This window comes from Pleurodeles waltl, chromosome 5, assembly GCF_031143425.1.
Source record: "Pleurodeles waltl isolate 20211129_DDA chromosome 5, aPleWal1.hap1.20221129, whole genome shotgun sequence".
In the NCBI taxonomy this organism is placed as follows: domain Eukaryota; kingdom Metazoa; phylum Chordata; class Amphibia; order Caudata; family Salamandridae; genus Pleurodeles; species Pleurodeles waltl.
In genome coordinates this window covers 1,673,661,503-1,673,805,681 of record NC_090444.1, presented here as the reverse complement: position 1 = coordinate 1,673,805,681, position 144,179 = coordinate 1,673,661,503, and the positions used below count along the sequence as shown (strand labels likewise).

Genomic DNA, 144,179 nt, shown 5'->3' with positions numbered 1-144,179 from the left:
TGGCGAAAAAAGGTTCCCCCTGAGGGTATCAGAGCCCATTCCACCAGGGCTAAGTCTGCTACTTCGGCCCTGGCAAGTGGGGTTCCGGTGGTGGATATTTGTAAGGCAGCAACTTGGGCGTCCCTCCACACCTTCACAAAACATTATTGCTTGGACTCTGAGGTTCGGAGGGATGGCCATTTTGCACGATCTGTGTTGCAGGATTTCTTGGTGTAATCAGACAGGCACCCACCTCCGAGTGTGGTACTGCTTTGGGACTCTATTCATAAGGTGAGTAATCCACAGGTAGTTGTATCCATCAGGAGAACAAGTTACTTACCGTTGGTAATGCTTTTTCTGGTGGACAGAACAGTATAAAACAACAATGTCCCATTACAAGTATAGGACAATGCCTCTTTTTGCATGATCACCCCCCAGCTTTTTGGACTGACTGCTAGCTTTTTGGGACTGGGACTCTGCTGGACAGGGCCCAGTACATGTGCTTTGACCCTACAACATGTTTCAGTTGTCTGCATATATTTAGCTTACCTACAAGTCTCTAAAATATGGTACAAAGTGTACCCAGGGCATGTAAGTTAAATGTCTATAGTGGGCTGCAGCACCCATTGTGCCACCCACTACAGTGATAGTACGATAATGCCTGCACACTTACCACTGTTGCCTGCATGTGCAGTTTTAAAACTGCAAATTCAACCTGTCAAAATAACTCCTTTTGACAGGCATAAACCCTCCTTTTAACTGTTAAGTCACCCCTAAATAGGAATTATTGTCCATGAGGCAGGATGTCTGGTATTTAAAAGTAGGGCATGTAAACATTTATTATTAAACATTTCCTTATTTTGACAAGGCCCAAAGCTATTATCACAGCTGTTCCATAGCAAAGCACTTTGATACAATATTACATTTATTAACAGTATATCTTTCAGGAAACAACACAAAGTTACCTTTTTGACTAGTTAAAATATTTATTTCAAGCCAAATTCACTGGTAAGGTCTGATTTGTGATATATATTTTATAAAATGTACTTTTAGAAAGTTACTGTTTTCTGGCCTAAAGCCTCTAGAAGCCCAATTGCATGAACTTCCAACTGTCAACCAGGAGATAAATATTACCCTTGATCAGATGTGAACTTGCTCCAAGAGCTGGGACAAAGACTTTTGGTGTGGGGTGGTGTTCTGTTCCTTTTGGCAGGATAGTCATCTGGGCTGTGCCCAGGAATGCCATCCTATTCAAAGAGGCTCACACCGTCACAGGCAGATGTAGCTGACACTGGGGCGTACCCCTTCTTTTGTCCCTCCAATCTGTTAGGCACCAATCCTTATCGGAGAGGAGCTGCCCCCAGAACTGATTTTGCATGATCATAGAGGAGGGATTGCTCCTTTTCCTGGCCACACATCTAGGTGGGTACAGGAGATGTGAACAGGGGAAGAAACATTTGGCCATTTGGTTTTCAGTAGAGAGGAGCACTGTTGAATTATCTGTAGTAAAGTACATAGGAACTGCTTCAAAAGGGGGCAGGGTTACCTCTGGGAACCTTTTTCCTATTAGTTAAGGAATGGCCAGGAGTGACCTTCACCCACAGGCTAGTACTAGGCATAAGTGTTGCACCCCTGGGCACCCTTTTAATAACACTACTGGACCCGTAGACCTGTGGATGACAGAAGGTGAGGTCTGCATCACAAGCATTGATTCAAAAACTCCTGTAACAAAAAACAAAGACAACTTACCAACAGATGCCTGCATAGAAAAAGGCAATGCACACATGCACTGTAATATTACTGGCTTTCTTACTTACTTACTATATATGGATCCTTTAATGGTAATTTGCACATAGACTTTAAAATTCCTGAAAAAGGCAAAAGATAAGTTAGTCAGTAATGAAGCAATTTCACAAGCGACTGATATATCATTAAAACTGTCTTCAGGATTGTTGTGAATACTCATTGCTTGGCTACCAGAACTGTTCTTTGACATGCATATGTCAATTTATTTCACAGCCTAATGAAGATAAAAAGTCTGTGAAGGTGTTAGACCTTTCAGCTATAGGTCTTCCCACAAACTTTTTGCTTTTACCTTCCTCATTTTGCTGAAATTCATTTTTCTAGGCCTTAGGTCTCTGTGTACTTTGCCACTGCTAACCAGTGCTAAAGTGCTTGTGTTTTCTCTTTTGAACACGATAAAATTGAAATACACCTGATTGGCATATTTAATTTACTTGTAAGTCCCTTGTAGAGTGGTATCCCATATACCCAGGGCATGTGAATTAAATGCTACTAGTGGGCCTGCAGCACTTATTGTGTCACCAACTTACATAGCCTCTTTAAATATGTCCCAGGTCTGCCATTAAAGCCTGGAAGCAGTTTTAAACTACCAAATTGACTTGGCAATATTACCTGCTTGCCAAACCTTAAACATTCCTATTAATGGGTATGTCACCCCTCAGTTAAGCCCTAAGTAGCCCATAGGGAAAATTGCATTGTAGTTAAAAGGTTGTAAATGTACTTATAAGCTTTACATGTCTTGATAGTGAAAACCCCCCACATTTGTTTTTCATTACTGTTACGCCTACCTCTCCCATCAGATAACATTGAGTTGCCCTATCACATTTAACACATGCTAACGTTTGATTTGTAAAATGTAAACATTTTATGTTTGGTGTCTGAGAAATTGTAATTAAAAATCCTCTTTAATGGTAATTTCTGATTTTAAGTTTGAAAATGCCACTTTCAGAAGTTTGGCATATTCCAGCCTTAGCTATTTGGTGCCTGCAGCCTGCCATAGATGATGTGACTGTGTTTAGTTAGCAGTTGGGCTTTGTTTATTCCTCCAAGACAGCCACACTATAGCCGTATTAAATGTGCCTGGATGGGCCAACAACAGGCTGGATGGGGAGTGGGACACATATCCACTTGCCACTGAATAGGCTGTGCTCTGCCGCCACACAAATGGCTTGCCTCTCCTGCATTGTTCAAGCAGCCAGCTTGGAACGAGGGCAGGGGAGTCAGGAAACTTCTAGCGCTTCAAGAGGAATTCTCTTGAAAATTCTTCTTCTTCAAAGAAGGCATCAGGTATAAAACTAGGACCCTCAGACCCACTCTTCAGATCACTTTCTAGACCTATAAAGGACTCTAAAAGAACTGACTGCTGCTCTGGCCTGCTGTGTAATCCACAAGACTTTGTTGCTGCACCTGGGACTGTGGTTAGAAGCTGGGTTGTTAGTTGAAAGAGGTGTGAGCTCTGGTCAGTCAACAGCCATAATGCCTTGCAGGGTGAACCAAAAAAAGTCACTAAATTAACCTGTGCTTTACCCTGGGTAGTTTGGCACAAAAAGCATTCAGGCTTAACTTAAAGACAATGTCTAAAGTATTTATGCAGCACAGAAACAGTAATGAAGTGTAAACACAACACACGAAAAATCCAAAATCTGAAAATTTAGAAAAATAGAGTAAATTGTTAATAACTTATTTGACAACAAAATTGCTAAGTTCTAATCTCTAGAACTGGAGTAATTAATTTTTTAAGTTTTCAGTAAAATCTGGCACCTAAAAGTTCAAACCGCTAACCACAGAGTCGAGTTGTGTATTGAGAAGGCAAAGTTTGTCAGGGCAAAGCCAGAGTTAAGATTTCTATACTGGGACTTAGGGCCAGATGTAGGTAGGCTTTTGCACCTCACAAACGGTGAAAAACGCCGTTTGCGAAGTGCAAAAGCCCTCAAGCGATGCAGAAACACATTTTGCGAGTCGGAACCGACTCGCAAAATGTGTTTCCGACTCGCAAATAGGAAGGGGTGTTCCCTTCCTATTTGCGACTCGCACCGAGATTTAAGTTGATTTGTGACCGCGAAAGCGGTCGCAAATCAACTCGCAGTTACCATCCACTTGAAGTGGATGGTAACTCATTCGCAAAGGGGAAGGGGTCCCCACGGGACCCCTTCCCCTTCGTGAATGCTCACAAAATTATTTTTTCAGAGCAGGCAGTGGTCCTATGGACCACTGTCTACTCTGAAAAAAACCGAAACAAAAGGTTTCGGTATTTTTTTCTATTTGCAGCTCGTTTTCCTTTAAGGAAAACGGGCTGCAAAGAGAAAAAAAAAACTGCTTTATTTAAAAGCAGTCACGGATATGGTGGTCTGCTGTCTCCAGCAGGCCACCATCCCCGTGAGTGCCTAGACTCGCTATGGGGTCGCAAACTGCCGACCCCATAGCGAGTTGCAGAAGGTGTCTGAGACACCTTTCTGCATTCCAAATTGCGACTTGCAATTTGCGAGTCGCAGGGACTCGCAAATTGCAAATCGCAATTTGGAATCTTTCTACATCTGGCCCTTAGTGGCTTATTTACAAGTCCCTTGCACTGCTGGTGTGTCACTTTTTCCCATATAAAAAATAATGCACCGTCCCTTAGTCATTGAAATGGAAGCTTAAAATCTCTAGCGGGGAGAGGCAAAGGGCTGTAGCTAAAAACGGCCTTTTGTGTGCCTGAGGCTCTGAAGAGGAAACCAGCAAACTAGTCCGTGTGAGTCACTCTGGAGGTCTTGGGACAGTTGAAGATCCAGTCCGTGTCCCCAGGCAAAAAGTACCAGGCCAGCAATCCAGCAGATCAGCAGTCCTTTAGAGCAGTAGTACAGCAGAGTGGCCACAGCCTGCTGCCTTTTCCTGCTGAGGATTTTTAACTTTCATTTCAGAGACTAAGTGAGAAGGTAAAACCTCTGGTACAAATCTGGCCTCTGTATTAGGCCCAGGCAGAAAACACCACTCCGCTCGTGAAGTTTTCAGAATTCAGGCACTCCGGGCTACACGGGGTAGAACAGAGTTCCCAAATTCCACCATCTGGAGCGAAGTGGAGTGTTTTGTTTCTCTTCACATGCGCAAGATTTGTTTTTTGCACCCACGAGTGCCATGATATTTTCAGGCTGCTAGTGACCATGTGCAAGATGTCGTGCCTGCTCACACGGCTTCTAGCTGTGACAGCGCCAGCACCAATATACTGTCACGCGTGAACACACCTCGAGTAGATTTCCTGCTCAAGAAGTAACTAAATCAACTCAAAGAGAGGTTTTCAATCGGATTTTCTTCTCCAATGGACTGTTCAAGTTATTTTAGTGTGAGGAGCCTTTTTTTCACTTTTTTCCCACGGGAAGGAAGTGCCCCAGAGACTCCAACTTCCTGTTCCTGTCCAGCAGGCTTCTCCGAGTGCTTTGTCCATCTTCTGGTCACTTTTTACTTGAATTTCAAGGTGGAAGGATCGTTCTCTTTGTCTGCTGGATATATACCTTTGGATTTAAGGACTTTGTTTTTGTGATATCACAAACGTAAGTTCAAAAACTATTTATGAGGATGATGTTTGTTTGATAAAGCATGCACCAGTATTTTGCACTTTTATTTGATTTTTAAATTTAATTGTGGTGTGTGGCCTTGAGTTTAAGCAAGGACCTAGTTATTTTTTTTTGCATTTAATTTTTCATTTTTGTAAAGGAAAATTGTTGCACAGTTTTCTCGATGTTTGTTATATTTGAAACGTTCATTTATTTTACTACATGGCCTAGTCTTCCAACGTGACATCCAGCCAGTAGGCGCAGTACTAGTCATTGTGCATGAAAGAAATGTTTCTGTGGTATATATTTTTAAAACGTCATTTGTGTCAGGGATGGCATTGGATTAAAATTAAAATGTTGACTATTGTTTGTATTTTATATTTTTTCTGCAAAACGTTTATATGTGGGTACTATTTAATGCCATAGGAGGATATGTGTTGTAAAATTTTATAGCTCAGTTATTTTGAGTGTGCATTCCTGAATTAATGGTAGTGTTTGCTTCAGTGTTAGCACCATGGCTCATTTTCTGGACAGTGTGTATGTGTTTGTCATTAGCCACCATGTGTTTTGTTCTCCATGCCATTTGGCCAGGGGCCATTTTGTGTAGTCTGTGTCCATAGGCCTGAATGTGTTATTTTTCTCCATGCCTCTTTGCTCTCTTGTTTGACCATGTGGCTGGCAACCATTTTGTGCATCCACCCAGTGTGTTTTTGCCCTAGGCTTGCATGTGTTCTTTGTTTGCCATTTCTCCTTGCTCACTGTTGTTGTTTGACCATGTGGCTGACAGTCATATTGTGCATCCAGCCAGCGTGCCTTTGCCATAGGCTTGCGTGTGTTCTTTGTTCCCTATGCCTCCTTGCTCGCTATTGTTGTTTGACCATGTGGCTGGCAGACATTTTGTGCATCCAATCACTGTGCTTTTGCCATAGGCTTGCAAGGATCGATGTGATATCAGTTAAATAATATGCTTGAGGAGCATTGAAGTGTAGGTATATTATGAAAATGGTTTTGATGAACAGTGCTTATATTACATGCATTTTTGTGTGCATTTTTAATGTTGCACCTCCTTGCCTATCATCTACAATTATTTATCATGTTTTTTAAAAAATTAATTTTAATTATTTTATATTATTTTCTTCAATTTTAATTTTTAATTTTATTTAACTTGTTTGTTTTAAATTTTTTATTTTAGATTTTTTTTTTTTTTTTTATGCATTTATTTATTTTTGCATTTTGCCTCAGTCCATCCATTACCCCATCCATCAATCCATCCATCCCCCATAGCCACACAGCAGTACAACAGCATTCAGTTTTTTAGATATAGCTCCATTTCCTCCTTGACACCCTGCCTGTTGTGCACTACAGATACACCAGCATAAATTCATTTTTTTAATGATTATTCCTTTTCTTCCGGGCCACCTTGCCTGCCATAGGTGAGCACTAACCTTCACTTTTTGGGGGATTATTCTACTTACCAATGCACCTCCCTGACTGCCACAGGTGTCTCCTTTAGAATAGATGGACATAAAGCAAAGAGCTATATCTGTATTTTGTGTTATCATGATTGGAAATTAAATGTTATGGTATGGTGGATAATTTAATATTACTTAAATAACCAACCACACTAATAGTGCCTTTTTCGTCACTAATTCAAACTGCAGCAATGCCACGGTTCACTAAATGTTTTTCTTGCCTGTTTGCGTTTAGGTGCAGAAGAGAAGAAGAGACATCACCCTCAGTACTGCCAAACAGAAGGCCTGTACAGTGACGTCAGTCCTCCAATCTTTTCTGCTTGTTCAGCTTAGTGCAACTACCAACTGAGAGCCTTGAATTAGTCCCAAAGAAAGTTGCTCTCAAGAATGTGGTCAATGAAAAGAAGCAGCTTTCCACCAGTGGTGTGCTGACTACAATTCGGGAGACATGTGCCTGCCACACTGGCCTCCAGGGAGGACCCTGGGAGCACCACCCCAACCTAAGCCCAAAACCATGTCTGTCAGTGAGGCTGCCAGTGCAATCATGGTGACGCCAACGAGCAGTGACAAATTGGATTTGTCCTTTTTGCAAAGTTGTACACAGTCGTTTCAGGAAACAGAGCAAAGTGGACAGCAGCCTCCACCAGCAATAGTTGATCTTCTTGAAGCTGTAGCAGAAGAGGACATCGAGCTGCCTGCCAAGCAAGAACCTCCTCTTTTAGAATCATTGAGTCCCAGATCTCTAGCAAGGAAAAGGGAGGGTACTCCACCATCTTTTCCAAGCACCACTTCTGATGATGATAATGGGGACATGGAGTGGACCCCGGCAGAGTCCAGGAGATGCCAGGAGAGGCAAGGGAAAATAAAAGTTCCTGAAAGCCTTAGAAATATTGAAAGGGATAATGAGGAGGATGATAACGATTCAGTCATTGTGGAAGCTGGCACTGACGTTTCAGACATTGCTCCTCCTATTCAACCTGCTTTGAGGAACGTGGCACAGGTAGCACAGCCAGCTCCCATATTTGAAAGGCCCCAGTTGAGACTTGCACCAACCCCTGCCTCAGTAAAAGTATGTACTGCAAAGAGGCAATCAACAACACACCCACCTACCTCCAGTTTTTCTTCAGGCATTGGTAGTGGCCCACTTAGAAAGAACTTCTCTCAGTTTGGGACTTTTTATGCTTAGCAACCAGGAGGAAAACATTGCAATATGCTCCATTTGCCACACAAGTGTTCATTGAGGCAAGCCTGGTTAACAATATGGTACTGGAGGTCAAACAACACATATGAAAAAGAATCACGCAACCAGGTGGGAGGAGCACCTTAAAAAAATTGCTGAATGTGGTTGTGGTGGTGAAGGTGATGTGAGCCATCAAACATCAGTTACAATCCAATCACGGTGGGAGGTGATGATGAGGAAGAAGAGGGTGACTTCCTCACACAAAGCAGCCGTGTCCCCAGCAGTGCACCAGAACTACCTGCCTCAGCCACCTCACAATGACACAAGAAGACTGGGATTCCGATGAAGACACCAAGGTATACATTGACTGCCCTGCGATGTACATTGAGTCTACCACCACCTACTTCTTGAGAGTCCCTTACATCAGTGGCCCCAGAAAAAAAGAAACTCCAGACTACCATTATGGGCATGTTTAGAAAGGAGAGGCCTTGCGACCGCAACCATTCAACAGTGCCTTTGTACAATGGAAATCTGGCAAAAATGTTAGTGCTGGATGTCCTTCCTTTTTCTTTTTTGAAAGGAGTGGTATTCTTAGAATTTGTGGCAGCCATCTGCCCAAAATGGAAGGTTTCAAGTTGGACCAATTTTGCCAGAGTTGCTGTTCCAGTGCTACATCAAGATGTGCTGCAATTGGTTGGGCAAGATTTGAGGCAAAGTGTTGTTCATATTATCCACCTGATGACTGACATGTGGATCAATTGTCAGGCAACTGATTACATGTGCATTACTGCACACTGGGTCTCATTTGTGGGGTAAAGCAAAAGCTATCTACATGTCAAGGCCTTGAAGAAAGTATTAAGAGCATTCAGCAGCATGCAACAGTAGCCATGTTCGTTATGGAGAAATCACATACAGCTGATAACTTCTTGGATGTATTTAACAGTAAGGTGTCTGAATAGCTGCAACCCAGAGGTCTCAGAATTAGATTTGATGCCACGGACAATGGCAGTAACATAGTGAAGGCCATGGTAGATGGTGGCTAATTCAGAGTCCTGTGTTTGGCGCATTGCATCCACCTGTTTGTGCAAGACTTTCTAAAAAAAGAAGACATAGTCAGCAGCATACTGACAACCTGAAGAAAACTCTGCACTCATTTCAGCCATTCTTCTAAAGCCTGAAGGCAGTTGCATATTATTCAGCCAATAGAGTACCAATTGAAGCCCTGATATAGGAGGTGCTAACACGTTGGAACTCGACCTATTATAGGTTACAACATTTGTTTGAGAAGCACAGACTATGGCATTCAAAGAGGTGGAGAATCAGTTGGGAGAGATATGACCATGAATGCGAACAAATGGGGCCCTAGTCAAATGCCTGACACAGATGCTACTCCCTTTTGAGCTTTTCACACAGAAAGTTAGCATGGAGGAAAGTATAATGGGTCAAGATGTCCAGTTGTTGCATCTGATACAGGACCTGCTTAAGATGTTGTCTCAAAGGTTGCACTTGAAGGTGTGAATGAAAACCCAGCAGCGCATGCCTTGGTTGAGAGCGTAATCTTTTGCTTGGCTTGTAATGCAAGGCTGCAAAATGATGCCTCATCTCATCCAAAGAGTACATCTGTGCCATACTACCTGAACCATGGTACACAAAAAATCTGCCCCTTTCCTTCCTTTTTCTGAAGGGGATGTTTCAAAATACAAGAGGTGGATTGTTGAGCAAGTCAGAGGCCTGGAAGAAAAATGGCTGGAACATAGAGTCCCACTCTACTGCTCTGGGGTGCCACTTTCAACTTCTAGAGAGGGGAGTCTTGTCTCACAGCAGCCAACACCAGCAACAAGAACACAGAAGAATCATACCCAACTTCTGCATAGGCTTGGTTTCAAGTGGCATGTCTTAAGACCATTGGAAGGCAAAAGAAGATGAGCAAGTGGAAGATCCAATGATCATTCAGAGGATGTTTCCAAGAGTATCTGGATGACCCAAAAGAGGTCTATGGGGATCAAAGCCAGTGATGTATTGGTAGAGGAAGATTCACCAACGGCCTGAGTTCAGCAGGCTGGCAATAAAGTATCTGGCTTGTCCTGTAGCCAGTGTGTCTGCTGAGTGTGTGTTCAGTGCAGCTGGTACAGTTGTTACAGTGAGAAGGACCAGTCTCTTGCCTCAAACTGTGGAGAGACTGACCATGATCAAAACTAACCAACCAACATTTCATACCACATGATTACACCATTCCTGATACAGCACAGGAGGAGGACGACGATTTGTCAGAATCTAGTGTGTTAGCTGACCAACTTCTGGGTGAACCACCTGAGTTTGAGGACAAACTCCACTTCCGGGGCTGAGTATGCCAGTGCCACTATATAACTTTTTCATTATAGGTAGTTGAACTTCTTTCTTTGCAAATAAAAAGTAACTAGTGAAACTCTTGATTGTGTCAGATTTATGCTGCCCCACCATTGTTTAGCCACATATATGGCCAGATTGGAGTTGGACCAGTGTGCAGTAAAGAATCCCCCACAATTCCTTCACGACATGCAAGACAATACCTGCTTCCATGCATCCCTATCATTTTTTGCATCACTTAGCAAGGGTGCCCCAGAAGATCATTGATTCATAAGAGTGCTAATACCAAATTCCAATGTGTGGCCTTCATCAAAAGTACAATTGTGTACCTAACCTACCCTTGCTTGGAATGGAAGAGGTAACTACATCTATTACAACAAGAGAATGATTGTGAATGATGATTGTGTTTTATGTGGTAGCAGAAAGGTTTTCAATTGATAGTAAACTTGATTTTTATGAATTGCAATATTTGGTGCCTAATGGGTGATAGTTTTTCCTGAAGGTGATTGGCCTTTACAAACTTACTTAGCAAAAATGTACCTGTATGGTCCACTCCTTTTTTTTTTGGTTCTTCAGAGACCAGACTTGTCTCTACTTGTTCCTCAACATAAGTGCACTACAGGTCTATCTCACTTGGTTCAGGACTAGGACGGAGTTACTCGAGGCCAGGAGGAGGATGGAAGGACTCAGGATGGGACTACCTCATCAACAGCTAGGCTGTGAGGCCTAGTACATACCTGTGTGGAATGGAGAGAGGTGCTTTGATTTGGGAAATGCTTCTGAGTGTGTGTGTGTTGTACTGGTGACAAATTTAAAACACTGAGTCCTGTTGTTTTTGCTCTGTCTATGAGTCTTCTTGGTACACTCCTCATGAAGCTTACCTTCCTTCTGTCCTTCTCTTGACTCTATAAAACAATTTTACAATCCGCAGGTCTTCTACTCTCCTGCACAAACAAAAGCGAAAGCTGAGCTCAGAACTCCTACTTACCTCCTACTAGACCAGTATAGACAGGCACCCAAGAGTGACGGACATTCCTTAGGATAATGCAAATGCACTGCCCAATTTGGCAATACAGTATCGTATTTCATTTAACAATCTTATTTTTCAAAACAGGGTAGGTTCATTTCACTCCTCATTGTTTAAACATGTCTGTATTGCATTTTTCATAGCATACATTACAGTTGTATAGCAGTGCGCAGCACTCAATGTGCTACCTATGGCATGCACTCATACAATCATAGAATGTGCCTGTTATGATGAACATTATTTATAACACATTGCAGACACATTGGTAGGTAATACAGCTTAGTGAAAAAAATCAGTGATCAACATTCCGAACTACTTAGAAACAGTAAAGGCAGCTCAACAAGGGTCATTCCTACAATTGGGGGTGCTTCAGAGGGCCAAGAGGTCAAGAGATGATAAGCAGGCTCTCCATAGGTGGAGGGAAAAAAAGGGATCCGTGGATGGGACAGGGACGGCAGCAGGAAGTTATGCAACCGTCTGCTTGCCACCATCATTCCCAAGAGGGAGCATACTCCACATATGATGGAGTAAGTTCAGATACCCCTCCAGCCCGGGGGGGGGGTCCAATTCACTCCTCTTTAATTTTATTTTTTCAAACCTAGAAGACAGAACATTTATTTACCTAATAATCTGGGTCTCTGGGGCAGAAAGACAGTTTGCAATGCATTTAACTGAACAGTGTCATACTCATTCTTTTGTTTTCTTCCACAACAGATTGATGATGATGATGTGCTGCTCATTGCCCTAATGAATATTGGGCTTTGGTCTTTGTCTACCTTTCCCTAAACCATCTTTCCCATCTATTCATCAAACTCCTAACCTTTTTCCCCAGGGCTGTGTGATTTTTGTTGAGGTTTCTCTTAATTTACACCAACTAGATCACATACTTGGTGAATGGTGGGGTGGATGTGGTTAACACAACAACAACTCACTGCAGGATCTCATCTTCTATTATGTGTGCAATAGCCCACATCATCCCCACTTACTCAACCACGCATAAGTAAGAATGTCATTCTTCAATGCAAACATCATCATTTAGGGCTTTGTTATGCATAAATAAACTACTACAGAGTACAAACTTTGAGTCAGTTTTTTCTGACTTGAGGATTTCATAACTTTGGTTTTCAAATTCCATGCTCACCATTGCTCAGACTAATTTATTAATGCTAGTTTTTGTTATAATATATAGTATTCTTTGATGTGTCATGGTGATAGTAGTCTGTTCTCAGTCTTTCTAAAGCTATAATATAAGTCTATATTTTTGATTAATCTTACAGTTGGAGGTATCCTCCCATGGGAGTGGGACCAAGCTTGTTGTGATGCTTTCCCTGTTAGTACACTACCAGGACCGTGAAGAAGGGGCCTTGGAAAACCCCCAAGTAGGGTGTTGGAAAATTAACAGAGGGAGCAGCCACCAGCCATCACTTCATTTATTCTGGTAATAGAACTATGGGGTGAATGAACTACTTTAGTTACTACGTAACTGACTTCTATTACAGATGAGATAAGTAATTGTTTATCTAGGTTTCTATAGGTAGTATAAGGAATGTCAGTATACCCTCCTAATTGGCATACACTTTGAGAAATAAATTAAAAAGACACGCTGTGTGAAAAGGCATCAATGCAAAGTTAAAGTAACACACAAAAGAATCTTCATACATAAAGAAGATTCAAAAGATTTTCCCTTTACAAACAAAAATAAACCCACCCTCTCCACCCACAACAGGCCTACCCCTCTCCTACATCATTCTCTTCTCCAGACCCAGCAAATGTCCAAAATAAATATAAAAGTCCAAATGTCTGTAATGAAAAACCCCCTGCCCAAATTCCCACCCTCTCCACCCACAACAAATGTAACTCCACCAAAATAAAAAATTAAAAAAGGGCTAGTGGAGGACATTCTCAATGAAAGTCCTCAGGTGTCGGATCTGGGTCTCAAGGCATGCCATCCTATGCCCCAAGTGTGCCAGCTCACACAGCACCCGACAATGATGTAGCCGGTCGGAAAGTGGGGGTGGCAGTGCTCAATTTGAAGCCAGTATTTTCAGGTGGCACAGCACTTATTTACGGGGGTCCAGCACTTACATTTTTCATCAAGCATTTACTGCAGGCAAAAAACACTAATGGGAAAGACGAAGTAAGATAATTATGGTAAAGCGTCTCAAAGGAAGAAAGCAGAATGCTGCAAGAGTGAGCTGAAGGGGAAGGGAGTGACCAAAAATGGATGAAAGAGGCCCGAGATGGCTTTAGGATGATGCTGCCTCAGAATTCTGTGGGGGCACATTTAAATGCAGCAGCCACATGTTTCAGAGGACCGCTTTGAGCACCGGCACATTTTTATTTACAAATTCACCACTGGGGGGTGGCATTGGTGGTGGAGGGTCAGGGATCGGAAGCCCCAGGCTTCCAGTGGCGCTGGCATGGCCTGGAACCTGGAGGTGCAGGTGGTTGACTTGTAGCACTGGACCCCTGAGCAATGGCATTGCCTGGCTCTTTGCATCCACCAGCCGCTAATACTGGGCTCTAGTTGCCTTCACCCTCTGCTGTCGAAGCCAGGCCACTATCTGCTGCTAGGTCAGTGGTGGAGCAGCAGAAGTAGCTATTTTAAGAAAGAAAAAAGTTAAATTGTAATGACTACTCTGTGCAAAAGTACAAACACTTCTTTTTTCAAATTATGCAGTATAAGTTCATTGCTGCTCCTGCCAGGGCCATTGGAGTTTTTGATGTGATTAAGAAACTCACAGGGATATGATTTTACCATTACATGCCTCACATAAAAGCACTGAGTGGCTGTAAGGAAGCATCGTAAGATTTAAAAAAATAATGTTTTTTTTCTTGTAAAGGTTTTCCTAAAAAATTAAACCGTACAGACACTTTGGGCCTCATTGTGAAATTGGCAGGCCGTGGAGGCCACTCGCCAATGCCATACTGCCATCAGGCCACAAGGCGGTCTGAACCCCGCTGGCCCTATTATGGGTTCCCCACGTGGGCCGGTGGGCAGAAACAGTGTATCCGCCCACCGGCCCAGCGGGGAACGGGGCCTTAACATTGAAGCTGGCTCATTGCGCATTCCACTGCCCGTAATTTAGGCAGTGGAATGTGCTATGTGGCTGTGCATGGGGGCCCCTGCACTGCCCATGCCAAGTGCATGGGCAGTGCAGGGCCCCACAGGGGCCACCTGAATCCCCCCATTCCTCCAGCCTTGCCATGGCCATGTTCACCACCATGGACAGGCTGGCGGATGGGGACTCATAATCCCTAGGGCAGTGCTGCTCTGGCGGATTACAACCACTGGGACCACGAGGCTGCAGGAAAGAGGCAGCTTGGTGGTGTCGGCGGTTGGACCGTGGCGGCTCCACCACGCTCATAATGTGGAAGTCCGACCGCGCAGTCCGACTGCCACCGTGACCCTGGCATCCTAGTGACTCCCAGGGTCATAATGACCCCCTATGTGTGGAAAAAGCAAGCATAACTCTGAAAAATGAGTAAGGCAACAGTCACTATGGAGTACAAGTATTCTATTCTTGTTGCGCTAAATGACTGGAAGCATGCTAGCTAGTGCATCGGGTACAAATTTGCTACTCTTTGCAGTCTGCAGCTGTGGCAGCTGCAATGGAGAAAAAAATAACTTTGATTCCAATGGCCCAGCTCTTCTCCAAATGCCTTTCAACTCTACCCTGACTCCAAAGAGACAGATAGATGATTAATATGTCACACATGTCATGTATAACATGAGGATGATAGATGTCCTATATGCTGTAAGCAGACAGTGGCAGTGGTGGCTGGTGACATTTGAAAGTGGTGGGGCGTAAAAGTTAGGGATGAGTTTTCATGATCCGCATTTATTGTAAACACAAAGGGAATAGCATCCCCTTGTTTTCCTGTAGGAGATAAAAGTCGAATCACATCTATGACTGCCAGATTAACTCAATAATCCTGTTTATCTGTCTTTAATCTCGCCTTCTATAGGGTAAATCAATAGTGCGTAGCCCTTGTAATTGAAATCAGACTTCTTGTGGTGCCTGCCCTTGGACACAGGAGGCAGGCTGTAATTATCTGTTCTGTCTTTATCCTCCAGGAGTGAGGCAGACCTAATTATGCCACTGAAAGGCCTAGATTTTCAACTGTTGCTGTTAGTCCCGTGAACGGAACAGCCACAGAACACCATCTTCCCGTGAATTGTTCTTAAAGTGCTCGCTGGCACAGCTTGAAGGACGTTCACTGGCGAGGAGACAGGGAGTCCCTTCCTGTTGAATGAACGTGTGGAGCAGCAAGAAGAATGACAGCAACCAGCAGACACAAAACTCCAGTAAACTCTCCAGCCTGCAACCCCACTTCCTCAAATAAATTAAAAGCATCTTGTGAACACCCTGTAATACATTTGCCTCGCATTCACAAATCAAGTAATAATAAGAGACAGGCAGCTTTGTAAACACGCGCAGGCTGTTTCTTTATTTGTGCTTTCCTCTTGCAGCTTAGTCTGACGGGAAGTGCCGGCAGAGGCTGGTGTGTGCTGCACTTGTACCGGGCCTGCACAGTGAACGGATTGATCCTGCCAAGCGGTTCCCCTTGTAAAATGTTTAAACCGCAAATTTGTTTTCTTCATCTAATATGCAGCAAGGCCTAAGTACACAGAACATTACGCGCCGTTTCCCGTCAATGGTTTAAGGGATTTGAAATTTGTACTTATTTAAATGACAAACATAACGTCTGATCTCCGTGACAGTTTGACTAGGTGCTGACCCCGACTGATTGAGCAAATCTTCAGAGAACATCTTCCATGACTTTCACTCAGAAATGCAGTTTCCGAAATTCGAGCTGCCATTTATGTCAGAGGTGTAAACGCGAAAGGAACAATAGCATTTGCGAACATGTAATATAACAATACCTTTTACTTTGAAGAGTCGCGGTCGTGGAAGGCCGGGGGGCAGGCAGGTGCCATCCTCATCCGTCCTCTGGGGGCGAGAGCAGAAAGGCGAGGGTGGCAGCGGTGCCGGCCCAGAGCACGGCCACGAGGCGCCTGGAAGCCGTGCTGCTGCTGGTGTGGGCTGCTCAGGAGCAGGAGGCGCAGGAAGCCAACACCTCGTGTTTGCTAACAGTGCATTAGCTGCGCAGTGCGCAGACTCGATTTTGAGCTTGCCGCTGACTTCCTGCCTGAAGCCCCGCCCACCATTTCCCAAATTGTCACAGGGCTACACCCATCCTCCGTGACGAATTGGGAAAGGGTGGGGTGACCATCCTCCACTACCCTGACTGACGTGAAGCTCCTAGCGCTACAGGGCTTCAACCTGAAGTGCCCGGGGCTAAGTTTATCTACATGTCATTAGGGGGTGGAGACTGGTCCTCTGAGCTATGTCTGTGCCGAGCTGATGACCTCACAGGCCTCAGTCAGGGGAGGGCCTGGCTTGATCCTGCCAGTCTAATCTCACGTGACCCAGCCCCAAGCAAGAAAGAGGTGTTTGCATTTCTTTTAGGGAGGGACTGGGAGTTAGGGGAGTTTGTTTTCAACTTTTTTTTTTTTTGTTATGTTTACGAGGGCGGAGCCCCAATGCCCTCGTGTAGAAACCGCCACTGGACAGTGGGAAAAACGATGCACTGCAGTACAGATAAAGGAACGGGATATATATAGATTTTATTGGGCAATTTCCTCCCAGAGTATCCCATCCGCAAAACATGAAATCACAGACACTTTACTTAATCCCACTTTACTTCCTGGCCTCACCCTCAACCACACATTGTTTCAATCAAACACATTAGCTTGGCAGTAAGGGATGAAACTTGACTTAGGGACTGATTTATAGTTTGGCAGAGGGGTTACTGTGTCATAAGCATTACGGATATCCTGACCACCATCCGATGTTTGTGACAGAGTAACCCCCTCCACCAAACTCTAAATCATGCTCTTAGTCTGTAGCAGCAGGGTTAGGTACAGGGAGAAGACCGGATAGGTATGGTAGAAGTTTTGCTATTGAATAGTAGGGGGGGCACTGATGATGGGGCTAAGCTTAGTCATTATCAGTCACTGTAGTTGAAAATGAAAGGTGATGAATACCAAAAGGGGAAAATTTGAACAGGTGTAAATCCATTACGGACGCCATATGAGTCACTTATCCCGAAACATGTGGCACATCCCAAAAGTGTTTTTTTTTTCAATAACTTTGATAGACTGGGACAGCATTTGAACTTTAAATTTGAATGAAATGTATAAAGCTCAACAAATGTCCAGTATTGAGTGCCATGGCATTCATCTGAAGAGAAAGTCTGATTGGCAATCTAAAATGACCACATTTTAATTTGCTTTCTGAAGGTCAAATATTTAGGTTCTGCTTTTTTATGAAGAGAAAGTTTTTTTCCAGGGTTCAGTGGTCTAGGATCGAAAAGTAGTTAATCAGAAGAGGGATGAAGGTCCTAAAAAGGATAATAAGGCCTCACATGAGCTCTAATGTCCTTTGAACCCTTGCCAATGAACCACTTACAACAGATACATAGTTCCTTAAAGGTGACTCTTCTGTGCACTGGAATCCAGTGCACACTGCATAGTTGAGAACACAACATGTCATTTCCACTTCCTGTGCTTCCTACACGAGAGTCCACGGACCCCAGAACCAAAGTGCTGGACATCAGATGCCAGTCATTGAGGCAGCAGCAGCATCCTGCCTTTATCTCAGCCAGTCCAAACTCCAGCCCTGTTTACTGTGTGGAATACCGGACATCATGTACAGCCTGCAGCAGCCTGCCATCTCTGTCCAAGCCTGGAAGCCCTCAACTCCCAAGCAGCTGCAGGTCCACCTGTACACCTGTCCCCCACCTGATTGTTGAGGGGGTAATGTGGCTCTGGGGCAGCTGGTACCATCGTACCCTGCTGTAGTTGAGCTTGTGGGCCTCATCTCGGCAGCAGCAGCAAGAGTAGCAAGGTTCAAGGAGCCACAAGGGGAACAGGCTACCTCAGTTTCAGCTGTGGCAGGGCAGGGTGGGGATGCACGGAGAGATGTAGGGGACAAGCAGCAGAAGAGAGCATGCCAGTGGGAGAGTGATGCCAGCTTCAGCCCCGAAAGATCACAGAGGCAACCCAACTAGGTTCTGGTGTGGCTAGCAGTATCGGGTGAGCTCTCACCTCCTCTTTGTGTTCCCTCAGTGTACCAACTACACTGTTGCTCCAACAGTGTTCCAATCCAACATGGAAAATACAGCAACAAGCCTCATCAACTCTTACTAAACTTGAATGAGCTTAATTGAAGTTCAGTGAGCCCTAGCAAGCTCAGCAAGCCTCGTAGGACCTCAAAGGGACCCACAGTACGTTCATAGTGTCATAGTGTCATAGTGCCTCAACGGGCTACATAGTGCCACAACGTTTATTAATCTCAGCCAGCCAATTTTATAATGTGCACTGTTGTCTGTCGTCAGGTGCCTGACATGAGAGAAACACGGTATTCGGTTGGTAGAGAAAAGTGAGTTGAGGTGAGCTGCACTAAAGGAAATTATTTTATAAAAAATGTTTCTGTTGCTCAATAGGCTCAAGGGATGGGCTGTGGTTGAGGAAGGGGCTGATCCGTGTGCAGGAGCAACCGGTATAGGTACTGGTGCAACTTGTGAGTGCCTTGCCCCTTCTCACTCTCTCTTCAATTATTTAATTTGTTGCTCTGTCTCTTGGTTAAGTTAATTGAATCCCTTCAGCAACTGTGGGATCTGTGTTAATCCTCTCACACTGTTCTTTCTTATTAGCTGTTGCGGACAAGTTCACATGAGAGAAGGAGCGTACGCAAAGTTGAACTTATACCACACATTCTTTTCACATACACTAAGACAGCAAAAAAGTTTCACTCTGGAAAAATAATCTCCATAAGTTGTTGCCAAAAGACTAAATCAAAACCACTAAGGAATAAAGGGCCAGATGTAGCAACTTAAAAATTTGCGAGGTGCAAAGTGCGAGTCCATGTGACTCGCAATTTGCACCTCGCAAATTGGTATGCAGTACGGTGTCTCAGACACCGACTGCAACTCGCTATGGGGTCGCAATGACCCACCTCATGAATATTCATGAGGTGGGTCGCAAATTGCGGCCCCATAGCGAGTATAGGCACTCGCAAACATGGAGGCCTGCTGTCGTCAGCAGACCTCCATGTTCGTGACTGCTTTCAATAAAGCAGTTTTTTTTTTTTTAAGTGTAGCCCGTTTTCCTTAAAGGAAAACGAGCTGCACTTAAAAAAAAAAAACGAAACCTTTAGTTTCGGTATTTTTTCAGGGCAGGGAGTGGTCCCTGGGACCACTCCCTGCCCTGAAAAAATATTTTTGGGTCCATTCACAAAGTGGAAGGGGTCCCATGGGGACCCCTTCCAATTTGCGAGTGGGTTACCATCCACTTGAAGTGGATGGTAACTGCGTACGCGGTCGCAAATGGTATTGCATACCACTCAGACTCGCAAATAGGAAGGGAACACCCCTTCCTATTTGCGATTCTGAAATGCATATTGCGAGTCGGTACCGACTCGCAATATGCATTTCTGCATTGGGAAACGCGGTTAGCGAGTCGCAAACGGCAATTTTTGCCGTTTGCGACTCGCTAAACGTTTCCTACATCTGGCCCAAAGTACTGCATTTGCGTCTTCTAAAAGTGAAGTTAACTATTATGTCATATTTTATGAGATTTGGTGAAATGGAGGTTACTTTGGTTTCTACAAATGTTTTAACAAAAATAAAACCAGAGGGCACTGGGGGCACTGAAGCTACTCCTATCCCTAGCAATCAGCTATGTGGCAAGACAGCCCTAGATACATGCCTGCTATTCTCTGATATTGTTGGGTCCACTAATGCTGAGTACTTGTACAACAGCTATCTTGGATAGTCTCTATAGGCTATACCTCTGAGAGAAGCCCAAAAAATCGGCAAGCTGTCCAGTTTAGAGATATCTGTTTGATTATAACCTACAAGAGATATTGCTGTTTAGTGATATCTCTTAAGTGTTGAGTAAGAGTACCTCTGAGGGAGTGGCATCAATATCCCAGAGAAAATCAGTGGAGGTTTTTTGTAGGACACCAAGTGTCAGTACTTCATCTGGGCCAACTCTATCTGCGACATCAGAACTATCACTTAATCAGTCCGTGAACCTTCCTGGTGAGTTGATATATTTTTCAAAGACAATCCAATGCTTTGACAGAATTGTGTCCTCTGTTATGACTATCGTGGAAAAATCTACAGATAGTTCTGATCATATTCTGAACATCTGTTTGTAATTCTGAAAGAATTCCCAATAAAATGTGAGGGATCTTATGCACCAGCATGCTGGTTTCCATGATAGTCTCAGTCAAAAGAGAAATATGGGTGTACATGTTGGCTGTCCCACCTCACAAATGCTGGCATATACCTAACAAATTAATACTAGAGGTTGATGTATCCTCATTGGCACTCCTTTTTATGATGATGACTCCCCTCTTCGAGAGTCTTTAAGGGCAAATCTGGGTAAAGATTGCTCAATTGCATTACAATGCATGTAAACTGAAGTTTTCTCATACTTTAAACTGAAAAGAAAAAAGGATGTGACACTAGAAAATTGCCTGGCCAGTGTCTTAACCCCTAAGACAAGAAAAGATAGGAAAAGGCAAAAGAAAGGTGAGAATATTACATTTAAAAAAGTTAGAGCTAGAAAAGTTAAATTCTGTATGGAAATTTCTTCTCTAGATAAGTCAGTAGATTCTGGGGAAAAGGCGCTGTCAATTGTTGTTACCAAGAATATTTGTGGGCCAAGTAGGTCAATATCAACAGAGGAGTTGATAACTGTGGGCTAAAAAGGCATTGTTGTAGATAAACAGGATGTTAAGTCGATTATTGCCTCAAGGCATTTTGTCCCAAATGTTCATCCAGTCTAGGACTCCAAAAAGGGTTCACTAGCCTTATTGTCTGTTCTGAATCCTATCAAACCTGTATTTGTGCCTTGCTGGATCCCTGATGCTCTGGAAAATGGCTCCCAAGATTATCCTATCAATCAGAAAAAAAGCTCAAGTGAAAAAGGAGGGAATTACAACTTTGGACTTTATTGTTTTATTTGATGATGGCTCTGTCCTTTTAAATTGATCCTCTCTGTGGAATCTCTTGGTACAGGGAGACAAACTTAAGTTGGTAAGAAGTAGTGATCTGGAATGAATAGAACTACTAGATACATAAGCAGAAAATAAATTCAAGGGTTATGTCAGGAAATGCCTCCTTGGCATGGTTACCCCCTAACTTTTTGCCTTTGCTGATGCTAAGTTATGATTGAAAGTGTGCTTGGACCCTGCTAACCAGGCCCCAGCACCAGTGTTCTTTCCCTAAATTGTACCTTTGTCTCCACAATTGGCACAACCCTGGCACTCAGGTAAGTCCCTTGTAACTGGTACCCCTGGTACCAAGGGTCCTGATGCCAGGGAAGGTCTCTAAGGGCTGCAGCATGTCTAATGCCACCCTAGGGACCCCTCACTCAGCACATGCACATTGCTTCACAGCTTGTGTGTGCTGGTGGGGAGAAAATGACTAAGTCTACATGGCACTCCCCTCAGAGTGCCATGCCAACCTCACACTGCCTGTGGCATAGGTAAGTCACCCCTCTAGAAGGCCTTACAGCCCTAAGGCAGGGTGCACTATACCACAGGTGAGAGCATATGTGCATGAGCACTATGCCCCTACAGTGTCTAAGCAAAACCTTAGACATTGTAAGTGCAGGGTAGCCATAAGAGTATATGGTCTGGGAGTTTGTCAAAAACAAACTCCACAGTTCCATAATGGCTACACTGGAAACTGTGAAGTTTGGTACCAAACTTCTCAGCACAATAAATGCACAATGATGCCAGTGTGCAATTTATTGTAAAGTACACCCAGAGGGCATCTTAGAGATGCCCCCTGAATACCTACCCGACTTCTAGTGTAGGCTGACCAGTTCCTGCCAGCCTGCCACACACCAGACATGTTGCTGGCCACATGGGGAGAGTACCTTTGTCACTATGTGGCCAGGAACAAAGCCTGTACTGGGTGGAGGTGCTTCTCACCTCCCCCTGCAGGAACTGTAACACGTGGCGGTGAGCCTCAAAGGCTCACCCCTTTTGTTACAGCGCCCCAGGGCATCCCAGCTAGTGGAGATGCCCGCCCCTCCGACCACTGCCCTCACTTTTGGCAGCAAGGCTGGAAGAGATAATGAGAAAAACAAGGAGGAGTCACCCACCAGTAAGGACAGCCCCTAAGGTGTCCTGAGCTGAGGTGACCCATACCTTGAGAAGTCCTCCATCTTGAGTTTGGAGGATTCCCCCAATAGGATTAAGGATGTGACCCCCCTCTCCACAGGGAGGAGGCACAAAGAGGATGTAGCCACCGTCAAGGACAGTAGCAATTGGCTTCTGCCCTCCCAGACCTAAACACACCCCTAAATTCAGAATTTAGGGGCACCCCAGATACCAGGAAATCAGATTCCTGCAACCTGAAGAAAGAAGAAGGACTGCTGATCTACAAGCCTGCAGAGAAGGAGGAAGACGACAACTGATTTGGCCCCAGCCCTACCGGCCTGTCTCCAACTTCAAAAACATGCTCCAGCAACGCATCCGACAGGGACCAGTGACCTCTGAAGCCTCAGAGGACTGCCCTGGACTAAAGGACCAAGAAACTGCCGTGAACAGCGGCCCTGTTCAAAACCAGCTACTTCTTTGGAACAAAGAAGCAACTTTCAAAGACCACATTTCCCGCCAGAAGCGTGAGACTTCACCCTCTGCACCCGACGCCCCCGGCTTGACCTGCAGAAGACAAACACCTCAGGGAGGACTCCCCGGCGACTGCAAGCCCATGAGTAACCAGAGACGACTGGTGAATCCCCACAGCGACGGCTGCAGAGAGAATCCAGAAGCTCCCCCTGACCGCGACTGCTTGTAACAAGAGACCCGACGCCTGGAACCAACACTGCACCCACATCCCCCAGGACCTGAAGGAACCGAATTTCAATGCAGGAGTGACCCCCAGGCGACCCTCTGCCTAGCCCAGGTGGTGGCTGCCCCAAGGTGCCCCCCCTTGTGCCTGCCTGCACCGCTAAAGTGACCCCCGGGTCCCTCCATTGTTTCCTACCTGAAACCTGACGCCTGCTTTGCTCACTGCACTCGGCCGCCCCTGTGCCGCTGAGGGTGTACTTTGTGTGCCTTCTCCTATCCTCCCCGGTGCTCTACAAAACCCCCCTAGTCTGCCCCCTGAGGACGCAGGTACTTACCTGCTGGCAGACTGGACCCGGAGCACCCTTGTTCCCCATAGGCGCCTATGTGTTTTGGGCACCTCTTCGACCTTTGCACCTGACCAGCCCTGAGCTGCTGGTGTGGTAACTTTGGGGTTGCCTTGAACCCCCAACGGTGGGCTGCCTATGCCCCAAACTTGAGACTTGTAAGTGTTTTACTTACCTCCAAAACTAACCTTTATTTACCTCCCCCAGGAACTGTTGATTTTTGCAGTGTCCACTTTGAAAATAGCTTATTGCCATTTTTACAAAGACTAAATGTGATATTGCTTTCATTCAAAGTTCCTAAAGTATCTAAGTGGATTACCTTACATTTAAGATATTAACTGTAAATCTTGAACCTGTGGTTTTAAAATAAACTAAGAAAAGATATTTTTCAATGTAAAAACCTATTGGCCTGGAGTAAGTCTTTGAGTGTGTGTTCCTCATTTATTGCCTGTGTGTGTACAACAAATGCTTAACACTACCCTCTGATACGTCTACTGCTCGATCACACTACCACAAAATAGAGCATTAGAATGATCTACTTTTGCCACTATCTTACCTCTAAGGGGAACCCTTGGACTCTGTGCACACTATTTCTTACTTTGAAATAGTATATACAAAGCCAACTTCCTACAGGTTACATTTAGATTTGCCTTTTATTGTGAACTTAGGTTTGAGCAAATATGAGCGTTCTTTGTGTCTCAAGGAACTGGTATTGTAACTTCTCCTTATAAAAATAATGTTGTGTCTGGGGGTGGGAAAAATTATCTGCAAACTCAATGCAAAATTGACATTAGTCCCTTGCAAGGCTAGCTTTAGGGTGGTCTCATATAATGACTATAATTCTGGTCTGCAACCAAACAAGGATGAGGTGTCTGAATGGGCCTGGCTCGCAGGCTTGATAAATAGTGAAAAAGTGTCTGTATTAAATCACATAAATAGGTGTGTTTAGTGGGTCCAACCATTCCATTAATATTGTGTTGTGGAATATAGCCGGCTGCTTGAGTAACCAAGGAAAAATACAGAATCTGTGTACACTAAATCCTCTGATAATTTGTTTACAAGAAACCTACCCTCCTGCTGCTTTTGAGGGCGAAAATTATTATGTGATCAGCTGTCTTGCTATTAAGCCAAAGAGACATCATGCTAGTAGTGGATTAACCGCACTATTGTCAGCAAATTGTACTTGATCTTTTCAGGTGTATTGTAATCGGTCTAATTTAATGCATTGTATTGATTTCCAAGAATAGAACCTGGATCAATGATCAGTCTTTCATTTATTTTATCCAATCCTATTTGTTTTACTGGGCCAAGAAAATAATCATCTGTTAAGCAGGGTTTTCCATTATATAAATGGGTTTATGTGGAAAGTGGGTATATCAAAGGTTTTAATAATGAGCGATCTTGATGCTACCATCTCTAACTATACATTATACTAATTTGCAGATAAAGAATTAGAAAAGGCAGTCAATATTACGGCCTATGTCCTGTCTGCTCCAAGATAAATACAAGAGGAACATTGCTCCTGGATGCATGCAGGAATCATGATTTAATTATTCTTAATTGGTGATTACAGAATGACATCCTGCCCCACATTAACCATGTCACAGGTACTTCGACCACGATAATCAATTATGTCATTGGCTCATATATAGTCTTTCCTTTTTTGATGGTACTAAAGGTAATAAATAATATTGGGAGTCACCACAATAACTTACTTCTCATGATCAACGGGAAGCCTGATGCCACACACTCATGGCAGATTTCTGATAATGATGAGGTATTATTTAGTATTGCAAATGGAAGGGTATTAAGAAGTACGGATGATAAACAGTTGCTGTCAGTTGAATTAAGAAAAATCACTGAAAGTCTTTCTCTACTAGCATGGTTAGCAGTTGCCACATATGAGGAACATATGGAAAGATTTGTGAGGATAAACCCGAATATTGTAGATAGTGCATAAAAACTGTAAGACACTCTAATGATTTTTGTAAATTGTTAATTTGCAATAAAGCAATTAATCCTCTACAAAGAAGGCAATACATTTTTTATTCCAAAGATTGAAATAAGCTGATCTCTTGCCAGAAAAGAAGTAGAACCATGTGGGTAAGTATTAAAAAATGATATAATTTGGATAATATTTGGATGAAAATAACAGAAGTAGTGAAATATAAAAACCAAAAAGCCTTCTGGGAAATTATAGAGGAAATAGTGTCTCTTTCTCCAAACTAAAGATAAATAATATTACTAACTCTGAGCAGCAGGCATATATAACTTCCCTTTATGCTTTAAATAATCCGATGGACCGCAATAGGGATTTAGACTTCCTTGGCAGAACCTTAGAAGGGAGATGTTTTTTTCTCCCTCCTCCATCTAGGCAGGAAGTATTACATAACCTTACGGCTGCCAGGAGTACTGATGCAAGAGGTCCAGATCAATTATCTGTTACCATCTTACAATTGGAACTGGACCTTTGGGCCTCTTATTTAGTGGCACTCTTTTGTTATGGTTATCTTACAGGAGATGTCCCTAGCTTGAAGAAGAGTAGTATTATTCTTCCAGTACATAAAAAGGCCCTATAAATGTTCCAAGTAAATTTAGGCAGATTGCCTTGCTGGACGCCACAGAAAAGATTTATGCCAAATGTGTTTTTATCTAACCTACTTGAATGGGGAGAGGAAGAAAATATTACACCTTTGGAAAAGCAGGGTTTAGAGTAGATCACCAAAACAAAACTTGAATAATATAACTGCAATTCATTTGATTCTGAAGGACTAAATGAAAAGAAGGGGGATGCCTCTTTATGTGGCTTTCATTGATTTTTCAACAGCATTTAACAGTGTAGACAGGCAGACATTTTGGAGAAAACTGAGTGTCATGGGAATCCCAGGGGGTCTTTTCAAAGTTATTATCACCCTTCATAGCACTTGTGGGTTCACAATATGTTAGGAGGCAGGCAGGGCATGACACCAAAAATTCCCACTAGAAATGGATTGAAACAGGGATGTCTGTTGGCCTCTCTTTTCTCGTTAAATTTAGCAGATCTCCCTGAAGTAATTAGTATGACAATTGGTGATGCCTCAAACTAGGCTCCTATCCGTTAGGCACACTTTTATATGCAGACATCGTCCTTCTAGATCTGACTCCTAAAGGTCCCCAGAGACGCCTCAGCACCTTATCAACATATTCATAGACTCATTTCCTGAAGGTGAATATAAATAAAAGCAAAGTTATGAGGTTTTGACTTAAGTGGTACCAGTTAAAGTTAAATACAAAGTACAAGGGGTTTCTTAATAATTCAGTCTTAGAAGTAGTAAAATCTTATACTTCCCTCGGAAGAATTATTTCTGCAAATTTTGCTGATAGTGAACATATCTCTCAAATCTCAAATAAGGTGCCTGCTCATGGAAGTGCACTAAATGCACTTTATGGAGCAACTGGTCATAGGCATTTTAACAGTTTATAAAATGAAGATCCCTCTGACACTCGTATATGCTATAGAGACAATAAAAATTGGTCAGTGGCACTTTATGTATAAAGTGGAGAGGAAGATTCTTCACATTATTTGCATTTTAAATAGCTTGGTGTCAATATAAGCTCTTGTGCTGGAATTAGGGATGGTGAACACTTTTATAAGAGGACTGAAATCTATGTTATGGTGGTTCCACTGCATTCTGCATGCTAAAGAAAATAATTTGAGGAGACTTATGGCTTTGGAATGCTTTGCTCCAAGTGAGGCTGGAACATTTTTAACTAATATTCTAACTGCACTTCAGCACTTTTCTTTGCCAAGACAGAAATATAAAATATGAGTTATGGTCATCTTAGAAATTATCTAACAGATACTATGAAAAACTTCTCCATGGAAAATGATGTACAGATATGTAGAGCAAAACATTGTTTCTGGTTTGTCATGGAATCCTGTCAGGCAGCTGTTCCCCAAGTATATTTAATCTGGAATTTTGAACATGGGGGCGAAAATGTATATTGGTAAGTAGATTGAAATCTTTACCATTAAAAACTGTGACGGATGCATGGCAGAATGTAAAATGGGAGGAGAGAATATGCACCTTATGCAAATGTGACGTACAGACCATTGTTATATTTGTATGCTCTCCCTTAAAAATCTATCAACAGAGATTTTTAAAACCATTTTTTTAAGTATGGTATTGCAACAGCAACAGATGCAATGGAGGTGATAACATGCCCTGTTAATGAATTAATGTGTTGTAACATTTTTACATTTTTAGCTTTTTTGCAGTTGTATTAATGGATATAATTTTGATTATTCTATTGTAGATCTCATTGTTAGATCTAAATCTCCAATAAAAACTGAACATAGGTATGAGGAGATGGAATTCCATCGTTGAATGCCTAAAAGAAATATAGCTATTTTATTCTGAATAAGTAAAAGTCTGTTTATAAGAGTTGTAGGAATTTTAATAATCCAATCTAGCCAAATTTACTATCTGATCTAAAATATTGTGTTGGTTCAAAGGCACGAAAGGCAGGATTTTATACAATAAGCATAAAAAGTAAAAGCAGGTTGAGCTAACTTTATTACTTTGAGATTTAACAGCTAGATTGCTGTCGAAAATTACTTCACAGGTTCTGTCACAGGCACTCTTGTACAGAAGAAAATCCATATCCGCCCACAAGCATTCTCTCTGTTTAGTGACTCTCTTAAAATTCATGATTGTTGCCTACAACAGCCTCAACATCCTTTCCAGAATAATAGACTACAACTGGTCAGTATCCCCTTGGACAACCACTCCTGTAGACCTAAACGGGTGTTAACTTCCCTTAATTAAAAACACCTATGCAATCTTATTGTAAGCTAAGAAAATGCTAAGCTATCTGAAATTCAGCTACCAAACACAAGCATACCTACCCATTTCTACCATCAACATGAACAGCTGTCACTCTAGTACACGTCACACAATCACCCAAAATCACATGATCCCATCAACCCAAAATCAGTCAAACTATCTGAGTTCCCTTTGAACTCACCGCCCCACATGCATAAACTCACCAGATCGTCCCTCAGATGCATGCTTCATTACTGCTGCAGTCACACTCTGTTTTGAGATCTCAAAAGTGATTCAAGACTTCACCCTTGCCATCCTGTTTCTCAATGAACCTGGCTCAATGATTCATTCTGCGATGTGACCTAGAAGGCAAACATGGTGTGCGTTTAGCGGTCAGAATGAACATGATTTAGCATCCCTGGGCAAAACTAGTACCTTTGCTGAAGAATGTATGGAGTTCCTCTCCTCTCTATAAATGAGCTCTGACAGCATCATCTGTCTTGGTGACTTCAAGCTTCACTGGGGTACTGAGTGCAACAAGCATATAGGCATCTACTCCTTTCTCAGTAACAATGACCTCCAACAATACAAACAATACAACCCACACATAGGCTCCACTCTGGATCTGATCATATTCAGAGCTCCCTAGTGAACAACCACTGATCGCATCCTGGTGAACTGATCTGACCACCTTTTCATCCCCTTCATAGTGTCCTTTGCCTATACTACAACATCCGGTCAATCATTGAAGGAGGTAATCTGGTTTAGGGACACAAATAGCATTGACATCAAAGTCCCTGCACACATGGCTCACCCGAATCTTGTCTCAGTAGTTCCCCAACTTGACATCAGTTTCACACCAGACATATTTAATAACTACATGGAGTCCTGGCTAGAGGGATTTGCACCCCTCAACATTGCGTGGAGCAGATGCAAACCTACTCTATCTTCAATCTCAAAAGACCTCTGTGAGGAAAGGAAGCATCTAAGGAAGCTTAAACGAGAATCACCTTCTACACTTCCAGTATGGTTAGCCTGAGATATGCAAGAAAAAAGCTATAAAGATGACATATTTGGAAACAAGTAATCATGTATCATCCACTTCTTGTACACTACTAAGAATGGACCTAAACTCCTTTTTGAAATAATCAAACAGGCTAACAACTCTTTTTACAACCCACCTAAGTCCTCTGAGGCCTTATGAGGCTTTTTTTTGGAATTTTTCAACAAAAATGCAAAGACGTAAACACCTCCTTGTCAGCCACCCTTGACAATAAACACAAGGAGAATGTATCTTGCAAAGCACAGCATCCCTGGTTCTCTTTCACCTCAGTTTCAGAGACAGAACTACTGATGACCATATCCAAGGTGAAGCCCTCCAACCACTTTTGAAACAACACCCGAGCTCCATCAGTAAAGACCCGCCAAACAGCTACTGCCCTTTAGGTCCACTGCGGTCAACTCCTCCCTCAAACAGAGTATGGTCCCAGACTGTCTAAAACATGACCAAATGCCTTCCTTTCTTAAAAACAGTAATTGGATTTTGATGACTTAGCAACTTCTGTCCGGTCTTCATTATTCCATTCTTAGGTGATTGAAAGCTGTATAGCCTTCCAACGTTCGTTCTACATCCATGCAAACAACCTCCTTGACACTCTTCAATCTATTGAGCTTATGTATGAGCACCCTGTTAAAGGTCCCTTATGTCTTGTCAGAGAAGGTTGGGAGCAACCTCTCAAGAAACCCAAACAGGACAATGTGGAATATGTGCTGGGCATGTGTTCCCGCATGGTTAAATACATTGAAAGTGCGAACAAGAACTTGGAAGCCAGTCAAGAGCTAATCAAGCACTAGTAAAACCAAAAGGCAACATTGGTGGAATATCAGACAGATTAGAAGGTGTGGATTGTGCCTCCCAGGGCACTCCAGGGCCAATGGACTGGGCACTACATGATACTGGGGAAGATGGGTGAGGTAATCTACTTTGTGGGCCTTGGAACCCCCCATACATCCCCACAGGGTGATCAATGTTGACCGTTTGAAGCCCCACTTTGACAAGGTTGACTTGAAGAAGAGGAGAGTGAGCATCTCTCATTCCTATCCAGTAACACTAAGGACAGTTCAGCAGAAAAAGTAGTGTTCTCCCACATACTGAGAGAAAAGCAGTGGAGAAACTGTCACCAATTGGGATGACTATTCCCCCTGACACCTGGACTGAACCACTAGTATGTCCATGACATTGACACTGGTGACAGCTTACCTTTGAAGAGTATAAACTACAGGTGGTCAGATAAAGTGAGTGCTAGGAGGAAGGTCCCAAATGTTTTTCCTGGGGGTACGTGAGCCCCCTAGTATTCCCTGGTACAACCCAGGGGTGCTGGTACCCAAAGCCAACCTCAAAGGGGGGACCCAGAACTCAGGTTCTGCATAGGACTGAATGCTGTCACTAAGACTGAAGTACCCCATTCCTGAAATCAAGCATTGACTGGTTGGGGGCTGCTAAGTATGATTTTACTTCTGGGTACTGGCAGATTGCCCTTACAGAGGGAGCAAAGGAGATGTTAGCATTCTCAACTCCTGAGGGACGGTTTCAGTTTAAGCCAATGCCCTTTGAGTTGAAGAATATACCTGCCGTCTTCCAGAGTCTGATGAACAGGGTACTGTCTGGGATGGAGCTCTTTAGTGCAACCTTTCAAAACAATATTGCTGTCCTTAGCTCCACTTGAACCACCTCAGGGAAGTGCTTCAGACTCTGAAGCAGACAGGCTGGACTATCAAGGCCAACAAGGGCCAGATAGGGCAGGGATCTGTAGTGTACATGGTCCACCAAGTCAGTAGGGGACATGTACAGCCTTTCCAGCCCATGATCTAAACTATCATGGCTTAGATGCCTCCGAAAACCCAGACTCAGCTTTCCTTATGAAAGGTCTGAAAGGTTACTATCAAAGATTTTTCAAAGGGTATGGCACCATTGTGGCTCTCCTCCAGAGCTGATTTCAAAGAAGCAGTCAGAGAATGTCACCTTGACTGGGGAGTGTGAGAAGACCTTTGACACTATACTATAAGCACCTGATGCTAATTTATGCAAGGAGTTAATTGCCCAAACAGATGCTTCAGAACATGGGAATGGGGCAGCACATCTAAATGATGAGAGTCAGGATCAACCAGGTGCCTTTATTAGCAGGCAACTACTCACCAGACAGCAGTGTTGGAGAGCCATAGAGAGGGAAGCCTTTGTTGTGGTTTGATCACTAAACAACTTGAAACTATTCTTGTTTGAGACTTACTTCAGGGTTGAAACTGAGCACAAGCTCTGAGATGGCTCAAGCAGTTGAGAGGGAAAAACTCCAAACTGTTGAGGTGGTCCATCTCCCTACCAGGGTATGGACTTTACAGTAGAGCAGAGAATTGCCAAGGAAATGGATGAGATGCTCCTCACTTTTCATCTGGAAGGGGGCGGGCATGTAGGAAAGTGCCTCTTTTTGTATGGTTACCATAATTGTTTCTGGATTGATACTGGTGTTTTTTTATCATGTACACTAAGGCACTGTCAACCAACCCCATTGCACTGACCTCTAAATTGTGCTACATTGGCTACACTCCTGATTGGCATATTTACCCTACCTATATGTCCCTAGATTATGGTACCAAAGTATGCCCAGGGCCGGTCAGTTAAATGTCACTAGTGGACTACAACACATATGGGCCCTCATTACGACCCTGGCGGTTTGTAACCGCCAGGGCCGCGGGACGCGGTGGCACCGCCGACAGGCCGGCGGTGCCCCGCGGGGCATTCTGACTGCGGCGGCTTAGCCGCGGTCAGAGAAGGGAAACCGGCGGTCTCCCGCCGGTTTCCCGCCGGTTTCCCGCCGGTTTCCCGCCGGTTTCCCGCTGCCCCCAAGGAATCCTCCAAGCCGGCGCAGCTTGCTGCGCCGGCTTGGGGATTCCGACTCCCCCTCCCGCCATCCAGTTCCTGGTGGTTCTCCCACCGGGAACCGGATGGCGGGAGGGGGAGTCGCGGGGCCCCCGTAAGAGGGCCCCAAAATGTATTTTACTGTCTGCATAGCAGACAGTGAAATACGCGACGGGTGCAGTAGCACCCGTCGCACCTTCCCACTCCGCCGGCTCGATTACGAGCCGGCTTCATGGTGGGAAGGTTGTTTTCCCCTGGGCTGGCGGGCGGCCTTTCGGCGGCCGCCCGCCAGCCCAGGGGAAAACTTGGAATGCCGGCCGCGGTCTTCAGACCGCGGTGCGGTATTCCTGCGGCGCAACTTTGGCGGGCGGCCTCCGCCGCCCGTCAAAGTTGTAATGAGGGCCATGGTATCACTACTAATGTAACAATGCAAAGCATGTCTCGAGGCCTGTTCCTGCAACCAGGTTAGGCAAATTTAAAACTGCCAATTCAACTTGGCAAAATAAACCTTTTACCTCAGCGAAACCTTCCTTTTTAATACTTATATGTCACCACTAAAGAAGGCCGTACATGCCCATAGGGCATAGTGTATAGTATTTTAAAAGTCTGGCAGGTTGCCTATGTTTCACATTCCCTGGCAGTGAAAAATATCTTAAGTTGTTTTTCACTGTGCTAAGTCAGGCTGTCCTATAGAAAAGCACTGGGGTACATTATAAAAGCTTATGATGCATACCTTTAGTTTGGCAATAGGTGGATGTTTTTTCTCCTAGAGCAGGATGGCCTGGGGGCAGAGCAGAGCACCTTCCTAAGCTTCAAAGGAAGCCCACCCTGTTACTGGCAGATATAGTTCACACCTAAGCCTACTTCACTTTTGTCTACTTAGTCAACTTGGCTCCAATCTCAGTGGGAAGGGGAACTACCTAGCACTGGTTTGAAGTGACCACAAGGGAGGGTTTGTCCTTCATCAAAGCCACACCTCTGGGTAGGCACACAGAGATTTGCACAGGGCAAGAAAGGTTCTGCCATTTTGGCTTTAGATAGAGAGGGGCATCAAGAGACCTCTGCAGCAAAGAAGTGCTACAAAATGGGTAGAGTTACCCCTGAGAACTTTTAGCCCATTGGTTAGAGAATGGACAGGGGAGTTTCCCTCACCCAAAGTCTGGCACTGGGCCTAAATATGGCACCCCCAGAACCCTCCTCAGAACACATCTGGACCTGTAGGATGCACTTGCTGCTGTAACCTTTGAGGAGACTCCCAAGGCCTGGACCTGCTCAGACTTGTCCCCAGGACTGAGACGTGGACTGCAAGGATGAGTTGCCTGACTTACTGTTCAGCCAGAAAAGTACAAAAGCTGCAAAAAGCCCATTTTCCTGAAGAGCCCAGCTGACAGGTTCCATCTGGACTTGCCGGTAAGTCGATAACAACTAGGTATGCTGTTATCCACAAAATGTCACAGTTTAAAAGTAGTGTTCATATGTATAAAAGTAAGTAAAAAGTGACCCATTTCCAAAATACATTTAAAAAACATTAAATGAAAGCAGAGATTGGCACACCTGTTGACACAGAAGTCCAATTTCTTGATAGATGTACAGATTTGCCGTTCACTCAGGGTGAAGAGAGCAATGGACGGTATGTGCACACCCATTACCCCAAGCTTGAACGCTGTGCTATTTGGAAGCAAAAAGCAAAATGTGAAATAGGTCTTCTAATAATTTTAAAAAAAACTTTACATTTAAAAACAAAGGTCCAGTGAAATTTACCAGTTGTGCTTAACTGACATAAGTATAATTTGCACTGCCATAGATTTCAGATGTCATCAGTGACGTAATATGTGATTTCATAAGCAGTGCATCATAGTGGTTCAAGTTGTACTTATCAACATCACAAAATAAAATGATGGACGGAGTGCTGAAACATTTCAAACACTCACCCCCAGTCACAGATCTAGGTTTAATCCATCGTTATTTTGCTCACCACATCACCCTAGTTTGGATCCAGCCATGTGCAAATCAATCTTGACCTTGCTCCCCATGGGAACAGTCCAGCCCAAACTGGCAAGCCAGGATCTCCCTGGAACAGAAACAAGCATCCTGGGACTGATTTCAAGGTATCACCCCTCATCTGCTAGGCTAGCTTGAATCCAGTGGCTCAGCGAGCAACCAATTTTAAGCTAACCTGGGTGATGAGGGGTGATATCCCAAAATCATTCCCAGGATGCATGTTTCTGGTCCAGGGAAGACCTCGCGTGGCAGTTCAGGCTGGACTGTTCCCATGAGTTGGAGGGTCAAGACTGATTTGCATATGGTTCGTTCCAAAGTGGAATGGCATGGAGAGCAAAAAAACTGATCGATTAAACACAGATCTGTTGGGGACGAATGTTTGATTTGTTACACATTCTGTACATCATCTGTTATTTTTCTATTTGTCGCTCCAAGTAGGAAGTGTATGACCAGATGTGGGTCCCTTGTTCACTGTGCAACTAGATTCAAGCTAGCCTGGCTGTTGAGGGGTGACCCTGAAACCGGTCCCAGGATGCTTGTTTCTGGTCCAGGGAGGACTTGGCTTGGTAGTTCGGGCTGGACTGTGCCCAAGGGGAGGAGGGTCAAGACTGATTTACATATGGATGGGTCCAAACTAGGGTGGCATTGTGAGCAGAAGAATGATTGATTTAACCCAGATCTGTGACTGGGGATGAGTGTTTGGAATGTTTCAGCACTCTGTCCATCATCCTTTTGTGTTGCACAAGTTGTACTTATGTCAGTTATCTATAAATGGTGATTTTTTTTTCTTCATTATTTTAACCTTTGTATTTTTTGCGAATTTCTGAGTTTTTTTTAATGTAAATTAAACTCTTAATATATAACTTAACGTATAACTCATTACTGTCAATTACGATCAAGCAGTAATTACCCCAGAAGGGAAAAAAAGGGAAAAAATACCAAGATCGATGTAAGAGACAAGAAATCAGACTTATATGGCGTCACTTAGATTAAGCCCACCAATAAAAACTAGGGCTCCCAATTAAACCTGGAACAGGTATGATCAAATTTCTTAATCAAGCGCATGGCCCTTGATTTAGCCAATGCCAGTTCCTGCTCGTAGATCTGCTTAAGGGTGGTCCACCACTCACTTACCACAGGAGGCGTCTAAGAAAACAAAATTCTCGCAATGCAAAGCCTTGCTGTTACAATAGCAAAAGATAGGATTCGGCTAAATCCGGAGTCTACTCCCAGTCTGTAGTTCAACATGATTTCCTTATAGATAAAATGTAGGTCATCACTAATACACAACCCCATAAGCTGACTCACATTGGCCCAAAAGCCTCCCAGTTTGGGACATGAGACAAACATATGTCATATATCCGCTGCTGGAACTCTGCATTTAGGGCACTTAGGGGCATATTTATGAAAAGTGGTGCTGTACATAGTGCAGCACCACTTTTCTGGCGCCCCTTAGCGGCCCCCCTAATGCTACCTTGTGTGCGCCATATTTAAAATACAGCACACCATGGTGGTAGTTAAGGAACTAGAATCATAATTTTTTATGCTAGTTTGGTGCTTTGCAGGACTAGCGTCAAACATTTTGATGCTAATCCTGCAAAGCACCCAGAGGCCCATTGAAACCAATGGGAGCCTCCTTTTAAAGCCTGCTCTGAGCAGGCATTAAAAATCCTGGAAACAATGACACAAAGAAGACTTTTAGATTTCTTTGCGCCCTTTTTTCGGTCCCCCAAGCACTGAAATGCCCCCCCTTGCATACATTATACCTGCCACAGGCATAATGTGGCGTAAGTGGTTACAACATCATTCGCATAGGCTATGATCTTAATTTCAGAACCATGAGATATAAAAGACTGGATATTATTATTATGATAGAGCGTTCACAAATATGGCTCTAGATATAACACAAATAACAGTGGGGACAATGGGCACCCCTGTTTAGTACTGTGATATATCGTAAAGGGAGTAAAATAAAATTCCAGCATGCGCCAGTTGAGCACTATGGCTTCTATAGAAGGCCTGCATCCATCTAAGAAAACAGCCATTAAGACCAAAGGCACTCATCATGATCGAGAGACTTTCCCACACAAACAGATCAAACGCCTTTTCTGCATCCAGAAGTATCATCCCCAGTTCGAGACCAGTTTTCTCTGCCACATAAAAGCTAATATTAACATGGGCCGTAGTATCACGCCCCGGAATGAAGCCATGCTGGTAGCGTGATAGTAGATCAGACATAAACGGAGCGTGCCGGAGAGCCAGAATCTTGGTGACTATTTTAGCATATGCATTTCTAAGAGAAATAGGGAGATATGACTCGAGTTCCTTCAGGAGGTTTACCTTTCTTTAAAAAGATAGCTATCCGTGTTATATTCCAAGATGGCGGTACCGAACTGCTAACATTTATTGCTGAGTAACTTGGATAAGAAGAGATAAGATAATTTTCTTGAAAGTCCTATAGAATTCCAGCGGGACGGCATTTTCCCCAGCTGCTTTGCCTGCGGGTAATGCCGATATTGTGTTATTAATCTCTCAGACCGTAATGTCTTCCTGAAAAGCAGAAAGGGGCATTTTACTTGGGGAAAATAGGTTAGCATCCCAAAGATAACACTTGAACCCGGACTCATTGATTGGCCTACAGGGGCCATTAAGGCCCTGATAAAAGGTGGAGAATTATCCTGCAATCACCTCAGGACTTGCATAAACTAATCCAACCACACTTTTCACTGAGTAAATGCAATGCTTAGACTGTCTATAGGCAATTTGATGTGCCAAAATTCACCCTACTTGTTTTCCATACTCATTGGAGTGAGCGATGCCTAGAATATCTGCCCGTGATCTTCTCCTTCAATTCCTTCCTTAGCTTAGTTCGATTTTCAATCAAAGAGAGATATAGACCCTCATTACGACCCTGGCGGTTGGTGTTAAAGTGGTGGTAATATCGCCAACAGGCTGGCGGTAACTACTGCCAAATTATGACCCTGGCGGAAAGATCTCCGAAAGACAGCCAATGTATCACACCGACCGCCAGGGTGGAAGCAACAGCTACCACGGTGGGAGCCATCTACAGCCATGCGGAAGTCAATGTTCTGCCCACCATATTATGACAAGACAATCCGCCACCTTTTCCGGGGCGGTACCAATTACATCAAAAGCCTGGCGGTAACTCAGATGAATAATGCAAGGACAAAACGATTTCCCAAAAGTGAATGTAATGGGATCAACACAGCATGAAAAATAAGTTAGGCAAGATAATAGATATATACATACGTACAGAAAAAGGGACACCGCCCAGTCCACTATTTGCGTAGTCCACATGGCCACAGGCCAAAGTCCAAGGCCACACATGTCACCTGCTTCAACTTGGAGAAAACACTGCAGGGGCATCAGTTGGTAGACAGGCAGGCACCTCAGGGGGACGGACACCTCAGCTGGGAGATGGAACAGGACCACTGGCTCTGGAGAGGGCAACATGCCCTGTGCTTGGTCCTGTGGAGTGCATAGTCACAGTCTCTCATGTGGGTGTCTCACCCACTGGCTCTGGAGGGAGCAACATGCCCTGTTCTCTTGGTCCTGGGGAGTGATGGGCCACAGTCTCTCGAGTGGGTGTCTTGCCCACTGGTTCTGGAGGGGGCAATGTGCCCTGTTCTTGATCATGGGGAGTGTTCGGCATGTGGGTGTATTACCCACTGGTTCTGGAGGGGGCATTGTGCCCTGTTCTTGATCCTGGGGAGTGTTGGGCATGTAGATGTCTTGCCCACTGGTTCTGAAGGGGCATCGTACCCTGTGCTCTTGATCCTGGAGAGTGTTGGGCTTGTGGGTGTTGTGCCCACTGGATCTGGAGGGGGCATCGTGCCCTGTTCTTGATCCTGGGGAGAGTTGGACATGTGGGTGTCTTACCCACTGGTTCTGGAGGGATTATCGTGCCCTGTTCTTGATCCTGGGGAGTGTTGGGCATGTGGGTGTCTTACCCACGGGTTCTGGTGGGGGCACCATGCCTTGTTCTTGATCCTGGGGAGTGTTGGGCATGTAGGTGTCTTGCCCACTGGTTCTGGAGGGGGCACCGTGCCCTGTTCTTGATCCTGGGGAGTGTTCGGCATGTGGGTGTATTACCCACTGGTTCTGGAGGGGGCATTGTGCCCTGTTCTTGATCCTGGGGAGTGTTGGGCATGTGGATGTCTTGCCCACTGGTTCTGAAGGGGCATCGTACCCTGTGCTCTTGATCCTGGGGAGTGTTGGGCTTGTGGGTGTTGTGCCCACTGGATCTGGAGGGGGCATTGTGCCCTGTTCTTGATCCTGGGGAGAGTTGGACATGTGGGTGTCTTACCCACTGGTTCTGGAGGGATTATCGTGCCCTGTTCTTGATCCTGGGGAGTGTTGGGCATGTGGGTGTCTTACCCACGGGTTCTGGTGGGGGCACCATGCCTTGTTCTTGATCCTGGGGAGTGTTGGGCATGTGGGTGTCTTGCCCACTGGTTCTGGAGGGGGCACCGTGCCCTGTTCTTGATCCTGGGGAGTGTTGGGCATGTGGGTGTCTTACCCACTGGTTCTGGAGGGGGCATAGTGCCCTGTTCTTGATCCTGGGGAGTGTTGGGCATGTGGGTGTCTTGCCCACTGGTTCTGGAGGGGACAACATGCCCTGTGCTCTTGATCCTGGGAGTGCAAGGTCACAGTCTCTCAGGTGGGTGTCATACCCAGTGGCTTTGCAAGGGGCAGGCCGCACAGCAGCCCATGGAGGCAGGATTACATACCGTCTGCTGGCGGTGATGGCTGCTCAGTGGTGGTGCTGCTGCTGGTGTGGGGAGGCTCCTGCCCATCCCCTGCAACCTCGGATGGCTGCTCAGTCGTGGTGCTACTGCTGGTGGGGGGAGGCTCCTGCCCATCCCCTGCAACCTCGAACAGCTGCTCATTCGTGGAGCTGCTGCTGGGGGGGAGGCTCCTGCCCATCCCTTGCAACTTTGGACGGCTGCTCAGTGGTGGAGCTGCTCCTGGGAGGCAGGCTCCTGCCCATCCCCTGCAACCTCGGATGGCTGCTCAGTGGTGGTACTGCTGCTGGGGGGGAGGCTCCTGTCCATCCCCTCCAACCTCAGACGGCTGCACAACCATGGTTGGTGGTGGGGGCTCTGTCACAGTTCCAGCACCAGGCCCTTTAGCCTTCCTGCCTGCTGGTGCATGCTACTTGCTCTTCCTGGCAGCTAGGGCAGGCGCCTTTCCCTTCTTGCCTGCTGGTGCAGGCTCCTTTGTCTTCCTTGCAGATGGGACAGACTCCTTTCCCTTCTTGCCTGCTGGTGCAGGCTCATTTGTCTTCCTGGCAGGTAGGGCAGGCTACTTTCCCTTCTTGCCTGCTAGTGCTGGCTCCTTGGTCTTTCTGGCAGCTGGGGCAGGCTCCTTGCCCTTGAGGCTGCCTGGTGCAGGCTCCTAAACCTTCAGGACATGTGGCCCGGATCCTTTTCCACCATGAGTGGGTGTGGTGACACCCGGGCCCATGGACTGTGTGGCTGAGGTGCTTGGCTGGGTTCTTCCTACCCTGCCCATACATGCAGGATTGGGGGATGGGTAGGGAAGAGGTCAATGGTGGATAGGAACAGTTTTTTAGGGACATTGGAGCGGGAAGAGGGAGAAGGGATGGGAGTGGAGGAAGAGGGAGTGGTTGTTGGATGGCCCCTGGATGGCCCCTGGATGGCATTCACAATGGTTGACTGTCCTACAGAGATGGGTCTCAGGAGGTCAATAGCCTCCTCACTCAGTGCAGCAGTTCTAACTGGGGCAGGGCCTGAGGTGCCTGGGGTGACGGAGGTGCCCACCCTCCTGGGTGAGTGGGCACGGGCAACTCGATGAGGGGCTGCTGGGAGGGTGGTGCTGGTACGGGGGTGGAGGCTGTACCTGTAGCTGGGGTGGTCACAGAAGTGTCTGCCACCTCCAGGGAGCTTCCATCGGAGGAGGTATCTGTGTCAGAACTGTCCCCTCCAGTCTCTGTCGTGGGGCTCCCCTCAACCTCCATCCCACTGGTGCCCTCTGCGTCGGTGGACTCTGCCTCCCGGGTCCTGTGGGATGCAGCTCCCTCTGTCGCCGGTGCCTTTGCTCCTCCGTCAGATGATGCTAATGCACATAGGACAGGATGACAAAACAAAAAGGGGGGAGACAAAGGATTCACTGGGTCAGTGGCTGCACCAGCACCACCGTTGGCATACACAGCACCCTCACACGCAGGGAACAGGTGTACGCAATATGCAATAGCACTAGAAGAGAAATAGTTAGCAGCCAAGGCATGGGGAGGGGCACACACTGTGAAATGCAGCACACTTGGGAACCACGCACCCCGGACCAGTTGTGGATGCCTACGAGCTAGGTAGCAAAATTATCCCTTCTGAACCCTAGCCACCAAGGTGCCTATGCTGCAATGGCAGGCCTGGCCTAGGGGCACCCACTGACAAAACATCCCCCACCCGGATACCACCTTACCATGCGTAATTTGTAATGATGGGCACTGTGCTCACCCCCTTGTGGCTGATGTGATGCCCTCAAGCGCCCATCCAGCTCAGGATAGGCCACCACCAGTATGCGGGCCATCAGGGGGATCAGGGTTCGGCGGGCACCTCTTCCTCATTGGGAGGCTATCCCCAGCTGGGCCTCTGCCATCCTCCGTGCCCAGCGTCCCAGGTTCTCCCACCGTTTGTGACAGTGGGTGCTCCGCCTACCATAGACCCCTAGGGTCCGCACCTCCTTGGCGATGGCATATACCCTTCTTTTGATGGGCGCTAAGCTCCAGAGGCAATAGACACAGGGAAATAGATTTAGACAAACAGTCCATCCTGTTACACATAAGGCCTACCATACCCGTTTCCTTCACCATCTACACACACATGGCCCAGTACACAACCAATACGCCGCCCAGAGGACACCCACCCACCCCCCTTACACGAGGCCTTCATACTCACAACTCCATCCATTCATGCCACATGCATCGTTCCTAGAGTGTACTCACCTGTTGGACTGGAGGCCCATACAGCAGTACGTACTGGGGTATGATACCATCCACCATTCTCTGCAACTCCTCCGAAGTGAAGGCTGGGACCTTTCCCTGGTCACACGGGCTATGGTAGGTTCCAGACACAGGTCACAGCAGCACATGCAGTGTAGGTCCTCTCCTGTGGAAGATCAGGTAGCAACCGAGGGATCAGTTAGAAAATGGTGGTCACGTCTGCAGCAGTGCATACTGTCACCGCCGGCGTAGATCCCCATTGACCACTGTAACCCATAGGGCCCAATGTTAACCAATGAGGAGTTGCACAGCGGTTCCCTACCGCCTCCTGGAACGGCGCCCAACATCAGCGGAATTACCTCACTTCCACCTGTCCCTCCACACAGGGCAGGAAAATATCTGCATCACTGGTGAAATTAGGACATATTGGACAAATCACACTGACCCATTACAAGTTAACAGCATGCAAAGTTCTGTTGTAGCTCCATTGTTAAGTTTGTGACCGGCTCCTCACTCTTTTGTCCCTTAGATACCTACTGCTGCGGATGAATGGGAGATGGAGACATACTCCCGTGTACAGACCCCTAGTGGACTTGGCAACACTGAAGGACAGACACATAATACTCACCTATAGACTTGACAGGGCCACAATCACAGAGCTGTGTGCCCAATTGAAGCCTGACCTGATATCTGCTATCCGTCACCCCACTGGGATCCCCCTCTTGTGGAATTTCTATCAGTGCTCCATTTCCTGACAACTGATTCTTTCCAAATGACAGTGGGCTTGGAAGCAGGAATGTCACACCCAATGTTCTCAATAGTGCTGACAAGAGTGCTGTCTGCTCTGATTAAACACATGTGCAGCTACATTGTTTTCCCCCAGGTCGAAGATTTGGCCACAGTGAAGGTCGAGTTCTATGCAATGGGACATATCCCCAACATAATTGGGGCGATTGATGGAACACATATTGCACTTGTCCCCGCCCACGCTAGAATGAACAGGTGTTCAGAAATCGGAAGAGTTTCCATTCTATGAATGTACAGATGGTCTGCTTGGCCAGTATATCTCCCACGTCAATGCTAAGCATCCTGGGTCGGTGCATGATGCCTTTGTCCTGAGGAATAGCAGCATTCTAAATGTGATGGTCCAACTACAGAGGCACAGGGTGTGGCTAATAGGTGAGCCCTGGTTCCCACCCAGTATATGTTGGTGTATGGGTATGGTATGGGCCTAATGGGATAGTGTGTGGCTAAGTGTTGTCCCTCAATATTTCAGGTGAGTCTGGTTACCCCAACCTCTCATGGCTGCTGACCCCTGTGAGGAATACCAGGACAAGGGCTGAAGAACGTTATAATGAGGCCCATAAGCAAACCAGAAGGATAATTGAAAGGACCTTTGGCCTCCTGAAGGCCAGGTTCCAGTGCCTCCATCCGACAGGTGGATCCCTGTGCTACTCACCCAAGAAGGTCTGACAGATAATGGTGGCATGCTGCATGTTGCATAACCTGGCCCTCAGATGCGATGTCCCATTTCTGGAGACGGAGGAGGCTGGAGGTGCCTGTGTACCACCAGTGGATCCTGTGGACAGTGAGGATGAGGAGGCAGAGGATGAGGATGAGAACAGAACATCAGTGATCAGATACTTTCAATGACAGACAGGGAGGACAGTGTTACTTCACATTTCAATGACATGTGTATGAATTTCTGTGGCACTGGCATTCTGTTATTTCCCAATTCTATGCCCACTTACTGTTCCCTTATGCAATTATTTTTTCAGATGTTGGTGATCACTGCAGCCAGCTACAGGTCATTAATCTATGCTAATTTTCTGTACAGTTGAATTGCAATGTTTGTACCTGTTTCAATGAATACATAATTGAAATACATGACATACTACAAAGTTATTTTTTTCCAAGGGTGTTTATTGAAGTGTTAAAATATAGAGGGGCAAGTGCAATGGGATGGGGTGATGATGGAGGAATGTCCAGGGTATTGTTCCAGTCTGTTTGTAGCACAGGTGCATTGTCCAAGGGGGGATAGGGAGGGGAGCAATGTCAGTTCAAGGTGGACAGGGTGACTGATTGGGACATAAGGGTGACAATCAGGAGAGTCTAATTTCCTGGCAGGGTTCTTGGCAAGTGTCTCTGGCTTCTGTCTGGATCGCAGGGAACATTTGAGGGGTGGTTTTCCTTCTGCAGGGGAGGGGTGCTGGTAGCCTGTGAGTCCTGTGGTGGGGCCTCCTGTCCACTAGTGGTGGTGGAGGTGGAAGGCTGTTCAGATGTCTGGCTAGTGGCAGGGACCCGCTGGTGTGACACTGCCTCCCTCATAATGTTGGCCATGTCTGCCAGCACCCCTGCTATGGAGATCAGGGTGTTGTTGATTGCCTGCAAGTCCTCCCTGATCCCCTGGTACTGTCCCTCCTGCAGCCGCCTGTTCTCATGCACATTGTCCAGGATCTGGCCCATCGTGTCCTGGGAATGTTGATAAGCTCCCAGGATCTCTGCAAATGCCTCCTGGAGAGTCGGTTCCCTGGGCCTGTCCTCCCCCTGGCTCACAGCAGTCCTCCCAGTTTCCCTGTTGGCGTGTGCCTCTGTCCCCTGAACTGTATGCCCACTGCCACTGATCCCAGGTTCCTGATTGTCTTGGGTATGAGGTGTGGCCTGGGGTCCCTGTAGAGGTGGACACATAGCTGATTGACGTGTCCGACAGAGGTGTGGGTACGCTGGGTGGGTGCTGTGGTGGGGTTTCCTGATGAGGGAGGCTCTGTGGTGGTGTGTGACTGGGCCTGGGTAACTGGCTGTCCTGAGGTCCTTGATGGGCCAGGTAGGTCATCCAGATCCTGAAGACCAGAGTTGCTGTTGGGGGACTGGATATTGATGGCACCTCCTCTCTGGTGACATTGGCTAGGGTACCTGTGTAAATGATGTGTTATGGTTTCTGTGCCTGGCATGTTGTACATCTGTGGCTTGCCCTCTTTGGTTGTATTTGCCCTGGCAGCTTTCACTTGCTTACATTGGTAGGATGATTAGTTTTCTATAGTGTGCATGCTTTAGTACTGAGTGTCCATGCAGGGCTGTGAAGGGTATCCATGCATTGGTAGAGCATGCAGGGCTTGGCATTGGGATGAGTGAGATGTGAGGGTGGGGAGTGTGGGAAGTGGTGGAGTGTTGGGAGTGATGGTGAGGTTGAGTGTATGTGATTGCCTGCAAGTAGGGGGGTGATAGAAGTAGAGAGTTGACTAACCAGAGTCCAGTCTTCCTCCAACTCCGGCCAGGCCCTCAGGATGCAGGATTGCCAAGACTTGCTTCTCCCATGCTGTGAGTTGTGGGGGAAGAGGTGGGGGTCCACCGCCAGTCCTCTGTACAGCGAGCTGGTGTCTTGCTGCAATGGAACGTACCTACCGCCGTAGGTTGTTCCACCTCTTCCTGATGTCATCCCTAGTTCTTGGGTGCTGTCCCATGGCATTGACCAGGTCCACAATTCTCCGTCATAGCTCCATCTTCCTAGCTATCGATATCTGCTGCACCTGTGTTCCTAACAGTTGTGGCTCTGCCCTGATGATTTCCTCCACCATGACCCTTAGCTCCTCCTCTGTGAAACAGGGGTGTCTTTGTGGTGCCATGGGTGTTTTGTGAGGTGTGTAGGTGAGAGTGTGTTGGGTAATGTGCTGGGGTGTGTGATGTGGGGTGCATGAGTGGTGTATAGGTGTGAATAGTGTATGGCTCGGGTTGTGTCTGTGGTCTTGATGTCTCTCTGCCGGCAATGGTTTGGAATGGTAAAGGGTTGTGGGTAATGTGGTTGTGTGTTTTACAGTGGTGTGGGTGTGGTGTGTGTATGGGTGTCAGGTGTGTGCGGTTTGAATTGTGAAATGTGGTGTTGTTTTGTATGTGGGTGTCCATTTTGAGTGCAGCAGTATGTACCGCCAATAGTTTACCACCGTTGAGTGTCCGCCGTGGTGATTCATGGGTCATAATGTGATGGGCATACCTCTGTTGGCGTAACGTGTGGGTTTTGATACCGCCAGTTTATCACTGACCTTTGGTGTGGCGGATTTGTGTCTGTGGCTGTATACTGACGGATTGGTGTGTGTGTGTAATAATATGGTGAACGGATATCCACCCCAGTGGCGGTAAATTGGCGGCAGTCAGCGTGGGGGTAAGTGGGATTTACCGCCAATGTCATAATGAGGGCCATAGTGTCTTTTGGTCAATACCTTCTTTGAGAACTTTCTTAGCATGGGATCATTCTAACTGTATTACCATCTGGTGAAGTGACCACAGTGTGTGCAATTTGTGTATTTTCTGACAATAAATAAACTGATCCCCCACATGAATGCCTTCATAGAGGCCCACACTACAAATGGGGACGCTGTAACCATATTAGTTTGAACAGACTCTGTCAGCTCTTTGGTAATCGTCAAAACATATTCAGAATCCTTAAATAGGTGGCGTGGAAAGGAAAATCGGTGGCTCTGTCTCATAACAGCCTGGAGCTGGCATAATAACAACACAGGGTTGTGGTTCGAAGTGACTCTCCGACATATTTCCATGGCTGCATGCTGAAGAAGACAATTGTGTGCAGAAACCAGGTCAATCCTGGGGGGCTGAACAGAACATCAGCCATGGTTTTTAGTATCTTATAATCCAACTCACTTTCACCCAATATGGCAACGCCCCAAATTGAGACCGTCTGGGAGGTACACACAATTTAATTATATCCAAATAGTTTTAGTTGTGTTGTATTCTTATAAGCTAAATGAGTTTCTGTTAAAAAAAGAAAATGAGGCTTATACATCTGTATTTCCACCCAGACTAACTTACGTTTTCAAGGCGAGTTCAGGCTTCAAACATTCCAAAAAATAAACGTAATAAGCCCCATTGTGTATTTCCCCAAGTTTCGAACTAAGAGCCCTCTAACAGCTCTTAAAAACCCTGTGCCACAGCAACAACTAAAACAGAAACAGTACCTGAACATAGCACTGGGCCAATTGATCGCTCGATCATTTGACAATTTTTCACCCCACAAAAAAAAAATCCCCACCTACCTGACCCCCGCTTTGCAAACCCACCCCACAGCCCTCCTACCCCCCCCCAAATGCCAGCTCAGATAATCACCCCCACCCCACGGCTGTCAATGGAAATGACAGCCAAGAGAGCCAGCACCCGCCCTGCACCCTACCATTACCAATTACACCATCCCAAAATGGGGCCCCGGAGATTGTAGTGAATCCTATCTTGTTTTAATGGGAAACAGGAGTTAGCTTAACCTTTGGCTTGCATGCGCATAGGGTGACTTTTACCCTACTTAGTTTGCTCTGTTTTAGCACATTTATTTAGTTATATATTTTAAGATGGCTGCCTTGTTTCTAGTTAGGCCAATGTTTTAGTTTCACGTTATCACTGCCACCGCGCTAAGGCATCAATATCAACCAACAAAGATAAACAAACTGCAGGTGTTAACATTAGGTACTTTCCCTCTTCATGCCTTTGAGGCAAATGTTTACATAAATTGCTGTCCCAGGGATGTATTGTTATCTATTGTTAAGGAACAGACCTAGGTCAGGGGTCCGAGCAGATCTGTATAAATGCACCTCACTTAGTTAATCAGAGGGATTCTGACCAGATGCCATCGCTGCTATCAATGCTGCGTGTCACCTTGATGCTGACCCAGTCTTCGTATCCCTACGGAGTCTGAGCTAGAGACCTCATTCCAAGGTAACGGGGTTGGGGAGCTCCTCTCATGGACATGGCATTGGCAGATTAGGTTTAACACACCTATCTCTCTAGAGGTTAGAGATTAAATTCACATTTTTAGGGTATTAGGACATATTTCATATCTCATGTCATTAAATGTTATTGCAAGATGGTGGGGGTCTTTGTATAAATGACTCTCTTGTTCACCATTCTGTTTTGTGTATTACTCATTATCCTTATTATTGCAGCCCATGCAACTTATCATAAATTGCAGTTTTGTTAATAAGACCCATTGAAAACTTTACTGCATCTCCTTCATTGCCTGTGTTTGATTGAGACATCTTATTCATGTTATTCATGTCAGAAAGGGGTACTCTCCGTTTACCACCAACACTCCATGAGATGTCACACTCATAAGTCCATGCATAAAGGCTGCCACAAATCACCTTTTATGTTTGGGTTTTTGGTGAGGTGCTGCTTGTGAGCCGGCAGAGATGGGACAACAGTTGCGACTTGTTGTAGGACAGGCATAGTCACTTACAAACATAAGTACTGTCATCCTTGAACCAGTAGTCTTGCCTTGAGCAAGAGTCAAACTATGACAGGCTGTAAACAAAAATACCAATAATAAGATGAAAAGCAACAAGCTATAGTGAGAAGAAAGAATAAATTTGAGCAGTCAGCATCCAAAGCAAACCCACCCCAGTAGATAGACCAGTTTCAAGAAGGATCATCAGGCCCCCCATCCCCTAACCCCAAAAGTGAGATAGACTATCCAGTCCTTCAACCCTTCAGTCCTTCCAGCCAGACAGTCTGTGAGGCATCCTGTGCGATAAGACAGAATTGTTAATGACCCTTCTTAGTAACCTTGAGCCGTGCAGTTCTTGTAAGAATACCTGGGCTCCTGTAGCTTTTAAGGGATCTATGAACTGATGCAGCTTACAGAGATTAGAGTAGGCAGAAATCATAATAGAGATCAGTCTTACAGAGATCAGAGTAGGCAGAAATCATAATAGAGTCAACAGTTATGGGTGCCGCAGGGCGAGTTTTGACATAAATAGGCTGTCTAAGCAAAAAGTTTCTGATGAAAATCAACATAGGGCGAGGATGCCCAGAGTTATCCCTGGATGCTGTGTCATCCAATTTGTCAGAACTTTTAATAGGAAGTCGATGCTCCCTCTGAATTTGCGGATCCCAGTCCCAATCCGCCAATTCTGGGAAAGCCTTCCCAAGCACTTGCACCATGAACTGCTGGGGATCATTGACTTCTTTCCCCTCAGGTATGCCAAAAATGCAAAGGTTTTTCAGCCTTTGCCAGGTCTCAAGATCCTCGAGTTTGAATTGCATAGAGTCCAGGGCCTGGTCATGGCTATTTAGGGACCTCCCTGCTGCACTCCTGTGCCCTCTAAATCTGAGACCCGCTGCTTGAGCTTACTCAGATCAGTAGCCAGTGTGTCCACCTTACTGGTCACCTCGATCAGGGAGCACTGAATAGTGGCACTATCAGACCTAGCTTGTGCGTAACATTGACGGGCCTCCTCATGTTGGGACTGTAATGTCTGTAATATAATAAGGAGTGATGGCTCATGCTCAGCGATGATTTGAGAGTGGTCCATTCAAGACTCTGGGGAGGAACTAGGTGGAGGAGTAGCACCGATGGAACTGGTCCCAGACCTGGTTGGGATGAGTACTGGAAGTGCGGAAGTAGAAGAGGAAGAGTCACCTAACCGCTGCTTGCTCGGTTTTGCAGGTGCTTTTGAAACTAAGGGAGCATTAGAAAGTCTAGAAATCAGGGCTTTCACTTCCCCCTTAGATACCACCCAATCTTGCATAGGACTGCCCATTGATGAGATGCTCACTGTCTGACTCCTCCGTCACAGAAGGTCCCCCTCTGTAGCCCATCCGCTCACTGTCTTCCCATGTGAATTTTGTGAGGCTCCGTGGTCGGGTTTTGGTATCCGTTTTGATTTTTCAATGGAGATGGGAGAGCTGTACACAGACTAATTTGTCTGCTCCTCTGTTACCAGGCTTAGAGCCCTCTTATCCCGTGCTCTGGCGGTACTTGCAGGGTGAGGGGCAGAGGGTTCAAAGGTAAGATCGATGGCTGCTATGGAGGAGGAATCTGGGGGGTACAAATTCTGACTATTCTGAATTTGCGCCACCGGAGCATTCGCACAGTTACTGCCGAGTCCTTCTGTACCTGCACCCTCAGTGCCTGAACAAGTATCTGCAATGTCGGTCTCATTCTGCCCTTCTTCACTGCCTGCGCTGTCCTTACCGTCCTTACCTTGCCCTTCAAGGCATATAGCGCTTAGTTGACTCACCCCTTCTTCAATGTGGCATTTAATTTCAGTTTTTAATCTTCTACAGGTTTGGGCGCATACGAAATACTAAGCAAAAAAAGAAGTTAGTTCATATATAAATAAACCTCTAACATTCAGGGGCATAGCTATCAATGATGCAGCAGGTGCAGTGACCTTTGTGCCCCAAATAAATCTGTTTCGTACTTCTCACAAGGGGATTTTCCTTATTATGATAAGGGCCCATTTCGCTACTGCTGACATTCTCAGAGATGTGTGCCAAAATCCCAACAGGAGTTGCCTACTATTCTTCTTCAGATACCTCATGAAACCTTTGTGTTTTAAAAAAAAAAACTTTTCATGGCGGTTTGCTGAAAATATGTGTTTAGCAGCATAACAGCATAAAGTGCAAGTCGTACACTCTTATTTTGACCTTTACTCTACCCTGAGGGTGAGATAGGAAATGACAAAACATTGCTACATTGGCTTGTCTGTCCTGATTCCTTAAAAACATTGCAAAATCTTTTTGTTTCTCTGTGCACCAGAATCAATCATCCTTGCCTCCTGCTGTTATTTGTTGGGCAGGGCGGGGTTGTGTTCACATAGTAATCACTCCCAACTCTGTCACTGGAAATATCCATTACTGTAGGTCTACATAGCGCCACAACACTCTCAAGCGCTGGTTTGCTAGTACTACCATATGAGTGCCCCTGAAATGTAGAAGGGCAGGATGAATGCTAATCAGGGTAGATAGGGGTAGCACCTGCTGCGCCTCGCATGTCCTTTGGTACCCAGGGACCTATTTCATGCCACCTATACTCCACAGGCTCCTGAAGGCCGCTGTAGTATTGGAACATAAACATGGCTATAACTGGCAACTTCACAATACATGGGAACCATTAAATTGGTACAAATAGCAGGTCTCCAAATGACAGCAGCACGGCTCTCAGGATGCTGATGAGAATGATCACATAAGTGAGAAACTATGGCCCATATTTATACCTTGTGACGCAAACAGCGCCGGCGTTGGTTTGCATCAAAAAATTTACCACCGGCTAACGCCATTCCAACGCACCAGGCGGGCGCCTTATTTAAGGATTGACATTAGCCAACGCTGCGGGCTGGTCAGAGTAAAAAAAATGACTCAAACCAGGCAGTGCCAGCGTAGGGGAAAATAGGGGTTGTGCGTCAAAAAATGGTGCAAGTCAGGTTTGAGTAAAAAATCATGGCTCAAACCGGACTAGCGCCATGTTTTGATGCACAACCCCCATTGAAATGACTCCTGTCTTGGTAAAGACAGGAGTCATGCCCAATGGCCATGCCCAGGGGACTTGTGTCCCCTGGGCATGGTCTTTGGGCACAGTGCCATGTAGGGGGCCCAAATTAGGCCTCCTATGCCACTTTAAAAAATATACTTACCTCTACTTACCTGTACTTACCTCAGATGGGTCCCTCCATTTATGGGTGTCCTCCAGGGGTGGGGGAGGGTGGCAGGGAGTGTCCCTGGGGGCAGGGAAGGGCACCTCTGGACTGCTTCCATGGTCAGAGACCATGGAAGTGAGCCCACAGGTCCCTTAATGCCTACCGTCACCCAGGCGTTAGAAAACCACGCACATCAGGCAGTGCACCGGTTTTTAAGGCACGCCCCCTCCTGTGCGTCAAAATGACACAGGATTATAAATAATGCCCACAGGCCTTAAAGTCATTTTTTGGACGGGAACGCCTACCTTGCATGTCATTAACGCAAGGCAGTTTCCCGCATCCAACAAAATGACGCACACAGAGGGTTTTTGTTGTCCGCGGGGTCGGGCGTCACAGTATAAAAATGGGGCAAGTTGTGCGCTGAATGTGCATGAAACTTTTTGACGCACATTCGTCGCAAACAGAGTATAAATATGCCCCTATGTGTTGTCAGTGATGAAAGCTCGTACTAATCCGCTATGCTGAATCTGCTCTACAAGGAATGGAAGATTGTACTTGCTGTCTTCTGTGAGAATGGGAATCTTCCTCTGCTAGTGTCATTCTGTACTTGTTCTATGAGGAAGCAAAGCCTGCACTGCTGCTGCCCAATTTGTACGTGCTCTGTGATGGGAGAAGTTTGCAGTTCTGGTGCCCTAGCTGTAATTGCCCTTTGAAGAAGGGAAAATTACACTTTCTGCGCCAGGTGTGCCTGTTTTATCAATCAATTATTTTTAGAGTGCACTACTCACCCATAGGGTCTCAAGGCTCTGAGGGGCATGCTCTCAAAGTTCAGTCAAAGAGCCAGGTCTTGAGGTCCTTCCTGAATTGAGGTAGTGATGGCAACTGTCTGAGGTGAAGAGGTAAGGTAGTTCAACCTTTTGCTGCCAGGTAGGTGAAAGATCTTCTTCCAGCTGAGGATTTCTTTATGCAGGGTACGTTGGCGAGTGACTGCTGGGAGGAACAGAGAAGTCAGGAAGGGGAGTACCAGGTGATGCAGTGGTTGAGGTAGCTGGCTGAATGTTGTGGAGGGCTCTGTAGGGATGTACGAGGAGTTTGAAGTTGATCCTCTTCTCAACGGTGAACCAGTGGAGGTCTTGTGTGCTGTGATGTTTTCTTGGCGGGGGATGTTTAGGACAAGACTATCGGCGGCATTCTGAGTCTGTTGCAGCTTGCTCAGTTTCTTCTTGGAGGTTCTGGCATAGAAGGCATTGCGGTACTCAAGACTGCTCATGATTAGGGCATTTGTCATGGTTTTTCGGCAGTCGTTGGTATCCATTTGAAAATATACCATAAGAGTTGGAGGATGTGGAAGCAGGTGGATACGACGGAGTTGACCTGTATGGTCATGGTGAGTGTTGAGTCAAAAATGACACTGAGGTTTTGTGTGTGGTCTGTGCAGTGGGGTCCTGATGAGGGTTGAGGGCCATCAACAGTCATCCCAGGATGAGGAGGAAGGTCCCAGGATGAGGATCTTGTCAGAGTACAGCTTAAGGTAGCTCTCCTTCACCCAGGTGGTGCCTGCTTTTATCCCATCCCTGAAAATTCTTCTTGGCTGTTGAGGGGTTCTCGGTCAGGGAGATGATCAGCTGGGTGTCATCCGCGTAGGAGACAATGCTCAAACCATAGTTCCTGATGATAGTGGCGAGCGGGGTAATGTAGATGTTGAACAGTGTGCGGCTCAACAATGGTCCTTGGGGTATTTCACAGCTGATGTCTGCAGGTTCTGACAGGTGTGGCAGGAGCCTGACTTTCTGTGTTCTGCCTGTCAGGAAGGAGTGTATCCATTGAAGGGCCTTGCTGCATAAGCCTGGTGCCTAGGGTGCAGTGGGACACTGTATCGAAAGCAGCTGATAGATTTAGTAGGATGAGGGCTGCTGTTTGGCCATAGTTGAGGAGGGAGCGGATGTCATCAGTGGCAGCGAGCAGGGAAGTTTGGGTGCTGTGGTTAGTTCTGAATCCTGATTGGGAGATGTCCAGGATGTTGTTGTCCTCGATGTGTTGGCATAGCTGACTGGTGATGGCTTTCTGGGCGACCTTAACCAGGAATGGCAGCAGTGAGATGGGGTGGTAGGTCTTGAGATCTGTTGGGTCGGCTGTGGGTTTCTTCAAAAGTGGGCTGATCTCGGCGTGCTTCCAGTCCTCGGGGAAGGTTGCTGATTCTAGGGAGCAGTTGATGGTCTTGCAGAGTTTGGGCACGAACGAAGCACTGGCCTTGTTGAAGATGTAGTGGGGCAGGGGTCGGTAGGGGCTCCAGAGTGGATGCTGCTCACAATGGAGTGTGTCTTGTCTGTCGTGAGGGGGGCAGGCATGCAGGAGTCGTGGGAGTTCAGTAGCTCCTGGTAGGGGTGTTGTTGGTGAGTTCAGAGACTCTTGGGGTAGATGTCTTTGTTTTTCCGATGGAAGGAGGTGGCTAGTCTGTCGCAGAGATCCTTGGATGGAGGGATGTTAGTGGTCTTGGCTTGTGGTTTGGCGAATTCTATGATGACGTTGAAGAGTTCTTTAGTTTTGTGTGTGGAGGTGTTGATGCGGGCCTGCAGGGCAGTTCTCCTGTTGGACCTGATAAGTCCATGGTGGGATGCTGTGGCGGATTTGAAGGTTGCAAGGTCTTCTGGGGATTTGCTGGTCCTCCACTTCTTCTCCAGCCTCCTGCAGGTGTGCTTTGATTCCTGGAGTACAGGGGTGAACCAGCTGGCTTTCTTGGAGGAGTGTTTCCCTGTGGTCATTCGGAGGGGAGTTAGGGTGTCTCTGCAGCTGGTGATCCATTTGTGGAGGTTGCATGCTGAGGTGTTGGCATCTGTTGTATCGGGGGAGGGGTTGCTGAGGGTGCTGACACACTGCTCCTCTGTGGTATGGTTCCATTTCCTGTAGGAGGGGTGCGTTGTGTAAGTGTGCGCTGTAGTTGTGGAGATGGAGAAATGGATATAGTGGAGGCCGGTCCAGTGTAACAGGGCTGAGTCGTCAAAGATGACGTGGCTGCTGGCGGAGAAGATAGAGTTGAGAGTGTGTCCGGCGGTGTGCATTGGTGAGGTGACCAGTTGCTTGAGCCCAATTGTTTCCAGGTCCTCGAGTAGTGATGAGGTGTTGTGGTCACGGAGATCATTGAAGTGGAAATTGAGGTCTCCGAGGAGTATGTAGTTTGCTTAACGCGTGTGCATGGGGGGCTATGATGTCGATGATGGAGTCGCTGAAAACTGGGCATGGTCCGGGTGGTCTGTAGATGAGGGTGCCGTGGGTGGTGGTCTTCGGAGAAGTGTGAACTTGGAAGTGGAGGTGTTCCATGAGGGGGGAGAATTCCTGTGTGTTGATCGTTAGTCTGAGGGTGGTCTTGTTGGCGATGGCTATGCCGCCTCCTCCTGCTTGTGGAGCAGCTTGTAGTTGCTGGGAATGGGGATGGCGATGGCGAGGTCCGGATGTTGTGTTAGTCCACGTCTCAGTGAGGAAAGCGGTGTCCGGGAAGGTGGTGTCTATCAGGTCCCAAATCTCCCCTGTGTGCTTGTGCAGAGAGCAGACGTTGAGGAGAATGCACTTGAGGTGGTCTGGAGGCGGTTATGGCACTTTGAAGTCTGGAATTCGGAGTGTGGAGAAAGTAAGGTGGTAGTGGCGGCAAGAGAAAGGTCCGTGGGTGTCCTTGGGGGAAGCAAAGTTGCAGATGCTCCGATGGCCAGGGTTCAGTGCTTAGAGGGTCCTGGTGTCACATTGGTTGCTGGTTTGAGATCCAGGGTCTGTGGCACTGAGTGCAGTCCAGGAGCAGACAGGCTTGCTTTTGGCACGCCTGTGGTGTACCACCAGACGGCCACGCAGCGGCCTTCCTTAAGAAGGGGTGCTGGGAAGGAGATTGGTCAGCAGGGAGGTGTTCGACTGAAGTTGCCTTACCTTATGAAAAAAACAAACTGGTATATTGAATTTACTTGCATAACATGCTTTATGAACCAGGGGCGGCTTTAAAATATTTGATGTAAGATACTGAGACCTATAGTCTTGTTCCTAAGGGCAATATTCAAGCTCTGAAATATGTTGATAGAAAATAGAAGAATGGAACATTTGCTGATCAATCCTGTTTTTAATCTTGTGGTAAGGTGACACCAGTAAAGCCATGTTTAGCTCAACCACACACAACTGTAATGTAGGGCTGACAGTTTTACAAAGGCATAACATAATTGTTGACAAAATGGATATAACTTCACCCAAATTAGAGAATGCTTAACTAGAAAACTGTACTACCAGTGAGCAGTGGTACTCAAGGATTCTTCCCAGTGGTAGATGTGAAACCTGTTGATGAAACATACCACACTATGTAGCTCAGGACCTATTATATAGGCAGACCAGGCATCCCGGATTTGCCAGGATAGTCCCGGTTTTTCACCGTCTGTTCTGGCAGATTTCAGGAAATTTAGCTCATGTCCCAGTTTTTAGAGAGGGTTGACTGAAAATTATGAGAGGTGCCCTGTTATGTCTTCCAAAGCAGAGGTAGTTAGCAGCTGTTATCAGAAAACAAAATAATTGCCTGGTAAAATACTGTCTTTAAAAATTGCATTTTATTTATGTTCCTAGTGCTTCTTCTGTAATTCTACGCTGATGAGTGCTGTCATTCTGTGCACTCACTTGAGTTAAAATTGTAGTTCTTCTTCTATTTTTGTGAAATGTCACGGTTTTTGGCTTTAAAGTTCTGGTCACCCTACTATCATGGTATGGGAGTACTAAAATGTATGAAAATGCTGTAAGAAGTATGGCTGTTTTTTCCAGGAGTGTTGTATTTCTTGTATGTTAATGTCTGTTTATGGTTAGCGTACACTAGTCCGTTAACTCCTCTCAGTCTCTTTTTACTGTGTTAGCTACCTATGTTGCACCTGTTCTATGTGTGTTACAGAACCATATCCTCTTCCCCCTGTTACTGCAACCTGTTCTGTACGCATCCTTTATGTTAGGGAAGGTTGTGTTGCTGCTGCCCATTTTGTGCCTTTGTTGTGTTGTGAAGTAAGGCATAAAACCATTCACTGCAGAAAAGTCAAAACGATATGCATTGCCAATGCTAGATCTAATGCATAGAGTGAATGAAGGTGTGAATCCTCACAAAATATATGTGAAGATTTTACTTTTCGTTTTATCTGTGAAACAAGCAGTTTTGATATTGACTAAAGGACTTTGGAAACTTGTACACTTTTGATGATAAGTGGCTCTACGTCATGTAGTACACTTTCAGACAATTTTGGCCTTTTAACCAACAGCACTTGGCATGCAGGGGTTTTATGGGAACAAGTGATAAATTATGCCTACAAGGCCCACAATGCAACATGCCTTTGACTGAAACGCCAGGAATAGCTAATGATCCGTGTTAGACTTTTCATCCTTGGCGTGGTCTCCCTTAACTTTATGCCTCTGTTCCCCAGGTTGTTGATGTGTGCTGGACTCTGATTTTACTGTTTTTGTTACTCTGGGCACTTTACCACTGCTAACCAGTGCTAAAGTGCAAGTGCTCCTTTACAAAATGTGTATGTAATTGTCTTATCCATGATTGGCATATTTGATTTATTAGTAAGTCCCTAGTAAAGTGCACTGGAGGTGCCAGGGCATGTAAATCAAATGTTACTAGTGGGCCTGCAGCACTGATTGTGCCACCCACATAAGTAGCTCTGTAATCATGTCTCAGACCTGCCATTGCAGTGTCTGTGTGTGCAGTTTTAACTGTAAGTTCGACTTGGCACCCACTTGCCAAACCTAAACATTCCCTTTCCTTACATGTCAGACAACCCTAAGGTAGGCCCTAGGTAGCCCCAAGGGCAGGGTGCAGTGTATGGTTAAGGTAGGACATATAGTAATGTGCTTTGTATGTCTTGACAGTAAAATATTGCTAAATTCATTTTTCACTGTTGCAAGGCATGTCCCTCTCATAGGATAACATGGGGGATACCTTTAATTCTGATTAAAGTGTAGATTCTCTCTGGGAGTGGATGGACATGTGGAGTTTGGGGTGTCTGAGCTCACTATTTAAAAATACAACTTTTAGTAAAGTTGATTTTGAGATTGTGTGTTTGAAAATGCCACTTTTAGAAGGTGGGCATTTTCTTGCTTATACCATTTCTGTGACTCTGCCTGTTTGTGGATTCCCTGTCTGGGTCAGTTTGACAGTTCGGCTGGTTGCACCTCACACTAGACAGTGACACAAAGGGAGATTGGGTGTCGCCTGCATATGCTGATGAGCCATCTGTGCTAGGATGGAGGGGAGGAGTGGTCACTCACACCTGAAAGGGCTGTGCCTGCTCTCACACAATGCAGTCTCCAACCCCCTGATGAGTGTCTGGGGCCTGCCCTGGGCATGGCAGGATTTCTCCTTCAAAAGAGAATTTACTTTGAAGTAGGTCTACTTCAAAGGAGAAATTGGGTAAAAGAAGGGCACCCAAAACCACAGACTTTAAAAACACCTCTGAAAACAAGAGGAACCTCTGCCTGGAGAAGAGCTGAAGAGCTGAGGAAGAAGATCTGCCCTGCCTGTGACTGTGCTTTGTGGAGCTATCCTGCAGTTGCTGCTTCTGCCAGAGTGTGAGGGCAAAGACTGGACTTCGTGTGCCTTCCATCTTGAGAAGAAATCTCCAAGGGCTTGATTTAGAGCTTGCCTCCTGTTGTTTGAAGTCTCAGGGACAGCAAAGACTTCTCTCTGCCAGCACCTGGAGTCTATGGAGAGACTCCTACTCTGCCCTGTGGTGCCCATCCAGTTCCTGGGGCCCTGAAAGGAGAAGTTGGCAGCCTAAAGACAAGGAAATCCATGCACAGACCGCTGTGCGGGGAAAAGATCGACGTGACTCCGATCTGCGGCTGAAGAAACGACGCACAGCAGGCTCTGCAGCTGAGAAACGCCGCTCGCAGGAAACGCGACCAAAGAATCGACGCACGGAACAGGAGTAACGACGCGCAGCATCACTGACGGAGGCTGGTAGATCACCACCCGTACTGCAGGGTTTTCGGAGCATCGTGCTGCTGGATTTCCGACTCAAGTACCCCTGTGCGTGGAAAAACAACGCAAGGCCTGCCCAGACCCGAGAGTGCTGACTGGATTGACGCATCGCTCTCCTGCAGAGAGAAGAAACGATGCACCTCGACCCGGCGAAAGGAGAAACGACGCACGGTCCCGCTCGTGAGTGGAATCAACGCCTCGCAAGCACTTTTTGTCGTGCACTTGCCTGTGCGGGGTTATTTTTGGTGCGCCCAAGGTACTTTTTCACGCTGACAGCGTTAGTGTGTGTTTAAAACTACTTATAGTCTCTTGGCATTTTTTGATAACTTGACTTGTGTATTGTGGATTTTTGTCGTTTTGGTCTTGTTTTGTTTAGATAAATATTTCCTATTTTTCTAAACTGGTGTTGTGTCATTTTGTAGTGTTTTCATTAAATTACTATGTGTGTTGGTACAAATACTTTACACCTAGCACTCTGAAGTTAAGCCTACTTCTTTGCCAAGCTACCAAGGGGGTAAGCAGGGCTTAGCTGAGGGTGATTCTCTTTTACCCTGACTAGAGTGAGGGTCCCTGCTTGAACAGGGGTTAACCTGACTGTCAACCAAAGACCCCATTTCTAACAATCCCATTTGTAATAGTGCTACTTGGCAGAATTGTGAAATGTAAAATAAAATTTAGTTCCTGGCATTCTGCCTTTTTATTGTAGGGAATTAAAACAGCCAGGATGGTGAAAGGGCAGGAATAGCCTTTCAAATTCAAATAAAGCATCTCACTGCTAATGTGAATGTGGTAACATTAACTCTCCTAGGAAAACAAGCTTGCATGCTAAAAAGGCCTTATTTACCAGAGCAGTGCGAGCAGGTGTAGCTGTCTCTGGAGACACTGACAAGGAAGAAACACAATGTTCTCGTGTGAACTAGGTAGTGCACCTGCATCACCGGTAGCATGTGCCCTGCCTTGAACAATTGCAGCACGTGCTACCTCACGATAGCCACCAGTGGGTTCCACTCCTTGATCTACGGTTTAGGTCTACGGGTTAGGCCTACGCAAAGTGGTCAAATGATGCAGAATGCCACCTCTGGTACCTGTGAGGAAAACAAAAAAGTGGTGGATGTAAAAAACTTAAATTAATTGTAGCCAGTGGTTATTATTCGGACCAATTCCAGTCCAAAGCGTTCTTTGTGTATCGTGACACCGCGATATACAAATCAGCCATGGTCCTGCTCCAATAGGAACGGTACAGCCTGAACTGCCTGGCCTCGTCCCATTTGAGGGGTGCTCTAGCAACCACAAACCAGGGTGGGCCTACTTGGGCTGCTATTTTGGTAAATTGGTGTTCATGATGACAAGGGTAAAGTCTCGTCTTCTTCCCCATCCTGGCTCCAGAATTATTCTACAGGTCGGCTCACTTTTTTATTGATTTAAATATATCAGCAGGACAAACGTGGGGTCTCCCGATTAGGCAGGCTTGCTGTTTTATATTTATTTATCAGATGTTATGAGGCATGGGCCTTAGCTTGGTGCAGTATGCATACATATAAGCCTCCGTGTGATTATTGTGTTGGTTAATAAATGAATATATTCCCCTTGCGTGACCCACGACCCCAGCATATAATGTGGAATTCGAATCAGCATACTCCTGTTTAAACTGATAGCACCAGGGGCTCAACAGAGAAATGGAAGATTAATGATTTCGGGGCGAACTGCCCCTTCCCACAGCACAGTATAACGAGTGAAGCTCTAAAGCACAAATGTGTGGTTGTTTATCCAGCATAAGGTTTGTTGTTAAGAAATGCAAATTGGCGACAAACAAGAAATGACCAGTTACACGTCTTTATACACGTGTGATGCGAAATGTTCCTCTTTATCTTATCTGAAAGACACCTCAATGAACCATTTCAAGATACAGATAACAAGAACGCTGACGAGCTGCCTGGGCTAATTTTCATCGATTGCAGCGTCATTTTTCTTTACTTAAAATGTTATTTTTTTGTAATACGCAATCCTTTTGATAGTTTTTTTTTTATATTCGTGTGCTTAAAAATTTGAATTTAATACACCACAATTCTGACAGAGCGAGGCTTTGTGCCACGGGGTGAGCTCTGAGCCCGCACGCAACCCTCTCGGGCAGTGCTGGGGAAGGACACGGACCTTTGAACCTTTTGCAATGTGCCCTGAACTCCCAAACAGCGGCTCAGCGGCTTCGCTGCCGTATATAAATTCGGGTCCAAGAGAGCAAGCTCATTCCCAGCAAGGACCAGAAAACCCCTCAGCGGCGAGAGGAGCTTGGGGTCACCCGGCGCTCCCATTGCTCACCATGGGCACCAGCAAGCTCTGGCTTCTGGTGCTTCTCATCAACAGCGGAACCCTGGCCCGTGAGTATCCGGCTCCCACTCCCTGGCTGCCAGACCCTCTCCTCTCATTATTCAGTCCTTTAAAGCGTGCGGTCCGCCTCGAAGCGGGTGTGGCTTCGAAATGCTCCTCAGAGATGCATTGGAATAATTGTGGCGTCTGAACATGTCTGAGTACGCTGTATTAACCCTGGGGAGTTGAGCCCGTGAGATATCCCAGCGAGTTAAGTGCTCACTGATGGCACCTGTGTGTGATAGCTGACCAGTACAAATCTTGGGAGGGCCATCTCGAACTCTCACCTTTCTAAGGATGATAAATTAAATTCCGATGGATCTTAAATCGCTATAGTGCTTAGAAGCAACACGTCTCTGTTTTAAGCACTACCCTTTAATTTGACGATGTTCTACTATGGAGTACATTATTTGTACACATATATAGATACACTTGTATCCGGGGTCTCCTTGTTAGATACAAAGGTTTTACGTGAGCTATAATTCTACCAGATGTGCTTCAGTAGTCTCCGTTATTCATGATGTCTCTAATGTTGGTTTGTGGTGAGGTCGATGCTTTCTTTGCCATTATTGGCTTATTTTTTGTAATCGTCAGGCAATAGATGCTGCTTTCCTGAGTTTTATCAAGGCACACTTTTTCAGAGATCTTGTTATGCACAAAGAACTAGAAGGTTAAACCTGAGGGGGGAAAAGGCAAGCCCAAATACATATAGAAAAAAACAAGACAGTTTTCTACTCTCCTACTCCGTGTTTAGAGTTGTATCAGAACGCCTTTTGAAAGGTGCAACTCCGGCCATTTCCCTTTCTGTCACAAACGGTAGCCCCGAGTGGCTTCTAGCCCTGGTTTTTGCTCTTGAAGCTCGAGACCCAGAGCGTATAGTGCAACTTCTGTTAGATGTAACAACATGGCATGGAGACATTAAACATAATTCTGTTCATATTAATTCCAAATATTATTATACTAATTCATTGATTGCTATTTTGTGCCCAAGTATATAACTAAAATTCTTTGTATAATTTCTTATTTTTATTATTCTGTTGGAATATTAACGGAATTATTATCAACCCTTCTCTTCCTCTGTTTAAAGCAAATGTAATGTTTTGTTTCTTTCCCTGTCTGAAGCCATCACCCTGCAGGTGCGAAGAGATATGTCAGTTATGTGAAGAAATACATGCTCATGAAGCACAGGCCCAGTGGGCCAAACTGTGGGTCTGATTTTGAGTCAAAATGGGCAGTAATTGAAAACCCTTTGACTTCTGGCACAAGTGCTAAATTCGGATATGTAGGAAAAATCCTGCTCATAGACTTTCCTCTGGAATCAGCACTTCCTCCAGGCATCCAAAGATTGTTGATTGCCTCCCAACTCGTAATCATCTTTTTCATGTTTAGTCTTAATTAGGAAAAGAATACGTAATGGGCTGTCATGCAAAGCTAGAGATAGGAAATTATTTTTTCAAATGGTGATGGAACTAGATAAGTACTCTATAGACATAAGGAACCACAGACCCATGTGGTATTGTTTGATCTCCCCACTATAGACCATGCAGCAGGCAGCAGTTAGACTCGTCTTGCATCTGAATCATGGGACTTTGGTATCAGGCTATCTCAATAGAGCACATTTGCTCCCATTATGTTGATGTCTACAAAGCTCTCTATCTTGGCCAGTGTTTACTGCTCAGCTTACTTTGTCTGCTTCTTCCTCCTTTATTGTCCTACTCCTATGCTGAGATTCACCACTCATGCTCTCCCATATGCAATTTACATATGAGGGCCTATTATTTTTAGTCTACATTTCGACAGCACAATTGTGAAACAGACCTATTGCTTACAATATACAAAGAGAGGACTTTGGGTTTCCCTGCTTTCAACTACTGGATTTTTTCGACTAGCCTCTTTTAGTCATTGACCTGAGAATTTGTCAATCACTTCTCGGCTAAGCCTAGCAGAATAATCTATCTCACCTAATGTTATTGGCTGTTTGGGTGTATTCTTCCAACACCACTCGTGCTGGCATTGAATTCTTTCAGGGAGTACTTTGCAGCTAAAGCTGTCTATGTCTACTGCTGCTGGCTTTAATGTGCTTACACTGCATGCATTGGCTTATTAAGCCCAGACCTATTAGCTTTGGAATGCTTGTTGCATCTAATCCATAAACTTTATAATGACTTGTCGCCTACCCTCTGTGACAATGTGGTGATCTACCAATCAACTGCAAATATGGCTCTTTTAGCTATATCCTTTGTTCACTTGATAGTGGCTTGTTTAAAAACAGCTTATATAAAAGTGTGCTATATAAACTTGATACATAAAATCAAATTAAGAATTAAAATGAATTAGCCGGGGCAATAGAACAAACATGAAAATGGTAAAGTCCTTGAATAAAAAAAAATGTTTTTATAATATCTGTTATCATTTTGAGGTCGTAGTATTGCTAAGGGGCAGGAGGATCTATACAATAAGAGCAGGTTAAGTAAGAAATCTGAGACTGATATATTTGTTTGGACGTCCATGATTAAATGGAGCAAATATGGATATTGACACACTGCTAATGAAGGGATCCGCCAGAGAGATCAAAACTGAAGGTTGACAATCTAAGAGAACCACAATGGAGACGCCAAGTTCCAATGGGTGGGGGGTGGGGGGGGGCACAAAAACAGTAGAAGGATGATTAATGGTAGTAAATACTAATGAGTCAGTCTGGTGCACCCTGTACATACGTATACTCTTCATTTATTGGAGGTGTTAAATACCTCATATTTCTCACAAAATGTGTAATTACACGCGGTACTGCTTCTCACTGCACCACATTCTACATTCATCATAGTGTTGCAATAATTAATTTTGTCATGCCTGACTTTCCAAATTCGAGAATGTGAAGTTTCTCATAAAACTCAGAATTCTGATGCCTAAGCAAACAGGGTCTGGAATTTACCTCCAGCATATGACCAAAGTGGTGGGTTATTAGGAAGAAAATGTGCTGATAAGTGCGGTGTCACAGGGCTTTAATCGCACTTTGGATTGCTTTATTGCATTGATATGTGACTGAGTTTAAGTTATGCCAGTTTGTAGATGATACAAATGATACAAATATTGCCAAAAGGGAATTAAAAATCAGTGTAATGTAGAAGAACAGGAAGAGGTGTATAGCCTGTGGACATTTGGTTTAAAACTCTAAAGTGCAAAGTCATGGCATGGGGATCACAGACCAGCATGGAATGGTGCGGGAGGTGAGGGATCTAGTGGCCACCTTAAAAGAGAAGAAAATCTAGTGGCCGCCATGAAAGAAGAGAGGATCTAGTGGTCACCATGAAAGATGAGTGTAGATCTAGGAACAGCCAGCAGAAAAATGATGCATGTATTACCAAGAAGAATCATCGGCTATCCCTCATCTACATGAGTGAGAAAGAAGACACACAATTTCAAAAGTGAAAAGAGATTGGAGACTTGGAAAAGAACTATGAAAGGCCGAATGAACTAAAGGATAACCAACACAAGCAGTGTCTTAAGAATGTGAACAGGTCCGCAATGGAAGATGTCATTAAAAACTGATTGTCTTACATTTAAGAAATACAGTATGAGTAATAGGGACGTTTCTGAAGAAGAGTATGATAAATTCAAAAGCTTGCAAGAGAAGACCGCCACATTTACAAAACAAATTACAAGTCCATAAACTCTTGCATACCTTACAATACAGTTATGAAATTATAATAGTTGCATTAGATTGTTGCACTCATTTTAAGATTGGCGATGGGAGATTTCCTTCCCACAAAATAGTTATATTATTAGCTAGAATGAAGACTGGTATGTCAAAACACATCAGTCACAAAATCTTAGGAAGACTATACAGACTTAATGGTATTGTAATATGTGTAGCTATTGCATGCCCCAGAGTGGGTTTTCAGATACACACATACATGCCTTCATGCATATCAGGAGTAGCAGTGGAATGTATTTTGGGTAGGTTACGAGCGGCAACAAAACTGATTGGCTGACATTTAAGCACACCAAAGTAGTAGTAAGAAACAAAAAAAAAATCACTCAGCAAATATTAATTCTACTTCGTAACTCACTGATTAAAATTGGTGACATTTTGATTTTAATAGTGAATTTACTAATGCAAAAAACATCCAGAATTGCAAAATTGCCTCAATCACATGTTGAGAACTAGTGGTGGGGCTGTGTGTGTTTCTGGGTGGGCCGACCTGGAGGTGTAGGTGAAGAACCACAAGCGCAGGAATAAGGAGTAGGGGATTGGGGCAAGTGGCAACTCTATCTGGGAAAATATATTCCCTATGGGAAAGCTGCATTTGCTAATGCAAATTTATGCATGAAGAATTTGGCACCTAGAAGGAATGCAGCATGCCTCATTCTTGCTAATTTGATCTTTGTCTCTTTTAGATTTATATCAGGGTGCCTGTGGCTCTTGGTGAATCCTTAAAGTTGCACACATAGAACTAAAATCTAGACTGGATGGATCGACCCAATATGATTACATTTAAAATGTCCCCAATACATCCGTATTTTTTGTTGTTCTCTCTGTCATGATTCAGTTGTCACGATCGAAGTACTCAAAGAGAACTGTTGTTTGGAGCCATCGTGTATGCAAAAATGTAAACACTTGCCGCTTTGTTTTGGACTTTTTAAACTTGTTTTAATTTGTGTTGGTGTGGTTTCAATCTGTCCCATTATACTGTTTCTTTGCTCTGCTCTTTTTCTTTGATTTTATTTGTTACCCTTTGCTTTCTGTGCCTCTCTTGGGGTTCACTCATCTGCATATGCAGGACTCACAATTGGAAGTGGGTATTTTGGTTAACAGTCCATACCTCTGCTGTGTAGATCTCTTTTGCACTGCGTCTGCTGACTGGTTTCCTGAAATATGGAGCATGTTCATGGTATAGGCTTTGAAAACATTCATGACCCTCCTAAAGAGCCAATTTGCCTTTCTCATAGATTAGAATATTCGTGTTTAGGTTTGTGACTGTGCTTCATGTTCTATTGTCTGTTTTACATCAGCCACAATCACAGGCCCTAGACATCCCAATCGTCCCCACTATAAATGGTTTTGCCTGCATGCTGTTCATCCTATGGGTATTTGGACACTGCAATGTATGGGTGAATGGATGGGAAGGGAAATTCTAGTGGCTAAATTAAAGTGCCGGCTGAAACCAAGGCTGGCATTAAACACCAGTAGTAACTTCGAAGTGGAAACTGAAGCCAACTAGACGTTTTCCTGTAGCCATAGAATATGTGACCAAAAAACAACTGGATCCGGTAGAAACAGCCTGTATGTAGTCAACTGATATGTCCACAGGAGAATGTCATGATGGTATCACAGTTGTTTCTGCTGAGATATCATTTTGCCCTTTAACAATGATGAAATTAAGGGCATTGAATTACACGGGGAAAATGCTTTGCCATTTAGAGGGAAGAAGGCAGACAGTGCAATCTATTGGGAGAAAATGTTTGCTTGTTGCACAACGATGTATATGTCATTTTATCTGTTACAATGCTATCTACACTTGCATTAGGTGAAATGAATTACTGTATGTAATTCAAATGAAAAATACAACAACCAATTCACAAACTCGGTTCATAAAGAATATGGTGTAATCTGCATAGTTTTATGCATGATGACGTAAAACAAAAACCTCGTGGCTGTGATAAACCCTTCAATGCTTTTCTTTTTCTTTTTTTGCAGAAGATGATGGAGTGCAAAATCAAAATCCAAGCTGTTTAAGTAAGGACTTCATTCGTTTGTTTATAAAAAAAAATGTGCATTTTTTGGTTTGGCATTTTGCAAAGTCTAGAAAAAAAAGAGCTTGTTGGATCATGCTGTTTCCTCTCCCTTTCTAAATCGAACATTGTACCTTTGTGAAATGAGCGGTGGGTGGGCTGAGGTACATCCTTCCCCTGTACACTGCTAAGCAGCAGAAACGTTGACACATGGAAAGGACATTGCGCTTTCACAATGCTAAGGACGATCGAAACTTACCAAAGAACGAAGTGCAGTTAATGTTGACTTTTAAAAAAAAACTGCAATCAGTGGCAAATGGAGCAAGACCATCTGATCACTGACTTCATCGGGAGGACCGCGGTAATGTCAGTCATATGTCATGATCACCCGGCTTATGACTGACTCCGTCCCAGCTCTCTTATCCTTCCTCTTCTTGTCACTATACTCCCCATTTCCCGATAGTCCAGTTCGTCTCTGAATAGAGTGAACATAAATGTTATTGCATGTTTATTCGCATGTGCATTGCTTGAGGAGTACACGTATAGATCATAGATAAATGTAAAGGGAGCACCACGGCAGTCGTTTCTAAGACTTGTTCCTCCTTACAAAAACTGGCTACAAAAATGTGAGAAAAAAAAACATAGACAGAAGCAATGTTTGTAAAGACGCGTGTACAGGAGCAAGTTACATTAAAACTAAGTGTAAGGACAGTACTTCGAGTTGGGATTAGAGAACGAGTGAGAAACGTTTAAAAATAAGAGAAAGGGTGTGAAACAAGAACAAGGCCCGTGGAAGAGTGAGGGGGGGCAGGGGATGTTTGAACAGAGGCAGAGAGTGACAAAAGTAGTGCAAACCTCAGCAATCCGTGAAGAAAACTGAGGAATCGGGGCATGATTTTAAATATATTGGAACATTCCCAAGATTATTATAAAAACAATAACGAAAAACAGAAGTCGAGAATGACAGAAATAGCGCATGTGTTAGCACTCCGTGAAGAAAGCAAAACAGAAAAATCGGTGAGAGTTTTAAATTTCGTGGAAAAACTCCAAGATTATTATAAAATCAATAACGAAAAACAGGAGTCCGAGATGGACACCCATGTCCGTCCCTGGTGTGAGTGGGTTTTCCATTAGATCCCCAGGACTGACAGTTAAGGTTGGAAGGGGTGTATGGGACGGAGGCTATGTACTCATCTGGAAACACCTGTCTGCCCACAAGATTAGAGGTGTGAACAGTGGCATAACGCAAAATGATGGGACACCCCGGCCTAAAGCAATGAGGGAGCCCTGAGCCTCCCACATCCATTCATTCGCCCTAGAATGATGGAGTCCCCCCTGAAGAGTTGCTCCTCACCCCATCCATACCCCTACCAATGCGCGGCAGGGGCCCGTGTTGCAGCCCTCGGTGTGTAAAGCACAGAACATTCCTCAAAGTTGCCCGAGGTGCTTGTCTGTCACCCACGTGAAACTGCGTACCATGCGAATGCGCGCGCATGCGCGAAAGGCCTGCATACCCAACGAATCTCAAGCGGGTTTCCCCTACAACTTTCTAGGCCTGTAGTTAAAATGTTTTATTCACGGTGCCAGCATGTAATCAAAACATGTACCTGCCTCCTTGCGTTTCTAAGCACGATTAAACTAGCCTACTTCCTGGTGACGAACTTTATCCGGAAACAGAAACGCTTGGCACAATTGTCAGTGACAGAAAATAAACGTTAATAGCACCATGGGGCACTGACGATGATGCATGGTAACTTCACAGGTTTTAAATCAGGAAACTCTGAAAATTACAGACCACGAAGGAATCACAGCACGCTTGAAAACAACCCTGAACCCGGGAAACAACATAGATATAATGAATTATTGACAGCAATCTCAGTTCTCATCGGGCGACGTGGACTGTGAGTTTAACCTTTGTCATGAACGCAGGCGCGCACCTGAATAACTGGAATTGTAACACACTGTTCCTTGCACCGGAGCAAAAGGGCAAAGTGTGCGGTGAGGTGGCGCTCCGGCCACAGCAAACACTTGCTGCTCTGATCTAATGTCTGAGCGCCCTCTGCAGGTTTATCACATTATTGCTCGCAATTCAAACCAACGCTGTGAACGGTTTGTGCAGTGTGTTATTTCTATGTGTTGGTTGTTTGTTTTATTCACAATTATTGTGTTACTATAGAAGTCGAAACATTTTTTTATTTTTAACTCTTTAGAAGATGCAACTAGGTTTAAACACTTACGGAAATACCTATACAACTATAAAGCTGAAACGTCGAATGGTGTGCCCGGGACTGCAGATGTGCAAAGCGGCTCCAAGATCATTTGTAAGGTGAGAAGATAGGAAATCCCACTATAGACTGGCGGATTTCATGCACAACATCCGGAATCTGCACCGCTTGACACATATACTTTGTAGTTTGCCAAATTCTTCATAAAAGCTAGACATTCTTCAAATATATATATATATATATATACAAATTACACTGCAGGAATAGCCTTCCAGAACCTCCATGAGACACGCTGCCATTTTGTGACTTTCAGTTTAATGGAATCGAAATATTCATCAAAACATTGGGTATAAGTTGATCTGTACTAACAAGTGCCTTAAGTCACACGCTGAGGTCCTGTGCGCAGGACTGATTTCCCCATAAGAGGCTTCTAAATGCAAGCTGTTTATGTAGCGTTTGAACTTCATAGTAGATAAAGTCGAGGTGTTACTACCCGAGAGAAGCTGACTTCCTCAGGGTCATTGGTTTGCCCATTATCTCGAGTTTTTGGACGCGCAGTGAAGCTGAAATTAGAACCCGTTTAGTGTACTTCCTCAGTAGGAAACTTGACCAGCGGAGGGCACCTTGTCCGTGATGTCGCCATTTTGATGAACATCACGTGGTTGAGCTTGCTTCCATCTCTCTAGGGGCTATGTTTTCCCATAGTGATGTAACCAGCTAAGCCTTTTTTTTAAATCTAGGAATACATGAGGGGAATCACTAAGTCTGATTCGATCTTTGGTGAGAAAGGCACAGCATTCTGTAGACAAATCAAGATATAGCTTCACAGAGATGTCATCATTATGGAGGCAATCATTGAGGCGATATTGCAGGGAATGATTACAATCAGAACATAATTTAGTGTCGTTGGTCTGGCTGGGCCTACCGTGGTCTGATCCCAAGTTGTGTTTGACAGAAACGTGCTTTCTTTTCAGGTTGAGCTCGAAGTCCCCCAGTTATGCAGCTTCATCCTCCGGGTCAACCAGTGCAGCCTTTCCGAGGTGCAGGGAGTCAACTCTGAGGGCAAGGCCATACTGAGGAAGTCACATAACTCAGACGAGTTTGCCATCGCACTTTCCAAGTAAGGAAAACTGAAACGTGCTTTTTATGGTGAACCTTGTGTGTGTGGACATTGGGCCTTCATGGTCTGGCAGCGCGAAGGAGCCGTTGGTTCTTACGATGGTGACTGTCAGCGGATTTTAGCACATATTACAGACAGTGATAATTAGTGCTCGGCACTGGCACTTATTTCTAAAACTAGCACTTAACTATGACAGTCCACCACGTGGAGATGCTATATGAATTGATCTAAAATTACCAGTGTTGTACAATACCATATATGTTTAGGCCATAATGATACTATCAGGTCCAGTCTGTCTTATGGCTTGAGGTGGCCTGGCATAGTCCAAAATGTCACCCTTGTATGAGTGAGATTGTTAGTAGGTAGCGCTTGAACTGGTATTTGGCAGAGTTGGCAGGGGCAGTGGGTGGTGTAAACTGCTGCAAGCTCCTGAGAAATAGCCTGGGCTCTGGCACATACAGTTTTGTTGCAAATAAAGCACGGCTTAAAAAACAGCCTTTATTATTAATCAACTCAATGGCACTCATGTGGGCTTTTGTAAAATTAAAGCATGTGCACAACTCAGTCATGCATCACTTGGAGCCACATTATTTCACTTAGCTGCCTTTTCAGCACACTTTGAGTCTTCCCAGCACACAGTAAGGGTCCCATTATGAGTTTGGCGGTCCCAACGCGAGACAGCCAAACTTGCGGGGAGGACACCACCGCCATGGCAGTGGCATTCCTCACCCGCTCTACTACAAGGTTTCCGCTGGCAGTTAGTGTGCATTCCGAGGGTGCTGGGCATCGGGGGCCCTGCACTCCCCATGCCATGGGTATGGCATGGGCAATGCAGGACTCTCCGGAGGCCCCCTGCACTTGTTTTTTTCTCCCAACGTTTAATGGTGGGGAAACTGCCATGAAAAGGCTGGCGGAGAACAAGGTTGTAATCAGCAGAGCGGCACTGAGTTCAGCGCCATCTGGGCTGATTACAACCAAGACCGCAGTCACCCCATCAGGATCATGGATCCTGGTGGAGATGGCAGTTGTTTGGCGGTCTGACCGCCAAACTTTTAATGTGGCAATTGGACCGCCACAAGCGCGGTGGTCTGACCGCCACCGCAATGCTGGCGGACTTGTGACCCCAACCTCATAATGAGGCCCTAAGTCTTTCCAGCAGACACTAGGCTTTTCAGCGCACACTAGGCTTTTCAGCTCACACCGAGTCTATTCATATCACACTGTCTTTCCAGCACACATTGAGTCTCTCCAGCACACATCGAGTCTTCCCAGCATACATTGAGTCTTTCACAGAATCTGTCAAGAACACACTGATTTTTTCCAGCACACACTGAGTCTTTCCAGCACACACTGAGTCTTTTCAGCATGCACTGAGTCTTTCCAGTGCACACTAAGCCTTTTCAGCACACACAGGCCCATTTTTATACCTTTTTAGCACCGCATTTGCACCACTTTTTAACGCAAAAGCAGCGCAAACTTACAAAATACAATTGTATTTTGTAAGTTTGCGCAGCTTTTGCATCAAAAACTGACGCAAATGAGGTGCTAAAAAAGTATAAATATGGGCTACAGTCTTTCCAATGCAAACTGAGTCTTTTTAGCGCACACTGAGTCTTTCCAGCACACACAGTCTTTCCAGCATACACTAAGGGCCTGATTTAGAGTTTGCCAGACTGGTTACTCTGTCACAAATGTGATGGATATCCTATCTGCTGTATTATGATTCCCATGAGCTATAATGGAATCGTAATATGGCGGACAGGATATTTGCCATGTTTGTGACGGAGTAACTCCATCCGCCAAACTCTAAATCAGGTCCTAAGTCTTTCCAGTCTTTCCAGGGCACAGTGAGTGTTTTCAGCTCACGCAGTCTTTCAAGCACACACTGAGGGCCTGATTGCGTCCTTGGCGGAAGGGATTACTCCGTCCCAAATGGGACAGATATCCCATTCGCTGTATTACAAGTTCCATAGAATATATTGGAACTTGTAATGCGGCAGGTGGGATATATTTAGGACTGACTAATCCCCTCCACCAAGGTCATAATTAGGCCCTGAGTCTTTCCAGGGCGCATAGAGCCTTCCCCAGGCACACTGAGTCTTTCCAGGGAACACTAAGTCCTTTCAGTGCACACAGAGTCTTTTCAACACACAGAAAGTCTTTTCAGTATTTCCAGAGCAAGCTGACTCTTTTTCATGCACACTGAGTCTTTCCAGCGCATACTAGCTCTTTCCAGCCCACACAGGCTCTACAGAACACACTCTTTCCAACACACACTGAATCTTTACACCAAATGCCTACAGGGGATTTTTTTGGTACACGAAGGTACCCCATCCTGTACAAAAACAATCCTTACATCGCAGGTACCCTTGCACCATTGTGCAAGAGTGCCTCCATTGGTGCTAGGCTAGCAAAGCAGCGCCAGCACAGGCACAATGGTAGGAATGCCATGTATTCTTTAAAATACGGCGCATTCCTCTCTTTTCAATGTAATACAGTGCAGCGCAGCGCAGCACAACAGGGTGACTTGCTGAGCTACATCACATCCTCATAAATATGCCCCTGATTCTTTCCAGCACATACTGAGTATTTCCAGCGCGCACTGAGTCTTTCCAACGTACATTGAATCTTTCCAGGCCAAAATGAGTCTTTCACAGAGCCTTTTTGGAACACAGACTTTTTCCAGCACACACTGAGTCTTCCCAGTGCACACAGAGTCTTTTCAGGGCACACCATGACTTTCTAGCACACACTGAGTCTTTCCAGCAGACACTGAGTCTTTCCAGCACTCACTGAGTCTTTCCAGCACACACTGAGGGGGTCATTCTGACCCTGGCGGTCAACGACCGCGGAAGCACCGCCAACAGGCTGGCGGTGCTTCCTGGGCCATTCTGACCGTGGCGGTAAAGCCGCGGTCAGAAAAGGGGAACCGGCGGTTTCCCGCCGGTTTACCCCTGGCCCAGGGAATCCTCCATGGCGGCGCTGCAAGCAGCGCCGCCATGGGGATTCCGACCCCATTCCCGCCATCCTGTTCCTGGCGGTTTTTACCGCCAGGAACAGGATGGCGGGAACGGGTGTTGTGGGGCCCCCTAACAGGGCCCCACAAAGATTTTTAGTGTCTGCTTTGCAGACACTGAAAATCGCGACGGGTGCCACTGCACCCGTCGCACCCCTGCAAATCTGCCGGCTCCATTCGGAGCCGGCTTCCTCTTTGCAGGGGCTTTCCCGCTGGGCCGGTGGGCGATCTTTTGGAGATCGCCCGCCGGCCCAGCGGGAAAGTCAGAATGACCGCCGCGGTCATTTGACCGCAGTGCGGTCTTTTGGCAGTCTCTGCCCGGTGGGCGGCGCCCGCCGCCCGCCGGGGTCGGAATGACCCCCTGAGTCTTTCCAGCTTACACTGAGGCTCTCCACCACACACTGAGGCCCATATTTATACTTTTTTTGCACCACGTTTGCGTCATTTTTTATGCAAAAGTGGCGCAAACTTAGAAAATACAATTATATTTTGTAAGTTTGCACTGCTTTTGCATCAAAAAATGACACAAATACAGTGCAAAAAGTGTAAATATGGGCCTGAGTCTTTCAGTGCACACTGAGTCTTTCACAGAGTCTTTCAGGAGCACAGACTTTTTCCAGCATACACTGAGTCGTTCTAGTGCACACAGAGGCTTTTGAGGGCACATTGAGTCTTTCCAGTGCACACTTAGTATTTTCAAAGCACACTGAGTCTTCTGGCACAGACTAAATGTTTCCAGCTCACACTGAATCATTCCAGTGTACACTGAGGCCCATATTTATACTTTTTGACGCTAAACTGCGCTAACGCAGTTTAGCGTCAAAAAATTTTGCGCCGTCTAACGCCATTCTGAAGCGCCATGCGGGCGCCGTATTTATGGAATGGCGTTAGCCGGCGCAAGCAGACCGGCGCTGCCTGGTTTGCGTGGAAAAAAGCCACGTACACCAGACAGCGCCGGCGTAGGGGGAAAATGGCGTATGGGCGTCTTAAAATGGGGCAAGTCAGGTTACGTCGAAAAAATCGTCGTAACCCGACTTGCGCCATTTTTTAACGACGCCCATCCCCCATCAACATGACTCCTATCATTGTAAAGATAGGAGTCATGCCCCCTTGCCCAATGGCCATGCCCAGGGGACTTATGTCCCCTGGGCATGGTCATTGGGCATAGTGGCATGTAGGGGGGCACAAATCAGGCCCCCCTATGCCAAAAAAAATTATTAAAAAAAAAAAAAAATTACTTACCTGAACTTACCTGAATGTCCCTGGGGTGGGTCCCTCCGTCCTTGGGTGTCCTCCTGGGGTGGGCAAGGGTGGCAGGGGGGGTCCCTGGGGGCAGGGGAGGGCACTCTGGGCTCATTTTGAGCCCACTTGTCCCTTAACGCCATGCCTGACCCAGGCGTTAAAAAGCGGCGCAAATGCGCCATTTTTGGCCACGCCCACTCCCGGGCGTCATTTTTGCCCGGGAGTATAAATACCACGTAAAGGCCTGGGAGTAATTTTTTAAGACGGGAACGCCTCCCTTGCATATCATTAACGCAAGGAAGGGGTTCACGCTAAAAAATGACGCCCACTCCGGGCACTTTGGCGCCCGAAGCGTCTAACGCCATAGTATAAATATGGCGTTAGTTGGCGTTAGTTTAGCGTCGAATTTGCGTCGAAAAAAACGACGCAAATTCGGCGCAACCAGAGTATAAATACGGCCCTGAGTCTTTAAAGCATACACTGCGTCTTTCCAGTGCACAGTGAGGTTTTCCGGAACACAGACTTTTTTCCAGCACACACTAAGAGCTAGATTTACAAGAAAGTGGTGCATCAGTTCTGATGTGCCACTTTTCGTGCCTCGCTCTTGCCCCATCTAACGACACCATGTGTGCGCCGTATTTGTAATACAGTGCACCATGGTGGTCATCAGAACAATAGCGTCAACATTTGTGATGGTGCTTTGCTACACTAGCATCAAAAATGTTGCCGCTAGTGTAGCAAAGTGCAAGGAGGCCCATAAGCTACTATAGGAGCATCATTAAGCAGGCGTTAAAAATGACACCAAAATTGCACACTGAAATCTTGTAGATTTCACTGCTCTATTTTTGCAGGCCTCCTAACGCTGGAATGCCCCCACTTGCATGCATCATGCCTGACACAGATATAATGTGGCGCAAGGGGTTTGTAAATATGGCGTGGTGAAAATTGCCTCTTTGAGCCACATTAGCGTCAAAAAAATTATGCTAATGCAGAGCAAGGAGGCGCTGGCCCTGAGTGTTTACAGCATACACACAGGCTCCCTTGAACTAAAACAAACTTGTGGCCTGGAGGTCCTCCACGACCACTAGCAGATGATGAAAGTAAAGTAAGGATAGAAAGCACATCGCTGCTATGACTTGTTCAGAATAAGTAACATAACATATGGTAACATGGCATTACTGAACACCACATTGATCTCACTCACACAAAATGCTGTAGCTTGGCATCGGTTGCAGCACGGGCATGGCGAGGGAAGGCAGCAGCACTACTATGTCGTGCCAAATACTAGAAATCTGGCCGAAATGTAAATCAGATTCAGCCCCAGGGAGAATGTTCAAAACAGCTTCACACTGCAGGAGGTTGAAGTGACTAAGGAATGTCGACTGTTGTGGTTGGGTGGTGACCGCTCCTCTACTTCTGAATGCAGACTCCCAGCCTGTTGGGAACATGCAAGAGGGGAGGGAGAAAATGTTATTTCACCGGGAACACCTTCCTGCAAGGCCGTGACATTGTGGCCTGCAGTGTAATGGAAAGGTCAAATAATGAACTGCCATATTCAGCTTTGCATTGTAGGACCTTTTTCTGAGCATCACTTCCAATGATGACCAGATTATAAGGGATTTCTGTCACATCCCACAGCAATAAACAACATATCAGAATTTCACGTGCATGTTTCATTTCAATACAGATGGAAAACTCTTTTTCTCATTTTCCTAAAATATATATGTTTTTGTGACATGTAAAATGCTAATATGTCCCACTATTTTGTCTTCTAAGTGCTTACATACTACCCAATTTTACGGGTCAGATTATGAGTTTCACAGTGCAGGGGTCCCAGACTTGCTGGAGCGAGAATCACCGCCTCCGGCTGGTAATTCCACGGCTGCATCAAGCAATCACGTCTTTATGGGCCCAGAACGAGGACTAACACGTTGGTCCAGGAATTACCAGGCACCTTTTGACATATGGAGTCCAATTCCCGAGTCCTTTTCTAAACAGACATTCTCCTGTTTCACCAGGATGAATTTCTGTGCAGAAACCTCGGTGGGGTCAGAGGATGCAATTCTATGCCTGGTGATCTCAAAACCAGGTGGGTGGTATTCTGCCTGACTCGTAATCTAGACCCCAAATTGACTTTTGTAGTGAACGAGCAGTGTGGCTTAGAAAGAGGTAACAGAAAACACAATACCACATACCCCTGCACAGTGTTTGACTGGCCTTTCCAGCAGTATGACACTTCCAGCTCCCATCGCAGCGCACAAGACCAAAAAAGAATTCACACAGTGCCCCTTTCAAGCTGAACCAGTTGACAGTGCCAGGATGCCCCTGCAAAAATACCAATGCATTTCCTTTCCCTTTGACTTGCCAGGTATGAGCTGAAATTCAGTGTTCCTGATGGGGAGCAGGTACTCCTGTATCCAGACAAAGGCGAAGATGTCAATGTCCTCAACATTAAGAGGGGCATCATTTCGGCGCTGCTTGTGCCAGTGGAGAAGGAAGAAGACCAGATCACCTCCTCCATGGTAAGGACTCCTAAAAAGGGACAGAAACAGAGAGGCATGGAGATATGCAAGCCGAGGTCGGAATAGAAATAGTATTAACCATTATTTAGTGAACTGAATTCGACATATTTTGCTTTTCTTCGAGCATTTCTCCAGATATATGTTTGGTAGCTTGGCCTTGCTGAAATCTTTCAGGGGAAAATTGCAGAGGTGCAGTGTTCCCTCCAAAACTTGGAATTCTGATTCCTGCGCAAACTTCCCAAATTTTCTTCCACCTTTGTAAACGAGGAAATGATTTGCATGCACGCAGGAAAAGGATGGCTTTGTATGACTTACTCTGCTTTATATCATTGGTTGTGATAATGTCCATATGCGATCTGTCTTCAGGACACAGTTTTTGGAAAGTGCTCCACCGAAGTGGCATTCAAGAACAAGAAAGGCGCAACAGCGACAGAGGTCAACATCGACCGCAATCTGAAGACATGTGACCAGTTCACACCTATGAGGGACTATGTCAGTCCACTGGCTCTCGTCAAAGGACTGGTAAGCAATATATTGGACGGTAACTTGGCTGATGCTTCATGACACCTCAGCACTAACATGTTAACATCTCACTACATTTGCCGTCTGAGCTGAGCTGTTCTTTCTATCTGAAAACTTTTGTTCAAAATCTAGGTCAATATTTTTGCTGTTCCAACATGGATTGTTTTCAAAACGTTTAATGCTGTTTCACTTCTCAGAAGCCTGCTATCTGCATTCTTGCTTGCCTTCATTAGGGCATGGCACCCCACAATTTTTATAGAATCAAAATGTTCTGGCAACTGTAATAGTATTGCAGATCTGACTTTCACAGGTACATGATGTGGTTATGATAATGTGAATTTAAATTTCAGAGTGTTCTCAGGACAAGAATTCGTTTAATTCACTGATTTTAATGCAAACCAAAAACACACACGAAAGTACTTCCCATATGTTTGGAAGAGAACCACAGCCCACCCTACAATCCCCTTTGCTCTCTCTAGTGCTGGGAGTTTCTTCCTTTTCTCATTTCCCGGGCAGCATTTTGGATCATTTTATCTTTAATGTAACATAACATGTGGCCAACAATAACTGTGGGATTAAAACTTACTTTTCAGTTGTTTTAATCTGTAGTGACATGATCAGAACAATTGTTCATTTGAATTTTCTGATTTTTACAGAACACTCCATTGTCTACACTGATCAGCAGCAGCCAGTCATGCCACTACAACATTGATTCAAAGAGGAAACATGTCTCAGAAGCAGTTTGCACAGAGAAGCACCTCTTCCTGCCCTTTTCACACAAGTAGGTTCCAAAAGCAAATGATGTAATCGTAAGTGACATTTCCTGGATGGGTGAAGTTATCCAGGTTTTAATGACATTTCAGCCAGCCACTGCCATTCAAAAGCTGTACTTGTGCCAAGATGGTGGTCACCCATGCTACCAGTGTATTCTGGCATGCCTCTGCTTGGGAAATGGTACTGATCAGTAACAGACGCTAAAATATTGTTGTCCAGCGAATGTCCAGGAAGGCCAAACCCAGGCCATATTTTCAGGGTGAGACACAGTCACATAGAATTAATCTAACTGGAACTCTAATTTATGGTCAGTGAAAAGAAAACTCGATTCGTCCATCCTAGACGTGTGATTGAGTCCCACAACGTAGACTGGTTGCAGGTTATTCAGAAAAACATATTTAAGGACTATGGGTTCACAAGCCTTAAATGTTAATGTCCTACTAACATGTATGTGCATGCAAGCGTATGCAGAGGATATGTTGGTTAGTTATGATTATCATTAAGTGCATTGCAGGTATATTTGTAATATAGTGAAACACGTGTGTGTATGCTATCTATAAATAACTGTGTAGGTGCTACATCCTCTCTAACATTCATCATTCAGAATTGTCCTTCGAAAGACACAATCTGTACTACAAGTTAGTCTTCTTCCTCTGCATACACCAAATTATTTAGAAGCTCAAGTTGTGCCTGAAGTCCCAAGTTGGGCGCCATTTTTATTACTCCACGTTTTCCTCCTCAGAAATGATGTAAACACGATCTTGCCAAACTCCTGGCTTTTAAATACCAAACTGCAGGGTAACAAGGTTTCCTCATAGAAAGTGTTTGATAGTGGTCTCTCAACAAACGCCGTGCTGCAAAATGTTCAAACCCGTCTTTCATATTTTGCAGTCCACTTTGGACTGTACAATAATAGGGTGATAAACACAGTTTTTCAGCAGTGCACATGCTCCCAACCTTTCATAGTATTCGGAAGAGATACAGCCACCTCCCTCCGAAAGATTACTTCTCGAAAAATATAGCGCCACTTAACTTTGGGCAACGCAACACCTGATCAGTAATGGGTTTTGGAGGAAGGGGGTTAGCATAGAGAATTTGGTCAGAGTTATCTGACACACTTTGTAGTCAATGATGTTTTGAAGTTAATTCCATGGGGGCTCTAGAGCACTCCCCGGTTGGGTGAATATTGCTCTGTGCATGTGCTGCTTGGATCGGGCCATTGTACTTGGAGAAAGAAATGAGGAAACACTGTCCTATGTTCTCTTACAGGAATAAGTACGGCATCATGGCGCAAGTGACACAGACACTGAAGCTTGAAGACTCGCCCAAGATCAACAGTCGAATCTTCGACGAAGGTATTACTTTCCTCCAAAACAGATAAACTAAATAATGTAATTTCTCCAGTGTAAACTGTACTGTCACATTGTTAAACAGGGCAACAAGGTCAACAAATATAATTCCTTTCTAATATGGCCTGCCATAGATTTCTGCAGATTGTGCCATGATACTATGAAAAGTTTTAATTGGAAGATGATGATGCAGTCATCAGAACACCACAATTTCCCTCTTGAGGCTTGAGTTTGGATCAATGCAGTGGGATTACTAGTGCTACTAAGAGGCAGACCAGTGATTCTCCAAATAACTGTGCACAACAAGTAATTATATTTAATTCGGTGACTTTAGCAGTGATGGGGTACTGTATTTAGTAATTTCTGAAGGCCCATTCTGGCAAGTTAAGTACACATAAATGTAGTTACACTTCGTACCACTCTCTTTTCCTACAGAAGAATAAGCCATATCATTCAAACCTTTAGTCGAAAGTTTGGTGGTTTTAAGTGCTGCTGTTCTTTCGCCACCACTGGACACAAATCGTATGTATTCATATGCTGGAAGCCTCACATTTTGGCTAATTTTGCCATATTTATGGCTTTGCGCTATAGATGGCTTCTATATATAACTGCAGAAAGAATGACATCTGTTCAGAGTTATTCGTTCCTCAGTGTCCCTCCCCTCTGGTGCACCAGCATCTGGCTCCCACTAGGAAGTGAAAGTGAATAGTCCTTTATATAGGCAGAATAGAATTGATGTATGTGGGATTGGCCACTGCACTATTTTTGTTTGTAGGTGGAGCCAAAGTGCCAATGAGTGGCATTTCTGTAACTACACATGTCCTCCCTAGGGTGCAGTTTGAAATGGATGACGAGTGTTGGCAACATTACAGCACTTCAGATGCAACTGATGTGCAAGGGTCAGTTAACTTGCAGCAGAACGCTTATTTCAGAGATTGTAAGCTGCAGACGAGCGGCTCAAGACCAGCTAATGGATAGTCACTTTCTCTGAAAGAAAGCTAAATTATGGGACTCCTCTACGAGTGAGGAGCTAACACCACAATGCATTTCAGGGGATTCTGGGGCAAACTCAGAAGAGGAATAGTAACAATCATACGGGGGTAGATTTGGCCTGTCCAGAGGGTCCATCAGGAGTGATCTATGCAAAAAGGCATATGCCATGAGCTTGATAACACTCAAATTTCAGCAGATGGCATACTTCTCTTGATATATTTACTATTGACTGTATAGAGTGACAGAACCTTCCATTATACAATGTGTCCCACTTTTTATATTTCACCACATTCGCCATTTACAATGCAGCTGGGCTCTCTTTTGAGCTTACACCCTGGAGATAGGCTGGCCTAAAATGTGGTGTGGTGCTAGGCGACTATCAGCATGAACCTTGTCTGTGCTGACTGATCATATGGTTCCATCTGTCTAATGTATATTTATGTCTTGATGGTTCAGACTTTGCAAGTGGTTGTGGGCTCTGTTTCTCATTTTCCTCTCTCTACTCTCCTGCCTGCAATCTTCTACCTGAGGGTTGTCATAAAGCAAGTCTTCAGTAAGCAAGCAAACATATTAATAATTGTTTTTTTTTTTGTTAGCAACTAGCAGATCACAGATGACAAACTAACCTATTTTAAGTTATAGAGAGGTATACAATGCAGCACCACATAATCCACAATCAACTATGTTAAATAATCGACTTAAGCTGTAACCTACATATCCTATATGGACACTGAAAATGACAGGTGATCACCATGTTTTATAGCACAAATAATTGTCCCACTGAAGAAAAACTCTTGCTTGTCCAACAATCATTGATGCGGGTGAGCGTGATAGATTACTGATTTCTTAAAGAAGAGTTTTGCCACCCTTATCCTAACCCTTCCTCACTTTTGTCATCTTCCTACAGAAACGTCTGCTAAGAGAGGCCTTGCCTTAGAAAACGTTGAAGCCAAATCGCCATCGCAAAGAGGAGAAGAGGTTGTGAGAATGCTGGAAGAGCTTCAGAAACTGGACAGTTCGCAGCAGCAAAGAGCTAACCTCTTCCACAAATTAGTGACCGGGCTGAGAGGACTGCACAATTCCACCCTCAGCGCTTCCTTACCAATGCTGATGCGAGTCTCAGGGTAAGAGTGAGCATGTCTTCCACCTTCCATTGTTGGTGCTAACCTCTTTAGTCCTGCAAGCACATTTGGGGGTGCACCACCTTGTGCCACATTAGTGTAATTTGTTTTACGTCAATGTTGCCCAACGAGGCCAAAATCCTTGCGCCATATTTACAAAGTGGCACAATGCATGCATTGCACCACTTTGAAACTTTTTGCGCTACATTATGCCTGCGCATGGCATAACGAATGCATAGTGTGCCTTCCCCCGTTAGTGAGGGTGAAAAAATGGCCTCATTTTTTACGGCACTTTTAACACATACTCAGAGCAAGCATTAAAAGGGGGTTTCCATTATTTATAATGGGCCCCTATGTACTCTGCCAGAGTGGTGCAAATATTTTGGTGCTACTCCTGCAGAGTACCTCAATAGCATCAATATAAATTATGCTATTGCCCCCTACTCTGCGTCTTGGTGCACCATATCTTAGATATGGCGCACATATGGCGGTGGTAAGGGGGCGCTTAGGGGTACAAGGAAAGTGGTGCTGCACTAGGTGCAGCACCAGTTTTCTTAAATATGTCCCTTTGTAAGGCCCTGATGTAAAAACTGCTGCTGCAGAATAATACTTGTAATCTCTGTAATTCTGCGTAAATATCTAAGGCAGATTAGACTGATAACTAGCCTCATTCACTGTGCCCCCCTACATGTAGAATCCTTTTTGAAGACTATTGCTCCTTGTACTTGCATTCTTTTTTATGCCCAGCCTACAGAAACCTTTAACTATTTTTCCAGACTCATATAATAAAAAAACGTAAATAGAAAATACTTATTACCCACATGCATAAATGGGCTGTAGTTCAGTCTTTTCCACCCACTGGGATTTTCAACAGTTATTTACCTTTTGCTTCTCCCCACCACAGTATAAAGCATGTGGAGTGGGTCAGCCACCTTCAGATGAGCACTGGTCCCATGTTAGTGATGACATTTTTCCTCATCACATGCGTATTTGCCTCAAATGATGTGCTGTTCGAGGCATGTGAACCAAACACTTTGCTGGTGATTTTTCCATTTATATCATTTTTTTTTTAATGTTCGGCCATTCTCATGCATTTCAAGTTACAGTATTTCAAAGCAAATAATACATTTTCTTTGTGTCGATAAGAATCATATTTTTCTGTGACGTGAATTAAAATAAAAAAAAAAGGTTTTTATACCTGTTGTATGTACATCTGCGTGCTATGAAGCACTCATACGTTTTTTTTTAACTTTCATTTTTTAATGGAAGCATGTAGTAGCCAGGTTCTTGTTCATTTGGGTGGTGGAAGATTTTCTTTATTGTTTGTTCTTTATATTTTAGTGGCATTTTCTTGATATAGAAATGCTTCTTCTAAATTGTTCAACTTGGTACATTAATGCTCACATTAACTGAATCATTCAATTTTCGACGTGATGTTCAGGCACATTTCGGGAGCCTTTTCTATCCAAAGTGCCTGAAAATGGTTTGATAACTTAAAGTGGGCCTTTCTGTCTCAACATCTTTCTAATTCAGGTAAAGCGGTCCGTTCAGTCCCCCTTAGAAACTTCTGAATCAGTAGGTCCACATTCGCTCTCCAATATTTAGAGATTTGTCTTTTGGCCAGAAGTGTGCCAATTCCCACCTGGGTTCTCACCACCTGGTCACCTCTGAGGTTATCTACTATCCCTAAAATGCTAGCTAGGGCCAGGGATTGACAGGGTTTCTCAGTATGTTGGACAGCATTTGGAATACCTTGTGTCAATAGTCTCTTAGGACATGGCAGTCCTAAAAGACTTCCTAAGTGTAGTTCTAATATGGTAGTCCTACTATGGAAAAAATCACCAATTTTCAAGTGGAACCCTAGTACATGTAGGTATAGAGACCTGGCGTGGCAGTTCAGGCTGGACTGTTCCCATGGAGAGCAGGGTCAAGACTGATTTGCATATGGTTGGATCCAAACTGGGGGATGTGGCGAGCAAAATAACGATGGATTAAAGGAAAATCTGTGACTTGGTGTGAGTGTTTGAAAAGTTTCAATACTCTGCCCGTCATTTTATTTTGTGATGTTGCTTGGTCTTCTTAATCAGAGAGTAAATGATTTAGATAATATTGCTGATCCTCTAGACTCCCTGCAAATTCCTGCTGAACCCTGAGTGACAGACGTTATTGTTATCAAATCTCCCTAAGAATCTACACATCAGACACATGAGGTGTGTCTTTTGCAAGAGTGGAACATTATTGAAGTGTCACTTGGCAAATTGAAGCACTGCCCTCATCTTGATCTTCTCATAGCGTCTATTGACATTCCATGTCATGAATCTATAATCAGCCATATTGCCCTGAGGAATCAAGTACTTCATGGATTATTGCCATTAGTGGTGTCCTGTCACAGTCTGTAAAGATTTGTGAAACAACCTAATCTCCCTCAAACTTAGTAAAGTAACTTTACATTCTTCAACTGCCCCTCCTTCCCTTCCACCCCAGAATCATCTGTCACCCTGTGCTACTTCCTTAGAAAAACTAATCTTGTGTCTAGATGCACCAAAGTAACATTTTAAAAGCATTTAATGTTCCCAGAAATGCAACCCCTTACTTTTAAACAATCCAAAGAAGATTGCCTGGTAACACCGTATCCCGTCTTGTATGGCACATCTAGAGGTCATATGCCCAAACCCCACCAGTCTCCCTGACTTAACCCAACAGCCTGTAGCCCTTGTCTAACTGGAACATAGTTGTGTCAGATGGTTAAACTGTTTATCACACAACCATGTGATGGTCCCTATCTGTAATTTAGGTTAAGTTCATGGCCCTCAGTTTTTTAAATACGTTCATATTTCCTTTGACACTGGATCACACCAGTATAATCGGGGAAAACACGATGAGGCAGAATTCAAAACCTCTCACTCCTCGGCATGGACTATGTTAAGGATTTCGCCCTGGTCAGTGTAGGTTGGGATTTGGCAATGATTGGTCAATGCGGGGCCAAAAAGTAAACATTCCAAAACTGTACCAAAGGTTTTCAGATAGAATTTGTGTATCTTTTGACAGCTGGATGTAAAGAATCAGACAACTTTTTAGGATATGTATTTAGTTTGCTTGCTCCTGAAATTTGTACTTAAGGTTCTGTTGGTTGAATAATGAGTACTCTGTTTCCCCCTTCTTTTTCAGTCCTATTGCGATCCAGGCCCTGAGTCAGTGTGGTACTCCTGAGTGTTACAGCGCCCTCTTCCAGATTCTAAGAACCGAGAATGTCTCTCCTGTGCTGGCAGACGCTGTGACGTACGGATTGGGACTTTTGCCATCAGCATGCCCCAAGAGAGTGCGAGAGCTTCTCAACATGGCTCAGTACAAGCAAACTCGAGCTTCCTTCTATGCCTTGAGCTACGCCGTGAATGAGTGAGTAATGAGTCTACTGCACCAATTGTGAATCCATTCTGCTTCTGGGATCACATTCTGTTTCACTCTGTGCATGAACATGAAGCATGTTGGGGTTCATTCTTGTGGCCATCTCTCTGACATGTTATGAAGCAGAAATTGAGGAAGGTCACCTTGACCTTGAGAGGCTGGATACTATTTCTAGTTAAAATAACACCCCAGAATCTGATATTTGAAGATTTAGTTCAACAAGGAGAAAAAACAACAGGTATTGAGGAGAGAAAGCACTATGGCAGTCATTAGGAGTTGCCTGCTTATCCTCCTGATAACTTCAGCCCTCCTAATTACCAATAACTGAGGCAAGAATCACTCCAGAGGGCCTGAGTTAGTGAGGCCACTTGCAGTGTGGATATTCAAGAGCCTACCTGGGTGTTTGAACCTGATCCCAACCATGAGAGATTTATAGACATATCCACAGGTTCAGCCAAAGCATGGCTGCTAATGTGTGCTTTTCCAAAGCTAAAGAAAAGACTTATTAGAGGGATAAAGGTGTGTAAAATGCTGCTTCTATAACATTACGCATTTCTAGCGCTGTGCGATGACAATGGCACGGAACTACATTGGAGGATCTGTTGGCCAAATCGTGAGTGCTGTCTCAAGTAGCACCAGCACTGAAAATAACAAAAAAGATGTTTCAGAACCTTAAATATATTCTAATATGCAATGCTCCATATTTAAAGTGCTTATGGCTTTAAAGTGAAAGAGCATTGTCAATCTGTCCCTAATTTCTTCTCTCACAATTTATCCTTCCCATCACTTCAGAAAAACACTTTTTCATTAACTGTAGCTCTGTTATTTCGTAATCTTGGCCCAGTGCCACACCATATGTAGCAGAGCCGGGCAAATTTGCAGTCCATCCATTCTCCAGTATAGTGTCTAAGTGCGAACGCCACTAACCATCGAAACTGATTCTGATGGACTTAAATCTTGCCTAAGTGATGGGACGGGTAAAGGCTTTATTGGATACATATGGAAACGTGACACATCTATATGTAATGCATTTTTATGCTATTATAAAATAACCCTACTGTGCAATTTTAGGTAAACTAAGTCTTTGACACACTTAACTTACTGGAACATTCTTGAATCAGTCTTTATACAGTCAGCAAGACCCCAATACCGGAAGTGCGCGAAGTTGCAGAATTCATGGCGTCCATACTGGACAATGAGTGCTCCGGTGGTGAAGAAAAAACCTACCTGACCTTAAAGGTATGCCTCGTTTATCGTCTTTTGGGAAGTGTCCTGCAATGAGCTCATGTTTTGATGTGGGAAGTGACAACTGTGCTTCTCAGATCGCACTTCATAAGGGTTTCCTTTTTTTCTACAGGCAATTGGAAATATGGGCAATGCTCTGGATAATGGCTCCCCAGCAGTGAAGCGGGCGCTTTTGGGTTGTGCAAAAAGCCAAACGGCATCACTTTCCGTGCAGAAAGCTGCAATTCATGCCTTCCGAAAGATGCAGCTTACAGATGAAGTGAGTATGCCAGAGCACTGTTACAAACATAGGGGCATACTTATAAGCCCCTAGCGCCATATTAGCGTTATTTCTTTGCCCCTATGGGCATATTTAAGGAAAGTGGTGCTGCACTGTGTGCAGCTCCACTTTTCCTGTGCGCCTTAGTGCCCCCCTACCGCCACCATGAGTGCGCTGTATTTAAAATACGACGCACCATGGTTCAGGGTAGAGGACAATAGCGCCATTTTTCATGACGCTATTGATGTACTCTGCAGGAGTAGTGCCAAAATATTAATGCCAAAATATCAGCACTACTCGTGCAGAGTACATAGGGGCCCATTATAATGGAAGCCCCCTTTTAACGCCTACTCTGAGCAGGCATTAAACGTGCTGGACAAAATGATGGAAGGAAATTTCCTTGTGCTATTTTTTAGTCCCCCTAACGGGGGAACACCTCCTTTGCATACACCTTGTGCAATTTTTCGCCCCCCCAACAGGGGAACACTCACTTTGCATACATTATGCCTAGCACAGGCAAAATGTAGCGTAAAGGGTTACAAAATGGCACAATGCATGCATTACTCCACTTTGTAAATGTGGCGCAAGGATTTTGGCCTCGTTGGGCCACACTAGTGTAAAAAAAAAAGAGGCTAATGTGGTGCAAAGTGGCACTTAAGGCTTATAAACATGCCCCATAATGCTGATGGCATGCGTGTGGCACTGCGTTTAGCATCAACATTTTCTTGAAGGACAGACTGTCATAATATTCAGAGTTGACACGTGGAATCTGAAGGACTCTTTTGAAAGTTGGGGAGCTCTTTTTTTTACCAGATATTTCCTACAACGATGTGGCTAAATACCAAATGAAATATCAAATATTTAAATGAAATATAAAATACGTATCAACATGTCAGTTGGGGCTTTATTTTCTCAGAGCAAGGGTTAGGTCAGTGCTCCATGAAAAAAATGCAGCGAAGGCATTGTGGCACTGTTGTCATGGTTAATATTAGACGTAATCTAAGTTTTTTTTTTTTATGCCTTCTTTTGCAGGTCCGGTCCATCATGCTTCAGATCTTCCAGGATGGCAACAGCCCCGTAGAAAAGCGTCTAGCAGCCTATCTTGTGCTGATGAAAGACCCAAATCCTTCTGACATCGCCAGAGCAACCAGAGTCCTTACGAGGGACAGGAATGAGCAAGTGAAAAGCTTTGTTGCTTCTCACATTGCTAACATCTTGAACTCCGAGGCAGCGGACGTCAAAGAGTAAGTTTAGAGAATGTATCTATGACTCAGTGAGAACACCTGTACCAGAACCTTAATATGCAGTGAGCATGGCTACACCTTGCAGCATTTAGGGGGATATTTACAAGGAAGTGGCAGAGCGAGGGGCTGCACCAAAAGTGGCAGCCCCATGCTGCATCACTTCTGAAATACAGGGATGTGCTGTATTTACAAAGTACTAAATTTAGCTGCCTAGCACCAACACAGGCATCCTTACACCATAGTGCAAGGGTGCCTGTGTTGCAGGGAATTATTGTTTATGTGCAGGAAGGTGACCCTTCCTGCACATAAACAATCAGTAATGGCGATTTGTTGCTTCTATGTGTGCTGCACAATACAGCACACATAGAAGTAGCAAATCGTCATTATTTAATGATTGTTTATGTGCAGGAAGGGCCACCTTCCTGAGCATAGATAATCATTAATAGCCTTTTGGTCTTTCTGTGTGGGCTGCAGAATGCAGCACACATTAAAAAAGGACAAAGAGAAATCAAATTATTTCTCCTCGTTGCGCCATGCAAATGCCATCCCTGGGGTAGATTTAGGGTTTGGTGCTGGCTCAGATTTGCGTTTCCTTGTAAATCTGTGTAGCGTCAAAAGCAATGGGTGTTGCAGTGGAATGCCCACAGCAACAGCCATTGCATGCCCCTCTGCCATAGAAAACTGCGTTGGGGGCCCATATTTACAAGGTGGCTTTAAGCCCTGAAAGTGGCTTAGTGCTGCCTCGTATGGTGGGCACAGCACCACTGGAGCTTCACAAAAAGTGACGCTCCAGTGGCACTAGGGCTTGTAAATATGCCTCATAGATAGCTAAGATTAGTTGAGTAAAACAACTTCATTAGCATTTAGTGAGCAAGGCTAGAACATCCAGTACCAGACTGGATGGAGAGGTTATCCAAAATGCACAGAGTACATACAGAATTGTACTCTTGTGGGTACTTGGAAACATTGTCAAGGATTTTCTACCCTGAAACTAGACATTGAGCTACACTGAAAAAGGCAGAATGGGAAAGGGAAGGAAACTCTCTTATTCTCACTCATATTTCCCTATACTAATCCACCACTAATCCTTTAGGGTTCAAGAGTAGTGTGCTACCAGTTGGAAAGTGCTTCAACGCCTCATCAGGGGTAGTAAGGGCTATATAAATATATTTACAGTTATAATATGGGGTATGGGTCTATGGGATTAAATGCAGAATAGTTTCCCATGTGGTTAAAATGAAATGTATGAATGCATATTTCAGCACCACATAGCTAGATTGTCCATGCACACATTGTGGTAAAGTAAGCATGGAGAATCCTGACTATGCATGTAAATTTTCAACAGATTTCCAAGAATAGTATTTTTATGAATCCTTTATGAGTCGGACCTCTGGGCTTCTCCTAAGAGAAGAGGTCTTGGGACTAAGGGCCTGATTATGAGGGTGTTGGTGCACGGACCGCCACACTTGCGGTGATGGTCAGACTGCCTCCACTGTGGCAGTCCGAAGGCACATTACGACCCCAGCGGTCGGATCTCCAGGGGACCGCCGTTCCCCCCGAGGACATAGTTCCTGAAGGGGTGATGGCGGTCTGAGTTGTACTCAGCCAGGGCACTGCTGAACTCAGCGCTACCTGGCTGATTACAACTCACCTTACTGCTAGCCTTTCTATGGTGATCTAACTGCCATGGAAAGGCTGGCAGTATGGGTGTGCTGGGGCCACAATGGAGCCCCTGCACTGCCCATGCCCATGGCATGGGCACTGCAGGGGTTCCACTGCCCAGCACCGTCAAAATGAGCACTGTCTGCTTTGCAGACCATGTGCATTTTGAGGGTGCAGGGGTGCTATGATATTACCCTCTGCTCCCTTAAAGGAGCAGAGGCCAATACCGTAGCACTGTTCCTGCCGGTCTGACCGGCGGGACATCGTAATACAATGTTCCCACACATTGTAATACGACTGGGGGGAGGGTGCCACTGGCATGGCAGTGGTATCCTCCCCACGGTATTGGCTGGCCCACCTGCCAATGTAAATCAGCCCCAAGTTGCTGATATTGAAACTTGGAGAACTGAGTTTTGATTTTAATTTTGGAACGCCACCATATATTATGCAAAGAATTCTAAGCAAATCACATCATCTCCTTTTGCCTTAAAATGTACTGTGAGAAAGTAAATATTAATTTGGAATGTGTGACCCACTGACAAAATAACACACTGCTAGGTTTCAACACAAGTCTTTGTGAAAACTGTGCTCAGCCCCTGGTAGCTATGGTACAAGCTCAGGCCAACCCACAGAGGAATGCATGATTGGCTGAAGCAGTAGTAAACAACATTAAAATTTAAAGGCTGAGGTAATAACAATAGCAAACAAATGTGGCACTATTGAAAACAATAATAATCAGAATGACATATAAATGGCTAAAAAAGGATTACCGGAATATGACATATGCTTTGTTTCTGAAGAAAATGGCAAAAAATGATCACAGTTACAATGGGTGTGTAAAAGTCATTATTGGTCTATCTGCATTGGCAAAAATGGTCATCAGAGAAAGTTCTTGAGGTAAAAATGAAAACAGTGAAAAGATGCTTGCAATATGTTCTGCCTTTTAGAGACAGGTAGTACATAGATAGAGTTAGTAACATTTCAGCCATGCACACACAAATGTTTTTGATGATCTTAAACCGGGAAACTCCATTGCTGGAGGGATGAGATAGGCATCTCTTTCCCGTCTTCCAGCTTCGGTCCCGATTTCTTTTAGAATCCTGGAAAAGTCATTCTTGGTCAATCACATAGCTCCCTGGATTCCAGTAAAGGTTCCTTGAGTCCATGTCTCTCTCAATCAAGGCCACCGAAATGCCCCAGTGCAGACCACACTCAACTGGGAAACAGGCTCCCGTGGAATGGAGCCTTTCTTCAGTCTTCGTACCCCTGAGGCAGTGCAGTCAGAAAAAAATGATAGTGCTAAAAATGCTTGATATAAATATGTGCAGTCTTCTTCTTGGGATCGCTGTGGTCTAGCATTCTGCTACACTTTTTTCACATGGAATTAGATAATTTGACTGTAGGTGCATAGCTTTATGGGAGTGTGCTTGAAACGTATTTCAATATACCTGTGCGGATCACAACCTCTTGAAACAGATTGGTAGTTTTTCCCTTTCCTTATCGTCCTATTCAACTTTGTTCATCCACACTTTAAAAAAATGCAATTGATTCCTTTTCTAGCTCAGTTCTAGCTCAGTAATGAATTTGTTAACATCTAAAATGATGTGTTTTTCTTTTTCTATGCTATTTATGAACTCAGATGCGTACAAGTGCATGTCACTGTGGTACTTCACTTGCATAATTTACTCTTTTTTGATTTTCCATTTACCAGAAACCATTATCCTTGGCTATTTAGGTACATATCTACTATCATGTTCATTATATGAGCCCAGTATTAAGAAGTGAAAATATTGGTGTAGCCCCAGAGGTCTGTACTAACAGGAAAACTGTCTGCTTGTTGTTTTATTAGACTTAAAAGCAAAGTACAAGATGCTCTGAAAGGGTCTGAAGTCCCAACAGTGAAGGATTTCAGGAAGTTCTCCCAAAATTATCAGCTCTCCAAAAGTGTTTCTATACCTGCCCAGGATGATGCTGTGGCTGCCAAAGTAGAAGGGAATTTGATATTTGACGGCATTGGCTACATGCCTGAGGAAGCCATGCTGCAGGCAACACTAAATGTTTTGGGCGAGCAGTTTGATATATTTGAGGTATGTGCATTAAGAATCATCTGTACTTGCAAATGTTATTACTGAAATTTGTGTACATTAATTACACTTGGTATTATCCCTATAATTTAAATCTGAACATATCACAACGATCTAATTGGATTCATCTACATGAAATTCCTAATGTATTTAATTAGGCAATAGAAAACTATGAAACTGAGAAGAATTTGATTGTGCAATGGCGATAGAGAAGTATATGATTAAGACTAGTGTGATAGGGAAGTATGGAACTGAGAGCGGAGACGTATGCGACTGAGAAGTGTGTGATGGAGAACATAGAAGTATGTGATATAGTGTCAGAGAGTTCTTGTCTTTAAACTTTTGACAAGCCTACCTGACCACCTCCTTCACAACTAAGAATCAAATGTTGAGTACCTCTCCTTAATAGCGTTTATGCCCTTTACATTTGTTATATTTCAACCATGGTAGGAAATGTTTTATATCTTAACTGTTTCAAATATTTGGATTTCCATTGCAAAAATGTCTTATTTCTTTCTTTCTCTCTTTCTTTTAACGCAGTTTGGATTTGACGGAAAAGGCTTTGAGCCCACGTTGGATGCACTGTTTGGAGAAAAGGGATTCTTCCCTGACAGCGGCATGAAAGCCCTGTACTGGCTTGATGGCAATGTACCAGAAAAAGTATCAGCAGTTCTGTTTAAGTGGTTTGGTGTCTCTAAAAACAATAATCAGAATCAGGTGTGTTTATCACATTTATCCATTCCAAGATTTTGTATATCATTGACAGACCCACTTAATTTTAGTAACTAGAATCCCTTGCAAGTATGAAGACTTTTATCTTACAGATTTTTATGAACAGGTTGTGGCTTGTTACTCACAAATGATAGTGGCTGTAGAAGGGATTGCACTTTACATGAAAATAATGCAATTATTATCTCAGTGCTACAGATAAAATTATAGACGTACAGCAACTCATAGTTTCTTCTTCTGGTACAAGTTGGATGAATTTGAAAACAAACATGCAGTTTAGGTAACCAAGAGATGGGAGTGGAAGGGTTTAAAAGATATGTAGTTTGAGGTCTGAGTTGTAAGGTACAGTCCAAAGCACTAAAGAAGTGTTCATTAGTAATGAAAAACAAAATTCAGTTTTTCACCCACGGGCCTTACAAATATGCCACACATTGTCGCAGCAGGTAGAATGTCAACATTATTTTTCAGCAAAAGGGACTGTAGAAAGTTTCCAACAGGTTTTTATGCTGTATTTCAGTGGGACATATTGTATGTTCTTGATAGGCTCATAAGCCAAAATTAACCAACATCTTTTCATTGCATGCCTGATTTCTGTGAAAAGTTTTCGAAGAAGATTCACACAAACTCCACCCACTTGCATATATTTAGAGATCTGGTGTATTGAACTCTCTCTCTCTCGCTCTCTCTCTCTCTCTCTATATATATATATATATATATATACATATGTATATATATATATATATATAAATAAATATATATTATATATATACATATATATATATATATATATATATATAGAGAGAGAGAGAGAGAGAGAGATAGATATAGATATATACATATAGATATATACATATATATGTATAAATACACACACACATACCTATATATGATTTTATGTATGTGTGGATATGTATGTACTTAATTAACTTATTTGTTCATCATGGATTCTTCTTGATTCTTCAGGATTTCACCAGAGGAATGATGCTAAACATTGAAAAGTTGATTAAAGAAGTGACAGCAAGTGATTCACCAGAAGCTAAGGCCTACCTGCGGATCTTGGGAGAAGAACTGGGCTACATGAAACTCAGTGATTTCAAAGTACTGGGCAACATGCTCCTGAAAAGTCTGCATGCATCACAAGATCTCCCAGGTCAGGTATGTATGAGAAGAAGAGAGTCATATACATTCATAACTGAAACAGAATTTTTTTATAGATTGGCAGTTGATCAAGGCATTGCATTGAATACCCTCACTCCATCTACACTTCAAAGAAATCACTCCATACATAAGAATGGGGTGATGCCATCCTATTTCATCCACAGAACGAAAACAAATGGACAAATGCTGAGAGCATATGTGATCACATCCTGGAAAAATGAATGGTTTATGAGATAGACGATTGCTTTAATAAGGTGTCTTTAGAAAGTCAAAGTTGATTTAATGGAGAGGCATAAAACCTTCTTAGTTGCTTGTGCATATGTACTCTATAGAACTGATATAATTTGCAGAGTAATTGATTAATATATGGTCTATACCAAGACATGAATCTTATGGGAACCTTCCCATTACCTCTTTACTTCCAAAGAACGGGGCCATATCTCCACATGCAAAAGCATTTATAGGAACACAAAAATGTCAATTACGTTTCCTACCAAACAAAAAAATGTAATGCACAGTTAATTTTCAATCTTTCCATAAAACCAAACATGTCATATAGACTTTGTGATCTTTTATGCCCATCTAAAAAGCATACATCAGGAATGCTCTGTGTTTTGTTAGGTGTTTGACATTTCACTACAGCAATATTTTTGCCTTTCCCACAGATTATACAAGCTTTATCCAAAGGCACACAGGGTGACCTGTTTCTTCATTACATCTTCATGGACAATGAGTTTGATCTGCCGACGGGTGCTGGGTTCCAGCTGCAGGTCTCTTTGTCTGGAATTGTTGCTCCAGGAGCAAAGGCTGGACTAAAGATTCAGACCAAAAATGTAGGTCTATAATTCCCCTTTTTGAGTTATTGATTAATATTTGATAGAGTACAAAGATTTTTGAAAATTATTTTATGTATTTATTTCGGTCTGCGGTTCTGGCCAATTCAAAAAAAGTGTGAGAATTAGAAATTTTGTAGTATTACTTAACATTCTTCTAAATGCCTTAGTGAATGTTCAGAAAATATCCTTATATAGTTAGTAAAAAGTTAGTAAGTAATATAAAGAATTACTCCTTTACACTGAGAGTGGAAATTGTGTACCTGATTTACAAAAGCATTACAAGTATGTGAATAGTATTCCTATAGTACGGCTTCATATACTCATAAATGCCTCATAAATGCACGTTTGTTCCACTGGTGTTACTGATATGATCTAATCATAGAAATTAAGACAAAAATTGCAACATTTAAGAAAGTGAAGTAACCCTAAATGAAATGCTGAAAATAAATACCATACTTACACTGGGATGGTTTTAGTGTTAACTTAAAAGATGATGAAATTAGCATAAGCCATGTTGACTCTGACACATTTGTTTCATGCAGATGCAGGCGGCGGTGTCCGTAAAACCAGCAGTAGCCATAGAGTTTATTACACATGTTGGAATACACATCCCTGCATTCACCAGAAATGGCATTCAAATGCACTCTAACATCTTTCATGAGTCTGGAGCGAATATCAATGTTGCTGTCAAGGAGGGACAGGTCAAGTTTTCAATTCCATCTCCAAAACAACCTACACAACTCTTCAGTTTCAGGTATGTCTAGAAGGGCAAAACCTATGTTTTGTTTTGCTATGGCAACTATAAGTGTTTAAGATTGGAGAGCTTAGCCCTTACTATCTTTTGTCTTAAACATTTACTTTCTAATCAAGTAAAATGTGATGCGAAGGGCACATTTCACTAAAATGTAGTTTGTTGATTTATATGTATCTGTTTTTCTTTCATTTTCCTACTTTCTGGAGATCTTCCAGGGGAGCATCCCCTTCTCTGCATTTCTTTGAAATATTGAGTGTTTCCTCCCCTTTGAACCCTAGAACTGCACCATATTTTGCAGGACTACATTTATGTGTATTTCCAGAGCAGAAAACAACCTTAAAAAGCTTTCTGAAGGCCAGTGCTTTACAAATTTGTTAGAATTCTCTGCATTTTCCATGGCCATCCCATAACATCCCCCAAATCCCTGTCCCACCCCAAACTCTAACCTTAGAGATGAAGGCTCTCTGAAATATTATTGTCTACAGTACTAACTTCCATCTGCAAATCTAAGCCTAAACACAATAGCTATACATATTATTATATCTTTGCAGAATATTGACATTCTTACACAGCATGATGAAAATCCAGTTGATCCCCATGGCAAGCTCTACAAATGATGTTAACGATATTGTTCTTGAAAAAGCTGCTAAATGTTCAGTTCATCCACACATGCCTTGTAGTGATGGTTCATTTATCACCTTTATTGTAAATGTATGATCAGACATTCAGAGTTGGTCCTAACTTTCCATAGTCACCATGAGCCAGCAAACCACACATCTCATCAATATGTCTCATATGCAGTCTTTCTTTAGTGCATTACCTAGAAATTCATGCCCATTAATTGATTTCCGTAACAGGCGCAACAATGTTTGTTTGATACTTGACCGTGGTACTATCAATGATGTTTAATTTCTACATTAGATTACCAACTGTGCATCCATCTACTGGGTGTTGCCAAGCTCTGCAGCACCGGTTTGGCCACTTAAATTGTACAGTATGTCAACAAGGTAGCCTCACATTCTGTGAACAGTTTAACTGAGGTATAAGTGAATTCCTATATTGACAGTAATGAAGGATATATTTTTTCCAGTAACAAGCTGCACTTGATCTCCACATCTAAGTCAGAAGTGATGCCTTCCATCATTGAGAACAGGGAGTCGTGGTCATCTTGCAGGCCTTTCTTTACTGGTCTCAAATTCTGCACCAATGTAGCTTACTCAAATGCAAGCTCCATAGATGCCGCGCCCTACTATCCCTTGACTGGGGAGACCAAGTAAGTTTTTTGTAAAGCTATACTAATGAAAATATTTTCAGTTATGTTTTACTTGAATGGAAAGTGTTCAGCTAAAATATAGTTAACTATATAGATGAAGGGATTGTAAAATCATCACACATTACCTTCTCCAGCAATGTGGAGTTGAGGAAAGTCTCTCATAAAAAAAGAAAAAGGTGCACTTGTTTACTCCAGGAATTGTAAGAATAACATTTGTGCTTAAATCACATTTTGTCATATTTTCTATGAATCATATATTTTCTGAAAATTGTTACATGTTTTTCTTTCACTAGAAGTGGCAATACATTTTAAATAAACTTGTAAAAATGTTATTTAACAACTTGTCATATGTTTTTATAACTGTGTTGTTCAAAAGCTCCAAAACCACGTATACACATTTTAAATCAGTTTTTCCTGTTTATTTAAAACACTGTTTTTAGGCTAAATATATTTTTATTACATTTTCATGGATACTTTGATCTACAACATTAGAAAAGACACATTTTCCAACTTCCTTACACAGAATAAATGTTTGGTACACACATTCCAAATATCTTTACTGTATGGACCCTATTTCTACTGCAATTCACCTTAGTGTCTTTCTACACATTGTTTTAGATGTATTATCATTACTGTGAAAATAGATATACACTACTTCACTGGATACACAAAATGTGTGTGTATTTTATAAATCTAATCTTTGAAACATTGTTAACTTTCCAGGTTTGAACTGGAGATCCAACCCACATTTGAAGTGGATGAATACACAGCCAGTGCTACCTATGAGCTGAAGAACGAGGAGGGTGACATGGTTGATACTCTGAAATTCACTGCTCAAGCTGTGGGTAAGCAGAAGAGGAAATGTCACAACAAAGTAGTGCAAATGTGTCTGTTGGAGAGCTTACCTGAATTTTCTTAGGTGGGATAGGGAACACAGAAAGTGTGAAAATTCATCCCTTTAGGCTTCCTCGTATATTTTTTACTTTAATTGACAAAATCCAGGAGTATGAAAGGGAACCCTTGACACTTGGGGTGGGGTGTGGGGTGTCATGGGAGAATCCCAGAGTGACTTTCATCTGTGACCATGCAAACGCACTAGTGTACTAGTGCAATTGCACTTTAAAACGTTTTGTCCCATTTTTATCCAAGTGTAGAATATTTTCTTCATGTCAAGTGTTTGCATGTCTCTCAGAATTTTAAATAGAGAAACAAACAATGATATCCTCAACATTTATGGCACAATTATCCAATATTGAAGAATTACACTCTATCTTATACTCTTAATAATGGGGCAGCTGATACTTAACCTAGACGTCAGTAGAATCTCTTTGTGAAACATTTCTTATAAGCTAAGCATATGCCTTTTTTTCATCAGGATCTGAGCCCTCTGAGGCAGCACTCACCATCAAATATAACAGAAACAAGATAACCTTGTCCAGTGATGTGCAGATCCCAAAGTTTGATGTTAAAGTCGGTTTTGGCCTCAGGGTTGATGATGAATCTACTGGTGAAAAGAAGACCTTTGCTCTTATCCTTGATATCATTAACCAAAAGGACCATGAAATCACTCTCACTGGCCGTGTAAGGTAATTCAGCTCCTTCAGTTCAGAAATTCACAAGGCTAAAATCATGACATCATGTGAACAACTGTTCTTTATTGACTGCTTCCAGGAATGGAAAATTGTATCACACCAGCCAGGCAGGTATGTGATCACCAGGGCCTAATTTAATATAACAAGTTATTTTCAGGCAAATGCACTCCTGGATTTTAGATTGTCAAAAGCAAGCCAACACTGAACACTGACATTAACTCCAAGCAGCTTGATCTCATTACACACATGTGTTTGTAAACTTACTACAATCACTATTACTGACTAATGAAACAAAAATGTCCATTCACTTTATTTTCATGGGTACCTAAAAAAGTCACTGAAGGGAGTGAGGTTGCAGAATAGTGCATCCCAACTACTTTTCAATCCATTCCCAAAGTTTACACCCCGGCAAACTGCTCATAGGAGGTTGTTTTGTCTCTCCGTAAAAATATTAGTTTAGAAAGTAGATAACTTCTTATTTGAGTACCCATGTCTTACAGATACTGTGCCCTGTTAAACAAAAGTTGATAGACATGCATTATTGATGTCATGGCGACCTTCGTGCTATTAATAGAGATTTTTACAAAAAGTCTTAATTGATTAAAAACGAAAATAGTACAAACTGCACTACGTTTGTTATTTATTCAATATTTTCACAGTTGGCAAATGGAAAACATGTATTTTGTAGACTTCTTACAACATAAACAGAGAAATAGTGTGAAATGGGCTTCATCCATGTTAAGCCACTAAGAAAATACCTTTGGGTGGCTCTCTATTCCACAATCAGCAAAAAGTGTGGAAATGAATTTGGACAAAGACTTATCTTCTTTTTTCTTATCACCTTATCTTTCCTGTGGGTTACAATTATGAAATAAACATAGTGGCAACACCAGTCTTACAGCCTTACAACTTTACACATTTAAAATTCAAGACAAATGTAAGTTCATAGCAAGAACAAAATATGACTGGATGCTTGTCCAAATATGGATTGCGGTTGCAGCCTTAGAAAGGTTTATATGTAGAAAATGCATTGCCTTTTGAGAGATTCTTTTTTAACCCTCCTTGAATAAGCTGTTGCCAAGTGGCATACGAATATATCATGAATGACACTGCAAACTGATGCCACAACAGATAGTTGTTTTGGTCAATGTAGACACAGCCCTATCTGGCAATATGACTTTCATGGTATTACATTATGAAAAATTAAAGGGTTAGAGTGGCACATTTTTACAGGCGAGATCGAGGAGTTAATGGCATCCCCTTGCCCTTGTTTTTTACATTTTATTTGTTATTTTACAGCTATGACGGGAAGAGAGAGGCCAAGCTGGAAGGGGTGTTTGCCATTCCACGCCTACTTATGGAAACAAAAGCAGAAGCCTTGTTGAAGCATTCGGCTAACAAATTCATGCTTCAGCTGGACTCCTCTGCAACTGTTAATAAACTATCTGCTTCAGAGAAAATTATTTTCACCTATGGTATGTGAACAATGTTTAGTTGATTGAAGTTATCTTGCTGGGAGGTCCCAAAGGAGAGATAATGCCAAAAGTTGTCATGAAAGCTCTTGCCATTTCTAATGTGCCGCTGAATGCTAATATTCCATAATATGTGAATATATTACATCAGGCTTGTGTTGGAAGGTCATCCACTAAGAGTGGCGTGAATAGAGATTGTCTTGAATGGAGGTTTCTCTCACTTGAGAGAGCCCGCCTATTTAGTACTTTAAAACCAAGAAAATACTACCCTGAATATCAATAAATGCACTGGTGTGGCCCACATCTTTGTTTCCACATTGAAAGAACACTTAATGTACAATAAATGGATACATTCTCCCTAATCTAGCTACAACAAAGTTGTAACCTGGAAAGGCATTGGGAGTAAGTGGGTTGTGTTAGCGAACCGTGGTCCAGAAATACAAATGTTAGTGTTACCCAAAAGTGAATTTTTGCAACTCCATGGGACCACTGCCTGCTCTTAAAAAATATTTTTACAAACATTCTCAAAGGAGAAGGTGTCCCTTGGGGACGCCTTTCCATTTGCAAATGGGTTACCACCAACTTCCAGTTTGTGGTAATATGCAAATGTTATGCAACTACATTTCGGTCGCAAAACATTCATACATACCATTGCGATTTGGTATTAGGAAGAGACGCCGTAAACATGCCCCTTCCTAATACCAAATTGCAAACTCAATTTGTGATTTGGTAATAGGTTACCGAATTGCAAATAGGGCTTGGTACATACCAAAAAGTATTTTTCTGGTTGCAAATGCCTGATTCTGTGAATTGGGCGTTTGTGACCAGAAAAATCCTTTGTACATCTGTCCCCTTGTTCTTTATAAAAGAAAGTAAGTAAGTCAAACACAACGCTTTGTTCTACCAACAGTGATGTCTGTGAGAGCTTTGAACACTGGTTGGATAGTTACGTGGTTCTTAAGTAAGGTCCTGATGTATATGTAATACAGTCACTAAACTGATTCTGCTAACTACTCAAAAGAAAGTCATTAATAAAAGTAAATAGCATACAAATGATTTATGTTTATATGTTTTTTAGATAATGACAAACTTGAAATTGAATGGAATACTGGAAGCAGTTCTGAACTGAAGACTTTAAAGTCCACTCTCAGAGATGCCGTTTTCATTGCTGGAAGTTACACCAATAAAGTGCTGGATCAACAGGTGGCCAATACGGACATGACAATAAGACACATAATTTCGCAATCCCTCGTGGTAGGTATTGTCTATTCTATTATATAAATGAAATGTTCTCTTGTTACCCCAATGGGTTCTCTTTCACTGTTGGCCCATGATGTGATAGTCAACTAGGTGCAAAATGTCAGAAGTGAATCTTGTAGATTTTGGGCATTAATTGTACAGGCAACTCATTCACTGCTTTTGTCAATGTTATAAAAAGAAGGGAGAAGAGATTTTTTGGCAATATATAATTCATGCAGCTGCCCCACACTTTCTGTCTGCCTAAAAAAGTAGTTTTTGAAGAAAATCTTAGTAAGGAACCTACTCGCTGGATCTTTGTAGCATTTGTTCATTGCCTCCAATAAGCACTTTAAGTAGTCAACAACATTTTTATGTGAATTACTTTCTGGAAGGAGATGAGGTCAGGAAACGTCCTTGCAGACCACTGATAGAAATAAGAAACTGGTAGAGTATTGAGCTCTGAACAACCCCTAAAAACATGTGCTCCTAGAAGAGAATGCTTGAATTAGCATCAACAAAAGTTTCAGACTTGAATCTGACTTCTGTTGTATTTAGAGCACTAATTCATTTATTAGCATACATCTTAAAATCACAATGTTGGCTTACAGTTACTTAGCAGATGTTAAGAAAAATTCTGGCATATTTTTGTATCACCAATATCTTGAGAATTCAGTTTTTCCAGAGTCCAAAATGTGAATGTGCATCTACAACTTCCATCATAGAACTAGAAGAAGTTATTTTTTTCTTACTACTTATTACAACAAAGTGTCAGAAGCTCTCAGGGATAACATAGGAAGAAAGATTGACTGAGTGATGAATGCCAGCCACCTCCAACATCACATATTGCTACAAACATGGTCCTATTATTGAGAATTAAACTTTGCTTTCACTTGTGTTATATTGTACCATAAATGTATGTCACCACATGAAAACAGCTGATATCTTTGCATTTTGTGTAATGTACATTAATTTTGCTTTTAGGCCACCAACAACTGGTTGCAGGAGATATCCAATGACATCCCTTATGCAACCGAATTGCAAGAGAAAGTGAAAGACTTGAATGAATGGAATTTTCAAGAAAAGGGGCTTCTGGAGGTGATCTTTCCAGAGAAACTCTTCTTGAAGAGGTAAGGAAAGGACTGTAAATTATCTTTTGCCTAGAAGCTGAAATGGCCTGCAATATACTGGTGGCAGACATAGAGCCCAATTAGGAGCCAGGCCAAGTGGGATACATTTATGGCTGACCACAAGAGGCCCAGTATTCTCACACCTGGATTTTCCAGGTGTGGTAACACCTGGCCCAAATAACCAGCTAAACTACTAGCCAATTACATTGTGTGTAGATTGGACAAGGGCTCCAGGCACAAGTGCAGCCACATCTCTGCCCGGAGAGCTGCTAGGGCACAGGTGGAGCATGACCAGAGCCTGCCCTGCCCCCTGATAGTGGAATTCACAATTAACAAGTTGAGGTCATGAATGTCCTCAGCATGTGATCCCGTGTGGAACAACCTCCTTTGTGGACTGTCTTTTCAAATAGGGATTTACAGCCACAATAAAAAAAAAACATTTTGGAAGGTTGAAGGTTGTTATATTCCACATAGCCACGAGGCTGGGTATTTCCTATGTTGTGTGTCTTAATGTATGTTCCATGAGATGTTTAGTATGTTGAATTTTTTTGGTGGAAGAGACTGTGCTATTTAAATAGAATTAAAAAGTTGTTCTTGTGCCATATGATACATGTTGTACTTCCAGTGATCAATTTATGTTTTCATTGTTGCATTTAGTTTTGTGAATTATTTCCCATTATATCCCACTTGTTATTTTGTTCTGATTATTGCTCAGGTATAGTGTGGTCACTAGGGCACACCCCTATTTGCTTAGTCCCCCTGATACTGGCCACTCCCCATGCATGTATAAGCCATCCCATTTTCATTGACCACATGCAACTGTTAAATGGGAGCAGAGGTGTTCCCGGATTATAGACTTTGCATATGAAAGAGTATCCAGTAATTCTGGGACTACATAACATGGGACAATAGCTTGTAACAGCCAAATATTACTTATTAATAATTACACTTCTGAAGCACGTGATTGCCAGTGAAGGCATCCTGTAGTTGTAATCGATGATCCAAACACAAATACCTTGAATACAGTTGCAGTGAAAATTACTATCTCTTGAGCCTTTCCCTAATAAGCATGTCGTGCTTGACTGCATTAAGATCAAAAGGCAGCTTAACTACTAGACAGGCAACGTCATGAAGCACCCTGTGCCCCATCACTTGTAGAAAATTGTCTGATTCTATAACTTCATAATTCTCGTATTCCTTCTCAATTTCACTATTTCAGCTTTTCACATTAAGCTTCATTTTCTTTGTTTTTGGTTTTAAGTGCTTTTACTGCTTAGCTCTGCCTTCTGTTTGTTCTCTTTGCTTCATATCTTTTCTTTACCTCTAGATTGTGCAACTCTGTCTCTATTATGTGTTCCTCAACTCTTGTCTGTCTTGTCCTTGTCCCATCTTTAGGGGTGAGCGCAAAGCACTCCGTCCCTCTTCTAATCTCTCTTTAGGGGGATTTTAACCGCGCCCATGTTACGTTAGTCACTTTCATTGGGTCGTGGGCTTGCCTTTTAAAATCCACTTGTTTTCATTAGTGAAAGGCATGCATACGTCATGCCTTTTCCGGTGCTTAGCCTTCCTCAAGAGCACCGGTAAACTACTGGAAACATACTAGGCTATATGTTTTCCGTATGGTTTCTGGACTACTTTTTCTCTTTATTTCGCAGTGCGATCACACTCATTTTTTTTTCTCCATTTAATGTGGCAAGGAAAGTCCGGTTTGGAGTTTACAACGCTAATAGGTCTAACTCGACGTGATGCGAGACCCGTTGCATTACAAATGCTTGTTTTCCTATCTTGCCTCCTACCGTATGGTATTGTGATTCAGATTCTTCTAGGGCTGACTCATTTCAGCCTTGTTTACAAAAAGTGCTGAAGAGCCACCTTCTTCAATTATCACTCCATGCACGTGACTGTAAACTCTTCTCTTCTAACACCAATGAATACGTAAAAATAAAAATATGACAGGATTTCAAATGGTTTAACCCATTTAGTTATTAATATAATTTGTGTTTAATCCTTTTGCAGTAATGGAAAGGTCTCTTATGTGTTCAACAAGGACAGCATTGTTATTGAAATCCCACTCCCATTTGCTGGAAAATCATCAGATCAGCTCAGGGTTCCAAGGACTGTCAGGTCACCTAAATTGGAAATTGAGAGAATGGGATTAAAATTGGAATCGATGCTGCATGAAATACCACCCTTCACAATTCCGGAGTCGTACCCCCTGCGCGTGCCACTGCTTGGAGTCTTGTCAGTCTCAACAAACCTACAAAGCAATTATTACAACTGGTCCGCATCCTACACCGGCGGCAACTACACCCGCGATGTGTACAGTTTAATGGCAGAGTACAAGATGGAAGCCGACTCTGTTTTCGATCTCCTTTCCTACAAGCTGGGTGGTAAGACAAACTTAATACGGAATACTAATCAAAGAGCAAATCAGGAGGTAAACATGTTTGGAGACAATAGAATAAAAACGCTGAAGGTTAATTATGTGCTTTAATTATTCTTGATTTAGGAGTATTATTTTATATGTGTGTTAAAGTTACGTTTTTGGGCGTGCAAGATAAAGATATTTGGAAAACTACGCAAAACCATGTTTGTTTATTTCAAGAAATTGCTGTGTACTTTCATAACAGGCAATTTATTCATTCGTCATACTTCTATTCTTTTTCTTATCCTTTTTGTATAAATGTGTGCTTAATTTCCTCTGTAACACCCTTCCTGGTCCTCGAGGCGATTTCGGCTTTTGGTCAGTTGCAGTGGAGAGAGGGTGGCTGGTGAATGGTCTGCCGCACCACTAACAATTTTGGGCAGCGCTAGACTGGAACGAAAAATCAACCCGGGAAAAAATATTCAGACTGCGCACACACTCCAGGAGACAATGTCTGGAAAAGGGTCAGAGGGGACCTGCTGGGTCATGCACCACATCTGCTGTGGGTGCCACCCGCTAGCCTGCAGCTCTCCCGGGGAATAGCCAGTTCTGCCCAGATTGTAAGGCCTAACAGACATGATGCACCCACACACTGCGCACCAAGAGTACATGTTTACAGCTGATTATTTTGTAAAATATTTGTACCGCCACATCCTCGGATTGTCCTTTTGCCACGTGCCTGGAGACGCATTTTGCATGCTCCCTTACCCTGCTGACTGCAAACTGCTTTTTGGCTCTTTAATTTTGATAACGCTTCTTTACATGTTGCGAGACTAATATAATGTCGCGGCAAATGTCGGAAACTTTACCTGTATTACGGGCTCCATTTGCTACTATAGTTGCACCCATTTGCTCCTGTCAGGACCTCCCCTAAACTGGAGAGCGCTGACACTTAATAGGTCTGGATTGACAGCCCTGGTCTCTGAAAGACATATTGCTACCAATCTTATAAAATATACATAAAGTGTGCTTTGGCTCCACCTATCGGGGATGTCAAAAATATCCAAGATCAAAATGTCAAGAAGATAAGTGCAAATAAGTAAGCATAGATTTACTATTCTTAACTCCACATCTACGTACCTTGAAGTATATAAAGTCTAGGTACATATATGTGGAATTAAGTATAGCATAACTTACCATACCTATATTCTTGACACTATAGTTTGCTCGCACAATAGTTTGGACTCGATATTTTGCCCTCACACCCAAATAGGAGTATTACTGGCTCATCTCATGCAGTTGGCTATTTGGTGTGGTATCCTGCCTTCTAGGAACTGATTTCCTTGGTTTGCATAAAGGTTTATACTAGAAATGAAATGTACCCACAATCATCACAGTTTGTCGTGTTCAGTTCTTTTCTTATATGCATTTCATACAGGAAGCAATCCTTATTTGCAACCTTTCTCCTAGCATTGGCAAAGGAAGTAGGTGCTGATAAACAGCATTTATGCATGCAACACATGTAAATATTGTGATTACCTTGTTTATATGCATTGGCACGCTAAAGACAGACTTATTTTGCCAGTACTGGTGAAATATTTTCCATTCTGCTGGGATGGTTATAACGTAGAGGCTGACGTCACATTTAATTGGAAACTTTTTACACTGGTAGTTTACGGATTCCCTAAAATCCCTCAATTGATTCCCATTGTTAAAACAAACAAATTAATTCTTCTAAAAAACCTTGACCTAACTCGCAAACATTTTTTACTGCTTGCTGTGCATATACATTGGTATTAACCTCTACAATGTGCGTCTCAATGCATAAAGTGAATTTATGTGTGCATATCTTACACTGCAAACAAACAAATGCCCTTAATGCTAAGCCTAAACTTTGCAAATAAATGGACTCAGCAGATGGTCGAGTGCAAATCTGTGAGCACAACCCTATTCCACCATGGGAGAACGCCACCCAGATGTCTACGTGTTAGCCCTGCATTCGGCATGCCTGCTCCTAGCATAATCAGACGAGGTGCATGGGAACATGCAAGGCATGCAAAGGTGCTTATAAGATCCTGACCTGCATTTTCCAGTCCTTCGTGTCTATGTTCATGCAATGTGGCGGTACGGTTATCCTTACCATTGCTCAGTTGCGACTCACTCAATGGGTCCTTTAATGAGTGTCTTCTAAAGATGCACTTGCATCACCTCTTTTGGAAGAGCACAAGGGTGCTGAAAATCTCAGTATTCTGTTGCTCCTCCACCCATGTATAAGAATTGAGCCGGTTGATAGGTTGTGAGGGCACGCCCATCAATTAGCTGTATATGAAGGATCCCCAACAACCTGCCAGTCCCATTTTTGAACTGTAGACTTGTATACTGTCAATACTCTAGTGTTCAATGAGTGCACCTCAATCTGTGACTTACAAACTTTAAAGACCATTTCTGCTCATAGATGTACTTCTTCATTCCACCAACCTATGTGGCTGTCTTTTATACTAGTTGATTATGCACTTCCTGTCCTACATGGGTTTAACGTCTGATCTATGAAGTTCAACATTACTATTTTGAAGGATTACATGTATCATTTGCCACTTTGCTTCTTTAACTGTTAGGGCTTAAGTCGGTACCTTTATTGGTACAACTCTGTTTATGATTTTTTACACATTTAAAGCACTGTCACTCATGAAAGCAAATAGGTGACAATTGAAATAAAAAGTCATCAAATGCTGAAAAGTAACTGTTATAACCTGCAAAATCACCATTACAGCGTTTTCCGGAGTGTAACTATGTGCTTCACTTTTCTTCTCCAGGCAAAGCACAGCTGACCCATGATCTTGAGACGACTTTTGCATGGTCGTACGAAGGAAATCTTCATCACAGCTTACTCGACTCCAGAGTGATGGCCAGAGAAACACTCAACTTCAACAGTAATCCACAGTATGATGGTACCTATGCGTTTGATGCCTCCAGCAAATTGGGAACACAGACTACTGTTTTATTTACAGTGCAAATGAAAGAAACTGACAAAGAACTCAATGTAAATTCTGACTGGGATGGACAGTTGAAAGTGGCATCGTTATTCTCCAAGCTTGGGCACACCATGGTCCTTTCAGTCAAACTAGACAGCCTTGAAGCAACAACAGAAACTAATCTGAAGTTAGATTCATCATACCTCCAAGCTACCAACAAAATGATTGGCAGGTATGCTGATGCAGCTCTCGACATCACCTCCACCACTGATGTCCAAAATGGCATGCTGGCAAACACCTTTACATTAAGCTGCCAAAACAGCTACCTAAGTATTAAGTCTGACACCACTGGGAGATACCAAAATTTGGCAGCATTTAACAAAATGGAGGTGACTTTATCAGACCAGATGGCTGTTATTCGCTCTGAATACCAGGCTGCCTACAAGCGCAACAGGTATTACACCCTACTTACCGGCTCCTTGGGATCAAATGGCCTGGAACTAAATACCGACATTAATGTTAACAACGAAGCCAATCGTGCAGCTCACAAAGCAACATTAGAAATTAACAGCAGCGGCTTATCCACCAGTGCAACAACAAACATCAATTTCAGTCCACTTACACTTGGAAATGAATTCAATGCAGGAATCGATGCATCTGGAGCTATGGTTAAGATGACAGGCAATGGTCGTTACAAACAAAACAATGCAAAAATCACTGTAGAAGGGAAAGCTGCCCTAATGGAACTGGTACTAGGAAGCACCTACCAAAGTACAATAACAGGCATTGACAGCAAAAACATATTCAATTTTAAAATAAACAAAGAAGGGCTCAAGTTTTCAAACAACTTAATGGGAGCATATGGGGAAATGAGGCTGGAAAGCAATCACGACCTCAATCTTGCTCCACCAGCATTAAGTTACACTTCAAAATTTGAGGGCACTCTCAGCACTTCCAAGTCCTACAAACAAAGTATTGATCTGCAAATAAAACCTTACATCCTTGCAGCAGTTTTGGAGAATGATTTCAAATATGGTGATGTGGATTTGACCAAAAGAGGAGACTTGCTGCTGGAGCCATTCAAATTGAGTCTGAAAGGCAATATGAGAGGAGCTTACAAAAAGGATGAAATCAAGCACACCTATGGGGTGACTGCTGCTGACTTCTCTCTACATTATAAGACAAATACAGTTGCAAATATACAGGGTAGTGCATTCACTCACGCTATTGATATTGAAACTTCAGGTCTCAGGATGACTTTTAGCTGTGACACAAACTATGTCTGCAAGTCCTTGCGTTTCACCAATGTTGTACGTTCAACAATGGCCCCATTTGTAATCACTCTTGATGCTCATACAACTGGGGATGGGAAGGTGGCATTTCTGGGAGATCACACAGGCGAGCTGTACAGCAAATTCCTCTTTAAAGCGGAACTCTTTGGTTTCTCTCTTGCTCATGATTACAGAGGGTCTACTGGACACACTTGCGCGTCTGGGAAAGCACATAGCACACTGCTTGATAGTAAAATCGACCTACTTTTCACTCCATCAGAGCAGAAAAGTTTGTGGAAGCTTAAAACCAAGTTAGACAAAAATGGATACTCACAAGATGTCAGTGCTTATAACAATGTTGAAAAGATGGGTGTTGAAGTCAGTGGGCAGGTTCTTGCAGATTTCTCCCTTCTGGATGCACCAATAGAATTGGGATTCGGACACCACAACCTAATTGACCTTCTAGGCCTAAGAGACAATGTTGCAGAGCCACAGGAATTTAGCCTTGCTGGTTTTGTGAAGTATGATAAAAACAAAGATATGCACATTATACATCTGCCTTTCTTTGAAAGCCTGCCTGTTTATTTTGAACAGATCAGAGGCGTTGTCCTATCCTTTCTGCAGTCTCTACACAATTACCTACAAAGCATAAACATTGATCATGTGATAAAAAAATACAAAGCCTCTCTTGATAAGATCCCCCAACAGCTGAATGACTACGTAAACACATTAGACATAGAGAACCAGGTCAACGATGCTAAAGAAAAACTACTTGCTTTTGCAAGGGAGTACAAAATAACAGCAGAAGACCTTGAGAATGCACTGGAACATGCCAAGATCAACTTTGAGTCTGCAGTAGCTAAACTACAGGATTATCTATCTGAAATGAATGAGTACCTGAGACAGAATGTAGACATCTATGAACTAGGGGTCGTTCTTGAAAATCTCATCAATGAAATAGTTGAAAAATTAAAGGAATTAGACAAACAGTATGAAATCAGTAAAAGTACTATTCAGGCCATTCAAGACTTTCAGAAATTTGTTTACCAGCTTGATATGAATGAGCTAGGAGATGCTGTTGCATCATGGGCTCAAGACATGGATGCTCAGTATCAGATCAGATCAAGTATAATGGAAAATCTGCAGACGTTGAAGTCTCAAATTAATAATATCAATGCCCAGAAAATTGCAGCCAACTTAAAAAAGCAACTGAAGTCTATCAAAATAGAAGAATATGTTGAGAAGCTCAAAGATTCGATACCAATCAATAAACTTAGTGCCCTTCTAGACCAAATCAAAGATATTGTGATAATCATGTTGGAGGACTTTCAGGTGACTGAGAAGATCAATGCATTTGCCGGAAAAATGCAAAATCTTATTACAGCGTATGAAGTTGACAAACATGCCCAGGCCCTCATTGACAAGCTCATAAAACTGATCAACCAATATAAGGTTAAGGAAACAGTAAAGAAGATAACTTCAATGTTCAAAAATATTGACTTCAAATCCTGTTTTGAGTCCATGGTCAGACAGATTGATGAAGCCATTCAAGAAGTCAAGTCATATGACTATGAGAAGCTTGTCCAAGACCTCAACACATTCCTGGACACACTTATTAAAAAGATCAGGTCATTTGATTATGAAAAGTTTGTGGACCATGTAAATGAGAGACTAATGGAAGTAACACAAAAGATTAACAATGCAATAAAGGATCTTGAGCTACAACAAAAAGCTGAAGCGCTAAAGGAATACTTGAAGGATCTTAGATCAGTGATCTCAAACTTCCTGGAGCAATTAGCAGACACCAAACTTGCCACACTAGTTGAATGGTGCAGGGATCTCTTGAGTTCAACAGGTCTATCTCACATGAAGAAGTTAGTAGGTGAAACCCTAGAAGATGTGAGAGACAGTATTTATACAATGGACCTTCAAAGGGAATTCCAGATGTATTTAGATAAACTTAGCCAAATCTATACCAGACTAACGACATACCTTTCATATCAATGGGAAAAAGTTGCTGAACAGATCAGTGTCCTGGGGGCAGAGTATGATTTGAGTGAAGTAGCTGAGAAGATTAAGGCACTTGGTGAACATTGTCTTAATGCATTAATGCAAGCTACTTTTCAAACACTGGAATTTACAGTTCCATTGACTAATCTGCACATTCCATCAGTGACAATTAATATGAATAAACTAAGGGAATTTGCAATTCCAGCCAGATTTAACACTCCAGAATTCACCATTTTGAACACCTATAAGGTTCCCTCATACACAATTGACCTGAATGAAATCAAGCTGAAGATTGTGCAGATAATTGACCAAATGATGTCCAGCGAGTTTCAGTGGCCCTCATGTGAGATATATTTGAAAGACCTAAAAATGAAAGATATTCTTTTTGCTGATATGCCTTTCCCAGAAATAAATTTCCCTGAGCTGCAGCTGCCTAAAATAGTGATTCCAAAGTTAAACTTAGATAGTTTTGAGCTTCCAAAATTAGAAATTCCAGAGTACAAGCTTCCACAGATTCCACATACGGTAACAGTTCCTGCTTTTGGAAAACTCAGTGGTGAATTTAGAGTCGTATCACCATTCTTCTCACTTACATCAAGTGCTGATGTACAGAATACAACCATTTCTGAGAAAAGCCCTGAATTTGTGGCCTCAGTATCAGCCCAAACAACATCCAAATATGAAATGATCGCCTTTACCTTAGTTGCTGATGCACGTGTTTCTGCACCCAGAATGGCCCAATTGCTTTTTAAAGAATCTGTTAAGGCCTCCCATAAGTTAGTCAAAGTAGACCACAGTGGTGAGGTTATCTTTTCAAGCAGTTATGTCCAAGGAAAAATAGAAACAATGGCCAGTCTGCACACAGAAAAGAATTCGGCACAGTTGCACAATGACATTATGCTCATGCTTCAAAAGAAAGTCACCATTGATATGAACACAAGATACTCTCACAAACTGAACATCCCAGAAGTTGAACTCTCAAGCCAACTTGAACTCCAAAATGAGCTCAACACATTGGTAGAGGCTGGGAGAATATCCATGCTTTCCACTGGCAAGGGAAATTGGAAATGGGCCTGTCCTCATTTTTCAGATGAAGGAACCCATGAATCAAATGTCAAATTTATTGTGAAGGGAGCAACTATTGAAATTTCAGGTTCAAATAAGGTTAATGATAAGTATGTAAAGCTTGATCAAAACCTGAAATATGAATCTGGCTTCTTAAGTTTTGCTTCACTTGAAATACAGTCTGAAGCAGAGTCTCCATATGTTGGGCGCAGTGTCCTTACCATCAACGGGAAAGGACAGCTTGATGAAATGAGAGCACAGCTAACAGCAACACACAATGCAGAACTTGCTGGACGAGCCACTGGCACAATAAGCAATTCACTGTCCTTTTTGCTTCAGCCATTTGAGATCAGTCTATCGACTAACAACAATGGGAATTTAAAGGTTGCGTTCCCAATGAAACTGACAGGCAAAATTGAATTCTTAAATAACTATGCTCTGAAATTGAACTCCGGAACACAACAGATGAACTGGCAAGTAAATGGCAGGTTTAACCAGTACAAGTATTCTCACACTATTTTATCAGGCAACACTGATGATAAAATCGATGCACGTGTTGCAATAAATGGTGAAGCCAATCTCGACTTCCTAAATGTTCCAATCACGATTCCTGAACTCCCAATTCCTTACAGTGCATCTAAGACTCCTGAGGTGAAAGATTTCTCTCTTTGGGAAAGAACAGGGTTGAAGAATTTCTTGAAAACAACAAAACAGTCTTTTGACCTCAATGTGAATCTTCAGTATAAAAAGAATAAAGAGATGCATGCCATCCCATTTCCTTTAGGTACCTTGTATGACATGATTAATCAGCACATGAAAATCCTGAACAAACGTTTTGAGAAAGGCAGAGATAACACCATTGCTGCTCTTCTAGAGTCATACAACAAAGCCAAGGCAGAGTTTGAGAAGTACAAAGTGGAAAATGCAGTGAATAAAGTGCCAAGAATTTTCAGAATTACTGGATACACCATACCAGTTCTTAACATCGAAGTGTCGCCTTTCACAGCTGAGCTTCCTGCATTTGGCTATGTTGTTCCAAAGGAGATAAGAACTCCCAGTTTCACGATTCCAGTTATTGGATTTTCTGTGCCTACTTACACCTTAGTCTTACCATCATTAGAAATGCCAGTACTTCATGTTCCCCCCACTCTACGCAGACTCACCCTGCCTCGGTTCAAACTGCCTAATGCTCAAAATGAAATTTTTATTCCTGCTATGGGTGACCTGACATATGATTTCTCTTTCAAATCAAATGTTATTTCTTTGACCACAACGGCTGGACTGTACAACCAGACCGATATATCGGCACGCTTCAGTTCCTCGTGTACATCTGTCATCGAAGCTCTGCAGTATAAACTAGATGGGACCACAAGTTTGACAAGAAAACGAGGACTGAAGCTGGCTACAGCTTTGTCGTTGACCAGTGAATATGTGGAGGGCAACCATGAAAGTTCTCTGACCTTTGCGAAGAAAAACATTGAAGCTGCAGTGTCAACAACAGCCAAGCTTTCAACACCCATCATCAAATTCAATTTTAAGCAAGAGCTAGCTGGCAATACAAAATCCAAGCCTACAGTTTCATCAAAAATGAATCTCAGTGGTGAACTGAATGATGGCTCGTATGGCAATGTTGCTAAAGGAACAGTTGAGAACACGCTCAGTCTAGAAGGTCTTTCAAACTATTTTTCAGTAGAAACATCAACTAATGGAGAGATTAATGGAATCTTGCTTTCAAAAAACAAATTTTCTGGAAAACTGAACAAGGAAGTAAGTGCCTATCTAAATGCTAATGGTGCACGGTCTACAATGAAGTTAGAGGGTAATACTAAAGTTGAAGGTGTTGGAAGTGTAGATATGAAGGAAAATCTGGCCATTGAAGCTTCTCTGCGAAGGATCTATGCAGTGTGGGAACACACAGGCAAAAACAGTTTGAAGTATCCACCAACATTTTCAAGCAAGGGTGCTCACAGTGGTAAAGCAACACTGGAGATAGCTCCTTGGAGTTGGCTGGCAAATGTTCAGCTGCAGGTTAACCAACCAAACATGCTTATAGATGCAGTGAGCCAGAATGTTATCCTCAGCTTGACCTGTGAGAAGCAGACATTTAGCTGGAATGGAGTGGGACAGGCAAACCGAGTAGTCCTCAGTCATGATGTGCAACTGGGAAATGACAAGGCAGAAGTACGACTGGACTTTGCTGGGTCTGTGCAAGGACATGTAGCATTCATAAAGTCAATTGTGCTGCCGGTTTATGACAGAAACTTGTGGGACATCCTAAAATTCGACATTACCACAAGTGCAGACAAGACACAGTACTATAACAGCTCAGCATCAATTGTCTACACCAAAAACAAAGAAGGCTTCTTTTTTGGCATACCAGTTGAGAAGCTTGCTGATGGGATAGTAATTACTGTGCCACAGTTAGAACTTCAAGTTCCACAGTGGATGAAAGACATCCCAGCTAAAATGGGTGAGGTAAAGATGCCGGACTTCAGTATGCCCCAGGACATGCCCAGCTCCTTCTCTACTCCAGAATTTAGAGTACCCTTCACAAATTTGGAAGTGCCATCCTACGATGTTGATTTCAGTAAAATAAAGGTTCCCAAAAAGTTAACTACCTTGCCCTTCGACCTTACATTACCGGCACTGCCAAAAGTAAGATTTCCAAAAGTTGATGTTGGTACCAAGTATCTGATACTGGAAGAATACAAGATTCCATACTTTGAGGTGACCGTGCCAAAATTCGAACTTATTCTCCCTGAGTACACCCTACCAAAAAGAATCGAATCATTGGACCTCAATGAGATTGCTAAGAAGATTGCAGACTTTGAACTGCCAACCATTACAATTCCTGAGCAAAAGATTGAGTTTCCACTTCTCAAACTAAACTTGCCTGGAGGCATTTTCATCCCAGCCTTTGGTGCCCTGACGGGAACTGTTAAAGTGGCTACACCAATATACACCGCTTCCTGGTCTGCCACACTTAAAAATGCAACAAATGCTATTGAAGCAACTATTGACGCAACATGCAGTTCAACATTACAATTTCTAGAATACGATCTTGATGGTAAGATACATATTTTCTACTTTGCTTTATGCTTTAGATTATTTTTTTATTATGTCAGTTTGATATCAGGTACCTTTTTGCAAAATGTATATATATATATATATTTTATGCATGGCTTTAGCACCAATAACAGATTCAAAACAATCAGTCACTGCTCTGAAATAACAATGGTCAAAAGTGAGCTTCGCTTCTCATTGCTTTTAGTTGAGACCAATGAAAACTCACCTCCTGGTGCGGATACTTTTATAGACACCAATTTGGCACCTCCTCTGGATCCCCACAGACAACCTGTCATTTCTCCCTCTTTCTCCTGCCTGATCCTGATCTCTAAATACCCGCAGTCCGAGGGAGAAAGAGGAAGGGAGCGGGTTGTAGCTTGCTCAGTAAAATTGGGAGTTTGAGAGCTTCAGATTTTCCAACATTTACCCTGGCATATAATCTCAAAATACCTTATACTACAAGCATGACACATGAGAGGGGCTAAAGGGGCAGTTGAAAGGGAGACAAATGTGGATTAATAGGGGTACTAAGTGAGAGACAATGCAATATTTTTTTAAATAACCAATATTTTTGAAGACTTTTAAAGCAGAGAGGGAGTGTGTGTGTGTGTGTGCATTTGTCTGTGTTTATGTATAAGGTCCTTGTGAAATCCAGCAGAAATCTCACCACACCAGACTAAAAAGCACATGTACTCAACTATTTTCCAGAAAATACATTTATTGGGGGTGTATACCCCAAATACACCCTGAAGCTATGTCCCTGGAGGGGAGGGAAGTTGGTACAGCCCTGGCTTTGCCCGTTACTCCCTCTATATCCTTCCATGGGTCTGCAGTGTTGCTGTCAGTGAGGCTGTCTGTGGCATTGGCTGCATGCAGAGGTTTTACTCTCCACGCTTTCCTTGTAAGTGGAGAGCACACATTTTATTTCAGACAGGTCTGCAAAAGGTGGTGGAGAAAAGTGGGAGGATGAGGGTTCACCGCATTTTTGAAAAAACATAAAGCAATAACTGAAAGAGGGAGGTCAGGCCTGAGGAATGAGGGTGGAGAGAAAGGGGAGAGTAACTGAAGCAAGTAAAGGCGAATAAGAAAGGCCATGTTGTGAATTTCTCCCTTGCACATCTAATCCATGAGACCAGCTTGTAGGAGAGCGCTCAAGGTGCAGCATTCAGTTATGGGAGCATTCCATCTGCAGATTTTCAGTGACAATTTGGATAAACCCAACCTGTGCTCAGAGGGAAAAGAGTCCCATTATTGAGAGCTCCTATGTCAGGTTTGATAATGAGTGTATTTAAAACAGAAGAACATGAATAAAGTGCTTTGTAAAACTCATAAACCTGCCCTATTTTCTTCAGCTACTGCTTCTGGCACAATGGAGGGCAGCACATTGAAACTCAGTGGCAAAGGAACTCTTTCACATCTTGATCTGAGTGCTGACTGGCAGGAGGACATCGCCTTTGATGGCCTGAGGTAAACTGCTTTATTTGTTTGTACATTATACAGAGAAAATGGAGGCCACATATTCACCATCGCAGGTGAGTTGGCAATTAAAAAAAATATTTTTTAGAAAGTTAAAGACTGCACTATAAATATAGAGCATACTGATTTCATTACATTATTAGGTTTACTTGATAAGAGTTAGAACACCAAAACCATTCATGAGGAAAAATCAATTTCTTTCAATTTCTTTTGACAATTGTTACTAGCGGGTGGGGTTAATTTTACTGACAAATTGTACCACATATGCAAAATCATTCATAGGTGATTTAGATTTCTGACAATAGTCTACCAAGAGTTTTGTCTGTTTTTACCCTTATGGAAAACATTTTCATGTCTCAACGACCAAAACATCATTGCTTTGCTTAATGGAGAAATCGTGCAATACAGATTGGCATTGGTTTAGCAAAGTTTGTGGCTCGTATTTGCAGCTTGGTAAATGCTATTAATTGTCATTTATGTGCAAATCAATGTAGCAAATAGTAACCGCAAAAAAGGTTCTCTCTCACTAATGCATCGAGTACAGCCTCGGGTAAGTACACCGTTTGTTACCTACGTTCATTTAGCTTCTTCTTCTTCTTCTTCAGGGTTCCAAGCCATTCAATAAGAATGGACATCACCAGTCCTACATTTGCCGATGTCCAAGTCCGCTGCCAGCACGAAGGCAATAAGATCTCCTCATCTGTGTCTTCACCATCCGCCGGCACTCTGGGTCTGATTATTGAAAAGGACACCAGCGTCATCAGAGCCAAAGTATACAGTCGCACACCCGTAAGTGCACACAATCTTCTGCGTCTTGTATATTTTGCCAATTTAGGGTAGACGATCAAGAAAAAGTTAGAGAAAAAGTATAAAAGTGCATACAATGGAATCTAAATCACTAAAAGTAAATACAAGTATACATCTATTAACTAATGCATGGGAGATCAAGGGCTTACCATTAGTCAAGCATGGAGAATCCTGGCTCTGTCCAGGTTTTCGCCTGTGCCTTTGACAGTAGGGATTCAAATTTAACTTCACACTGACATCCAATACACTGACAGCTTAGAAATGGTTTCTAGAACTTGCAAACTGCCCTCTTTTGGTAATCTTGTACGTCAGGATCTCCATTTGGCCCTGCTATACGGTTCGAACAGTTTGAATTAAACAGATGCACAAGTAAGAATCTTAGTAACGTACCAAAACATTTTTTTTTTATTCACGATACGTTAAAGATGTTACCTATTTACTGCAACCTTTCAGGCCCAGATTGAAAATAATGTGAAAAACTGAGGTTCTAAATTCGTAGTGGGCACATCGGACTCTAACAAGTAAAGCAGAATATAACAAATACATATCTAGGCTGTTACATGTTACACTGAATGGTAGCCTAATAGTTTGTAGTTACAAGGCGTGCCACATAAAGATAATGATTGGCTAGAGTACAGCACTTATAGTAACACCATAAAGAAATAACATGATTGTGTGTAAATAGAGCACTGCCCACAATCTAATATTCCAAGCTTTGCTCAATGTGTCTACAGCAGTTAAACCTTTTAGAGCCCTATTCTCAAGATTCATCTGTAAGTAGTTGTCTTTTACTGGTGCCTTGAATGTGAAATAAACCTGGATATGCAGGTCTAGTTAGCAAAGTATATCATATTGGTGTCATTTGCACCTTCTTCTCATGTCAAAGCCTCTAGAACCAAGGATGACTCCCTCCTGTGGCCACTGCGTTGCTTAACAAATCTGTATGTCATGTCAAAGCTATAGGTGGCTCATTGAAGGATCACTAATTGGAAATTTAAGATTGTGAATTGTAGAGGAGCCTAGCATTCACAGACCCTGAACCATAGTATATGAGGACTGGATCCAACTAGCCCAGAAATCCCAGAGAAGGAGCTGATGATGAAATACTGTATCTAGTAAAAACCCCTGAAGAAAACATAAGAGATAACATCTGTCATGAGGTCAAAGCACTCAGTGACAAAATGTACTGGAGCATTTATCATACATGGTACATAGAGAGTGTGCCAATTCTTTATAAAGAGTATAACAGGAATTAGGTGTGACATGAAACAGGGCCTAAAGCAGCCATGATAAGCTGGGGATTAACAATACCATTGACAGTTGCCACACCCATGACAGTTTGGGGAGAAACAAAATGTGTCAGTTCATGTTTCTGCTAGGGACATTTGAACAGAAGTCATCTTAGAAAAGTGAATTTTTGCTGACATGGGCTGAAGTAAAACACATTTCCAATTGCAAGGAAAAGCACCATGAGAGACCAGAGAGTTCTCCAGAAAGACGTGGTGCATGTGAGGTGCATGCAAATTGGTGTCCACTCCAGACATCTGCGTTGGCACAAACACATCTCTTGTATGATGTCCCAGGTGAGGAAAACACCATGATCTGCAAAGGACCACCTTGTGCCACGCGCATGCTTCATGAAAGACACCCATCGCTCATGGATGGCTGTTCTGATCCTGCAGACCACTGAGCTAAATTCCAAAAGTGCAGCATAGTAATAAGCTGTTGCAAGTGACTCACATTTTAACGGTGACATATTTACACATTTCTAGGAATAAGACATGTTTACTCATGAAAAAAAGTGTTATAGTCACAAAGCATGTTTTACTCTTGGAAATCCATAAAGGAGTCAGAGCTAAACCTGGAGTTAAACACCATAACTCATTGTTCTTTTTCCATGAATCAAGTCTTCATATCCACATGTAATTGACACCAAAGACATGAATAAGATACAACTACTCATAGAAAAAGCCTGGTGAACTGGGTCCTCACTTCTTAAACTGTAGGATGAGAACAGTCACAATGCAGCATTCTCCTGTACCCTAGTTGCTCCCATAAGCACACACACAGTCTGGCATATGTTTTTTTCCTACATGACTCCCATTTTACATGATCCAAGACCAACATCAGTTACATAATTTAGAATAGGGAAGTTTAATCTGGATTTTAATGAGATACAAAATTCAGTACTGCAATGCCACTTTATCACTGAGCTGATTTTCCATGTCAACAGCCAGCAACATCTTTTATCAGAATGGGTTGCCTCCAACTGAACAAAGTTTACAAAGTTGCTAATAATCTCTTTCAGTTTCACGTGTGTCTTATAGTAATTGAGTGCATTGACAGGTGCTTGATCAGTCAGTGAATTTGGGAAAAAGCTAGCAACTAGCAGAGCACAAGGTTGGGCATCAAATTCCATTTTCACCCAGCAAAGAAATCAAAGCCCGCAAATGGGGATGGTGTGGCTATTATTTTTACATTTTTCGGAGAGATACCAAGTTTTTCAGAGATCCCCTCCTATTGTAGTCAAAATGTCACTTATATGGAGAGAGGCCCATTATGCCTTGTTTCACAGGCATCGATATTGTACTAATAGGAGCTACCTTCATTTTCACCTTGCATGCACAATATATTGACTCATTCTGGAATTCATCTTACAGCGATTCTTGTCTTCTTTACAGTCTTCACCTGGAAAGGACCTAGCCATACTGAAGAGTGAAATATCCCTAAAGAATCCTGAACAGATTCAGATTAAAACCAACTGGAAAGAAGAAGCTGCAGCAGACATACTGTCAGGCACAAAAGACAAACTCCCTCAGATGTCTGATGCCATCTATAACTTTGTAAACAAATACCACAATGAACATCTAGGCATGGACCTCAAGTCGGCCTCTCAGAAGATGAAGAATAGCATCGGAAATAGCATTGATGAAGCATACCAGGTGGCTACTAACCAGATTGATGACTTCGAACAGAAACTACGTGCCGCAGCCAGCAAAGCTGAAGAAAAGTACCACAGTGTACGAGATAAGGCTGAGCAGATGTATCAAGATCAAGCATCTCCGCTAGACTATATGCAGATCAGAGCATTGTTTTTTGATACTTCGATTAATCTCATGAAGGAGTACCAAAAACAAATAAAGGACCTGATTACTGCAGCTATCAAGTTCTTGAAAGTAACTAAGTTCCAGTTGCCTGGTCAGACAAAGCAGTACACCGGGGAAGAACTTTACACAATGGCTGTGGAGCAGCTGATCCAAAAAACACAACAATATTCAGATGCTCTGATTCAGTATGTGACTGAGTTAGAAATAACCGTTCCAGGTACAGAAACAAACATCCAGGGCAAGCAAGTGATTGAGCAGATTAAAAAACTTCTGAAAGACTTCCAGCAGAAACTCAGAAAGGCATTGAACACACTTAAAAAAATCAACTGGGAAGATAAGCTCAAACAAATTAGCCAATTTTTGCAAGAAACCTTCAAAAGGGTGGAAGTCATCTTCCAATCTCTGAAGAGCATTAAATATGAAAACGTCAACATACAAGCTCAGGAGATGTACAGAAATGTCATAGACTCAGACTATGGTCGGCAACTTGAAGCTTTTGTAGGAGATATGGAAGAATTTGCCTCTCAGATGCGTGAGATGAGCCAGAGAGTGCTGCAAGATATTTCAGAGAAGCTACAGCAGCTCCTAGCTTACATGAAAACATTGCGAGCAGAGTACTGGGATCCTAACATAGTTGGATGGTCAGTAAAATACTATGAAGTGGAAGAGAAGGTGGCTGAGCTGCTCCAGCAGATATCTGTGAAAGACTTGTACACAAAATACATTGAGGAGAGCTATAATCTGGCCTTGCGTGTGATCAATAATTTGAAAGAATTCTTAGAAACATATGGGAAAGAGTACTATGACCTTATTAATGATCTGGTAACTGATGCGGAAGGGAAAGGAAAAAAGAAGATGAAAGAACTGACCAACCTCACTCAAGATAAGATCCGTGATTGGTCTGCCTCTGCCAAAGAAAATGCAGCAAATTTCAATGACTATCTGAAAGCAAAGCTGCAGGAGGTCTACACTCAGTTGGCTGAATCCTATGACAGGTTTATTGCTGAAGCAACACGATTAATTGATCTGTCAATTGAGAAATACAACTCTTTCATTGAGTATATTATGCAGCTTCTCCAAAGTATGCAGACAGCGGCCACTGACAGTGTCAAGCCATACATAGCTACACGCAAAGGAGAGCTGAAAGTAGATGTACCACACCCATTTAAATGGCAGTCATTCAATGAGGTTCCCAAACTGAGAGATGAGGTGATAAGCAAGAAAATGGAAATAATCAGAAAATTGATTCAGGATGGTGTAGACCAAAGTTCCAAGAAATGGGAAGAACTGCAAGGGTTTATTGACCAGCAGCTTGCTGAAGGAAAGCTTAGTGTTCAGCAAATCATTGAAAATATCCAGCAACGTTTATAAAACTAAAAAGACAATAACTAAGCAGAATTACATGTTTTTAGTAGCTTATATTTAAAGATTACTAAAATTCACTCAATGTGCACGTGTTAAAACATGTTATATGTATTAAAAAATCACCAACTTGGTTTCAAATAAAAAAAAAACGTTGTCATCCTTGTGCATCATTATTCGCAAGCATAGTTATATCATAAAATATATAAAATACCCGAATAGTCTATTCCAGATTTTGCTGCATTCTCATGCTGTGCATTATTTCATTCACCATGACCACATCGTTGCCTGTCTTTCTAAAACTTCTAAGAACTTATGGGCCTGATTCTGACCCTGGCGGCCGGTGACCGACAGGGTCACCGGCCACGGGAGCACCGCCGACAGACCGGCGGTGCTCCGAAGGGCATTCTGACCGCGGCGGTTCAGCCGCGGTCAGAAAGGGTAAACCGGCGGTCACCCGCCGGTTTACCGCTGCCCTTCTGAATCCTCCATGGCGGCGGAGCGCGCTCCGCTGCCATGGGGATTCAGACACCCGCTACCGCCATCCTGTTCATGGCGGGAAACCCGCCATGAACAGGATGGCGGTAGGGGGTGCCGCGGGGCCCCTGGGGGCCCCTGCAGTGCCCATGCCAATGGCATGGGCACTGCAGGGGCCCCCGTAAGAGGGCCCCGCAAAGTATTTCAGTGTCTGCTATGCAGACACTGAAATACGCGACGGGTGCCACTGCACCCGTCGCACCTTCCCACTACCCCGGCTCAATTCTGAGCCGGCGTCCTCGTGGGAAGGTTGATTTGCCCTGGGCTGGCGGGCGGCCTTTTGGCGGCCGCCCGCCAGCCCAGGGCAAATCTCAGAATCACCGCAGCGGTCTTTCGACCGCGGTGCGGTGTTCTGACGGGGTTACTTTGGCGGGCGGCCTCCGCCGCCCGCCAAAGTAAGAATGACCCCCTATATGTACTGATTTCTATATAGTGAAATTGTGACACTGCTGCAAACAAATTGTGTATGAGAAATCCCCTAAAAGGGGTGTAATAGTAGGAGAATAGTAGCTGAATATTTTTTTAAAAGGTCCAGCAAAGCTTCTACAGCATCCTGCCACAGAAGGCTCCGCCACGCTAGGTAAAAAGCACCGTAATGTATCGTTATTTCACTCCTTGGAGTATGCAATACAGAAGTCATGTGGTTTGATATTGGAGTTGGGTCGTCATGGAATATACTGTTTGTTGATGAAATGACAAATCCACCATTCGAAGATTGTCCTCTAGTCAGGAATGCTCCAACTGAATTACCTCTGTATGTAACTGAGGCCCATATTTATACTTTTTTGCGCCGCATTTGCGTAAAAAAAGACGCAAATGCGGCCAAAAAAGGTATAAATATGGGCCTGAATTACTTATGCCACACTGTCCCTATGGCGGAGGTAATTTAGCTAAACAATTCTCCACTGACAGAGAGAGTATTTACCACTTCCTCCAAAAAGCTGAGGTTTTTCACTTATCACCTACTCAGGCCATACTTGAAGCATGGTGTTGGGAGTGGGTGGGCAGATAAAGCTCACTATTTTCAAATATCGTTACAGTAAAAAATAAGTAACAAATGCATTGTCCAGGCCACAATTTGTGGGAGAGTGAGACTTACATTTGTAGCGTCCAGTTATATTGTTAGGAGGAATACCACCTGAAAATTGACATACTCCATACCATTTGATCAAAAGCAGCTGAGGGATCTAGAAGAAGTAGAAAGCAGGAGTCATGCTTGTTGAGGGTGTTCAGATCACTACTTGAATGAGCACAGTGTCTGTGCTGTTTGACAATTGTAAAAAAGGTTATTTTACTTATGTTGGTTTCCGTGAGACATCCAAGGATTTGGCAAGAGAATGTACTATAGAAATGGAATAGAAGTTGTTAAAATCTTCCTGATCTGCAACCCGTTTTTTAGCAGTAGTGAGACCTGCCTTATTTTTAGACAGTGGGAGTTATCCCCTTTAACAAGTGAGGAGCTGATCAGTTTAGTCCAATAAGAGTCAGGAAAGGTGGCAGTAGATTTCAGAACCTTGGCAGAGACAGGGTTCTGAAAGTGAGAAGAGGGTTTAAACTTTAAATTGGTGCAAATACATTTTAGTTGATTGGTGTCCCTGAAATATGGACATAGGCAAACACATTTCAAGAATAGGAAAGTGCAATTTAGATTAATATCTGAATGGGTTGGAGATAATTGAATGTTTTCTACGCCAGTTTCTTTTAATTCTCAAAATTACTCTAGGTTGCTGAAAAATGAGGGTTTTCATTCTATTTGTATCCTCTCCTTCTGTTGGCTGTGGTGGATGTCCTGGTTGAAATCTCTTTGTTATGTACTTTTTAGGTCTTTATGGAAATAGAGCTTTGTGTTCGAGGACTGTGAGATATTTTTAGCATTGTTCCATGGTTTCTGTTAACATAATATTGTTAACTAAAAAACATAAGCATTCAGAGTCAAATTCAATTTATGTATGTTTTGTGTTTATTCCAGGCGTGTCTGAATGGTTGTATATTGTACAGGACAGATACCATTTTGAGTTTCCTATTCCCAAAGTCTCCTTCAAACAAATCTCCACCAGAGACCTTCTCTTAGAAGTAGCGGGGGCAAGGCATTGGGTAATTAGCTGTAATCTTATACTTTGAAACCTATGATTTCATGTAGGTGCCCACGTTTATGGGGGTCATTCTGACCCTGGCGGCCGGTGACCGCCAGGGTCACCGACCACGGGAGCACCGCCAACAGGCTGGCGGTGCTCCCTCGAGCATTCTGACCGCGGCGGTTCAGCCGCGGTCAGAAACGGAAAGTCGGCGGTCTCCCGCCGACTTTCCGCTGCTCGGGTGAATCCTCCATGGCTGCGGAGCGCGCTCCGCAGCCATGGGGATTCTGACACCCCCTACCGCCATCCTGTTCCTGGCGGGTCTCCCGCCAGGAACAGGATGGCGGTAGGGGGTGCCGCAGGGGCCCCAGTAAGAGGGCCCCACTGTGTATTTCAGTGTCTGCAAAGCAGACACTGAAATACGCGACGGGTGCAACTGCACCCGTAGCACCTTCCCACTACGCCGGCTCCATTCGGAGCCGGCGTCCTCGTGGGAAGGTAGATTTGCCCTGGGCTGGCGGGCGGCCTTTTGGCGGCCGCCCGCCAGCCCAGGGCAAATCTCAAAATACCCTCAGCGGTCTTGTGACCGCGGAGCGGTATTTTGACGGGGGAACATTGGCGGGCGGCCTCCGCCGCCCGCCCATGTTAGAATGACCCCCATAGTCTCTTTTTCCAATAAATCACAGTGAAGACCCTATCAGGTGAACAATATGTCATTTCAGAGCCTTCCTTTCCCCTTTATAATTGGTAATCAACATCTACATATTTAAGATTATCAGATTTAAAACACATTCCCTCCATCACTGTACATTCACAGGGTCCCAAATTGTGAGAGAGGTTTCATTCCTAAATGGCTTTTCATTGCATTATTGTAGACTGGCCCTTTACGTTCCCCAGCCCGTATACTGTTGATGCTACAGCATCTCTGCTTTTAGTTAAACTCACCTCATGTAAGATCACCCTTTCGATGGGCACAACTGTCCCACTCCAGTGATGCCCCAGTAAGGGCTTTGTTAGAAAAACCAAAAAAAGTGACAGGTGCCAACCCTCTGTTTGTGGGTCCTAGAGTCATTTGTTGACAATCTATATTGTGATGAAAACAGTGAACTGAACAACGTGGCCCCTGGTCTCGGGTATTGGATCTGTTTTTTAATAATAAAAACACAGGAAGCACAAAGAAGACGTAGATGCTTGGTGTGGAGTCGATTGTCCTTTGACCCTGGCAGACATACTCTTGCAGAAGGGAGTCTTTTGCCTGATGCAATCAGAAGTGGGAGGGTAGTGCCAATAAATACTCTTTATTCTCCTCACCATGCCCCTGATTTCCCATCGCTGTCCTCCCTGTAACTCTGAGTGGGCGTCTGCGTGCCCATTTTACTCCCAGGCATTGACTGAGGGGGTCATTATGAGTTCGGTGTGTGGCACTGCCGCCCGTCAAACTCATAGCCGCCACTTCACCGCCAGTGCGGTGAAGCCCCCGCCGGCCCTATTATGATTTTCCCGCTGGGCTGGCAGGAAACAGGGCCTTTAAATTGACGCCGGCTCCTAAAGGAGCCGGTGCCAATGTGGCGCTGTGGTGGATGCAGCAGCACCCGTCGTGCATTTCACTGCCCATAATTCAGGCATGAAATGCACAATGGGGCTGTGCATGGGGGCCCGAGTCACCCATTCCTCCAGCCTTTCCCAGATGGTGTAAACCGCCCAGAGACGGCCAGGCTTCCTGGTGGTGGTAGCCTGACGGTGACGTCTTTCCACCATTGCATCTTCACCATGGTCATAATATGGCGGGCGGACCACCACTACTGCGACGGTCTGCCCGCCACTGTGAGTCTGGTGGTCCATGGACTGCCAGACTCATAAAGAGGCCCTGAGTGTCTAGGTCACCAAAGTGAGCTCAACCTCTGACCTACTCCAAAGTGATCTATTCTTTTTAATGTATTTCACTGTGTATCAAGCCTAAACTCTCCCCTAGTCTGTGGGCTACCCTGTAATTATCTCTCCCACTATGGAAAAGTCCCAAATTCCAAATACTGTGTCTATACTTAACTCTTTCAAATGTTGACAGTCCTTTCTCCTAATTTCTCCGTTACTCCTATCTCTCTTTCTATCTCTTTGTGTCTCTCAAGCTCTAGCACTCCTTGTTTCCCATCTCTGTGTTTTGTCTTTCTTCTTCTTTTGTCTTTCTTCTTCTCTTCCTCTGTTATCTCGATTTCCTCCCTCCTACTCCTCTCCACTTCTCTCACTCATCCCCTCCAACTGGCTCTCTTCCTCTCTGCACGTTTCCCTCTCTCATGAAGGAATACTATGAACAAATAAAGGATCTGATTGGTGCAGCTATCAAGTTCTTGAATGTCACTAAGTTCCAGTTACCTGTTCAGACAAAGCAGTATATTGGGGACAACTATGCACAATGGCTGTGGAGCAGCTGTCAGTCAGTCCTGGAGTTGCCTGGAGTCGGTGCACCTGATTCTTCTTGTTTTTAGGCTAGCTTTCACTCCCAATGGCCAAGAAATGGAATAGGCACCACCTGGTGAGTTAGGGTCCACAGCAAGGGAACCCAGAGGCTGGTAGGTGAAGTCTTTGATGTCCCTGAGACTTCTTAACAGGAGGCAAGCTCAGTCAAAGAACTTGGAGAAACTTCACAAGCAGGATACACAGCAAAGTCCAGTCTTTGTTCTCTTTAATGCAGAAGCAGCAACTGCAGGCCAACCCAGAAAAGCACAAACAGCAAAGGGGCAATACTCCTCTTCCAGCTCTTCGTCTCTTCTCCTTGGCAGAGGTACCTCTTGATCCAGAAGTGTTCTACAAATCTGGGGTTTTGGGTCCACTACTTATACTAATTTCTGCCTTTGAAGTCGGCAAACTTCAAAGGAAAGTGTATGTTGTTCACAAGATCCTGCCTTGCCTGGCCCTGGCCCCAGACATACACCAGAGGGTTGGAGACTGCATTGTGTGAGGACAGGCACAGCCTTTTCAGGTGTTAGCCTCTCCCTCCCCACTCTAGCCCAGGAAGACTAATCGGGATATGCAGGACACACCTCAGCTCCCTTTGTGTCACTGTCTAGAGGGAATTCACAAACAGCCCAACTGTGAGTCTGACCCAGACGTGGATTCCATAGGCAGGAAGAGGCACAGAATGGTTAAGCAAGAAAATTTCCACTTTCTGTAAGTTGCACTTTCAAACAGACACCTCAATCCCCATATCTCTATTTGCTCCCAATGGGAAACTACACTTAAAAGATATTTAAAGCAGTCCCCGTGTTAATCTATGGGAAAGATAGGCCCTGCATTAGTGAACACCAAATTTGGCAGTATTTCATTATCAGGACATGTAAAACACACCAGTACATGTCCTTCCTTTTAAAAATACACTGCACCCTGCCCATGGGGCTGCCTTGGGCCTCCCTTAGGGGTGACTTATGTATAGTAAAAGGGAAGGTTTGGGCCTGCAAGTGGGTACTGCAGTGGCAAGTCTGCTTGTTTACAGGGCTACTCATGTGAGTGGCACAATCAGTGGCCCACTAGTAGCATTTGATTTTACAGGCCCTGGGCACCTCTAGTGCACTTTACTAGGGACTTACTAGTAAATCAAATATGCCAATCAGGGATAACCAATTATAACCACAACTTACACAGGGAGCACTGGCACTTGTCAGCAGTGGTAAAGTGCCTAGAGTACCAAAAACCAGCAAAAACGAAGTTTAGCAAACAGTCAAAAATATAGGAAGCAGAGGCAAAAAGACAGTGGAAACCACACCAAGGATACCAAGTCTAACAAAGACACCTAAAAAATCAACAGGGAAGAAAAGCTCAAACAAATTAGCCAATGTTTGCAGGAAACCTTAAAAAGGGTGGAAGGCGTCTTTCAGTCTCTCAAGAGCAGTTTGTGTCAGTATTCTCTCTCAGTCTATTTTCACCATTCTGTGTCAGTTTTCCCAGTCTGTGACAGCTTTCATTTTTTCTCTGTCTGGATAGTCTATGTTGTAGTGGTACACATCATCATTTTGATTTTGGTCATCAGAGTACAACCATCGCAAAATGCATAATTGCAACTTCATTTTCTCTGCTATGATTTGACTTATTTTTTATAACAAATATTCTAATTACTTCCTTAACTACGTATTCCAGACAGAGCACCATTTGACAGGATTACCAAGAGGAAGACCCAACTAAAGCCCAGACCTAACTTCTAATAGATATTAAGATGTTCTTACATAAGCCTGAATTTACAATATTGGACTACAAATATATTGACTCCAGGATACTGACCACCACTTTATTGCAAAGATAAATATACGTAGACATCAATCTTCTGTAGAAGACCTGGATTAAACAAGAGCCACTGCTATCCTCTGTAACCTCTTGCCACGAAGAGGGGGGATAGAGGAAGAGTGAGAGAAGGAGACACAGGAGAAGTGTCTGGCCTGGAGTCAGGGTTAGCATTGAAATATGGCAAGCCTGTGCTGCATTAATGGAATACTGCTAAACAAGTTCAGTATTCACACTGGTAACAAAGGGAGAGGATTGACGTGTGTGCGAGAACAGAGTGGTAAGTTAAAACCTAGTAGTAGTGGCAAGAATTCTTATGTTATACACATTACTTACAAGCTATGCTTTCCCAAGAGAACCAGCGGCGAAGTTCCCTAGGATGCTCAGACATCAGAGACCTTTAGCAGCTGGACCAATTTGGAGGGAAAAAACATAAAAAAGACTCCAACAAACAAGAAGTCAGGGAAGGAAAGGGAACACAAGGGAATCAAGCAAGAGAAACACAACAAACGGGTAGGATGCCATGCAGGTGAATTAACTACAGAAGTGGGAAGCCAGTGCAGTGATGAATTGTTGCCAGGCAAAGGTTCCTGTTAGATCTGGCATTCTTGGTGTGGTATGGCCCCAAACTTTTATCTTTCACTCCCTCATTTTTCTGAACTCGTTTTTGTTGGCAGTAGGAGTCTTAGTGCACTTTACCCCGCTAACTCGTGCTAAAGTGCTTATGCACTTGCGCTTGGTCGCCAAGGACATAATGGTTATGTCCTTGGGTGCAGCGCTGAGGCACCAAGGACATAACCATTACATCCTGTGACCAGCTCATTGGGAGGAGCGCTAGCACTGCCCTCATGGGCCTAGGGGCAGGGATGAAAGGGGAAGCACTTCCCCTTCCACCCCTGCTCTCCCACAGTGATGTCTGATGACGTTAGCGCACGATCGTGCACTGACCTCATCAGAGGCCGCCCCAAGCGATCAGAAGATAAATGGTTGCACTTTTCTTCTGATTGGGGTGTGGGGGACGCACAGAGGCACCAGAGGAAAGCGATCGGGCTGCAGAAATGGCCATTAGACAGCAGGCATTTTGTGTCTGTTTTGTTGATGTAAACAATAAAGGGGAGCGACCCCTTTGACAAGGGTCGCTCCCCTGGGGGCAATTTTTAATTTAATGTTTAATTTTTAATTAGGCCCGGGGTGGGGGGGGCAGAAGCCACTTGATGCCAGAGATATAAAAATGTTTTATTTGTTGCACATGGGGAGCTACCCCTTAGGTAAGGGTTGCTCCCCTGTGGGGATAAATTGTTTTAAGGCCCTTTCTGCCCCCATTGAGGGTACGTCAGCCTAATTTTATAATGCCAATCTGCCCACAAAGGGGCAGAAACCACTAGACACCAGGGATTTTTTTTTTAAGGTCAATTCACGCAAGTGGAGCGATCCCTTAGGCAAGGATCACTCCCCTGGGGGGCAAATTTATTTTAGGCCATTTCTGTCCCCCTTGGGGGCAGATCGGCCTATTTTAATTAGGCTGTCAGAAACCACTAGGCACCATGGATTTTTTATTTTTTTATTTTTTACAGATGGGGAGTGACTCCTTAGGCAAGAGTCGCTCCCCTGGGGAACAAATTTATTTTAGACCATTTCTTCCCCCTTGGGAATAGATTGACCTATTTCTATTAGGCCGATCTGCCCCCAGAGGGGGCAGAAACCACTTAGGCACCAGGGATTGGTGTGTGTGTGTTTTGTTTGGGGGGGGGGGGGCAGCCCCATGGGCAAGGGTCACTACCAATGGGGGCACATTACTGTTGGCCATTTCTGGCAACTCAGCATATTTTTGGAAGGCCCATCTGACCCCAAGGGGGCAGAAAGCCCAGCAGAGGCCAGGGAAGATTTTTTTATTTTTTTATTTTATGGCAATACCCCCACCCCAAATAAATGGGGACAAAGTTGTTCTGCCCACCGGTGGACAGATGGGGCAATTACCCCCAATCTACTTCCCAAGAGGGCAGAAAGCCTACTAGATGCCAGGGAATTAAAATAAAATAGTGGGGTGGTGGCTACCAACCCGTATGGGAATGGTTATGCCCCCATCTGAACTGAAGGGGGTTACAGTCTTTCAGCTCTCCCCCACACACTAAAAGATCTTATCCCAACGGCAAGCAAGAGGACATTTGGATTTTGGTTTTACATTTGGGCCATGAGAGCTTGTCTAACTCTCAAAATCGTTCCACTTGGAATGGTGAGGGCTGCATTTTTTGCCCTTTGGGACGCTGCCATGTAGAAAAATCTACAAGAGCTAGACACATCTGAAAAACTAAACATCTGGGTGAGTCCAGGGTGATGTGCTTCACATGCACCCCAAACCATTTTCCTACCCACAACGTCAAACCTCCAACTTCGCTTGAATCACACATTTTCCCAGCATTTATGTGATGGAACATTCTGGAATCTGCAGGAATCCACAAAATTCCTACCACCCTGCATTGTCGCATCTATACCGATAAGAATTCTGCCCCACTTGTCAGCCTAAAAATGTGTTTTTTTCAAACTGCCCTTTTGGACACGTTTTGGTTCCCCCTCAATTTCAAGATGTTTTTGGCTCTTCCCTGTCACAGGCACTTGGCCCACCTACCCAAGTGAGGTATCATTTTTATCAGGAGAACGAGGGGAACGTTGGGTGGTAGGAAATTTATGCTGGTGTCATGATCCCACACAGAAATGTGGGAAAAATGTGATTTTTTAAAGCTAAATTTGAGGTTTGCTGAGGATTCTTGGTAAGAAAACACTGGGAGATCCATGCAAATCTCACCTCCCTGGGCTCCCTCTGGTGTCTAGTTTTCAGAAATATCTGGCTTTGGTAGGTTTCCCTTGATGGCTGTTGACGCCAGGACCAAAAACGCAGGTGCCTCCCCTTGCAAAAACAGGTAGTTTTGTATTTGATCATTTTGATGGATCCATGTAGTGTTTTGGGGCATTTCCTGTCAGGGGCACTAGGCCTACCCACACAAGTGAGGTACCATTTTTATCGGGAGATGTGGGGAAATGATGAGTAGAAGGAAGATTGTGACCCCCCCTAAGATTCCAGAACTTTCTATCACCGAAATGTGAGGAAAAAGTGTTTTGTTTGTCAAATTTTGAGGTTTGCAAAGGATTCTGGGTGCCAGAACCTGTTGAGAGCCCCTCAAGTCACCCCATCCTGGATTCCCGTAGGTGTCTAGTTTTGAAAAATGCACAGGTTCGGTAGGTTTCCCTAGGTGCCGCCTGAGCTAGAGGCCAAATCCACAGCTAGACACTTTGCAAAAAACTAGTCACTTTTCTTTGGGAAAATGTAATGTGTCCATGTTGTGTTTTTGGGCATTTCCTGTCACCGGCACTAGGCCTACCCACACAAGTGAGGTACCATTTTTATCGGGAGACTTGTGGGAATGCTTGGTGGAAGGAAATGTGTGGCTCCTCTCAGATTCCTGAACTTTCTATCACCAAAATGTGAGGAAAAAGTGTTTTTTGCGGTTTTGCAAAAGATTCCCTAGGTGCCGGCTGAGCTAGAGGTCAAAATCCACAGCTAGGCACTTTCCAAAACACAAGTCAGATTTCAATGTTAAAATATGATGTGTTCATGTTGCGTTTCCTGTCGCGGGCATTAGGCCTTGTCTTTCTCTACATTTTTTCCTTCCAAATGTAAGACAGTGTATAAAAAAGACGTCTATTCGAGAAATACCCTGTAATTCACATGCTGGTATGGGGACCCCGAATTCAGAGATGTGCAAATAACCACTGCTTCTCAACACCTTATCTTGTGATCATTTTGGAAATACAAAGGTTTCCTTGATACCTATTTTTCACTCTTTATATTGCACCAAATGAATTGCTATATACCCGGTATACAATGAGAACCCATTGCATGGGGCAGCTCCTTTATTGGCTCTGGGTACCTAGGGTTCTTGATAAACCCACAAACCCTATGTATCCCTGCAACCAGAAGAGTCCAGCAGACGTAATGGTATGTTGCTTTAAAAAATGTGCCATAGCTGGAAAACGTTTTAGAAGAAAATATAGACAGAAATGGCTCATTTTTTCACCTCAATTTTAATATATATTTTATTTTAGCTATTACATTCTGTAGGAAAACCTTGAAGGATCTACACAAATGACCCCTTGCTAAATCTAGATTTTTGTCTACTTTCCAGACATGTTTGGCTGTCCAGGATCCAGCACTGGTTTCACACCCATTTCTGGCACTAACTGGAAGGAGGTTGAAAGCACAAAAAATAGTAAAAATGGGGTATTTCCCAGTAAAATGCCACATTTGGGTTGAAAAATGTGGTTTTCTGATTCAAGTCTGGATTCTCCTGAACACTGGGAAGATGGTGATTTAACACCACAAACAATTTGTTGATGCCATTTTCAGGAGAAAAAACACAAGCCTTTTTCTGCAGCCCTTTTTTCAAATAAAAAAAAATAAAAAAAGTTTTCACTGTATTTTGGCTAATTTCTTGGTCTCCTCCAGGGGAACCAACAAACTCTGGGTACCTCTAGAATCCTTAGGATGTTGGAAAATAGGACACAAATTTGGCATGGGTAGCTTATGTGGACAAAACGTTATGAGGACCTAAACCCGAACTGCCGCAAATAGCCCAAAAAAGGCCTGCCACCTGAGGGGGAAAAGGCCTGGCAACAAAGGGGTTAAAACATGGCAAAATTGGCCTACATTCACATTTATTTTTACTTATAAGTCCCTAGTATATGATATTTCACATGCCCGGCTGCATGTAAATTGAATGCTACTAGTGGGCAGCAACACACATTGTGCCATCCTCTAAAGTAGTTCTGCAAAACATGTCTCAGGCCTGCCACTGTAGTCTGTAGTGCAGTATGGAACTGCCATTTTGACCTGGGTACTACACATTTTGCTAGGCCTAAAGCTTTCTTTTTAAAACTTTTAATTCACTACTAAAGTAGAACCTAACCACCCACTGAGCGGGGAGCATGGGATTTAAGAAGTAGGATGTATGTTTATGTTTTACATGCCCTGGCTGTGAAAAACACCTAAAGTCGTTTTTCACTGCTGAAAGGCTATCTCTCCCATATACACTGAGTTGCCTTATTTCAATTAACAAGTGCTAACTTCAAAGTGGCAGCAGACAGAGAAATGTTGTTTTCACTCAACTTAATTGTAACTTAAAATCACTTTAATGGTAAAGTTGTATTTTATATTTTTAGTCTGGAAATGCTGCTTTTATGAAGCTGAAATTTCCTGCCGTAAACCATCTGTGTCTTGCTTCTAGTCTCCTCTGCTGTTATTGGTTGGGTATTGTTTCCAGACAGTGAAATAAAGGAAGCCCAGGTGTGCGTGGAGAGGGTCTTCCTGAAAGGATGACTGGAGAGGAGCTGTACCTTACCCGTATTACGTTTCAAAGAGCCCTGCCTGCATCACACACAAATAACTTGACACCAGACCTGCCCTTGCTTTTGTCAGCATAGACAGGTTGGAGCCTGGACCAGAGGAAGAACTGACCAGAACCATTTTTGGGGTAGGCCAGGGAATTGCCACACACAAAGGCTGACACCAGGTATAAAAATAGGATCTTCAGACCCACTTATCGGAACACTCCAGGACCTGTGGAAGATTCAGAAGTGGGACTGCCCTACTGCCAGAAGAACTGCTCTGCTGCTGGTAGGACCGCCTTGATCATAAGATACGCAGAGTGATTTGAAGGGTCAGCTGGCTGGTCTCCTGCGTGGGTTGCAGGGACACATCAAACTTCCAGAGGCCTCCTTGAAACTGACTAGCTGAACAGCATCAATCGTATCTGGCTGGACATGTCTGAGCCCTGCTACTGGCTGCTGTCTGAGTGAGTCCTTATTCCAAAGCGGTGCCATCCTGGACTCTTGGTTGGCATCAGTGTGAACTTGGAGGGGCGTGGCCTGACGCTAATGGAGGAAGAAGCCTCTCCATGAGGCTCCTGCCAGAAATTCCCCCCCCACCTCAGGTCATCCTGACTTCCAGTGTGCCCCCCAGGTTCTCAAATAGCTGCTTATACCGCTTTAGACCACCCCGTCGTGGAGTGAGCTGTTCAGCACTGGCATTGAGACAGACTGGATGCCGGAAGCTGATAACACGGAGAAGGCAGCGTGGAAGCCTAACTGGCGGCTGCAACATCTGGCGGCAGACGGCTGCCCTGGCAACTCACAATGAGCAGGAAGCACTGGCGACAGGATTGAGGTCGCCAGCAATGCTCTTCGCCTGTCTTCACGGGGCACCCAGTTGGAGGGTGATTCGGCGGCCCTGGAGGTGAGGTGGTCAAACGAGGGATGCGCGGCAAGGAGAGGCCAGAGGGAGCCCCCAACATGGCAGCACCTTGCCATCACGGCAGAGGTGAGGAAATGACGGCCCTTCTCACGTATATGCATGGAGTTGAAGGGCATATACGTCCCAAACGGGCGCTATGTAGTTTATGAAGGGAAAATTAGAGGGTCGGGATTTAGTCATGGTCAACGTTTACACATCTAACACAGACCAAGGATCATTCTTTGAAAACTCACTTCCAAATTGGCCCCACACCTTATGAGGTCAATAGTGTTGGGTCCAGACCCCCCTTGAACGATTCCTCAATAGCAAGGGTAGCACGGCAGGCAGTGGGGCCTCATTGATGCCTGGCGTAGGTTATACCGCATACCCGAGATTACATAAACTTTTCCCATTTACATGACCTGCATGTGTACCTGGATTCTTTCCTTTGCACCCCTGATGTGTTTTCAACCATACATAATGTTGAATACTTAACCCCACCATTTTCGACCACAACCCCATATTATTGTCACTGCAATGGGGCTACACTCGTCCTCGCATTCCTACATGAAAATTAAAATCCGAAACTTTAGAAGATAATTGCTGCCAAGAAGCCGTGAGACAACAGACTGCTCATTTATTTATTGAAAACAGTAACACTGCTAGTAACCCATTAGTTGAATGGGACGCGTTAAAAGCGGTACTGTGGGGGGATATGTATAGCGGAAGCGGTGGGGTAGGGCATGCATTGCTCAGGGAAACATTAGAGGCAGATGATACACTGCCAGAGGAGGAAAAGAATAGGCCTGGACAACCAGACCTCCTGCATAGATTATTAAAAATAAAAGAGAAAGTGGCAGCCCATGTTGAGCAACTTCACTTTTTTGATTACAAGAATTATGCACTGTGGGATCACACAGAGTGATAAAGAGAGTAGAATGCTTGCGTGGTTGGTGACCAAGAGGGGGTTGATCAATATGGAAGTACGGACAACCACAGGAGATAGACTGTACACAGGAGGGGATTAATGTGCACTTCCTGCACTATTATGAGAGACAATATAAAAGCAACCCCCAATATGATGCAGAGGCCACCCATTAATACATGGACCTGGTGCCACTCACAGCACTCATACGGGAGGCGGCTGAACGGTTGGTGGGGGCATCACACATCAGGAAATTAAATTATAAGTGCCATTAAGGACTCAGCTAGGGGTAAGACGCCAGGAACAGATGGCTTCCCAGTTGAGTTCTATGCCACGTATTCTGACCTATTGGCTTGCAGTTGGTCACCCTGCAAAGGAGAGAGGACTCTTGCCAGCTATGACATGTGAGGCTTTAGTGGTGCCTTTATTAAAACCCTGTAAGGACCCAACTAAGTGTAATGCATATAGGCCATTATCCATGCTGAATCTAGATTATAAGTTTCTTCGTAAAATCCTGGCAGCGCTGCTTCTCCTTCATATGATGCACCTGGTGCACCCGGACCAGGCAGGGTTTATCCAGGGACAGAATACGGCTGGTAACATCCGTCACCTGCTGGCTGTCATGATGGACCCCCCCTATGACAAGTCGGTGGAGGGGTATTGGCAGTGGATATTGAAAAAGTATTTGACAGTCTTGAATTGTGTTTCTTTATTCAGTGATGGCGAGGATGGGACTGGGTGAGGAATACATAGCATGGGTAAAATGACTATATGCTGCCCCTGTGACTAGGGTCCGTACTGGCTGAACAATTTCAGACAGCTATGCAGTCGAGTAGGGCACCAGACAGGGCTGTCCCCTTTCCCCGCTGTTGTTCTCAATAGCCATGGAACCGTTGGCGGTCCTGACTCGTTCAGGAGGTGGGGGCCAAGGGATACGGGCACGTGGTCTGTGGCACTGCATAGCCTTCTATGTGGATGACTTGATCATATTTCTGAGAAATATGTGGACGGACCTGCCGGGTGCCCAGCTATTGTTGCCCAAGTTCGGAGCCTTGTCAGGTCTCAGCGTGAACTGGCAGAAATCCCGTCTTTTCCAACAGGGGTCTGCAGGGGTAGCCCCGCCAGACCTGGGTGCATTGCTGTGGGAACCACTATACCTCTCTTATTTGGGTGTTAAAATATATCATGATGCGCACAACATTTTGGACGGTTATGTGGGGCATGCTATACAACCGTCCAAGCAAGTATGACCTTCTGGCAGACATTGCCTTGGTCTCCAGCAGAGTCACTCCTCAAAATGATAGTTTTGCCGAGGCTGTTGCACTACTTCACAGTGCTACCAGTGTGGATATCCATATCAACCTTTAAAGAATTAGGTACCCTGGTAACATCATTCCTATAGGGTACCACCCGGAAGCGGGTGGCTTTGACTAAACTACAAAGACAGTCGGCGGACGGTGGATTATCAGTTCCTTACTTTGAATCCTATTATCTCGCTGTGCAACTCCAATGGTTTACACAGTGGCTGGCAAGTAGACAGACCCCCAGAACATTATTGAAATCCTTTACCCCTCCATTAACAAGACTGAAAGAATTCTTACTACGAATCAGACAACCAAGGGGAGCTGACATACCCAAATTGAAGGTACTCACTCAGTGCTGGACACACTATTTGAATACAACGAAGACAAAAGTTCCCTATTCTACGGACTTCCCTTTATTGTACTTGCGAGCCATGCCACATATGGGTAACTGGGAAGGGTTAAATACCTGGAGCACAGCGAGAATGTCAACAGTTGGAAGCCTTTTTAAAGATGGCACTCTGATTCCCTTTGAAGCCCTCAGAGATGAGTTCGACCTGCCGAGAGGGCATTTTATGTTACATGGATTGGTTACTGCAGTCATTCATCACCATTGGAGGGCAGGATTAGCTGAACCCAAGGCACAGGCCACCAGTACCTCTGTATCGGTTTTGTCAGGCAAGTTTAAAGCAGTCACAAACCTATATAATAGAATACAGACAGTTAAAAATGTTGTTTAAAAATCTATGTGAACTCATCCTCAAGAAAAGGTGAAAATCCTGACATTTGAGCTCTTCCCAACTGCAAAGTGACAACCGCAAATGTGAAACTTCAGCGAGACTTGGTGTTCACAACAAGAGTGACTGCTTGTGATGGTCAGCAGCATGAGACCTGCACTTTACACTGGCAGCTGCTATCCTCAATGATCAACCTCGCAAAGCTCCAGCAACTACTATCTCTTTGTGCTACTGCAGCTACTATCTGTAATGCTCAACCTGCTCCTCGTGCCTAAAGCCTCCTCCTACGCACATTTAATACTTTGTGCTGGCATAGAGAAGTTAACTCTTCAGCTGGACTAAGCTGGTCCTTGTTTCCGGCCATCATGTGCCTGAACTTTTTACTTTCCCCTGTCTAGCACAACCACATAACTTCAAGCGACACTATTTTACCTGCTTTTAAAAAATAATATTTCTGGCTGTTCTGATTGGATTTTTGTCATTCTGTTATCATTTTATTTATTAAGGTTTACTCTATTTTGCTACATTGGTTTGGGATTTTTCTTGTATTGTGTTTTTATTGTATCACTGTTTGTATGCTGTATAAATACTTTACACATTACCTCTATGTTAAGCCTGACTGTTTTTGTGCTGAGAAAACTGAAGGTTAAGCATAAATTAATTTAGTGACTTTTCACCATGACAAGGAATGTGTTTACTATTTGAATGGGGCTAACTAATAACCCCATTTATAACAGGTCCTAAAGCAGAGATATTTCATATCACTCTACTGCAGGTAAACTGGAAATCCCATATGACCTAGAAGCTCCATCACTGTTTTGGTTAGCAGCCTAGCTTCTGTCTTTTCGGCAATCTGTCCTCCACCCACAATCTCATTCTGAAATTATTACAAAGTGGTCTTAACCCTTCTCTTGACATTTTGCCATTGACCACTTAACAATATATACATATGGATTTGCATCTTCTTACCTTGATGGTACATATATCTTCAAGGTAGATTCATGTGGAGTTAAGATTAGATTAGTAAATCATTAATCACCTATAAACTAGCAGTGAGGATATAGAGGTAGTCCATATTCTGCTTTCAGCCAGTTTGTTAGTCAATACTTATGATCTCAGAATCCTGACATACAATCCGTTCAAAAGCCCTAACCCACTCACAAGCTGGGAGAGGGCTTGTCATCATGCCTCTGTGCATAATCTAATTAATTTTAGGGGATCAGTGATGAGCTCATTGATAGCCCCATTCTAGCAGATATGCTGTACTACCTGAGGCAAGTGCAGTATGTCTGCTAAATTCTGTGGATTGTACCTGTGTGACATGGCATGGCTGAATTACAACCTCAAACATGCTCAGTCCTGATAACCATCTGCAGAGTGCTGCATTCTTAAATGAAACTGTATTGATGGTCCTCTTCATTGCTTGTCATTATCAGCTGTGCTAGTAATCTGAAACAGAACCTAGAGAGCTGACATGTACATTAGCAGTGTTCATGTAAAAACATGTTTTCATGAACAGTGCTAATAAAAACGAAAGGTGAGTGTGAGCAGAGGCCAGGTATACAGGTGGCAAGAAAAGCTCCTATTGGTGATCCCCCATTGTAACAAAGTCTTCTGAAGGTACTACCACCACAATTGACAACAAGCATTGGCAAAATCACTAGAACTGGTGTTGGCTGACAGATGTTTGCAATTCCTGTTTTGTACAAAGATTGGCATAGTATTCCCTGGCACTAAAGGGAACTACTTTGTCTGTTGATGTGCTCTTTGTGAAAGGTCAGCAAACTTGAACTCATAGTGAACTCAGTCAATGCAGCCAATTGCTGGAGTGGGCTGACTTATTGCCCCTTGAAGCATGCTGTTGTGAGTGGAAGAAATAAGGGAATAACAGAACCACAGACTAAGGCCTGAAGTCTGACTGAAAACTCCTATAGGTAACTGTGTTATACACCTACGTTTAGTAAAATCAAAAGGTCTTGGCTAACACAGACTTTAAAAAGCCAAGTGGGTCTGGCACTGTCTGCCAAGCCTCCTCTTGTGTTCAGAAATTAGGGTGAGAAGAAAGAAAGAAAGAAAGAAAGAAAGAAAGAAAGAAAGAAAGAAAGAAAGAAAGAAAAAGAAAGAAAGACAGAAAGAAAGACAAAGGGAGGAAGGAAGAAAAGGAAGGAAGGAAGGAGGAAGGAAGGAAAGAAAGAAAGAAAGAAAGAAAGAAAGAAAGAAAGAAAGAAAGAAAGAAAGGGAGAAAGAAAGAACAGTGAAGGGAAGAGGAAAGAAAAGAAAAGAAAAGAAAAGAAAAGAAAAGAAAAGAAAAGAAAAGAAGAGAAAAGAAAATAAAATAAAAGAAAAGAAAAAAGAGAGAAAAAGGAAATAAGGGAAGAAAATGAAAGGAAGAAGGAAGGATGGAATGAAGGAAAGAATGAAATAAAGCAGGAAAGCAAGAAAGAAAGATAAAAGGAGGATAGAAAGAAAGAGAGAATGAAAACAGAAAGAAAAAAGAAAGAGAGAAAGAAAGAAAAGCAATGGCAGAAAAAGGAATGACACACAGATAACTAGAGTTATACAGGTAGAGCACCCTCATGAGTTCATGTGAGTTGCTGGTATGGTGTGAAAAAACATCAGTCCGGTAAACAAAGGAATTTACAACAGTACTGGCAGGAGACAGGACCTGATAAAACTAGGATGTGTGCTGTGCTGTCGTCTGGTAGTAAGCATCCTACCATCACATCCGCCTCTGCATACACATGCACCAATAAAGTGATAACAAGCATTGGCATAGCAAGTAGGTCTTGTGTTAGCCTCTAGCTGTGAGGCCGGTCAGCCTTAGTCTTCCCCATAAGCCTTCCTCCTTCATTTTTTTCACCTTGTAATATTGGCTTATCCACAATTGTCATAGTTAATTTACTTATATTTTCCTAGTAAAGTACACTACATGTGCCCAGGGCCTGTAAATTAAATGCCACTAGTGGCCTGCAGCACTGTGACATTTTTGCTGAATTCATTTTTGCTTACCTTAGAACCCTGTGCACTTTACCACTGCTATATGATGCTAAAGTGATTGTGTTCTCTGCTTAAAACATTGTAGTATTGGCTTATCCCCAATTAGAACATTACATTTACTTATAAGTCGCTAATAAAGTGTTATCACATATACCCAGGGCCTGTAAATTAAATGTGACTAGGGGACCTGCAGCACTGATTGTCCCACCCATGTACATAGTCCTTTAAACATGTCTCAGGCTGCCATTGCAGAGCCTGTGTGTGCAGTTTTAAACTAGCATGTCAACCTGACAAAATACACCTTTGGCAAGGCCCTCTCTGTAGCAAGGTGAAGGTATAATATGGTATGACTAGGTAGTGTTACCATGGAATACCAATACAATACCTCCGATTTACTCTCAGCAAACCCTATTTCAGTCTTGGGTGTGTGGTAAAGAGCAGTCAGGCTACTTAGAGGAACACGTGTAAAGCATTTCACATTACCAACATTGACGATACGTAAATGACATGACTCAACAGAAATACAGCACCAATTTAGAAAAATGTATTAGATTTTAATCTTAATTAAGACACTAACATTAACTTTGATTCTTTTGTACAACAGATTTGTGAATTTCTAAGTCTTTAGAAAATATAGTACTCTGCAGATTTAAAGGGCTTCCATTGAAATCAATGGGGAAAAATAGCAGAGTGCACTTGGGCACTTGTAGGGTGAGTTCAGGTGAACCCACTGGAACTTAAGGTTCTGTGGGGGCCTAGACCTAGATTCAACAGTCAAACTTTTGTGACCTTGCCGAGGGAGTCCGGTTGCAGAGATGACTGGGCTGTCCATGGTCCTGAACGGTCCGCAGTGGCTGATGCATTTTGCACTCCGTTGCAAAGCTGGACTTGGGGTAGACTCACACTCTACCTTTCGGATGTAGAGGTCTTTGGGGGGCCAGGACCAGGAATCGACATTGGTATCTTCACCACCTCGTCCGGTGGCTCTAGGTGCAGAGGTACTGTCAATCACCGGGCAGGTCATGCCAAAGACACTTTCCTGTTCCAGTTGAAGTCACCTCCTTCAGGCTCCAGTCCCACAGGAGAGGGTTCGCTGGCAACATTGATCTCTATGCTGTTGGGGGGCTGTTCTGCTTTCCATGAACGCCATGTGGCCGTCGGTTTTTATGCAGGTGACAGACAAGCCTTGGTAGCTGCAAGGGTGGTCCACGGGCTTTCTGTCAGCTGAAGGTCGTTTGGCAGGGAGTACAGGCTTGAAACTTGGTACGGGTCTCACTTCCACTCTTAAGATGTTGGGCAGTGAGTGTCTTTAGGCTCAGACACATAGAGCATGTCGGGTTGCAGTTCTTCGATCTCAGCTCTCCTTTACTCCTGCACTTTACAGGGACTAGTACCACCAGTCAAGGGAGTCTTCCTTGGAGTTTCGGTGTCCACTAGGGTCCCTCTTACTGAGACCAAAGAGTCTCAATCTCAGGCACACATCAGGCACGTGGCTCCAGTACTGGTTTCCTTAGGTCACTCTGTGTCCTCCTCTTTGCTCTGGGGTGAGAGTCCAGGTTCTGTTGTTGGTGGAGATATCTCTTTTTCCTTCTTTCTTGTCTTCCAGGTAAGATCTAAGTTCTGGGCCAGGGGGGCCCCTTAAGTCCTGGTTTATGGAGCATTTATTGGTGTGAGGGGCAGTGGCCAATGGGCTACTCGACTCTGTGGCTAGTCCACCCCTGTAGTGACCACTTCCTGTGGGAGTATCTCACTGCCTACCCAGAACTCACTATTCATAGGTTCTGCCAAGGTGGCAGAACCCTCCCTCATCTCTGCAGACCTCCTAGCCCACCCTTAAGTTGTGGCTAGTCTAATGAGGGTGCACGCCTTTTGTATAGCTAATTTCCCTCCTGCCGCGCCGGGCAGGGCAGGAAGGGCTTTGTCTTCCACTGTTGGAAAGCTACATACACATCAAAGGTGGGTGAAGCCTTTGAGCCTCACCGCCCTGATGCTTTTATCACTAGCCAACCTTGGAGGGGGGGGTGTGACCTCCTTCCTGCTTAGGCTCTTTGTATTACATCCTGCCAAGGTGCCAGCATCACCGGCAGGGTGTCTTCGGACTCTTGTCTGTGGTGGCACCGGCTCAGGAGTACAGTACTCCATAACTTGGTAGGCTCCCTCTAAGGGTGCCACCTGGGCATCTGCTTTTTAATCCTAAATATGGACGTCATGTTGAGGGTTAAAAAGCACAGTTTTTGATGCCAAACATGACAGGATTCTACTGGGCCATTGCAGAGCTTTAAATATGAGCAGTGTTCAGATGCCAGCCCATGTTATCCAATGGGCTGCCAATTACTCAGGTCGGCATCATGTTGTAGATGCCAGCACGGGGGCATATGCACTCCTGCACATATGTCCTCACTCATGCTCCCTGGGCTTAGAGGGGGACTGCCTTTGGGGTGACTGACCAGTCCATGGCCAGTAACAGGGACTCTGCCTGCACCTGGTGTGGGCAGAGTCTCACCTGAGCAGCAGGCTGCTCCTGCAGACTGACATGTCAGCTCTGTAGTATCTCCTTTACTTCGGGTGCTCAGGGTGGCCCAATCAGTGCTGCAGCCCTGGGGGACCCCTTTTACCAACCTTGCCCTGGGCACCATTTACTAGGGTTCTACAGGAGTGGTAAGGTCCTTCCCAATTTGCTTATGCAATTTAACCTTCATTTTAAGGGAAAGAGCAAGGGTACTGAGGCCTGGTTAGCAGGCCTCAGTACACTGACTGGTCAAAAACAACAGTATCTGACAGAAAGATAAGGGGGGTGACCATCCAAAAAGGGGCACTTTACAATACTCCCCTTGTTAAACATGTAAGTCATCCCTAGGGTAGGTCCTGGACATCCCAGAGGGCAGGGTGCAATGTATGTAAAGCGTAGGACATGTACCTTTAGGTTTTACATATCCTGGTAGTGAAAAACTCTTGGCCAATCTCTCCTATTGGATAACACCGGAGCTGTCTGAGTACATTTTATAAGTGTAATTTCATATTTAAAGGGATAACTGGTTCATGTTTGGTGTTTCTGGAATTACAATGTTTCCTAAAATAAATCCTAACTCATGGTGAAGTTGAATTTTAAATTGCAATTCTGAAAATGCCACTTTTAGAAAGTTAGCATTTTCTTGCCTTAGGCACTCTGGCCCTCAGTCCCGCCGTCAAAATACCGTACCACGGTCGCAAGACCGCGGCGGGTATTTTGACTTTTCCCCTGGGCTGGCGGGCGGCCGCCGAAAGGCCACCCGCCAGCCCAAGGGAAAACGACCTTCCCACCATGAAGCCGGCTCGTAATCGAGCCGGCGGAGTGGGAAGGTGCGACGGGTGCTACTGCACCCGTCGCGTATTTCACTGTCTGCTATGCAGACAGTGAAATACTAGCGGGCCCTCTTACGGGGGCCCCTGCAGTGCCCATGCCATTGGCATGGGCACTGCAGGGGCCCCCAAGGGCCCCGTGACACCCCCTACTGCCATCCTGTTCCTGGCGGGCGAACCGCCAGGAACAGGATGGCGGTAGGGGGTGTCAGAATCCCCCATGGCGGCGCAGCGAGCTGCGCCACCATGGGGGATTCAAATGGGCAACGGAAAACCGGCGGGAGACCACCGGTTTTCCATTTCTGACCGCGGCCAAAGCGCCGCGGTCAGAATGCCCAAGGGAGCACCGCCGGCCTGTCGGCGGTGCTCCCGCCCCCGTTGGCCCTGGCGGTGCAACACCGCCAGGGTCATAATGAGGGCCTCTGTGCCTAGAGCTGGTCTCTGGTCACATGACTTGGTGTAGTTGGCAGTTGGGATTTGTGTATTCCTCCTTGACAGCCACACACAACGGGAGCATATGTGTGACTTGATGGATCATCCCAGGCAGGAGAGGAGGGAGTAGCTGGGCACAGCCTCACTTACATCTGAATAGGCAATGTCCTGTTCACATACAAAGGGTCTAACGACCATGCATTGTCACTCCATTGCAGCCAGGGCTGAAGAGTCAGCGAATTACTTGCACTTCAAAGCCACTGTCTAGAATCTTCACCCACCTTTCAGATGCAGGGCACCAGGGTACAAAAGATAGACCTCAGACACTACCACTTCTGGACATTTATAGACCTGTGGATACTTTGCCAGATAGAAGAACTGCTGTGCTGCTACAAGGACTGCCTCTCTAACTCTGAAGGACCATTGCTCTGAAGGAACTGCTGCCCTGCTGTGCTGACCTGCTGCCTGCTACCCTCTTGCCTGAGTGACAAGGACTGGACTTGCATCACCTGAACCCGGAACCAAAGGTGACTCCAATGGGCTAGTTGGCTGGCCTTCTGACCTGAAGTTTCAGGGACAGAACAGGCTTCCAACAACCTTGCTTCTGTACCTGGACTCTGCCTTCTGTGTGTCTACCCTGCCAAGTGGTGTTACACAGCTTTGGACCCTTATCAATCTAAATAAAAATCATTTGCTACAGGCAAATAAGGCAATGTTGTCTAAAAAAACACACTTACCATGGCACTCCCTGCCACTCAAGGGAACTACTTAAAAGCGAATGAAAGAAACCAGAAGAAATGGAGAAGAAAAGAGAAAAAGGAAATAAAGGAAGAAAAAAAGAAAGAAAGAAAGAAAGAAAGAAAAAGAAAGAAAAGTTAAGACAGAGACAAGGAAAAAGATTAAAGCAAGGAGAGACGTAAGGAGAGAGAAGTAAGGGGGAACAGAAAAGGAGAAGCTAGGAAAGCGAAAGAAAGAAAATGAAAGAGTGAAGGAAGGAAAGAAAGAAAGGAAAGAGAAGGAAAGATAGAAAGAAAAAGGAGGAAATGAAGAAAGTGAGA

General features: G+C 43.9%; 1 protein-coding gene across 1 annotated transcript; it reads left to right on the top strand.

Annotated features, from left to right (window-relative positions):
• The first annotated feature begins 59,900 nt into the window (after positions 1-59,900).
• On the top strand, positions 59,901-120,397 carry APOB (apolipoprotein B). The gene is made up of 29 exons (XM_069236006.1): positions 59,901-60,040; positions 65,728-65,766; positions 67,973-68,088; positions 68,962-69,107; positions 75,734-75,887; positions 76,254-76,409; positions 77,066-77,190; positions 78,453-78,538; positions 80,433-80,649; positions 83,815-84,042; positions 85,173-85,290; positions 85,409-85,555; positions 86,588-86,799; positions 90,311-90,548; positions 91,086-91,262; positions 92,238-92,429; positions 93,098-93,265; positions 93,811-94,022; positions 95,113-95,295; positions 96,019-96,140; positions 96,671-96,881; positions 98,187-98,362; positions 99,438-99,613; positions 100,580-100,725; positions 102,742-103,115; positions 105,904-113,475; positions 114,827-114,941; positions 115,556-115,739; positions 118,439-120,397. The coding sequence occupies exons 1-29, from the start codon at positions 59,983-59,985 to the stop codon at positions 120,233-120,235; spliced, it is 13,845 nt and encodes a 4,614-aa protein (XP_069092107.1). The 5' UTR covers positions 59,901-59,982; the 3' UTR covers positions 120,236-120,397.
• The last annotated feature ends 23,782 nt before the right edge of the window (positions 120,398-144,179 follow it).

What these genes read in the sequence shown, in the direction of transcription:
- APOB (XM_069236006.1), top strand. Translation starts at nt 59,983, where the DNA reads ATGGGCACCAGCAAGCTCTGGCTTCTGGTGCTTCTCATCAACAGCGGA. An exon ending in ACCAGATCACCTCCTCCATG is followed by an intron (nt 75,888 to 76,253) that starts GTAAGGACTCCT and finishes ATCTGTCTTCAG; the next exon opens with GACACAGTTTTTGGAAAGTG. An exon ending in ATGCTGATGCGAGTCTCAGG is followed by an intron (nt 80,650 to 83,814) that starts GTAAGAGTGAGC and finishes CTTCTTTTTCAG; the next exon opens with TCCTATTGCGATCCAGGCCC.